The sequence below is a fragment of the Hemitrygon akajei genome, chromosome 13, assembly GCF_048418815.1.
Source record: "Hemitrygon akajei chromosome 13, sHemAka1.3, whole genome shotgun sequence".
Taxonomy (NCBI): Eukaryota; Metazoa; Chordata; class Chondrichthyes; order Myliobatiformes; family Dasyatidae; genus Hemitrygon; species Hemitrygon akajei.
The window spans coordinates 84,240,085-84,384,263 of record NC_133136.1 but is presented as its reverse complement, the minus strand read 5'-3'; positions in this window follow the sequence as shown (position 1 = coordinate 84,384,263).

Below are 144,179 nucleotides of genomic sequence, written 5' to 3'. Positions count from 1 at the left end.
GGTTCAGGCAGACAGAGAGTCTTAGTCGGGTAGTCAGAGCAGGATTCCAGAGTCAGGCGAGGCAGGAGGATCCCAGAGTTTGGGCAGGAAGATCCCAGAGTTCGGGCAGGAAGATCCCAGAGTTCGGGCAGGAAGATCCCAGAGTTCGGGCAGGAAGATCCCAGAGTTCGGGCAGGAGTCGGGGTCTTGAGGTACATGGCTTGGCTGGAGGAGAGCCCCCCCCGGGTAGGCCGCATATGTCCCGGGTAGGGCTGCCTCCCAGGCCGAAACACAGAGGCCTGGGCAAGACACAGACTCCTAGGCAGGTGCGGGGCATAACCCATCGGAAGTGGGCGGGGGGGGGGGGGAAGGGGCAGAACACCCCGCCGGGCAGCGGCAGGACAACCGGGCCTGCCTGATGGAGGCAACGGATGGGAAAGGGCAGAACACCCCACTGAGCAGCGGCAGTTCAGCTGGACCTGCCCGACAGAGGCAAAGGGGGTAGAATGGGGACTAGGTCCAGGGTGACCAGCATGACAGCCATGATCCCCGGGTAACGCGGGAGAGGCAGGCAGACAGCATGACAGCTCAAGCAAGGCAAAACAGGCGGAGCATTGGGACAAGCACATGCGAGAAAAAGCAGGGGAACAAGACCAACCTGGACAGAACAAATACAGAGCAGGTCAGAACCCGGGCAGGGTAAACAGGATGCGGAACAGAGGACAGAGCAAGATATGGAACAAAACAGCCACCCGCCTGGTCTCAGTCCCAAGGCCCCTTATAAACACCTGCAGCTGAATTGGCCACAGGTGTGCCTCCTTAAGCCAGAAGGATCCTAACTGGCTCAAGGGTGACGGGAGGGACAGCTGCAAGACATGGAGTGTGGAATCTGTGGACCGGATCAAGACCTGGAACGCGGGCTCTGGACCGGACCAGACCCCGACAGTACCCCCCTGTCCAAGGGAGCCTCCTGGCAACCAAAGAGGGGCTAGGGACAGTACGGGCAGGTGGGGGGGGGGGGAGTATCCAGATCAGCGAGGACCCCAGGGTAATGAGAACTAGCCTCCAGTGCCTGCGTTGCTGGGTCCATGCGTGGGGTGGTCGGTCTGTCAGGAATGGACCCAAGTGCAGGACGCAGGCACTGAAGTACTAGGGGTAGGACAGGAGGGGGATGCCATGGCATGCAAGGGGTAATGCTGGGGTTCAGACAGACAGAGAGTCTTAGTCGGGTTGTCAGAGCAGGATTCCAGAGTTCAGGCAGAAGGCGGGGTCTTGAGGTACATGGCTTGGCTGGAGGAGAGCCCCCCCTGGGCAGGCCGCATATATCCCAGGTAGGGCCGCCTCCCAGGCGGAAACACGGAGGCCTAGGCAAGACACAGACTCCTAGGCAGGTGTGGAGCACAACCCATCAGAAGCGGGGTGGGGGGAAGGGGCAGAACACCCCACTGGGCAGCAGCAGGCCGTCCGGACCTACCTGACAGAGGAAAGGGGATAGAACAGGGACTAGGTCCAGGGTGACCAGCACAACAGCCATGATCCCCGGGTAACTCAGGAGAGGCAGGCAGACAGCATGACAGCTCAAGCAAGGCAAAACGGGCAGAGCAGCAGGACCAGCACATGCAAGAAAAATCAGGGGAACAAGACCAACCCGGACAGAACAAATACAGAGCAGGTCAGAACCCGGGCAGGGTAAACAGGGTGGGGAGCAGGTCAGAACCTGGGCAGGGTAAACAGGATGCAGAGCAGATCAGAACCCGGGCAGGGTAAACAGGATGCGGAGCAGATCAGAACCCGGGCAGGGTAAACAGGATGCGGAGCAGATCAGAACCCGGGCAGGGTAAAAAGGATGCGGAGCAGATCAGAACCCGGGCAGAGTAAATAGGATAAGGAGCAGGATACAGAACAAAACAGCCACCCAGCTGGTCTCAGTCCCAGGGCCCCTTATAAACACCTGCAGCTGAATTGGCCACAGGTGTGCCTCCTTAAGCCAGAAGGACTAACTAACTGGCTCAAGGGTGATGGGAGGGACAGCTGCAAGACCTGGAGTCCGGAGTCCGTGGACTGGAGCAAGACCAGGAACACGGGATCCGGACCGGACCAGACCCCGACACATCCTCTGAATTTTCCAGGCATTTTAGGGTCATACAGCACAGACACAGGATCTTGAACCCATCTAGTCCAGGCTGACCAAGTTGCCTTCCTCAGCTATTCCCATTTGCCTTTATATGGTTCAAATCCTTCTATACCTTTCCTACCCATGGACCTATACAAATGCCTTTAAAACATTTTAATTGTACTCACTTCAACTCACAGTTTGGTTCACATGCCCACCAGCAACTGCGTGAAATATTTGCCTCTCAGATTCCTTTCACATCTTTCCTCTCCCACCCCCTCCTCAGTATCTTGCCAGACGGCTGTCCACTTCCCTAAAGGCTGCCCCCGCTTTTACATTAGCCTGAATCTGCCAGTATCCTTTTGGTAACTTATTTTATGTGATTCCTCACAATACGCAAGCTTAAGCACGATCCAGCCACTTAAAAGGAGCCGCGGCAACCTCAAATGATCTGACGAAGCAGCAAGAATTTAAAAGTCCATCATGATTTATCACACTGATGGAACCTAAACCTCTTCTACCATTCTTTCATCATTATAGCAAAACTTATATTTGATTTTGCCCCATACTTTGAGCTAATTAATATTACTTCAATTGCCTTTGTTGCATCTGTTTCCCATTTGGGGAGGGAAGATTTTAGCCTCCAGTCACAGTTTAGCTCTATTAACTGTAAACCTTTAATCTTGCTTATACGTAGCTGGTCATATGCAGTATACTATCAACACCCTATTCTAATGAAAACAAACTTAATTCTCCAGCTCTGAAATCACAACAGAAACTCCAGATCCAACAATCGTCACTGCTATGTTGACCTGTACTTTCGCTAACCATTCTTCTAAAGTGCATTGCAAACATGAAAATTAAAAATTAAGCTTTTGAATTTATTAATCCCCTTGTGAGCTCCCTACACATTGCTGCATTCACTGCAATACTTCAAACTTTTCTTTAATAAACACAAAAGATCTATATCAAAAACATAACACAAACCAAATCTGTGAGAACAGCGAGATTAAAATTACTTTGTGCATAGAACAAATACAGTGGATTCCGGTTAATTGGACCATTGGTTAATCAGGACAGCCACTTATTTGGAACAACTCTTAAAGAACAAAAGCTAATCGAGAAAATAGACCTTCATTTATTTGGGACATTAATGCCGCTTAACTGGGACAGAAGTCTGTGGCTGAACAATTTCCAACTAGCGTCAGTCATGTGTGGGTGTTGGACACTACACTGTGCTTAGATTGAACAGTTTTAAGTAGTATCATTTGCATGTATTTATGTTTTTAAAAAAAGCAGTGTTTTTTTTCTTTTTCACTGATAGTTGGTGAGAAATAAGCAGTGAGCAAATCAGAAATGTTTTGCTCACTAAGGTTTCAAGCACTCAGGCTTGGTGATGCCAAACACAGCCTGGAGTAAACATGAAATGATTTCATTACTTCAGCAAGTTAAGAAGGATAAAGAATATGAAGGTATCGACAATCATCTTGAATGTTTCAATGAAAATGAAGATTCTGAGGATGCAATCATCAAAAGCATTGTATGAAGGCAGTCCATTATCTGTATTAGGTATATGCACTGATTTTGTTCATTTGCAATCAATCAAAAGAACACCATCAATAACTATTAGGAACTAATATACAGTTCTATAGTACTGTATTAGTATTGATAGTGTTCTAATTTGTTCTGAGTTTCATTTAAATACATAAATTGTTACATACTTTTTTAACAATTTCCATGAAACTTCAACTGAATTGGGTACCACTTAATTGGGCCAAAATGTACTGGTCCTGATGTATCCCAATAAACTGGAATCCACTGTATTTGTGTAAGATTAAAATCAGAACAATAATAAAACAAATCAAGTGATTTGCACCCAATAGCTAATTGTAAAATCAAGAAAAAGTTCAGTCATAACGGAGATCAGTTCAAGAAGGCACATTAATGAAAGGACTTCTTTGTTAGTCAGTTTACTGACACACAGACATTGATCTACAGTACCAATTATACTTACAATAAACAGCATTCACAGACATTGCCAATATGTATTTAAAAAGTTTAAATCTTCACATGGAAGGATTAAAACATAAATCTATACAGCTATTTATCTGAAAGTTGCCATAAAACCCTACGAGAAAAAATGAGTCCTTTATCATATGAGAATCCAAAATGTCCAAGTTAAAATTAAATTTGATTTTCTTTTCAGTCTTCCAAAAAATGCTATGTAATAGTTCTTTGTTCTCTGCTTATTTAGTTTTCTGTATCACTTGTCAATGTTAGAAAGATACAAAACATATTATTTCTAATGAAATAACATCATCATAATATTTGATAGTATTTATTAATATTCTATTAAAATAGATGAAACCTTTTTAATCAATGACAATAATCTGATCAAAATTTGATTTAAAATACAGATTGATTTGCATCAACTTGTCTATTAAAACAGTAATCATTTTGAACATTTATGGACCATTTTTTCAAGAATGTTATGAAGGAACTAAATTACTTTGCTAATAACTTGATCTCTGCTTGTGACATTGCAGTCAGACTTCAGAGGAAAAAATCTGCAGTAAATTTAATTTAAGAGCCAAAAGACGTTGGCAGCAAAAACAGAAAGAAAATTGAATGATTGAAAAATTTAATGGGAAAAAGTTATACTTATGATTCACACATTGATCTTGGCTATTAGCTTTATTTGGAAAGAAAAGCCCTAGAAATTGCTCCATTTAGTGCCTATTTTTCATGTACAAATTGGGCTTAAAAATGAGTTTACCTAGTTTATCATGCTACTGATCAATTCTACTTGAAATCACAGCATCTGGGAAATGGTATTGGACACTTCAGTGTGCAATTCAGCTGTCGATGCAGCTGCATTCCCAGTGTCATGTGTGCAATTAGCTTTTATGTTTCTCCTCAGCAATATAAATTGGAACTTTCAGGATCCATGCTCACAAAACTTAAGAACCCTTTGTATTGAGATCTGGAAGGAAGCATAGAAGACATTGATATCTTTTGGGCAGTTGTATATCCTCAGTTCAAAGCACCAAGGTCAATGGAAGCTCAGTTGCTGGATGCTCCATTCACATTGCAATTGTTTTATGCAACGCAGTATACAGTCTCTTTTCCATTAATCAATCAGCACCTGGCGGTGGCGTGTAGCCACACCCAACATGAGATTCAAACAGAACAGCAATTTGGGAGAGGCTCCTGATAGATACCAACATACACACTCATGCAGACACACAGATGTCTGTAGAAAGCATTCTTCTAGGGTGCATCGCAACCTGGTATGGAAGTTTTCCTGTCCAAGACCGGAAGAAGCTGCAGAAGATTGTGAACATAGCCCAGCACATCTCACAAACCAATCTTCCATCCTTGGACTCACTTTACTCCGCACGCTGTCGGAGCAGTGCTGTCAGGATAATCAAGGACACGACCCACCCAGCCAACACACTTTTTGTCCCTCTTCCCTCCAGGAGAAGGTTCAGGAGCTTGAAGATCTGTACGGCCAGATTTGGGAACAACTTCTTTCCAACTGTGATAGGACTGCTGAACGGATCCTGAACCGGATCTGGGCCGGATCTGGGCCATACCTTCCAAATATCTGGACTTGACTTGCACTACCTTACTTTCCCTTTTCTATTTTCTAATTATGATTTATAATTTAAATTTTTATTATACTTACTTTGATTTGTACTTCAGAGAGCGTGAAGCGAAGAGTCAAATATCGCTGTGATGATTGTACACTCTTGTATCAATTGTTGGGTGACAATAAAAAGTAAAGATATAAAATGGCATGCATACTATACACTCAGCCACATCTGATACACACTGCATAGCAGCATATACTATACACTCAGGTACATATTACCACATGCACATATATAATATACAAATTCCCACACAGATTCACAAATGCACATTTAAGTTGCACTTCTGATAAACATGGACACAGACAAACACAAACTCACATAGACACACATTTTATATATAGGTAGCAAAATTAATATGCTCCCCACCTTCCTGTTTTCTCTCCATAGTTCCCTTTATGCAGCTGTTCCATGACGGTGACATGGAGATGGCCTTTCATAATGACCAAAAAAGCAAGGACAAGCAACTTGGATGTATTCCATAAAGCTCCAAAAGGGAAATGCACAGGAGCTGCTTTTAGTAACCACTTCTGTGTGTTTGGCGATTTTCACGGATATGTGCATGAGACCAAATTGAGCTTTAATGCTGTGTGCAACAGATATTTAACACATTAGAAATTGGTACTTTTTTACACTCTACTTGGTCTTGTTTTAAAATTCAACTTTTTTGGATAAATCTAAGACTTTTACTGGAACAAATTATTGGAATACAACTTCCACATAGCCCAATATTATTTTTATTAGGCGATATTGAAGGGATAACACCGAAACCTAAATTGAATAAATACCAGAAAAAATTTATAAAAATTGCATTGGCAGTAGCCAAAAAAGCTATTACAGTTACTTGGAAATCAGATTCATACTTAACTATGGACTGTTGGAATAATGAAATATATAGCTGCGTTCCACTTGAAAAAAATACTTATAATTTAAGAAATGAATATGAGATATTTTTGAAAATTTGGCACCCTTATCTACAAAAGATAGGATTAAATGTATAGGTCCTTTGAAGATAAAATTATTAGTTATTTGGGGAAAAAAAATAAAGATATATACTAAAGTTATTTTGAACTCCATGAAGCATGTGGGGATCCTCCGATATCCAGGCAATATTTCTTTCTTCCTTCTTTCTTTCTTTTTTTTTTCTTTTTTCTTTTTTTTTTAGACAGGGATGTTAAGGGGGGAAGGGTTAAGGGGAGGGGGAGGGCTAATATTAATTTTCATTACTCTATTATTCTATTCATTCTGTGTAATTCTCTTAAAAATTCAATAAAAAATATATTAAAAAAGAAATACAGTTTCTAAGCAAAAGTGTACTGAAATTTAAAATACTTGAACCAAATCTGTTATCCATATCAGATGGTCATTTATTTTACCTGTTCAAGATCTCTGCTCGAAATGGTCATTGGTTCATTAAATATAGAAACTGGAATCCAAGACTTGAGGGAAGGACCTGAATGTGAAACTCAATGTACAACATTTACAGGGATATATAAGGATGATAGTGTAAAGTGTCTGCTGTTCATGTTGCACATTATTTAACCTCAGCATTATGTTTAACATTCAGAAATAATTGCTTGACTGAACAAGAACACCAGTGTAATGAGATGGTGCGGTTGTAAACGAGGATGTGAAAAGACAAAAAAGGCGCAACTGCTTTGCTTCTCCATGGATGTTGTCACCCCATACTATAAGTTCATTGCTTCTGGAAAGGAAATGTCACTGAAAATTTGGATGGTGTAAAATTGATGGCGTATACTGTTTCCAAAGCAAAGCAGATTCCCTTTACTATGCTGGAGTTTAACTCTTAAACTGGGCATCATTTCCTGACAATGAAGCAATTACCAGCAGTCAATTACTACAGTGTGAGAGCTAAAGCTAGACGAGTGTGACAGTGCTGTAGTCTTTCTTTCCTTACCATAATGTTACACAAGAGAATCCAAAATGGAAGAATGCTAGTCTGACAAATATTGAATCATCACAAATAACTGCAATCTTTTGCAAGTCACCAAGGAAAGTAAACAGCGGCATAGTGACGTCTTTAGAAAAGTGGTTGCCTCATAGTTCCACAGGCCTTGGTTGTCGACTATTTCCATGTTCCCCCGGTGACTACATGGGTTTCCTGCAGGTGTGCTGCTTTCCTTCCATGTCCCCAAAGTTGTGATGGTTGTTAGGCTAGTTGGCCACTGTAAGATTTCCCTGCATGTGCAGGACAGTTGAACAAAGGTTCATTTTCTTGTCGAAGTATGCAGTAAAATACAAGTCTGATATTTGTCTTCTCCAGATATCCATGAAATACAGAAAGACCATGGGAGTTGATTAAAAAAAAAGACATCAAATCCCACCCTGCCGACATGGAAAAGAGAAATAAAACTTGCAGACCCCAAAATCTCCCACCCTCTCCCCTGTGGAAAAGAAACAGTAACAACAACATCAAATCCCCATCTCTCCCTCACAGAAAAAAAACAGTGACAATAACAATCCCCAACCCTATCAATCACAGAAAAAATCAGTGACAATAACAATCCCATACCCCCTAATTCACAGGGGAAAAAAACAGTGACAATATGGTGACTTTAACAATCTCTGGCCCCCTCAATCAGTCACAGAAAAAAACAGTGACAATAACAGTCCCATACCCCCTCACTCACAAGAAAAACTGTGACAATACAACGACAATAACAATCCCCGGCCCCCTCACCCACAGGAAAAAACAGTGACAATAACAGTCCCATACCCCCTCACTCACAAGAAAAACAGTGACAATACAACGACAATAACAATCCCCGGCCCCCTCACCCACAGGAAAAAACTGTGACAATAACGATTCCTGACACCTTTACTCTCAGAAAATAAAAGAAGAAAATAAAAATAAAGAAGCATGGGTGGTTGATGATATGTGCAGACTGAAGAGGCCTAAGTACCTGTTTCTACACTGTATGTTTCTAAGACTCCATGACTCTAAAAGAATCAAAGAAAATGCTCAAATAAAAGAGGCAGACAGATCACTATCATCTCTTTTCCACGATCGCCATAGTTCCTCCTATTCTTGCTGCCTTGCAACTGTGGGCAAAAATATCAAATGAATGTGTTATCCTGCATACTGAACTGATGCACAGGACAGTCTCCTGTTGTTAAATAAATGCTGATACAGGTATCAAGTACTGGTCAGGGTGAGGCAGATACTACCACAACTTCCCAGCTCAGAAATTGGAAAGAACCATCAGGGAACAAAGTCAAAAATGTTCTGGCAGTGCACGATTTCCATGCATTTTATGTTTCGCACTTCATATAAACATATTTCACTGGTGAAAATGTTCCATCTGCTGTTTGCACACATGCAGGTTCAGAGATCATGGGAAATAATTCGAAGTACTTAACAGGCTAGTATTAGTTCTCACAATTCAGAAGAACCAAGGTCCATCACTGAATTCCAAATGGAAGCCAAACAGAGATTATCTGGTTCAATTTAAACCAGCAATCAAACTTGGAATCTTCACATTTTTGTTCATTCTATCGACAGACGTTTTTTAGTTTTAAAATATTCCAATGAGATCGGCTGTTGAAAGGTGGGGAACTCAATATCTGATGCTTCTTGGAATCACACCCATGTAACAATGAGAAGTGTGACCTCTCTCTCTGACTGCTGAGGTGTTCAGCCTTGGAAAACTTTTTAGAATTTTTACACTGAACTGGTAACACTGTTTCCGATAAGTATTCTGGAATACCTAATGATACTAAGGTAGGAGGTGTTGTGGATAATGAGGTGGGTTTTCAAAGCTTGCAGGGAGATTTATGCTGGTTAGAAGAATGGGCTGAACGTTGGCAGATGGAGTTTAATGCTGAGAAGTGTGAGGTTCTACATTTTGGTAGGAATAATCCAAATAGAGCATACAGGGTAAATGGTAGGGCATTGAGGAATGCAGTGGAACGGAGAGATCTAGCAATAACAGTGCATAGTTCCCTGAAGGTGGAGTCTCATGTAGATAGGGTGGTGAAGAAGGCTTTTGGAATGCTGGCCTTTATAAATCAGAGCATTGAGTACAGAAGTTGGGATATAATGTTAAAATTGTACAAGGCATTGGTAAGGCCAAATTTGGAATATTGTGTACAGTTCTGCTCACCAAATTATAGGAAAGATATCAATAAATTAGAGAGAGTGCAGAGACGATTTACTAGGATGTTACCTGGGTTTCAGCACTTAAGTTACAGAGAAAGGTTGAACAAGTTAGGTCTCTATTCATTGGAGCGTAGAAGGTTGAGGGGGGATTTGATCGAGGTATTTAAAATGTTGAGAGGGATAGATAGAGTTGATGTGAATAGGCTGTTTCCATTGAGAGTAGGGGAGATTCAAGTGAGAGGACATGATTTGAGAGTTAGGGGGCAAAAGTTTAAGGGAAACACGAGGGGGTATTTCTTTACTCAGAGTGTGATAGCTGTGTGGAATGAGCTTCCTGTAGAAGTAGTAGAGGCCAGTTCAGTTGTGTCATTTAAGGTAAAATTGGATAGGTATATGGACAGGAAAGGAGTGGAGGGTTATGGGCTGAGTGCGGGTAGGTGGGACTAGGTGAGAGTAAGCATTCGGCACGGACTAGGAGGGCCGGAATGGCCTGTTTCTGTGCTATGATTGTTATATGGTTATATGGTTATATATGGTTTAATAATTTATTGCAAGACCATAACAATTATACCAATCAGCCCATCAATGCCCCGTTCTTTGTTGATCAAATCTACTTAAACAGATGAAAGATAAATCATTAAAAGTGATTTTACACTATTAAATGGATAAATTGTACATTTGTTCACATTTTTTTCTTTTTTTCTCTAGCTTTGCTCTTTTGTTTTTGCTAGTATTTTTCCTCAGTATGTTGCTTCCTTTCTTTAGAAAGCACTTTCACTTTTTGTTGTTTTTACAGAACCATTCAATTTCCTCATACTTTGTTTTGTAATGCCTTGGAGAGCAAATTCAATATAGTGCAAAAAAAATTTTAAAAATTCAAAATAGACTTTAACTTAAGAAACCTCATTTCATTTGGAGACATCAAGATAATTACTCACTGAAAAACAGAAGAAAGTAATTCTAAAAAGTATGGTTTCCCTCTGACAAACTTCTTGGTGACACCGACCTCAATTTCCCACTTCATTCCTCTCCTTATCAGAACTAATAAATAGAGGATATAAAGGATGAAAGTAGGAAGGTGAGGGGGTGTGGGTGTGCCACAGGTAAAGCAGGTAAAGTACTCAGTAAATTGTACAAGTACAGGAGGTCACACAGTTGTAGCAACAAGGGTCCACCAATCCACACTAATAAAAAGGTTGTCACACTAATAAAGAAGGATGCCTCACGTCTTAATAAGCTGGTAAGGAAGGCGGGTTCTGTCGTGGGCAAAGTACTGGAGAGTTTAACATCGGTAGCTGAGCGAAGGGCGCTGAGTGGGCTACGGTCAATTATGGAAAACCCTGAACATCCTCTACATAGCACCATCCAGAGACAGAGAAGCAGTTTCAGCGACAGGTTACTGTCGATGCAATGCTCCTCAGACAGGATGAAGAGGTCAATACTCCCCAATGCCATTAGGCTTTACAATTCAACTGCCAGGACTTAAGAACTTTTTTAAAGCTATTATTAATGCTTTTTGAGTTAGTGATTTAGATGCATATCATATTATTACTGAGTTAAGTATTGTATGTAATGAGTTTTTGCTACAACAAGTGTATGGGACATTGGAAAAAATGTTGAATTTCCCCATGGGGATGAATAAAGTATCTATCTATCTATCTATCTATCTATCTATCAACTTATCACGGGGGCATGGATGCTTTCTCCTATTCTGTGACGAAGGGCCTCGACCCGAAACGTTGACTGCTTCTTTCAACGGATGCTGCCCGATCTGCTGAGTTCATCCAGCTTTTTTGTACGTCTCCTATTCTGTGTGTTAGCCAAAAATATGACAGTTAATGAAAATCAAAGCATTGCATTGTTGGAAACCTGAAATATAAAGAGAAAATGCTAGGAGCACTCAACATGTGTGGATGCAGCAATAGACTCAATATTTCAGTTCAAAGACCCTTATCAGAACGAAGGAAGTGGGAAACTAGTTAGTTTTAACTTGCAGAATATCTGGGGTAGGAAAGAATATTGTGAAGCTGGAATAACAATGGGAGAAAATTGTGGAAGTCATTTGAGTGTTACATTAATGAAGGCAAACAGAGAGTGAGAACAAATCAACAAAAGCCAAGAAATAAGGGCAGTTCGAGGAAGAAAACTCACTTTCACTGTCCATACACTGGATACTGTATGTTTCCTAGTCTTGGCCTCAATGTATCTGAGGCATTTCCTGTTTTATTATGTGGGCATAATAAAGAACTTCAGCTCCCAGTGGGCAATGCAAGCGCTTCACTAGGAACCAGAAGCTTCGATGGTAAGAAGGTTGCCTGCACTCAGTGTTGAACTTGACGTTCTAAAGTAAACCCACACGAAGTTTGTCTTCATTAAAAACAAACATATCATTTCCCATTATCTTATTCAGTCCTCACCCTGCCCCCTCCCTCTCCCCACCCACATACCTCTCTATAACATAAAATGAATGGTATGAAACTCTTATGCTCGTGCAGCATTTATTTAACTGAAGCGTTTTTGGTAGAGCAGAAGTAGTACTTGACGACCATTTAGAGAAGTAAAATGTGCATAACTTGCCATATTCCACGTGAAGTATGTAAAACTCACTAACAAGTAGGGCATGATGATCATAAGATATAGGAGCAGAGTTAGGCCATTTGGCCCATCGAGTCTGCTTCACCCTTTCATCATGGCTGAGCATTTCCCTTTCAGCCCTAATCTTCTGCCTTCTCCCTTATCTCTTCATGTCTGACTAATAAAGAATCTGTCAAACCCTGACTTAAATATATCCAATGACTTGGCTTCCACAACCACCTGTGGTGACGAATTCCACAGTTTCATCACTCTTTTAATAAAGGAATTCCCCATCATTTCCATTTTAAATGGATGTCCCTCTATTCTGAGGCTGCATCCTTGGGTCTTAGACTCCACCACCAGAGGCCTTTCAACATTTGATAGGCTTGAATGAGATCCCCCTTTATTCTTCTGAATTCCAGCGAGTACAGGCCTAGAACCATCAAATGCTCCTCATATGATGAGCCTTTCAATCTCGGAGTAATTTTCATGAACCTTCTGTGAACCCTCTCCCATGAAAGCACATTTTCCCTTAGATGGGGTCACAGAACTGCTCACAATACACCAACTGAGGCCTCATCAGTGCATTATAATGCTTCAACATTAAATCCTTGCTTTTGTATTCTAGTCCTCTTGAAACAAATGCGGACATTGCAAATGCCTTCCTCAGCACACACTTAATCTGCAGATTAATCTTTAAGGGAATCCTGCCTGAGGACTCTAAATTCCCTTTGCACCTTTGATTTTTGAATTTTGTCTCCAATTAGCAAATAGTATACGCTTTTATTTCTTCTATCAAAATGCATGAACACACACTTCCCTATAATGTATTCCATCTGCCACTTCTTTGCCATTCTCCTAATCCATCTAAGTCCTTCTGTAGTCTCTCTTCTTCCTCAACACTGCTTGCTGCTTCAGCTATCGTCATAGTGTCTGCAAAATTGGCCACAAAGTCAATAATTCAATCCTCCACATCACTGACATATAACGTAAAAAACAAGCAGTCCCAACACTGACCCCTTTTGAACACCACTAGTCACCAGCAGCCAACAAGAAAAGGTTCCCTTTACTCCCACTCTTTGCCTCCTGCCAATCAGCTAATGCTTTATCTATGCTAGTGTCTTTCATTTAATACCATGGGCTCTTGGTACGCTTATCATGTTAAGCAGCTTCATGTGTGGCACCTTGTCAAAGGACTATTAAAAATCTAAATACACAACATCCATCGATTCTCCTTTGTCTATCCTGCTTTGTATTTTTTTCAAAGAATTCCAATGGATTTGCCAGGCAAGATTTTCCCTTAAGGAAACCATGCTGACTTCAGCCTATCATATCAGGTCCCTCAAATATCCTGAATCTACATCCTTAAGAATCAACTCCAACGTCTTCCCAACTACTGAGGTCAGACTAACTGACCTATAATTTTCTTTCATCTGCCTCTCTCCCTTCTTGAAGCGTGGAGTGTATATATATATATTCTCTTCCTTCTGAATTGCTCCCAAAAACTCCAGCCATTGCTGATTGGCCATCATCCCTGCTAGTGTTCCCTTCCAATTAATTTTGGCCAGCTCCTCTCTCATGCCTCTGTAATTCCTTTTACTCCATTGTAACACTGGTACTTCTGACCTTAGCTTCTCCTTCTCAAATTGCAGGATGAATTCTATCATTTTATGATTACCTCCCCTAAGTGTTCCTTTACCTTAAGCTGTCTAATCAATTACACTATTGCACAATACCCAATCCAGAACAGATGATCCTGTAGTGTGTTAACCATTAGCTGCTCTAAAAAGTAATCTCCTAGGCATTCTATAAAGTCTCTCACTTGAGATCCAGCACCAGCTTGATTTTCCCAATCTACCTACATATTGAAATCCCCCATAACTAATATAACATTGGCCTTTGGCATGCATTTTCTATCTCCAATTGTAATTTGTAGACCACAACTTTGCTATTGTTCAAAGGTCTATATATATATAACTTCCTTCATGATCATTAATTAATCTATGTGGTGAAGCCTTCAATGAATTCCACAGATTTTCTGCTGCCACCAGCTTTCTAATTCACTTCTGAAGTATGTTGCTGCTGCATCTAGTTGGTTTTGCACTGTGTTCTGTGTCCAATATTAAGAGTGCTCCTGTATGCCTGTGTGGCCTCAACACTACAAATGTTGGAAATATGCCCAGCTCCACAACAGGAGATTAGGGAAGCACAGCTCAGGATTCACTCTGTATCATCTTCCTATTAGTCCAATTGACTGCGGGAATTGTAAGACATTAGGCAGGAATGGTCAGTAATCTGAAAATCAGTGTTGAATCTCAGATTAATAGTTATTCTGTCAAATGCATTATATTCTAGCACTTCTCTTTCTACTCCTCTATAAGTTAAATCATTACCAAAGGTAATCAACCTGAAATGTTAACTATTTTCTTTTTTCTCCATAAATGCCGCCTGGCCTGCTGAATGCTTAGCTCCCTTCTCTACTTGCTTTATGACTGTTTGGCTAAGTCAATGCCATATTTAAGTTTTCTGATGATACAACATTCATGGGCTGAATCAAAAGTGATAATGAACCAGCATATAGGAGGGAGATTGAAAAAAATCTGACTGAGTGGTGTCATAACAACAACCTCTCACTCAATGTCAGCAAGACCAAGAAACTGATTGTAGACATCAGGAAAGGAAATCCAGAGATCTAGGAGCCAGTCCTCATTGGGCAATCAACAGGAGGAGAGGTTCAGCAACTTTAAATTTTCAGCTTTCACTATATCAGAGGACCTGATATACGTTCTGGGCCCAGCACGTAAGCTTAATTGCAAAGAAAACATGACAGCACCTCTAATTCGTCGAGAGTTTGAGGAGATTTGGCATGGCATCTAAAACTGACACACACTTCTATAGATATGTGGTGGAGAGTAGATTGACAGGCTTCATCACAGCCTGGTTGGGAAACACCAATGCCCTTGAATGGAAATTCCTACAAAATGTTGTGGATTCTGCCCAGTACATCGCGGTTAAAGCCCTCCCCATCATTGAGCACACCTACCTGTATGTGAAACGCTGACATAGGAAGGTAGCGTCCATCATCAGGGATCCCTGCCAAGCAGTTCATTGTCACCAGGTAGAAGGTACAAGTGCTTCAGGACTTGCACCACCTGGTTCAAGTACAGTTACTACCCCTCAGCCAACAGGCTCTTGAACAAAAGGGAATAACTTCACTCAACTTCACTTGTTCATCATTGAAATATTCCCAAAACCAATGGACTCACTTTCAAGGACTCTTCATCTCAGGTTCTTGTTATTTATTGATATTTGTATTTGCACAGTTTGTTGTCTTCTGTGCTGTGGTTGAATGCCCTAGTTGGGCTATCTTTCATCGATTCTGTTATAGTTGCTATTCTGTAGATTTGTTGAGTAAATGAACCTCAGGGTTGTATATAGTGACATATGTGTACTTTAATAAGAAAATTTACTTTGAACTTTTGAACGTTCAGAGCATTTGCTGTTTTTATTTCCAACCTCCATCATCTGTGGAGTTTTGTGCCCGACCTCACATGACATGAAACACTAAAGATCTTCTATCTATCCTTAAATTGTATAATGGAAGATTGCCTCCAATGCCAGCTGAGAAATAATATTACTTTTTGTTTGCACAAGTCCTTAATAAAAGTCCTGTATGTGGAAACATTTCTAATATCTCTACTGTCCTTCTAGAGTCAAAAGAATCAGTACCAGACTCAGGTTTAATATCTCTGGCCTATGTTGTGAAATTTGTCATCTTTTGAGCAGCAGTACAATGCCATATATAATTATAGAAAAATGCAAATTACAGCAAGAATATACATATATTAAATAGTTAATTTACATAAAGGGTGCAAAAAAAATCAAAAAATGAAGTAAGGTGGAGTTTATGGGTTCAATGTCCATTCAGAAATCAGATGGCAAAGGAGACAAAACTATTCCTTAATCATTGACTGTATGCCTTCAGGCTCCTGTATCTCCTTCCTGATGATAGCAATGAGAGCAGGGCATTCTTGGGTACTAGTGGTCCTTAATGATGAATTGCCACCTTTCTGAGGCATCGCTCCTTGAAGATGCCCTGGATACAATAGAGGCTAAGGCCCACGATGGAGCTGATTGATTTTGCAACTTTCTGCAGCCCCCAACATCCTACCCCAAACCATACAGTGATGCAGAAAGTTAGAATGCTCTCCAAGGTACCATCTGTAGATAGAGATTTGTGAGTGCCTTAGGTGACATACCAAATCTCCTCAAACTCCTAATGAAATATAGCAGCTGTTGTGCCTTCTTTGTAGCTGCATCGATATGTTGGGCCTAGGATAGATGCTTAGAGACATTGACACATAGGAACATGAAAATGTTCACGTTTTCCACTTCTCATCCCTCTCTGAGGATTGCTGTGTGTTCCCTCACCTTACCCTTTCTGGTCCACAATTAGCTCTTCGGTCTTATTGATGTTGAGTGCAAGGTTGTTGCTGCAAAACTACTCAACCACCTGATCTATCTCGCTCTTGTCGGCCCTCTCATCACCATCTGAAATTCTACCAACAATAGTTGTATCATCGTCAAATTTATAGATGGCATTTTGAACTGTGCCTAGCAACAGTCATGAGTGTAGAGGGAGTACAGCAGTGGGCTAAGCACACTTCCTTGAGGTGTGCCAGTGTTGATTGTTAGTGAGGTGCAAATGTTATTTCCGATCAACACAGATTATGGTCTTCTAATTAGGGAGTTAAGGATCCAGTGGCAGAGGGAGGTAGAGAGTCCCAGGTCTTGGAACTTTTTGATAGGAACTGTAGGAACAAGTTGGTTAAAAGCTGAGCAGTAGTTAATGAACGGCATCCTGACAAAGGTATTTGTATTGTCCAGGTGATCCAAGGCCACATGAAGAACCAGTGAAATCACATCTGCTGCAGACCTATTGCGGCAATAGGCCAATTGCAGTGAGTCCAGGTCCTTGCTGAGACAGGAGTTAATTATAGCCATAACCAATCTCTCAAAGCACTTCTTCGACAGACATTAAAGCAACACACACAAAATGCTGGTGGAATGCAACAGGCCAGGCAGCATCTATAGGGAGAAGCGCTGCCGATGTTTCGGGCCGAGATGGTGACAGCGCTTCTCCCTATAGATGCTGCCTGGCCTCCTGCGTTCCACCACCATTTTGTGTGTGTTGCTTGAATTTCCAGCATCTGCAGATTTCCTCGTGTTTGACAGACAATAAAGCAGCTGACACTGCTCTTCTTGGGCACTGGTATAATGGTTGCCCTTTTGAAGCAGGTGGGAACATTCAACTATAGGAGTGAGAGATTGAAAATGTCTTTGGACACACCTGCTAGTTGGTTGGCACAGGTTTTCAGATCCCTACCATGTACTATATCAGGGCCTGTCACCTTACGAGTGTTCACCCTCTTGAAGGAGAGTCTGACGTCAGCCTCTGAGACAGAGTCTACAGGGTCACGGGGTGCTTCAGAGTCCTCATAGCTGTAGTTTTATTTTCCCTTTCAAAGTGAGTGTAAAAGGTTTTGAGCTCACCTGGGAATGAAGTATCAATGCCATTCATGACGTTAGGCTTTGCTTTCTAGAAAGTTATGGCCTGCACACACTGCTACAGTTGACATACATCCGATTCCTCCTTCTACCTTGTTCAGAATTGTTCCTACACTCAGTGGCTGCTTTATAAGCAACACCCATACACCTTCATTAATGCAAGTATCTAAGCAGCCAATCACGTGGTAGCAACTCAATGCATAAAAACTTAAAGACATTGTCAGCTGTTGTTTAGACCAAAGATCAGAATGGGGAAGAAATGTGTTCTAAATGATTTGGTCCATGGAATGATTGTTGGTCTCAGAGAGGGTGGTTTGAGTATCTCAAGCTGCTGATCTTCTGGGATTTTCATGCACAACATTTTCTAGAGTTCACAGAGAAAGGTGTGAAAAGCAAAACAAAAATAATAAGTGGCAGTTCTGTGGGTGTAAGTGTCTAGTTAATGAGAAAAGTCAGAGGAGAATAGTCACACTGTTTCAAGATGGTAAGAAAGCAACAGTGACTCAGATAACCATGCATTACAACAGAGGTGTGCATGTTGAACGTTGCAGTGGATGGGCTACAGCAACAGAATACCACAAACATACACTCAGTGGTCGCTTCATTAGGTACAGGAGGAACCCAATAATGTGACCACTGAGTGTAAAATAATCAAAATTATAGCAAGGCTAAAACAAAACTTAATCATTACATTGTAACGTCCACTCGTGGAAAAACAGATTTATTTTCCTCTATTAAGACAGTGTTCTCCCAATGGTCTAGTTTGAATCTGTCCTTTATGCTTATAACAGTTCATGAGCAGAAGTTGAACTGATGGCACCAAATTTCTATAATCACAATCAATGTTTCATCTGGCATGGAAGAAACCAAGTTAAATCATTGTTTGCCTCAAATTGCTCAGGCTACGTCCACACTACACTGGATAATTCCGTAACTGAAGCTTTTTCTCTTTGTTTTGACCCTCCAACCACACTAAAACGGTGTTTTCATCCCCCGAAAACAGAGAATTTCAGAAATGCTCTTCAGAGTGTGTAATTTTGAAAATGCCAGATTGGCGGGAACAGTGTGGATGGGGTAACTAGAGAAATCTAAAAACACTGTCATGACGTGCCGGAACAGATGGTGATGGCAGCACACCATTTCATTGTTTTGTTGAATGCAACCTAACAATTTCAGAGCAGACAGTAACGAGACTGAAGCCAGAAGAGTTAGAAATGTACCCACCAAATACTTTGACCCATAACTTACTGAATAAATAAGTATACTCACTTTGCCCTGTTTTCTGTCCTTGCTTGTATGAAGGTGGTTTACCTATTTATGCAAGTACTTCTCTGACAATAGATGTGTAACAACCTTATGTAACATTGTATGGAAATACAAGATAACACTAATGCAGACTTGTTTTATACATTTAACAAGGGGCTTTATTAATGCAACAGATTTTGTCAGTTTTTCAATGTTCATCGTCAGACGGGTCATACTATCCGTGAACTCCCTGTTGGTTATCTCCATATGCTCCAGTATTTGTTTTGTTTTTAGTTTTAAGTCCTTCTGCGCGTGAGCCAACAGCTGTCCATCATTTGGCAATTTCCTTTTAAGTTTTTCTAGTCTGTAACCAGACAAATGCGCACTTTCACCGCAAGATTCGACACCAAACATGGCATTTGTTTTCGGTAGATGTGTCCTGCATATGCGCAGTAGGAGGAGATTCACCGAAATTACTTTTTTAATGTGGAAAGAGATATCTTTAAAAACACTTAGTGTGGATGCCTATCATTTTTACGTCAAACCGGCGTTTGCAAAATTAATTGGTCTAGTTTGAACGTAACCTCAGTCTGCTTTCAGGGACACAAAATGAGAGGATAGCATCATTTGCATAAGCAGTCTTTCCCAATCAGTGGCATAATTACAGGAGAAACCTTAAAGAAATATTACATATGACTTTTCACTTCTTTTACAGGTGATCAGAAAAACTCCTAATGAAACTGCTAAAGCACTTTTAAGCTATAGAAGTATGGGTCACATGTCAAGGAAACATTACCATTATATTGCTCGGCTTATTGTTGTGCTGGCTACTATTAGGCAATGGAATTTAATTCCCATGAAAATAAATGGCACACAGACAAAATAAGGCAGTGGCGCATAACATTTTGCAATGAATGCATAACATGTTTCATGTTAATGACATATAGTGAGGTTCTGCTATATTTTAATCAAAGTTTTCCAAAGTCCAGATTCTGGAGCTTACTAACAACCTAGACCATATCCAATTTGCTTCTATACACCAACCTCTATAATCAGATCTAATTTAAACTGAATAAAAGCAGGACTAGTAGTTTTATGTCTTTTCATGAAATCATTTCCTGCCTTCCACTGTCCCATGGATTCAAACTGCCATGACGTCAATTTAAAACAACAACCCTTGTCTTTGCAAATCAGTTTGAACTTTATTTATTAAAACAATACAAGAATTCTAGTGACTCTCCCTTCCCCTCCTAACCATGCCCTCAACTTCTGTCAGTCATCTTTTGTTATACACTTCCTCTCTGACACAAAACTAAACACCATGTTTTATAAATCAAGGTACTGAAATCTGAGAATTTCTAAAAGCCAAGAGTCAGAAGCAGAACATAAATCTGAAGTGATAAGAAAGGTGCTGAGGTATGCAGCAGGTCAGACAGACATTTCATCAGGAGTCAGTTATGACGAATGGACTCCATTTTTCTGTCAGGAGACATTGCACTATAATCTCCAAGTTTTCCTGTCTTTGGGAATTACTAATGTTTTAAAATGTTGTGCACACTAGTTTTATCTTCTTCAACTCTTTCCCCTGCCAAAGTGTTTTGCTATCAGCTTTATTCATGTCTTCTGAACATAGTCCATCCGGTGTGCAAAGTTGATCGATGAAAGAACTGAGGACCATTAAATGTACAGAAGGATGCTGTTGATGTTTAATAAATCAAAAATCTCTCTGCATGATACTAGTAAACTTGCAAATCCACATGAGTCATGAATTGCTCCATCTTAATCACTGCCTATAAAATATAAAAGAGCCAAACTCTGCATGGTGTAAAGTGTTTCTACAGCATCAAAGGTTGCGATCTGATTCTATGTGTCCCTATCTGAGGGGGTTGGGAGTGGGGAGTCACTGAGGTAGCTGATGCCACTCGATCGTCATCAAGTGTTCAGATGCAAGTAATACAGCAAAATCATCACTGTTTTGTAAAATAGTACAAGACCTTTACCCTGAACATGGAATGAGCAACAGCAGGATGTTGGGAAATGGATATGCAGTTCTGGTCAGAGCTGGAGAGATTAGTTTGATGGTGGAGAAAGGACGCTGTTCTTTAAACTTTGAACGTGGTTATTCAGGCTCCTGTACCCATTTCTCAATGACCACTAACATGAAGAGGAAAAGGTCTTTAATGATGGATACCAGCTTCTTGAGGCATCACCTCTTCAAGATGTCCTCGATGTTGGAGAGGGTTACGTCCTTCTTGCAGTCCTGCATTTGGAGGCTCCATACCAGGCTGTGATGCAACCTGCCACTGTACACTTGTTGAAATTTGTAAGAGTCTTGGGTGATATACTGCAACTCTAAATGAAGCATAGCCACCTACCTGCATTCTTCATGATTACATCAATGTTTTTGGACCAGGATATATCCTCTGAAATGTTGATGCCCAGGAACTTAAGGCTGCTTATGCTTTCCACCGCTGACCCCTTAATGAAGACTGGTGAGCGTTCTCCCAACTCCTCCTTCCTGAAGTCACTAAGCAACTCATTAGTAAAGAGCTTTTGTCACAAGCTCACAGTCCTATTGCCCATGTCTGGGAAGAGATAATAATTTCTGGAGTTCAAGTAAACTCCAATTGCCACCACCTTCAAGAAAACAGTAAAGTCTCTATAGGGCATTTACAGAGGGATCTTCCACAGCGAAAATCATCACCAGGGTCCTCAATCAGTTCCTTCCAGCAGCTGCCAGGCTCTTTCTACGTAACAGCATGGATTTGGCTCTTCCATAAGCAGTGGACATGTTCTTCAAAACACAACAGCCCCAAGAAAAAAATGCAAGGAATAGCATCAGCAAATATCCATGGCCTTTTTCAACCTCACCAAACCCTTTGTCTGAATTGATCTTTGGGGAAAGTGGAACACACTCCTTCAAATTCAGCTGCCCAGATATATTCCTCTTCATCTTATGCTCACTGCATGATAGCATATTAACCTGCTAAAAGTCATCTGTCAACTTCATAAGGGGCTATATGAAGGCAGATATGCTCCTCTACCCCCAGGAATAATGCTAACAGTTTTATTTGTCACCATTAGCCAGCAACAGAACCATTATACATAAAATATAGCATCATAAATGTGACATCATTGCCGTGATTATTCAATCTTCCTTGCTGAATTGTTTTATCTTATCCCCAACAAACTTTTTGCAGCAAAGGAGCTAATCAGAGCTAAAAGATATCAATTGAGCCACACTATAGGAACAATGTTACCCAAAACTTAGTTGTCGAGCTGCTGTATGCAAATGTCATTTATGCTTGCCCAAGCTTAGAGGATCCAAGCCATCGTCAATACTTTCAGGAAGGTGGACATCATGCTTAACAACCATAAAGCAAAAACCTTCTACCAGCCCACCAGCACTGCACCATTCTGCCTTCTGTTCCTGGAAAATGTGAAACACACCTTTCAATGAAGGCAGGTATTCATGATGGAATTTACCGCCAGTACAGCCTTTGGGCCAATTAAGAAAAAAAGGTTCCATGTAAGGTTCAATGTCCATAAAGGTCCATAAAGGTTCAATGTGTGAAGAATGAACTTCCAAAGTTACACCACTTAGATTGGCTTCTTTATGCTCCTGATAAATGAACTCAAAGTTGTCATTGGTCCTGAATACTGGTTCTCCATTTTGTTTTTTCACAGATGGAGATTCCATAAGCCAATAAAGATTTTACATTTTTGCTAGAAGTCTTTGGGGGGGGGGGCATCCTTGACTTTTTTTCTCCTCTGCTCATCATCATCTCTAAGATAGAAATCAGAGCAGAAGGTCAATTAAAAGTTCAAGTTCAGGCTCAAATCCATTGCCTTTCAACCATGGTTATGAATACAGAGAATGGAACAGCGTCCCTCTAGGGCCAAAGTACAAAGTACAACAGTCACACAAAACACACATTCAGCATTCTGACAACAGAAAAGCAGTAACAAAATATAATACTAATATAATAATAATATTGTCCAATTCTCTGTAGATTGATGGTGTATGGACATTGTCCTGGAGCCACAATTCTGCAAGAACAGCCTGCAGCAGTTCCTCATAACATGTAGTACAGCCACAGACAAAAACAATCAAACTTGTCTCTCACTGAGCGAATACAGGAGAGCAGTGCCGATGGGAGGGGCCAGCCTCGAACACAATTGAATTGAATTGAATTAACTTTATTACTTACATCCTTCATATACATGAGGAGTAAAAATCTTTACATTACATCTCTGTCTAAATATGCAATGTGCAATTTATAGTAATTTATAATAAATATTATGTACAACAGGATAGTCAATATAACATGGAATACAGTAGCATCAGCATGAATTAATCAGTCTGATGGCCTGGTGGAAGAAGCTGCCCCAGAGCCTGTTGGTCCTGGCTTTTCTGCTTCAGTACCGTTTCCCGGATGGTAGCAACTGGAACAGTTCGCAGTTGGGGTGACTCGGGTCCCCAATGATCCTTTGGGCCCTCTTTACACACCTGTCTTTGTAAATGTCCTGAATTGTGGGAAGTTCACATCTACAGATGCGCTGGGCTGTCCACACCACTCTCTGCAGAGTCTTGTGACTGAGGGAAGTACAGTTCCCATCCAGACAGTGATGCAGCCGGTCAGGATGCTCTCAATTGTGTCCCTATAGGATTTTGGGGTCCACACCGAATGTTTTCAACCATCTGAGGTGAAAGAGGCACTGTTGTGCCTTTTTCACCACAGCTGGTATATAGAGACCAAGTGAGATCCTCATGGACACAGCAGAATCCAACGGCACACAGCCAACTCCAGTGTCTTCTGCCTCAACAACCAGAACACATAACCTTGAGGCATGAATGAGGCCTGGTCTACACCACAGCTGAGTCCACACTGCTCCCCACCATTGGGCTTGCAAACAAATAAGTGAATCGGACTTGCAGCATTCCACAAAACTGTGACAGAACAAGCTGGCAATGCTAATTCTCCAAATAGCCTTTCCCCTTTGCCCAGTTTGTCACTCCTCCTTGCTCTGTCCCGGTCTAGTTTCACCAGTAGTTCACACACTTTGCCCTCCAGTTCTACAGTTCTTCAGAGTTCACCTTTTATATACCCCAACAGTCAGATGATCACTAGCTTAGCTAACCAAAACAATCCCTTCAGTTAACGTGCTCTGCTGGTTTATAACTCAAAAAAAAGGGTTATTGACACAGGCATTCCAAAATATTTCATTTATTTTCACCCACACCATTACATCAGTTTGTAGACAGCAGAACAGCCCCAAAAGACCCAAGGGGCAGTTTGGGGCATCCTAAAATAATACCTGGGTTAGTGGGAGCAGGCGCACTATACCCTATGCAGACAACACCACCGGGGTGGGGGGAGGTATTATTCTTTTATATTCATCTGAGCATGTGGTTCCTGATCTATGGGTTTAACTAAGGCATTTATTGTGGAATAAAACTGCAGGATGTCAGAATCCCTGTTTAAAATTGTCCAATTCCACATCGAAAATAATTATTATGGTATGGTTAGGTGATTACCCTCCCCCCCATTAAGAACAATAGTAGAATTTCCTGGTCCCTCTAGTCCAGGTGAAGACAAAATTAAACCCTCAGTCTGGCTTTGCCAGAGAGGGGTGGAGGTTCGGGTTGACGGTTGGTGAATAGTTATATTGAAAAGTTAAAGACAAACTGTGTTGTGGAAAAAACGTGTGTATATTTGTAAATTTTTGTACATACTTGTTTGTTTTCATTTGTCTATTTGTAAATACCTTTCTTCCTCACAACTTTTAGGCATCTTTTGCTTTTTTTCCCACCTGGCACTAAATAAAAACACTTGCACTAACGTGCTGTTGCAGCTTACGATCTGTTTTTTTTTTAACTGGTGACCCTTGTTGGGCACACTTACCCACACTTCATAGCAAGGTGTGACAATTACCGATGTCCAATAGGGTCTCCTGATCGCAACAAAAACATCCAAGACAATCACCTGCACCATCCATTGAATTGCACACTGCTACTGATGGTGCACCATGAAGCAGACAGCAACAAGGTATACAAAAAAATCAGCTCTGCCACTATCCGGTGATTCACTAATGAGGTAAACCAACAGTACTTGATGTTCTTGACAACCAGCAGTGATTTACAATCATGGAAAAGATATAAAGGATGAACAATTGTATCTTCGGTTGGACCCAGAGTGGCATCTGATGACTATCCCATCTTAGCAGAAGGTTCTTCCAGGTTCTAAAGTCAGGCAAGCAAATTACATACCCTGCCCATTGGAGCCAACTGAACTGGATTGGAGACTCAGTGTCGGGGATGTTCGTTTTGTCAAAGAAGCTGGTATTAGTGTAGTGGAATCATTTTTCACTGGTAAAAATGTCATCTCCTTCTCTCAATTCCTGCATCTCCTCCATATCTGCTCTCAGGATGGGGTTTTTCATTCCAGAACTAATGAGCTGTTCTCCTTTTTCAAATAAAGGGCTTTCCTTCCTCCACCATCAACACTGCCATATTGTGCACATCTGCCCTCACCCCATCCTCCCTCCACCCTACCAGGGATAGGGTTCCTCTTGTCTTCACCTACCACCCCACTAGCCTCTGCATCCAGCACATAATTCTCTGTAACTTCCACCATCTCCAACAGGATTCCACCATAAAGCACATCATCCCCCCCCCCACCACCACTTTTGCAGGGATCAGTCCCTACATGGCTCCCTTGTCCATTCGTCCCTCCCCACTGATCTCTTGCACTTATCCTTGCAAGTGGAACAAGTGCCACATCTGACCCTACACTCCCTCCCTCACCACCTTTCAGAGCCCCAAACAGTCCTTCCAGGTGAGGCGACATTGTGAGTTTGTTGGGGTTATCTGGTGCTCCCAGTGTGGTCTCCTGTATTTCGGTGAGACCTGACACAGACTGGAAGACACCTTGCCAAGCACCTACTTTCCATCCACCTGAAAATGTGGGATCTCTCAGCATCCATCCATTTGAACTCTATTTCCCATTCCCATTCCAACAAGGCCTCCTCTAACGCCACAATGAGGCCACACTCAGGCTGGAGGAGCAACATTTTATATTCCATCTGGGTAGCCTTCAACCTGATGCCATGAACATCGATTTCTTGAGTTTCTGGTAATTGTCTACCCACCCACCCACCCCCCCATCATTCTCCCATTCCCATTTCCTTTTCTCACCTTATCTCCTTACCTGCCCATCACTTCTCTCTGGTGCTCCTCCCCTTTCCCATTCTTCCATGGCCCACTGTCCTTTCCTATCATATTCCCCCTTCCCTAACCTTTTATCACTTTCACCATTTCATCCCTCCCCCTCCCGATTTCACCTATCACTTACTGCCTAGTACTTCTTCTTCCCCTCCGCCCATCTTCCTACTCTGAATTCTCATCTCTTTTTCAAGTCCCGACAAAGGGTTTCAGCCCAAAACATTGACTGCTTACTCTTTTCCATAGATGCTGCCTGGCCTGCTGAATTCCTCCAGCATTTTTGTGTGTATTACTAGTATTGTTGTACTTTTCTTTCCAGTGAATTTGGAGATTTTTGTGGAGACAGTATGGATGACTTTCCTCCTATGAATTGCAGTACTTGATATAGGTAACCTCAGAAGCATACAAGACAGGGATCACTGCTGCTTGGTCACTCTTGAATGTTGTACTAGACATGAAGCCTTCATACACATTTTTCCCAGGCAACCAGGAGCTATTCAGGATACTAATGAAGATGATGATGATTTTATCATTGTTGACTCATATGTAAAGTTCATGAGTTCATTGCTATTGTGCAACATATTTTGAAAGGAAACACACTTCTAAGGACAGCTAATGGAAAGTGATTATGAAGCATCCTCATATTGGAATATGAGGCACCTTCAGCACCTGGAGTGCAATAGATTCAGGAAAATAGATCACAGAACTTTCAGTAAAATTAAGAATTAAAAGAAATCCTTGACCTCTCATGAACTCATGTTCTCATGTTCTGAAATTGAACTAAAACCCTACAAATATAATACGTTAGAAAAAGAAGCAGAAATAGGCCACATAACCCCTCCACCCTGCAGATCCGAACTTGGGCTTAGTTTTATTTTTCTCTTGATTGAATACCTTTTAACTTTCTTATAGACCAGTATTAAATCTCCCCTGGCTTTGAACATGTTCATTGTTTAAGTCTTAATAGAGTCATAGAAAAGTACAGCACAAAATCAGGCTGTTTGGCTCAACTAGCCCAGGCCAAACCAATTAAGATGCCTATTCCCATTGATCTGCACTAGGACGATAACCCTCCGTACCCCATCCAACCATGTACATATCCAAACTTCTCTTAAATGTTAAAATCTAGCTTGCATACACTACCTTTGCTGGTGGTTCATTCCACCCTCTCATGACCCAAAGTGAAGAAGTTTCCTTCCTATTCCCCTTAAACTTTTCACCTTTCACCCTTATCACATGACTTCTAATTGAAGTCCCACCCAACCTCAGTGGAAAAAGCCTGCTTGCACTTACATTATCTACATACCTCATAATTTTTTATACCTCTATCAAATCTCCACTCAACCTTCTACGTTCCAAGGAATAAAGTCCTAACCTATTCAATCTTTCCTTATAACTTAGGTCCTCCAGCCCCAACAACATCCTTGTAAATTTTCTTTGTATTCTATTAACCTTATTTACATCTTTCCTGTAGGTAGGTGACCAAAACTGCATACAATACTCCACATTAGGCCTCACTAATGCCTAATACAACTTATACATAATACCTCATCTCTTGTACACAACACTTCGATTTATGAAGGCCAACATGCCAAAGCTTTCCTTACGACACAATCTACCTGAGCCAGCACATTCAGTGAATTATGGGCCTATATACGCAGATCCCTTTGTTCTACAGCACTCCTTAGTGCCTTACTGTTCACTAATACTCTAACCTGGTTGGTCCCACAAGGGTGTAACACCTCATACTTGTCTGCACTAAACTCCATCTGACAGTTTTCAGTGCATTTTTCCAGCTCAGCCAGATCTATCTGTAAGCTCTGATTGTCTTCCTTGCTGTCTTCTACACCCCCAATCTTGGTGTCATCTGCAAAGTTGCTGATCCAGTTAACCAAGGTGACAATCAACAATAGACGCAGCACCGATCCCTGTGGCACTTCACTAGTCATCAGACTCCAGTCAGAGAGGTAACCATGTACTGCTTCTCTCTGGCTTCTCACACAAAGCAAATATCTAATCCCATCTACTACTTCATCTTGAATGCAGAGCAACTGAACCTTCTTGACAAACCTCTCATGCAGGACCTTGTCAAAAGACTTGTTAAAGGCCATGTAGACAACATTCACTGCCTTACCTTCATCAACTTCCCATGTAACTACCTCAAAAAACTTTATTAAGATTGGTTATACATGACCTACCATGCACAAAGCCATGCTGACTATTCCTGATCAGTCCATGTTTATCCAAATACTCATACATTGAAATACCTTGAAATACCTTTCAATAACTTTTCCACTATTTTCTCCAATTTAGCATCTCAATCCATGGACAAGAACAATTTTTTTCACTTTTGCTTTGAAACTAATGGCATTACAATAACTAGATGCAAAGCGTTCCCCTACACAAACTTCTTTCACCTGCCCTGTCTAATAGACACTTAACATTAATCCCCTATCATCCCAGTTTGCCTCTTCTCTCCCCATCCCTTCTGAGTCACAGAGCCAGACTCAGTGCCAGAGACCTGACCACTGTGCCTTTCCTCTACTAGGGCATCCCCCCAACAGTATCCTAAGCAAATTTATATCTGTCATTGAGTGGGATGGCCACAGGGGTACTGTGCACTGGCTGTTTAACACCTTTCTCCTTCCAGACTGTTACCTCTCTATACATCCTATCTATCCCCACCTCAGACTCCCGAATGATCTGGAGTTCATCCAGTTCCTGCTCCAATTCTTTAATGCAGAATGTTAGAATCACAGCTGTTTGCACTTCTAGCAGATAAAGTTGTGGGGGACACTGGAGGTCTTACAGCCTTCCTACATCCCATAAGAAGAGCATTCAACTATCCTGGCTGGCATCCGTACTGTCCTAACTGTGCATAATATGATAGAATTCACCCTGAAATTTGAGAAGAAGAAGCTAAAGTCAGATGTAGCCATCTAACAGTGGAATAAAGAGAATTACAGAGGCATGAGAGACAAGTTGGCCAGAATTGATTGGAAAAGAACACTGGCAGGGATGATGGCAGAGCAGCAATGGCTGGAATTTCTGGAAGCAATTGGGAAGGCACATGGTATATACATCCAAAAGAGGAAGAAGTACTCTAAAGGCAAGCTGACACATCCATGGCTAACAAGAGAAGTCAAAGCCAACATAAAAGCCAAAATAAGGACATAAAATAGAGCATAAATTAGTGGGAAGTTAGAGGATTTCGAAGCTTTTAAAAAGCAACAGAAGGCAACTAAAAAGTTATTAAGAACATAAAGATGGAAGATGAAAGTAAGCTAGTCAATAATATTAAATGGGATACCAAAAGTTTCTTCAGATACATGAAGTGTAAAAGAGAGGCAAGAGTGGATTACAGACCACTGGGGAGGTAACAATGCAGGGCAACAAAATAACAGATGAACTGAATAAGTATTTTGCATCACCCTTCACGGTGGTAGACACTAGCAGTATGGTGGAAGTTTCAGGTCATGAAGTGTGTGAATTTACCATAACAGGCAAGAAGATTCTTGGGAAACTGAAAGGTTTAAAGGCGAATAAGTCACATGGACCAAATGGTATATACCCCAGAGTTCTAAAAGAGGTGGCTGAAGTGGTTGTGGAGGCATCAGAATTACTAGATTCTGTAATGGTTTCAGAAGACTGGAAAATTGCAAATGATACTCTACCATTTAAGAAGGAAAATGCAGAAGAAAGGAAACCATAGACCAGTTAGGCTGACCATAGTGGTTGAGAAAATGTTGGAGTCAATTATTAAGGATGAGGTCTTAGAGTACTTGGAGGCAAATGATAAAATAAGCCATAGTCAGCATGGTGTCCTCAAGGGAAAATCTTTCCAGACAAAACATGTTGGAATTCTTTGAAGAAATAACAAGCAGGATAGACAAAAGAGAATTGATTAATGTTGTGAACTTGGATTTTCAGAAGACCTTTGATAAGGTGCCACACATGAGGCTGCTTAACAAGCTCTGAGCCCATGGTATTACAGGAAAGATTCTAGCATGGATAAAGCAGTGGCTGATTGGCAGGGAACATTGAGTGGCAATAAAGGGAGCATGTTCTGACCAGCTGCCAGTAACAAGTGATGTTCCACAGGGGTCTGTGTTGGCACCGATTCTTTTTTACCTTATAGGTCAATAATTTGGATGGTCTCGAGTACATTCAGCTCCAGCTCCAATTCATTGAACATGTCAGTTAGGAGCTGAAGCTGGGTACACTTCACATAGGTGTAGTCACCAGTAAGTCAGTTCAGTAACCTGATATCCCACATCTTACAAGAGAAGCATTCTAACACCTTAACTACCATCCTTCCTACGCTGATTTAAGGAATAAGGATTTACAGACAACAACAAAAAAGCTTACCTGTCTTACCTATATACACGAGAAGAAGTAGTAAGCAGTCAGTGCAGGATTTCTCTGTGGCCATTCCCCCCAGCAACAATATACACCTACATAATACTTGTCATTCTTTTGGAGAAGGATATAGAGATATATAGGGTACTGAAGAGGGTGCATCAATTTACAAGAGATATCAGAAATGCAGAGGTATTAAAATTTGGAAAGTATGAACTCTTTTGAGCAAAGGAGGCCAAGAGGTGGTGTAAAGCTGTCTTTAAATTTCTGATAAGCACTTATAGAGAGGACACAAAGAACTGTTTTCCACTTGTGCAGACTAAAGGCCTTTAACATACGACAGTTATAAAATTTCAGTATGAAATTCAGGAAAAAACTTTTTTTAACCAAAGAATCTTGAGGATGTGAAAAGGACTACTGCAGGGAGAATGGTTGAGGTGAATGGTGTAGATTCATCCAAGAAGAGGCTGGACAAACACTGGAAAATCACCTTCATTTCAAAACATGTCTCCACCAGTCACACCGCAAAAACAGCTTATAAGGATGCCATGCTTTCCGTCAATTGTTTTCCTTCAGTGTTTCCTTAGAGATAAAATACGTATTAGTGCCACAATCATGCTTAGATCCTTTGCTGTTTCCTTTTCAATGTTCTAAAACAGCAGGGCTGGGAAAGGCACGGAAGCCTGATGTAGTTCTTTTCTCTTTCAAATGAAGGTTGCTCAGAGACTTTGTTACCTTCCTTATGGTCAGATGATTTTCTAAACTACTGACAAACATTTTTTCAAAGAACTTACTCTGAATTTATAGACTATAAAAGTTAATTAGCTTTGTTTGACGGAGCATTCAGCCCTACCTAAAAGTAGAAAGAGCTACTTTTAAATCAGGGCAGTGATTGAGATTTCAAAGGCAGAGTTTGACAGCAGTTTCTCTGAGTTGAGCAGCCAATCAGCAAGAGGCATTGCATAAAAAGAGCTACCTATCAGTCAGGCTTGCACTCAAGATTTAAAAAGCAGAGCTTCGAGCGGGTTTTCTCTGAGCTCAACAATCCACACCAGGGGTGTGTAGAAAGAGGTACTTTTAAATCAGAGCGGCGTTCAAGGTATCAAAGGCATAGTTTCATGGCAGTTTCATCAAGTTGAGGAACCACCAATCTGCAAGGGGGATTCATTAGAAAGGGCAAATAGAAATAGCACAGGTACAAGCAGAGCAGCCATTGGTTGGTGTGCCAGTCTTTAGAGTGGCTTTGACTCACCAGGCTTGGGCTAGATCGGGCTTGGGTGAGGTCGATTGTCTTGCAAGTTACTCTGTGTTCTTATTTGTTCATTCCTCATCTGTTACTGCACAGTACGATGAGAATGGCTCCAGGGACAGTGCTTTGTATCGTCTGTGAGAATGTGGGAAGTCTGGAAGACCTCCAGTCTTACAGATAATCACATCTGTACCAAGGTGCACGGAGCTGCAGCTCATGAAAGAACATATTAAGGAAATGGAGCTGCGCTTGAGGACCTGGAACTCATATGGGAGAATGATAACACGACAGACAGGGGCTACACGAAGATAGTTACCCGTAGGTTCCAGGAGACAGGTAACTGAGTGACTCTCAGATGAAGGAAGGGAATTACACAGCCAGTGCAGAGTACACCTGTGGTCATTGTCCTCAATAATAATTATATAACTTTAAATACAATTGAGGGGGATAACCTACTAGAGGGAGCCACAGTGACTGGGTCTCTGGCACTGAGTCTGGTGCTGTGGCTCAGACAAGCAGAGAGATGAAGAGCACTGCAGTGTTGATATGAGATTCATTAGTCAGAGGAACAGAGGTGCGGTTCTGTGGGCATGATAGAGACGCCCGGATGGTATGTTGCCTTCCTGGTGCCTGGATCAGGGATGTCTCGGATCGTTGTGTCTATGGTATTCTCAAGAACGAGGGTGAGCAGCCAGAAGTCTTGCAACATAATGGCACCAACGATGTGAGTAGACAAGGTGAGGAGGTCCTGAAAAGAGATTTCAGGGAGCTCGGAAGGAAGCTGAGAAAAAGTAGTAATCCAGGGTAGTAATCTTTGGATTGCTGTGCTATGTGAGGCTAAGGAAAGGATGAGTAGCTGAGGAACAGGTTCAGGGGGCAGAGGTTCAGACTGAGTGGATTGGATAGTAGATCAGCTATAGTGGATTGGGTGTTGTGCAATGAATTGGAATTGATCAGAAACCTTAAGACCTTAAGGTAAAAGAACCTTAAGGAGCAAGTGATAGAACTCACCCTGACATTTGAGAAGGAGAAACTAAAGCTAGATGTATCAGTATTAGAGGGGAATAAAGGGAATTACAGAGGCATGAGAGAAGAGGTGGCCAGAGTTGATTAGGAAAGAACACTGGCAGGGATGATGGCAGAGAAGCAATGATGAGAATTTCTGGAAGCAATTTCGAAGGCACAGGATATGTACATCCCAAAGTGGAAGAAGCATTCTAAGGTCAGGATGACACAACCATGGCTAATAAATTAAATCAAAAGTCAACATAAGAGCCAAAGAGGGGGCATATAATAGAGCCAAAAATATTGGGAAGCTAAAGGATTGGGAAGCTTTTAAGTACCAATGGAGGCAACTAAAAAGGTAATGATGGAATATGGAAGTAAGTGTGCCAATAATATTAAAGAGGATATCGGAAGTTTCTTCAGATACATGAAGTGTCGAAGTGAGATGAGAGTGGATATTGGATGACTGGAAAACAATGCTGGAGAGGTAGGAATGAGGGACAAGAAAATAACAAATGAACTGAATAAAAATCATTCATCACTGTGGAAGACACAACCAGGTGTCGGGGGTCATGAAGGGTGTGACGTTACCAGTACTATGGAGAGGGTACTTGGGAACTGAAAGATCTGAAGGTAGATAAGTCACCTGGACCAGATGATGTACACTCCAGGATCTTGAAAGAGGTGTCTGAAGAGATTGTGGTGGCATTAATAATGATCTTTCAAGAATCATTAGATTCTGCAATGGTTCCAGAAGATTGGAAAATTGCAAATGTCATTCTACTCTTCAAGAAAGGAAATGGGCAGAAGAAAGGGAATTATAGGCCAGTTAGTTTGACTTCAGTTGTTGGAAAGATGATGGAGTCCATTATTAAAGATGATGTCTTAGGATACTTGGAGGCACATGATAAAACAGGCCATAGTCAGCATGGTTTCCTCAGGGGAAAATACTGCTTGAAAAATCTGTTGGAAATCTTTAAAGAAATAACAAGCATGATAGACAAAGGAGATAGATGGATGCTATCTAATTTGGAGTTGCAGAAGGCATTTGACAATGTGCCGCACATGAGACTGCTTAACAAGTTAAGAACCCATGATATTACAGGAAAGATTCTAGCATGGATAAAACACTGACTGATTAGCAGGAGGCAAAGACTGGGAATAAAGGGAATGTTTTCTGTTTGGCTGCCAGTGATTAGTGGTGCTCCACAGGGGTCTGTTTTGGGTCCAATTCTTTTTAAAGTTATATGTCAATGATTTGGATGATGGAATTGATGGCTTTGTTGCAAAGTTTGCAGATGATATGAAAATAGGTGGCGGGGCAGGGAGATTTGAGGAAGTAGAGAGGCTACAGAATGACAGACAGATTAGGAGAATAGGCACAGAAGTGGCAGATGGAATACAATGTTGGGAAGTGTATGGTCATGCACTTCGGTTGACTATTTCGGTAGAGAGGGTTGACTATTTTTCTAAATAAAGAGAAAATACGGAAATCTGAAGTGCAAAAGTTTTTTTTGAAATCCTTGTGAAGCATTCCCTATTGGTTAATTTGTAGGTTGAGTTTGTGGTGAGAAAGGCAAATGCAATGTTAGCATTTATTTCAAGAGGACTAGAATATGAAAGCAAGGATGTAATGTTGAAACTTCATGAAGAACTGCTAAAGACTTACTTTGAGTATTGTGAGCAGTTTTGGGCCCCTTATCCTTGAAAAAAAAGGTGCTGAAACAGGAGAGGGTTGAAAGGAGGTTCAGAAAAATGATTCCAGGATTAAACAACTTGTTTTATGAAGAGTGTTTGATGGCTCTGGGCCTGTATTCATTGAAATTCAGAAGAATGGGGGGGGTGACCTAATCAAAACTTATCAAAGGGTGAAAGGCCTTAATAGAGTGGATGTGGAGAGGATATTTCCTATGTTGAGAGCGTGTAAGACAAGAGGACACTGCTTCAGAATAGAGTGGCATCTTTTTAGAATGGTGATGAGGAAGAATTTCTTCATCCAAAGAGTAGGGAAACAGTAGAATCTGTTGCCACAGGCAGCTGTGGAGGCCAAGTCTTTATGTATATTTAAGGCAGAGATCGATAGATTTTTGATTCATCAGGGCCTGAAGGGACGTAGGAAGAAAGCAGGAGATTGAAGCTGAGAGGAAAATTGGATCAGCCAAGATAAAATGGCAGGGCAGACTCAATAGGCCAAATGGCTTTATTTTGCTCTTGTATCTATTTTATCAATCATGCCTCATTTACAAATCTAGTCACTGGTCCATGTATTTACCCCACACCACCCCCACCTGACTAAAGTCAGCGAGAGATCCAATGTGGAAAGAGGCCATTCAGCCAGTGAGACCACATTGGCAATAAGTACCCATTTTTAGACTAAAGTTAGCCTAATCCATTTTATTTTCTCTACATTTCTGTCAAATCCCCAGAGATTCTATCACTCACCTGCACACAAGCAGTGTTGGGTTATATGACCTAATTTTGTTCCCACATCTCATGGTCTTATTATATCCAGCAACAAATTCACCAAGTTAAACACACATTGTTGTTATGTAGGAGAATACTGGAGCACTCAGGGAAAGCTTAGCAGCCACAGGAAGAACATGCAAACCCCATGCAGACTGCACTCTGGGTCAGGATTGAACTTGCATCACTAAATCTCTACTAGACCTGCCATTGTGTCACCTTTAAAAATGATCTTCCATCAAAACCCTATTGTAGAAACTTTAACTCCTCATAACAGTGTATATCACTCACTTCCTCCTTGCCATATTTTTGATCCTCATCACTCTGTGCTTCAGATTTATAAATCTCGTTATTTTAAATCCAAGCCAAGCCTTACAACAAACACTAATTTTCTCGAAAACACCATACCCAGTGCTCACACGTCATTTCTCTGATTGCTTATGTAATCCCATTACTTCCGACCACCCCATCTTCATACTTCAAAGTTGCATCCTCACACCCATTTCTCTCTAGTCTTTAATTATTAATCAACTAAGTTAAATGCAACAGTTATGTCTAAGGCAAAATTGGTTGAATAATGTGTAACGATGTGCTACACACAGAGCTAGAAATAACGACATGCAGTCTGTAAGTTGCACTTGAGACTAGTTTATTCAAACTTCGCGGCACTGGCTTTTACACAGTTCTGTTCTCGCCCTCAGCGGGCGGAGATGACGTCAGAGGTGCATTACAAAAGTCTCTTCCCACGCGCGGGCTTTCTCCCCTTGCTGGTGAAGAAGGCAGCCCAGCACCATTTTGGGGCTGGCCTCTCTGCCGACGCGCGCACCATTTTGTGAGCTGGTTCGCCTGCGTAGAAAGTGGGTCCCACAAGTGTTCAATTTAACCTTATGTGCAAAAGGAACACTAGATTATAATATTGACAATAGCAAACTGATCAGGATTGTAATTGGATGAAACAACATACGAGAGATTTGTTTAAAATGAACAGAGCAATGCAGAGACAATGTTACCTCTATAGGGGTAGATTTATACTTACTAAATACTATATAGTGATAAAATAATTCAAAAATTCTAGTATACTGCAGAGAAAACTGTTTAAAATATGGAGCAACATCTATTCAGGAAACTTTGAGAGATCTAAAGAAAAAAGAAGAAAGAACAGACAAGACAATACTAACTAAAAAAAAGAAATTATGGAAGGAAGCTTATGAAGAATATCAAAATTAATAAAAAAACATATTAGAGAAAACTAGCTAATCAAGGTGGACTCCTGAAAAATAAATATAGCATATGAAGACAAGGAAATAACAGATTAGTTGGATAATTACTTTATGCCAATCTTCATAGGAGAGGAGGGTATTACATCTGATATTTCATGGAAAATACTGATGATTTAAGGCTGAAAATCCACTAAAGTTAACAAAAGCAAGAAGACAGTACCATGAAAAATGATCGACTGATAAATCCTCAGGGCCTGATTATTTTAAAGGAAGTTGGTGAGGAAATTGAATATGCTCTAACTATAATATTCCAAATCCATCTTGATTTAAGAATTGTCTGTATAGACTGAAAAATTGCAAATGTAGCTCTATTATTCAAAAAGATTAATAGTCAGGAATCTGGAAATTATGGGCATGTTAGTGTAAAATATGTTGTGGTGAAGTTACTGAAATCTATAATGAAGGACAGTGTCTGGAAAATTATTCCTAATCAGTGGCAATGAATGTGACATCCGGTCACCTTAGCACGTAGCATTCTGCAATTGAAAGTCATTCATTGCATTTCAAACTGCATTTAGCATCAGTGATTGAAAATAAATTTCTATACTGAAATAACCAAACTCAGAGAAATTTGAGCTCATTAGAGGGACACATTATAGATTTGTAAAGAATAGCAAAATCTCTCACAAAATTAATCACTTTTTAAAAAATAAGTAGATACACAGTTCTAACATAAAGAAGCTTCCATAACGCATTCAAAAAGGTTCCAAATAAGAAGCTGTTGGCTAAAGTTAAAGTTCATGGAATCGAAGACAAATTACTGACCTGGCTTAGAAATGGAATAGTGAAGATCTATTTAAATAAGGAAGAATGACTGGTTATGTCCCATGAAAGACTGTGCTATGACCATATTTTGTACAAAACCAATATAAATGCAATGCAAATGAAAGTGAATCTACTTTTGGGCTAGAAAGAAATAGATTTTAAAATACTGAATAGCTGAAAACTCTGGAGGTCCAAAGAGAAGCGATGGACCTCCATGGGGACCTTTCTTTGTACATGAAATCGTGGCTTTATTGGCAACTTCAGCATTTGTTGTCAAATCCAATTGCCCATGAGAAGGTGGTGAGTCACCATCTTAAGCTACAGTTCCAAGATTTATGAAGAAATCAGCAGTGGGATAATGTTCATTTTCTCAGAGGCTTATCTACGTCCCACATTTCCAACCAATTATTTTCCAATGAATTTTGAATTAAGACATTCATTAAATGTAAGTGCTCATATGGTTGAATGATTTGATTTGTTTATATTACTTGGATCTATTGTTCGATTTATTGAGTGCTGCTTTGGGATAGAAAGTTTTCATTCACCTTAGTGGGAGTAATCACACCCACATATGACTGGTGCATTTCTATTTTCCTCAGTAATAATCAGCTATTATATTATCATGTTAAATTGGAGCCATTTAACTATGTTGCTCAGCCAAAATGTGACGGAAAAGATAACAAGTATTTGTTTTTGTAGATGCCCCATTGCTCACAGGGAATTGAACAAGCAGGAAAGTTTTTGGATTTATTTAGCTGCCTTCATACTCACTAGAATTTCCAAAAAATGATCAAACGTTTAGTGGCTTTAGAACATAGAACAGTCCGGCACAGGAACCAGACCTTTGGCCCAATGTTATGCAGTTCCAATTAAGTTATTCATCAAATGGCTAATTAAACTAATCTCTTCTCCCTACAGAATGTCTATTATCTTCCATATTCCTCACATTCATGCACCTGTTTCTTAAAAGTGTCTAATATTTCCTCTCTGTGACACCACCCCAGGCAGTTCGCATTAGGCACCACCATTCTGTGAAAAAAAACTTACTCCTCATGCCTCCTTGGAAATTACCCCCCTCACCTTTAATGCACACCCTCTGGTATTTCAACCTTGCAGTATAAAAGATATTGTCTGTCTACTCTATCTATGCATCTCATAATTTTATAATCCTTTGTCAGATCCCCTCTCAGTTTCTGCCACTCTGGACAAAAACACACAAGCAAAATGAGAGATGGTGAAGGAAGGGAAGCTCCTGTCTTTGATGAAAGAGGACATCTCCTTCATTCTGGAATGAAAAGCCTTATCCTGAAGGGAGATGTGGCAGAGATAGAGGAATTGAGAGAAGAAGCTGGCATTTTTACAGGTGACAGGGTGGGGAGAGGTACAGTCCAGGTAGCTGTGAGAGTCAGTGGGTCAGTGGGTAGATAAGCTATCTCTGGAGACAGAGACAGTGAGATTGAGAAAGGTGACAATGGTGTTGGAAATGGACAAGGTAGTGATTTTACCCCAGAGAAGTAGCCAAAGGGGTATACAGTGCTGTAGTAAATTTACCCCCAAGCAGAATCTGAAGGGGTAGACAGTATTGTAGTAATTTTAACCCTGTGCAGTATCCAAAGGAGTATTCAGTACAGTAGTAATTTTACCCTTGAACAGTATCCAAAGGGGTATTCAGTACTGCAGTAATTTTACCCCCGAGCAATATCCAAAGGAGTATACAGTACTGTAGTAAATTTACCCCCCCCGAGCAGTATCCAAAGGGGTATTCAGTACTATAGTAATTCTACCTCCAAGCAGTATCTAAAGGAGTATTCAGTACTGTAGTAATTTTACCCCCAAGCAGTATCCGATGGGGACTGTACAGCTGTCACACAAAAAAAATTCATGACATACGTGAGTGATGATAAACACAAATCTGATATGGATCCCTCTTCTGGACTGAGAATGGGAAGGGTGCAGGGGGAGGGGAATCATGGACGGGAAAAAGTGAAGGGAGAGAGGAGGGAGTGGGAAGCACCAGAGACACATTCTCTAATGATCACTAAACTAATTGTTTGGAATCAAATTACCTTTCCTTGTGTCTCAGGGCTGGGTGTGTCTGCACCCGCACTAGGCCCCACCCACCTCAACACTCCTCTGCCAGCTGTCCCACACCTCTCCCTTGCTATTCTCAATGTCCTTTGCTCCCACCAGATTTACAAACCTGCTCTCTGCTCCATGTTGACAAATACAGCAATGTGCAAAAGTCTTAGGCACCCTTGCTATATATGTGCATAAGACTTTTGCACAATACTGTATTCTTTGCTGAGAGGAATGGCAGGGGAAGGCACTACACTGATTGCTTACTCCCCTTACTTTTCCTGGTGGTCACCCATCTTCTATCTGAAGCCTGCATTGTGGGTGTGATCACCTCAGTAAAAGTTTCATCAATGAGGTTTTCAGCCTCCTGGATGGTCCTGATTACCTTCAGCTCCAGCACCAGTTCTTGACCTTGACAGTCAGAGGTTTCAGTGTGATGCACTTACCACAGATGTCATCATCACAGAGACTGTTAGGCATCTTGCAATCTCACATTTTACAAGAGGAGCATTCCATTGTCATAACTACCATCCTGCCTACAATTGTTATATGTTACACTTCTCAAGCTTCAGTTTAAACCTGCTCCTTTTCTCACTGAAGCCTATTGAGCCAAAGTCTGACCATTCTAACACTGGCTAACTCCAACGTCCGCTCCACGTATACCTCACTTCTTTTTATTGGCTTCTGCCTTGTGCCTAAGAGATTATTATGACCACAGCCCACCAAAATGTTTCAAAAGGAGCCAAGTTATTTTTAAACCTCTTGCTAACAAATAACTATTCATGATGGTTAAGGCGGCATACGGTGCATTGGTCTTCATCAATCGTGGGATCTGAGAGGTAATGTTACAGCTATATAGGACCCCGGTCAGATCCCACTTGGAGTACTATGCTCATTTCTGTTCGCCTCACTACAGGAAGGATGTGGAAACCATAGAAAAGGTGCAGAGGAGATTTACAAGGATGCTGCCTGGGTTGGGGAGCATGACTTACGAGAATAGGCTGAGTGAACTTACCCTTTTCTCCTTGGAGTGACGGAGGATGAGGGGTGACCTGATAGAGGTGTACAAGATAATGAGAGGCATCGATCGTGTGGATAGTCAGAGGATTTTCCCCAGGGCTGAAATGGCTGGCATGAGAGGACAATAGTTTTAAGGTGCTTGGAAGTAAGTACAGAGGAGATGTCAGGTATAAGTTTTTTTATGCAGACAGTGATGAGTGTGTGGAATGGACTCTCTGTGGCAGCAGTGGAGGCAGAAATGATAGGGTCTTTTAAGAGACTCCTCGATGGATACATGGAGCTTAGAAAAATAGAGGGCTATGGGTAAGCCTAGGTAGTTCTAAGATAAGGACATTATCAGCACAACTTTGTGGGCTGAAGGGCCTGTATTGTGCTGTAGGTTTTCTCTTTTTCTATGATGTTGGTAGCCTACCAAAAAAGTTAGCAATCGATTTTTCAAGATATGATCATACATTGGGAAAATGAATTACATAACTAGTTGGAATCAATCTGCTGGAGGAACTCAGTAGGTCAGGCAACATCTGTGGAGGCATTTGTGAGTCCTCAAGCAGGGCTCTGACATGTAATGTCGACCTCCCCTCTGCCTCCATAGTTGCTGCCTGACCTGCTGAGCTCCACCAAGTTTGTTTTTGCTCCAGATTTCAGCTTTTACAGTTTCTTGTGTCTAAATTACCAGCTAAATTGTTTCAGTAGAATTGGTTGAAAGAGGAATAACATTCATAGCTCTACTAGGCAATATTCTAATTGAACCATTGTTCTGCAGTACATTAAATTCCTTTTTCATTATATGGTAATCCAAGATTTTTATCCTTGCTTTGGGGATTAAATACAAAGGCTTTATTCATTATTCTGTGAAGGATGTAAATCAGTGGCTCTCATTACCCTTGTGTTTAGAAATTAGCTTCTTTAATTTAGATACATTGATTTCTCTATATTTGTTACCTCTCAATAATATAAATGAGGATATCAAAAGGTTTTTCAGATAATATATAAAGAGCAAAGGAGAGTCAAGAACAAATTTAGGAATGCCGGAAAATGATAGCGACAGGTAGTAATGGGGGACGAAGATATAGCGAATAAACTCACTAATGTAGACACCAACAGTATGGCAGAAATTCAAGAGTGACAGGAAGCAGAAGTGAGTGTAGTCGCTATTATTATGATGAAGGAAAAGTCTGAAGATAGTTAAGTCAGCTGAACCTGATGGACTACACCACAGGTTTCAGAAAGAGGTTGCAGAAGACATTGTGGAGGCATTAGTAGTGATCTTTTAATAATTATGAGATTCTGGAGGACTGGAAAATTGCAAATGTCAATCTACTCTTTATGAAGGGAGGGGGTCAAAGGACAGAAAATTATATGCCAGTTAGCCTACAATGTGTAGGAGATGTGGATTCCATTATTAAGGATAAAGTTTTGGAAGCACATGATAAAATAGGTGAAGTTAGCATGGTTGCCTCAAGGAGGTTTCTTGCCTGACAGATCCGTTGGAATTTTGAGGCAGATTGGACAAGGTAAATGGAATAGACACACAAACAAGATAGACAAGGAAAGTAAGGGATGTTGTTTACTTAGGTTTTCTGAAGGCCTTTGACAAAATGCCGCATGTGAGGCTGTTTATCAAGATCAGAGCCCGTGGATGGCTACTAGCATGGATGGAAGATTGGCTGACTGGCAAGAGGCAAAGAGTGGGAATAAAATGGGCCTTTTCCAGTTGGCTTCCAATCCACAGGGGATTCCTGTTGAGACCACTTCTTATCACGTCTTCTCAAGAGCAAGGAGAGATGAGCAATAAATGCTGACTTTTCTGGTGACGCTCACATCCTGTAATGAATAAATCTTTTAAAATACATCAATGATATGGATGATGGATTTGATGGCTTTGTGGCCATGCTTGTGGACAATGGAAAGGTAGGTTGTGGGGGGTGCAGGTGATGTTGAGGAAGCAGGGAGACTACAGAAGGACATAGACAGATTAGGAGAATTGGCAAAGAAGTGGCAGATGGAATATAGTGCACAGAAGTGTAAGATCAGACACGCTGCTAGAAAGAGTAAAGGCAGACTAATTTCTAAATGTGGAAACTTCCCTCGTCAGTTGTACTGTTGTTAGGAGGCAAGGTTTTAAAATACTTGTGGAAATGAATGTGTGGATATCAGATGCAATATTGCTGTAGTCGAATAAAGTTGTTGTAGTTGACATTTCACTTTGGTTTGCAGACGCCACGAAAATCCAGAATGGAGAGAGAGAGTAAAGAGGTGGAGGAAGAGTGGCAGATGCTCGAGTAGGAGTTCCTGGGGGCATTCATTCTGTGGGCTCAACTGATAGGTCTGGGATTATCAGAGAGTAGTGAGCCTCTGGTCTGTCCATGAGATTGTTGGGATATTAGTGTGTCCTGCCGCAGAAGGCAGATAATGAATCAATAGCACATGCTCCCGGGCCTGATCAAGCCAAGTTTAGGGGCCACGCCTCCCCCAGTCTGGGTCATCAACATTTCAGGTCAAAAAGTTTTCAGGAAGGGTTTCACCCCGAAAGATCAAATGTTTATTCTCCTCAATAGATACTGCCTGACTTGCTGAATTCCTCCATCATTTTGTGTGTTTTGATAAAGCTTATAACTAGTGTTTATGTAGTGTAAGCATCTCTCCTTCCTAACAACATCCCAAAAACAAATATGTCTGCTAATCTTTGCAAATTACCACTATGAATATAAAGTTCATAATACCACAATCTTGTATGCCTTATCAGAATCAGAATCATATTTATTATCATCGGCAGGTGTTGCAAAATTTGTTAACTTGGCAGCAGCAGTACAATGCAATACATGATAATATCGAACAAAAAAAAAAGAAATCAATTGCAGTAAGATATATATATATATATATATATATATCATGACAAGCTTTGCGCACCAATCTTTTTGGTGATTGCTCATCATATGGCATGTCTTGGGCATCTGAAACCAGACAGAGCCCCTCCCTCTCCAGGTTTATGGAGCCCCTGGATTCGAACTCAGGAGCCTTCACTCCGAAGTCCGGTGCTGATGCCACTATGCCACCAGCCAGCCTAAATAGATTTAAAATAGTGCAAAATAGAATTTTTTTTTTAAATAGTGAGGTATTATTCATGGGTTCATTGTCCATTTAGGAATCATATGGCAGAGGAAAAGAAGCTGTTCGTAAATCAAAGAGAGCGTGCTTTTGGGCTTGTGTACCTCCTTCCTGACAGTAACAATGAGAAGAGGACATGTCCTGGATCATGGGGGTCCTTCGATGTCTTGGATATTACAAAGGCTAATGCCCAAGATGGAACTGACTAATTTTACAACTTTCTGTAGCTTCTTTCAGTCCTGTACAGTAGACCCCACCTGCCACCATCCCCCATACCAGTGATTCAGATTGTCAGAATGTCCTCTCTGATATATCTATAGAAGTTTTCAAGTGTTTTAGATGACAAACCAAATCTCTTCAAACTCCTAATGAAATATAGCCACCGTCTTGCCTTCTTTATAGCTGCATCAATATGTTGGGACAAGGTTCGATCCTCAGAGATCTTGACACTCAGAAACTTGAAATTGCTCACTCTCTCCACTTCTGATCCCTCTATGAGGACTGGTTCATGTTCCTTGATCTTACCCTTCCTGAAGTCCACAATGAACTCTTTTCGCCTTACTGACATTGAGTGCAAGGTTGTTGCTGTAACACCACACAACTAGCTGGTATACCTTGCTCCATCTGATAGTCTACCAACAATGGTTGCATCATCAGCAAATTTATAGATGACATTTGAGCTATACCTAGTCACAGAGTAATGGGTATAGAGGGAGTAGAGCAGTACACTAAGCACACATCCCTGAGGTGTGCCCGTGTTAGTCAGTATTGAATATACAGTTATCACAGCACAACTGCATTTTTATTGTTTATCCGGCATTTTAAATTAGATTCATAAAGTCATAGAAAACCACAGCACAGAAACAGGTCCTTTGGCCTATCTAGTCCATGCTGAAACATTTAAATTGCCTTGTCTCATCGACCTGCATCTGGACCATTGTTCTCCATACCCCTTCCACCTATGTACCTATCCAAACTTCTCTTAAGCATTGAATTCAAAATCACACCCACCGCTTGCATTGGCAGCTTCTTCCACACTATCAACATCTTCTGAGTGAAGAAGTTTCCCCACATGTTTCTCTTAAACATTTCACCTTTTGCCTTTAACCCATGACCTCTAGTTGTAGTCTCACCTAACCTCAGTGAAAAAAGCCTGCTTGCATTTACCATATCCCTCCTAATTCTGTATATCTGTATCAAATCTCACTTCAATCTTCCATGTTCTAGAGAATAAAAGTTCTAATCTATTCAATCTTTCCTTATAACTCAGCTCCTCCAGTGCAAGCAACATCCTTGTAAAAAGTTTGTCTGTACTCTTTCAATCTTATTTACATTATTCCGGTAAATAGGTGACCAAAACTGCACACAATACTTCAAATTATGCCTCACAAATGTCTTATACAACTCCAACATAACATCCCATCTCATGCACTCAATACTTTTATCTATGAAGGCCAATGTGCCAAAAATTTTCTTTACAACCCTCCCTACCTGTGACACCACATTCAATGGATTATGGACGTAGATTCCCAGATACCTTTGTTCACACTTCTAAGTGCCTTCCTGTGTAAGACCTACCCTGGTTAGTCTTACTGAAATGGAACACCTCACACTAACTACCTTAAATTCTATCTCCCATGTTTCACCCCACTTTTCCAGTTGGTTCAGATTCTGCTGCATGTCTTGATAGCTTTCCTCAATTTCCACTACATCTCCAAACTTGGCATCGTCCACAAATTTGCTGATTCAGTTAACCACATTATCATCCAGATAGTTGATATAGATGACAAAACAACAATGGGTCCAGCACTGATCCCTGCAGCATTCCACTAATCACGGGCCTTCAGTCAGAGAAGCAACCATCCACTACCATTCTCTAACTCCTCCCGGAAAGCCAATATCTAATCAAATTTACTATCTTATCTTGAATGCCGAGCGACTGAACCTTCTTGACCAACCTCCCATGCGGGACCTTGTCAAATGCTTTGCTATAGTCCATGTAGACAATAACCACTGTGTTGCTATCATCAACTTTCCTGGTATCTTCCTTGAAAAACTCTATAAGATTGGTTAGGCATGGCCTACCATGCACAAAGCCATGCTGACTATCCCTAATCAGTCCCTGTCTATCCAAATACTCAGATATCTGGTCCCTTAGAATACCACCCATTACCCTTCCTTCTACTGATGTCATGTTTACCAGCCTATAGCTTCCTGGTTTATTCTTAGAGCCTTTCTTAAACAGAGGAACAACTCTAGCTATCCTCCAGTCTTCTGGTACCTCACTTGTGATTTAAATATTTCTGCTGGAGCCCTACATTTTCTGCACTTGCCTCCCACAGGGTCCAAGAGAACATCTTTTCAGGCAGCTGTGGCTTTGTCCACCCAGATTTGCCTCACGACATCGTGCATCTAGTCCTCTATAATCTCTATAGGGTCCATGACATCGCTGCTACTTTGTCTCACTTCTACAGAGTGTGTCCATCTTCTGAGTAAATAAAGATGCAAAAAATCCATTTAAGATTTCCCCCATCTCTTTTAGCCCCACACATAGATTACCATTGTGACCTTGCAAAGGACCAATTCTAACCCTTACAGTCCTTTTTGTTCTTAACATATCTGTAAAAGCCATTATGATTCTCCTTCATCTTCTCAGCTAGAACAACCTCATACCATTTTTTTAGCCCTTCTGATGTATTTAAATGTTCTCTTGCACTTCCTATACTCCTCAAGTAATGCATTTGTCCTACCAGTCTATACCTGGTATGCACCTCCTTTTTTTCTTAACCAGTGCCTCAATATCTTATTTCTTGAAAATCAAGGTTCAGTAAAAATGTTAGTTATCCTTGCCCTTTATTCTGAAAAGCACATACAAGCTTCGTATTCTCAAAATTTCCCTTTAGAAGGAAACCCATTTGCCAAGTGCACCTTTGCCAGAAAATGGTCTGTCCCAATCCACATTTGCCAGATCATTTTTGATACCATCAAAATTGGCCTTTCTCCAATCTAGACTAGTATCACCACCACTCCCTATTTAATCCCTCATGCTCTAGCACGTCTAAACCAAAGGAACCCCAGAATAGTGAGCTGCCAGTCCTCCCCCTCTTGCAATCAAGTCTCACTAATGGCTACAATATTATCATTCCATGCATTGATCCATGCTCTGAGGTCATCTACCTTTCCTACAATACCTCTTGCATTAAAACAACTCAGAACATTTGCCCCACCACGTTCAACCTTTTGCATCCTGACTTTATCTGAAGTCTTAGCAACATCTGTCTCCACAACGTCCCCACTACTTGTTCTGGCATTCTGTTTCCCATCCCCCTGCAACACTAGTTTAAACCCCCAACTCCTCCCTACCCACTCTGTGGAGTACTAGCAAACCTTCCTGCTATGATATTAGTCCCCCTCCAGTTTAGGTGCAAACCATCTCTTCTGTAGATCCTACATCCCCAGAAGGGAGCCTAATGGTCCAAGAATCTGGTACCCTCTCTCCTATACCATCTCCTTAGCCATATGTTAAACTGTATGATCTTCCTACTTTTGGCCTCACTAGTACCTGACACGGGTAGCAATCCTGAGATTACAACCCTGGAGGTCCAATTATGTAGTTATGTATTTCATTGTCCTGCTGCCATAAAGTTAACAAATTTCATGACATATACTGGCAATACTAAACCTGATTCTAATTCTGACTCTGACTCTGAGAATGTGGAGGACTTGATCTGAGATGTCCCAGACCCTGGTATCCGGGAGGCAACGTACCATCCAAGAATCTCATTCTCATCCACAGGACATCATTTCAGTTCCCCTGAATAACGAATCCCCTATCACCACAGCTCACCTCTTTTCCCCTTCTTTTTTGAGTCACAGCTTCAGACTCAGTGCCAGAGACCTGACCACAGTGATGTTTCTTTGCCAGGTCATTCACCCCCAACAGTAGCCAAAGTGGCATACCTGTTGTTGAGTGGGGTGGCCACAGGAGTATCTGCACTTACTGTTTAATCCCTTTTACTCTCCTGACAGACAACCATTTCCCTGTGTCCTGCAGGTTAGGTGTAACTACCTCTCTATATGTCAAGTCAAGTCACTTTTATTGTCATTTCAACTATAACTGGTGGTACAGTACATAGTAAAAATGAGACAACGTTTTTTCAGGACCATGGTGTTACATGACACAGTACAAAAACTAGACTGAACTACGTAAAAAACAACACAGAAAAAAAACTACACTAGACTGCAGACCTACCCAGGACTGCATAAAGTGCACAAAACAGTGCAGGCATTACAATAAATAATAAACAAGACAATAGGCACAGTAGAGGGCACAGTTGGTGTCAGTCCAGGTTCTGGGTATTGAGGAGTCTGATAGCTTGGGGGAAGAAACTGTTACATAGTCTGGTCGTGGGAGCCCGAATGCTTCGGTGCCATTTCCCAGATGGCAGGAGGGAGAAGAGTTTGTATGAGGGGTGCATGGGATCCTTTATAATGCTGTTTGCTTTGCGAATGCAGAGTGTAGTGTAAATGTGTGTAATGGCGGGAAGAGAGACCCTGATGATCTTCTCAGCTGACCTGACTATCTGCTGCAGGTCTTGCGATCCAAGATTGTGCAATTTCCGAACCAGGCAGTGATGTGGCTGCTCAGGATGCTCTCAATACAACCCCTGTAGAATGTGATGAGGATGGGGGGTAGGAGATGGACTTTCCTCAGCCTTCACAGAAAGTAGAAATGCTGCTGGGCTTTCTTTTCTATAGAATTGGTGTTGAGGGACCAGGTGAGATTCTCCGCCAAGTGAACACCAAAAAATTTGGTGCTCTTAACGATCTCTACCGAGGAGTCGTCGATGTTCAGTGGGGAATGGTTGCTCCATGCCCTCCTGAAGTCAACAACCATCTCTTTTGTTTGTTCACATTCAGAGACAGGTTGTTGGCTCTACACCAGTCCATTAGCTGCTGCACCTCCTCTCTGTAAGCTGACTCATTGTTCATTGCTGATGAGACCCACCACGGTCATGTCATCGGCGAACTTTATGATGTGGTTTGAGCTGTGTGTTGCAGCACAGTCATGGGTCAGCAGAGTGAACAGCAGTGGACTGAGCACGGGGGGACCCTACAGCTTTTCTCCTTCTCTCACTCAAGCCTCTCTGTGCTGAATCTTCAAAGATCAAAAACCTCAAATCCCCACTCTATCTCTGTGCACTCCAACAACAGCCACTCCACCATCCCCTGCTTTATTTTTATTTGCTCTTACTAATGTATCACAGTCTCTGATTTGACACAGTTCAAACACCAAAAATCCCACAAAGCGATGGTTTTTAATGCACATTCATTGAGCTGTGTGAGTCACTTCTTCTTTTGCTCCTGGTCTCTGATTTGCTGCTGTTCAACTGCCTTAGTCACCACATTTCCAAGAGTTAAACTCATTGATTGCAACCTTGACTGGAAAGAACAGATGTTGGTAAATCAGACAACAAAGATTCTTCAGGTGATGGGTCTTTGAAATGACACTTTAATTCTCTTTCTTTTTCCACAGGTGTTGCCTCACCTGTGCTGAGTGCTTCCAGTATTTTCTGTCTTTATTTATCATTTCCATCTTAGTCCCTTTTTTATTTGATCTACCTATTTCCTGAATAAGGGGAAGATTAAAACATTTCCGCCTTATATTTGTGGTAAAGTTCAAATTCCCCCACACGGCTCTCCTATTTTGCCGATTTTGTGAGTGTGCTGACTGACCACAAAATGTAAGACATTTGCTTTACTCTTTGACTTTAATGTCCTAAAATATCATGCAGCATTATTCCTGTATTATTTAAACCAGATGCTGGCTAAGAGATCTATTTTAATAAGTGGCCAAGAAAACTGGAGATACAAGAGCCTGCAGAACCCTGAATAACAAACAAGATACTGGATTAAATCAATGTGTCGGGCATCTGTGGAGGAAAATGGACAGTTGATCTTTCTGACTGAGACTGTTCATCTGGACTGACAGATGGAGGGGAGATAGCCTGTTTAAAATTATGAGAAGAACGGGTGTAACAAGCTAGCAAATGATAGGTTGTCTCAGGTAAAGAGGGGTGATAAACAGATGAAGGAGGGGGGAGTGGAACTAGTGAAAGAGGCGAGGAGATGATAGTTTGCAAGGACAATGGGCTGCAAATGATGCAAGTCGATAGGGGAGGAACCAGAGAATGGAATCAAATAAGGATGTTCAAAGCTGCTCTTCATCGCATGAATTATGTAGAGAATGGAAGGATATGGACTACGTGCAGGCAGATGAGATTAAGTGTCATTAGCTTGATTTGTTCAGCACAGCACTGTCCATTGAAGTGTTTAATCCTGTAATATTCTATGTTCTATAAAAGATGGAATGGACAGATGGGAACAGTGGGAGTTGTGTGTGCATGATGGGGAGATGCAGTGATTGGAGGAGGGGAATAAACTATGGTGATAAGAAGGTGTTGTGTAGGGTGAACAAGGTAAGACATGGAATGGAGAGGGAGCAGTTTACCTGAAATAAAATAATTCTATTTTCATGCCATCAGGTTGTCAACTGCCCAGGCAGAATTTGAGATGCTGTTCCTCTATTTTGTATTTAGCATTACTTTTCTAGCCCCTCACAGAAAGATAAAGGCTTTCCTGCTTTCCGTCTCTAATCACTGCATCTCCAGAAATACCTGGGATTTCTGACATATTACCTTTCTTCTTAGAATGGGCAGCTTCCAGGCTTAGGTTTGAAATACATTCCCTCAAAGTTTAAAATCTTGTCTCATTTCTGAGCATGTAGTTCATCCAACTGCTCTCCCACTGATGGTAGGTCCGGAGGGAACACTGAGCAGTGGATATCTCATACAGTTGAACACATTGTTGTGTAATTTCAAGAACACTGGAAAACATGCTCCTATTGTGTAATAGTGTAGCATATTTCCACTTCAGTAAGAGGCCCACAATAATAATTTGGAGTAGGAAACCCAGAATATTTGCCTAAAGGCACTGGCTGTCTGAAATCTCTGAAAGCAATTATTCAGCCATATAAAGTTAGTCAGTCATGTGAAGAGTTCACAAGTATTCATTCATGTTGACATAAAATATTCAGAGAAGTCAGAATTCTACAAAGTACACCCATTACTGTCTTCTCATAAAAAAATCCATCTGAGGCCATTAACAACTCAAAATACAAACTAAACTTTATGTGCAGTATATTACAATGATGGCCAATGATGGCCAAAATTTAATTGCTAGCTGTCTCCTGCTGGCCCTCGAAGACATTGAAACTCTTGCGTTTCCAATGGCTGAGAAGTTGCTTCCTGATTGTAGTGTTGATTCCATTCTTCTAGAAGTACAATAGACATGACCTTCACCATGCTTCTGAGTCAAAACATATCAACTATTCCAAATAGCTTTTCTTGGCATCAAAGTATACTTTAGCACCATCAGAGTGGAGCATCCTTCTCAAGGCTGACAGTATGGGCAGTTCTTCTCCATTTGGCTACATGGTGACATGCAATCCAATGGCAACATACACCACCATGAGACTTGTTTTCCTGCAGGCATTCAGAGTGGAACAGAGAAATACCATAGAGTCAATGAAAAGCTACACACAAAGGGAGACTGACAAACAACCAACCAAACTGAAAATAAAAATATAAATAAATAAATCAATGATACTGATGGTCCTTGAGGATGGATGCTGCTTTCCTGTGGCAGTGCTCCTTGTGGATGTGCTCAGTGTTGTGGAGGGCTTTGACTGTGATTCACTGGACTGTGTTCACCACTGTCTGTAGGCTTTTCCATTCATGGGCATCTTATCTTTAGTCAACACACTGCAGTACTCAAAACATGCATGCATATGTTTGTGTTCACAGGCAAAGCTTCAACCATTATTCATTCATTCACTAACATTCATAGAGCAATATTCCTCTACCCTTGTACTTCAGATGTACAGCAGAGGCTTCTGATAGCAAAACTCTGTGATGAAACTTTGGAAAATGTGGTTCACTCATTATACAGTATCTCGGAAGCCACATCTTCTAAACAAAGGCAGACACTGATCATGAATTTCACCCTCACTTTCAATGGAACCACAGCCTTTGGCAGAAGAGAAGTATCTAAAAATATGACACAAAACCAATTATCTAAGAACATCAGTGATCATTGCACTGTTGTACCCACTGGAGACATAAACTGGACATATTGTAGAACAAGATAGAGACACAGACATGGACTACCTATATTAGGCATATCTGAGCTCTGGAGAGATACCACTAATGCTATGAAAATACTTCAAAAGCAGTTAAGTGAAACAGTATCAGTCCTCTTCCAAGCCAATATTGACAACATTTAGATTCTAATTACGCTCATCAGCTCTGTTGGGCAAACCACTTCATCTACTAGAAATTGATCTTCTAAAACAGACATTGTATTCCAAGTTCTGTCACTACAAAGGATTACTAGGAAAACACAAATGTTTCAAGAATGTTCCCAAAGCCCTCTTGAAAAAATATGTCATCCCCACAGATCGATGGGCATTCCTGTCACAAATTAGCTTAAGATGGAGAAGAGGCTTCTGGGATGGTACTGAAAATACTGAGTCCATTCTGTGTGATTGAAGAGAAGCCAAAGTACATAGAGGCACCAGCTCATAAAGTTCAAATCCACTCAGTCAGCATGCCATTCCCACAGTAGCCTCAGAAGCCTATCAGAGTCCGTAGAACTGGAGCAGAAGTACATCATTGACTACACCAAAAGGACTAAAGAAGAAGTAGATATAGGCTGGCTAGTTATAATCAACTTTCAGGATTAAAGTTGATATGTTGGCGAACTGATTGGCAGAATACTGGTAACACAAGGGACTGAAAATGCTGGAATCTGTGGCAATAACATGCTGGAAGAATTCAGCAAGTTGTGCAGTATCTATGAGAGGAAATATTGATGTTTTGGGTCAAAACTTTGACAGTCCTTTCCTTTCACTGATATTGTTCAACCTGCTGAGTTCCTTCAGCCTCTTGTCAGTGGAATGCATGTTAACTAACAACTTCAGTGTAACAAGGCAGATAGACATGAAAATAATTAAAAAGGAATTTTGTGATTTTCACATTGATTTAGTTGCTTCAGACCTTTGTTCGCCAAAGTCCAGTGAATGAAATGGCTTGTCCTCATTCCAGATGGTCCCGTTTACACCCTGTTTATGCCATCCATGAATAGTTTTTGTAATGCTTCCACTGACTTGGAGATTAGGTGAGTTGGATGATCATTTATAATATATTCTTTATTCAATTTCCAGTTTCTTGAATATCGACATGTTGTGTCTGTTAATTCTCAATACAGGGTAAAATAAAATTGGAGAATTATAATCTGCATTTTAAATATATTGTTTCCAAGTTGCAATTTTCTTCAAAAAAACGCAGCAATTGCATTTTACATGCCAAATGTTATTAAAAGTCTCATAAATATGCAATTCACTGTGTGCTTTTACCAAAGGGTATTTCTTTCTTTAATTGCATCCAGAAATATTATGCAATGCAATGTTTCTCCTTTGTTACATCCACTTACAATTTAAAAAAAAAAATTCCTTAAGGCTGTTATTCTGAAATGTGGAAGAGAGCAGCAGCACGTAATTCCACAGATCTGCAATCTTAAGAAGGGTGGGCAGTGATCCAAACGGAACATAGCCCATTTCTCTGGCCTCAGATTCAGATATTCTAAATGCAGAAGTTAAGATGTATGGAAAAGAACAGCTTGGCAAAAGAAAGTCCTAATTAAAACACACTCAGAAAAATATTGACAAGGATTACTTGAAAGCTAATGTTGAGGCTGATTATTTTGTAATCCTACATGCTTCCATGTGGGTGGACATAGAATGGAATAGGAAGCAGGATTATTTATTTCCCTGTCACCATGTCCAGGCTTTCCCTTGACATATTCCACTCACTTCCTGTTGCTTGCTGGACCTTAGTCACCTTGTGCAGTCATGATGCACTGCAACATTGTGCTCATTTGGAGATATCCAACTGAGCAAATTTATCATTTCATGCCAAATCTGTCCCCGATAAGCTGCTATAGAAACAGCTAGCTTGCTTGTGGCTTGCAGGCACTCAACCCCAGCTCCACACTCCACCGCCCCCTGCCATCTTCCTCTGGGATGGACTTCTTGAAGCCCAATGGTAGAACTCTGCTGGTAAAACTTTAAAAATAAGACTCTCGGGAATGATTAAGAAGAGTTGCAAGGATTAGTTACGTGATGTCAACTGAAGGTGAGTAAATTGTCTCTGCCTCATCCTTCACTTTGGTCTGAAAGTTACATTATTAAACTGTTAGCTTGGGAACACATAAATTATTCAGACAAACTTCCATTGCCAGCAGTTTAAAAAAATAACTAATAGGTTTATTTGAAAAGATTTTAAAATAAGTGTCTTTCAGTTCCATCAGAGATTGGTTGCCTCCTAGTTGCCTTTGATCAGGTGCAACTTGAGTGCACATTTACTGGCATTGGTTGCAACATCCAAATATTATGAACGTGAATTAAGAAGGAGCTAAAATCAGAGGAGACTGAGGTTGGTACCACATGTTCCTGGAGAAACCTAGAATTTCGTCATAGTGTCCAGGAGGAGCAAGAACGTTGGTGATGCTCCCACATTTGAATCAGGTCAATTAGCAATGCTGACATTCCCACCCACAAGCCCCGCACCCTCATCTACATTGGATGGAAGCCACAAGATTTCCTTTAGTTTTCTGTTTCAGTTGGGCAGCTGGCCAGTGGAATGTAAATAAGGCTTAATTATTAAAACGAGCCATGCATCCCCCCAGAACAACAAGGGGAGCCAACATATGAGCTGGCCGCTTGTGGTCACCATGCAATTACACTAACTCCTACTTACAACATTTATTTACAAAGTCATTAAAATAAATGTAACTTCTCTGATTAAAGCACTCTAGCAAATTCAGCCAGCTAACTTCTGATAAAGAAGCAGCACACTAATCATTCTGAGTCATGCATGGACTTAACCCATCCACTACAACTGATGTCGAAGGGATAGCATCAACATTTGCTTCTCCATCTCAGTGCAGCCAGACCAGGAGCATCACTGCATTAATCAGATAGGAAAAGTCACAAGTCATAGGAAAAGCACACACAAATTGCTGGCAGAACTCAGCAGACCAGGCAGCATCTATGGAAAAGAGTCCAGATGACGTTTCAGGCCAAGGCACTTGAACGGGACTGGAAAAATGGCGAGTAAGAAAGTGGGGGTGGGGAGGAAGAACCAGAAGGTGATAGGTAAAACTGGGAGGGGTGAAGGAAAGAGCTGGGAAATTGATTGGTGAAAGGGATACAGGGCTGGAGAAGAAGGAATCTAATCGGAGAGGACAGAAGGTCATGGAAGAAAGAAAAGGGGAGGAGCACCAGAGGGAGGTGATAGGCAGGTAAGGGTACAAGGTGAGAGAGGGAAATGGGAATGAAAATATGGAATGGTGAAGTGGAGGGGGCATTACCAGAAGTTCGAGAATTTGGTGTTCATGCCATCAGGTTGGAGGCCACCCAGATGGTGTTGCTCCTCCAGTCTGAGCGTGGACTCATCATGACAGTAGAGGAGGCCATGGAATGGCATGTCGGAATGGGAATGGAAAGTGGAATTAAATTAGATGGCTACCGGGAGATCCCACTTTTTCTGGTGGATGGAGGTAAGTGTTCGGCAAAGTGGTCTCCCAAGGATTAGAAGGTCGCCCGTCTACAGACTGTAGGACTTGCTGTTTCCAATGCTGGCAGGCCCGGACATCCACAGACCGCGATATCTGCTGCAACCTCAGCGGTTCTAACAATCCTGAGCAGATTCAAAACCTGGACTCTGCCACCACCAATGTGGTTTCAAACGACCTCAGACACCTTCAAAGTGCCAATTGCGTAAGCCCCAACCCCGACCTTGGTTGACGACAGCTCCAGGCCGGGTCTTCTCACTCTGCTGGTGGGAACCTCGTATCCCCTTCCCCGACCACCATTCTGCAATCCTGTTGCTCTGGGGTCCTCAGAGATTCCAACTTCCTCTCATCCCTCGACAACCCAACCCTCCCCTCTTCTCAGACACTACCAATCCTTTTCCCCCGCACCACCAAGATCACAGCTCTCATCCATGCCGGGTCTCCACCATCCTTTCTGATCTTCCCCGCTCTGAGGCAGAATGTTCTGTCCTTAGTAAGGACTTCACCTTTGCACCCACACCCCAGTGAATTCCACACCTGCCAAGAAACTGAGCTTTTCCTCCACCGCCTCCATCTCCAAGCCTATTTCTTTGGCAAGGACTCTCTACCCTTTACAGATGACCCCTTTCCTGTCTTCAACCCTCCTGCTTTTGCTGGACACCCCGCTCTGATCTTCTGCCTGCTGTGGACCTTTTTAATTGCTAACTGCCGATGAAACATCAACCATCTCGACTTCACCACTCCTCCCTCCAATTCCAACCTCACTCCTTCCGAATGGTCTGCTCTCCACTCCCTCCGCACCAATCCTAACCTCACCATCAGACCCGCAGATATGGGTGGGGGGGGTATGCTTAATGATCTGGCGGCCTGACCTTTACCATGTGAAGGCCAGGCGACAACTCTCAGATACCTTCTCTTACTTATTCTGTGAACATGTCTCCACTAAGGAGCACTAGGCCATCACTGACATCTCTTACACCATCACTGACCTTATTAAATCTGGGGATATTCCATCTACTGACACCAACCTTATAGTTCCCTCAACCCTCACCTCCGTTTCTACAGCCTACCCAAAGTCCACAAACCTGCCTGTCTAGGCAGACCCATTGTTTCTGCTTGTTGCTACCCCACTGAACTTATACCTGTATGCCTCAACTCTGTTTTATCCCCCTAGTTCAGTCCTTTCCTAGCTACATCGTGACACTTCACACGCTTTAGATCTTTTCAATGATTTCAAGTTCCCTGGCCCCAATCATCTTATTTTCACTATGGATGCCCAACACCTCCATTCCCCACAAGGAAGGCCTCAAAGCCCTCTGTTTCTTTCTGGACATCAGACACCACTGGTGGTAGTTCCCCTCCACTACCACTCTCCTCTGTTCGGCAGAACTTGTCCTTATCTTAATAATTTCTCCTTTGGCTCCTCCCACTTCCTTCAAACCAAAGGTGTAGCCATGCCTGCCCATTTGTCAGCTACGTGGAACAGTCTGTTCCAAGCCTACAACATTATATATAACCATATAACAATTACAGCACAGAAACAGGCCATCTTGGCCCTGCTATTCTGCGCCAAACGCTTACTCTCACCTAGTCCCACCGACCTGCACTCAGCCCATAACCCTCCATTCCTTACCTATCCAATTTTTTTTAAATGACAATATCGAACCTGCCTTGACCACTTCTACTGGAAGCTCATTCCACACAGCTACCACTCTCTAAGTAAAGAAGTTCCCCCTCGTGTTACCCCTAAACTTTTGCCCCTTAACTCTCAACTCAAATAACTTTCAAGTCACTCCCTAACTTTTCCTATGCTGCATTGACAACTGCATTGGTGTTCCTTCCTGCATCCATGCAAAGCTCGTTGACTTCATCATCTTTGCCTGCAATTTCCACCTTGCTTTCAAATTTATCTGATCCATTTCCGACACCTCCCTCCCCTTTCTTGATCTCCCTGTCTCTACCTCTGGATACAGCTTATCTACTGATGTCTATGATAAACCCATGGACTCTCACAGCTACTAGACTATACTTCTTCCCACCCTGTTACTTGTAAAAATACTACCCCCTTCTCTCCATTCCTCCCTCTCCACCACATCTGCTCTCAGGATGAGGCTTTTCATTCCAAAACTAAGGAGATTACCTCCTCCTTCAAATAAAAGGGGCTTCCCTTCCTGCAGCATCAACGCTGCCCTCACCCACATCTCTACCAATTTGCGCATGTCTTACCAGGGATAAGGTTCCTCTCATCTTCACCTACCACCCCACCAGCCTCTGGATCCAGCACATAATTCTCTGTAACTTCTGCCATCTCCATTGGGATCTCACCACCAAGCATGTCTTCCCTTCTCCCCAACTTTCTTCTTTCCACAGGGATCGCTCCCTATGCAATTCCTTTGTCCATTCATCCCTCCCCACTGAACTCACTCCTGGCACTTCTCTTTGCAGTCAGACACATGCTACACCTGCCCCAACACATCCTGCCTATCCACCATTCAGGGCACCAAAGAGTCCTTCCAGATGAGGCAATATTTCACCTGTGAGTCTGTTGGGGTCACTGACTGTATCTGGTGCTCGGGGTGTGGCCTCCTGTATACCAGTGAGACCGCTTTGCCGAGCACCTACATTTTTGCCAGGAAAGGTGGGATATCTCAGTAGCTACCCACTTCAATTCTACTTCCCATTTCCTTTCTGACATATCAGTCCATGGCCTCCTCTATTGTTGCGATAAGGCCACACTCAAGTTGGAGAAGCAGCAACTTATTCTCCATTTGGGTAGCCTCCAATCTGATGGCAGGAACATTATTTTCTTGAACTTCCAGTAACTGCCTCCCCCCTTCACCATCCTCATCCCTTTTCCCTCTCTCACCTCATTTCCTTACCTCCCATCACCTCCCTCCTTCTCTTTCTTCCATGGTCTTCTACCCTCTCCTATCAGATTCCCACTTCTCCAGCCCTTTATTTCTTTCACCAATCAAATTTCAAGCTCTTCACTTTGCTCCTGCCCAACTTTTGGTTTCGCCCATCACCCACCATCTTGAACTTCTTCCTCCCTTCCCTTCACCTTCTTACTCTGACTTGTCATCTTTTTTTTCCATTCCTGGTGAAGGCTCTTGGCCTGAAACATCGACTGTACTCTTTCCAGAGATGCTGCCTGGCCTGTTGAGTCCCTCCAGTATTTTGTGTGTGTTTCTTGAATTTCCAGCATCTGCAGACTTTCTCAAGTCTGATTATGCAGTTCTATTCAAAAACAGAATTGTTTGGAAAGAGGAAACAAAATTAAAGAGAATTATATTAAAAATGTAGAATTGTATCTTGAAACATGAGAGGTGTTATAATTCAGGGGAAAAGCCTGACCTGGTCTTTTTCCTGCTCTGGACCTTTGCACTGTCAACTACCAATGGGACATTAACCATCTAGAGTTCAAAAGTCCTCTCTGCTATTCCAACTCACTCCTTCTGAAGGATCAGCTCCACTCCCTCCAGTCCAACCCTAACCTCACCATGAAACCGGCAGGTAAGGAAGGTGCTGCAGTAGTCTGGTGTACTGACCTTTTGCTGAGGCCCAGTGACAACCGTCAGACACCCCCTTTTACTTACTACTTGAACAAGACTCCACTAAGGAGCAGCAGGCCACTGTCTCCCACAGCATCACCAAGCTTATTGACTCTGCTGGTCACCCATCCACTGCTACCAACCTCATAGTTCCCGCACCCCGTACCTCCCACTTCTACTCCCTACCCAACATCCACTAACCCGCTTTCCAGGTAGACCCATTGTTTCAGTTTGTTCCCAGCCCACCAACTTATGTATATCGGCATAACTCAACTCAGTTTTATCCCCCCTGGTTCAGTCATTTTCTACCTACATCCATGATACCTCACACACCCTTGATTTTTTCAAGGATTTCAAGCTCCCTAGTCCCCCTCATCTTATTTTTACTTGTCTGCTAGAAGAAGCAGGATCTCCCAGTGGCCACCCATTTTAATTCCACTTCCCATTCCCATTCCGATATGTCCATTTTTAGCCTCCTCCACTGTTGTGATGGGGCCACACTTGGAATGGAGGAACAGCACCTTATAATCCTTTGGGGTAGCCTCCAACTTGATAGCATATACATTGATTTCTCAAACTTTCAGTAATGCCCCCCTTTCATTCACCATTCTCCATTCCCTTATCCCTCCCTCACCTTATCTTCTTGCTCACCCATTGCCTCCCTCTGGTGCTCCTCCCCCTTTTTTCTTTCTTCTGAGGCCTCTGTCACTTTAACCAATCATCTTCCCAGCTCTTTACTCCGTCCCTCCCCCTCCAGGTTTCACCTATCACCTGGTGTTTCTATCTCCCCTCCCCCCACCTTTTAACTCTACCCCTCAGCATTTTTTTCAGTCCTGCCAAATGACTTTGGCCTGAAACTTCGACTGTACATTTTTCATTGATGCTGCCGGGCCTGTTAAGTTCCTCCAGCATTTTGTGTGTGATGGTTGGAAGATGCAGAGCTAGCTGACTAAATGGAAAAGCATGACTGGGCAGAAACACAGCATTAAAATCTACTGAGTTTCTGCCCCATGTAAGTTAAGACTGAAATTTGCAGCCCAAGGTGATGGTGATGTAGTGCACATTGCACTCTTGTCCAGATGAATTCTCAAGCAACATTTGACCGGGTTGAATGAAGCAGAGGAGAACTTTAGTAGAACTTCTAAGAAGTGGGGTAGTGTCAGAGGAGGAGAGGAGAGCTTAGTCCATATCAAAGAGATTATGTACCCTACAGGTGAATGGTCCTCCATTCCTTGAAGGAAATACAAATATATATTTGTCATTTGTAACAGGGTCAATGTAGGATGGACTTTTATAAATAGCTGTTTAAGCTGGTCTTGAAATGCTGTGATACTTTTCTAGATTCTTAATTTTAGGAGGACAAAATAAAAATGCCAACATTGTATAACAACTTGATTTTTTTTTATCCAGAACACTTCATCAGAAGGAATTGTGAAATAAATAGAAGGAGGAAGACCACAGGAATATGTGTAATGTAACTGATGAGGTTGATGTGTGCATGATTTGTGGTGAAGCAAGTGGTGAGGGGCAATGGAGCATTCAGAGCCCTGGGCTAGTGATGCAAAAGGCAAATAGAGCTGACAGCACATACAATGGAAACTTAAAAGCAGGAAGGGCTTTTCAGTTCTAGTCATTGAAATATATGTGGCATTGAATCCAGATGCTGATGTTGGAACATTTACCTTTTGTAGAGCAATAGTTACATGGGAGTCTCCTGCTTTAGTTATAGAATATAAAAGTGAAAAATGTGTAGACCACCATGTCCATTCTTCTCACTATTGCTATCTATACTAATTCCGTTTTCTTATTTTTGATGCATTGGCAAATATTTTTCAGATGCCTAATGTTGTGAAAGTGTCTGCCTCCACCTCCTCTTGAAGGAGTGTATCCCAGATACTACCCACACACTGAGTGAACAACTGCCCCCACAGATTCCCACTAAACCAACTTCTCATCTTAAATCTGTGCCTTTATGTCTCAGGCACTCCCAACATTGAAAAAAGGTTTTGTTTTCCCATCTACTCTATGCATGATTCTATATATCACCATTTATTCACCACTCAGACTTTTCCACTCCAGGGAAAACAACCCCAGACTATCCAGTCTCTCTTTATAACTCTAAGCCTAGTAATAAGGTGGTGATTCTCCTTTGCAACCTATCCAACATAATTACTGCAACACACACAAAATGCTGGTGGAACGCAGCAGGCCAGGCAGCATCTATAGGGAGAAGCACTGTCGACGTTTCGGGCCGAGACCCTTCGTCAGGACAGGACATAATTACGGTACATTCTTTCCAGAGTGTGGCAAACAAAACTATGCAATACTCCAACAGCGGCCTAAGCATGACATCTCAGTTCTCAAGGAACTTTCTTTTTACTATTTCTGGACTGAAGAAGCACAAGAGCCAACTTGCAGCAATGGACAATCTCTTCACAAAGCACTGGCAGGACCTCTGCACAAGTATGCAGCTGTCACACGTTAAGAGAGTGCATATTTGGAGCACTGATGGTCAACGGGGCATTTCTGGTGCAGTGCTAATGCTCTCCACATTTGTATTGGATGTTCACTGCAATCATGATGGTGCATTCATCAGCTGATCAAGTCAAGTCAAATCACTTTTTATTGTCATTTTGACCATAACTGCCAGTACAGTACACAGTAAAAACAAGACAATGTTTTTCAGGACCATGGTGCTACATGAAACAGTACAAAAACTACACTGAACTACGTAAAAACAACACTGAAAAAAAACTACACTGAAAAAAACTACACTGAAAAAAACTACACTAGACTACAGACCTACCCAGGACTGCATAAAGTGCACAAAAACAGTGCAGGCATTACAATAAATAATAAACAAGACAATAGGCACAGTAGAGGGCAGTAAGTTGGTGTCAGTCCAGGCTCTGGGTATTGAGGAGTCTGATAGATTGGGGGAAGAAACTGTTACATAGTCTGGTCGTGAGAGCCTGAATGCTCCGGTGCTTTTTCCCAGATGGCAGGAGGGAGAAGAATTTGTATGAGGGGTGCATGGGGTCCTTCATAATGTTGTTTGCCTTGCGGATGCAGCTTGTAGTGTAAATGTCCGAAATGGCGGGAAGAGAGACCCCGATGATCTTCTCAGCTGACCTCACTATCTGGATGGGGAGTGGGAGGTTGACTTTCCTCAGCCTTCACAGAAAGTAGAGACGCTGCTGGGCTTTGTTGAGGGACCAGGTGAGATTCTCCGCCAGGTGAACACCAAGAAATTTGGTGCTCTTTACGATCTCTACCGAGGAACGGTTGATGTTCAGTGGGGAGTGGTCTCTCTGTGCCCTCCGGAAGTCAACAACCATCTCTTTTGTTTTGTTCACATTCAGAGACAGGTTGTTGGCTTTGCACCAGGCTGTTAGCCCCTGCACCTCCTCTCTGTAAGCTGACTCATCATTCTTGCTGATGAGACCCACCACGGTCGTGTCATCGGCGAACTTGATGATTTGGTTTGAGCTGTGTGTTGCAGCACAATCGTGGGTCAGCAGAGTGAACAGCAGTGGACTGAGCACACAGCCCTGGGGGGCCCCTGTGCTCAGTGTGATGGTGTTGGAGATGCTGTTCCCGATCCGGACTGACTGAGGTCTCCCAGTCAGGAAGTCTAGGATCCAGTTGCAGAGGGAGGTGTTCAGGCCCAGTAGGCTCAGCTTTCCAACCAGTTTCTGAGGGATGATTGTGTTGAATGCTGAACTGAAGTCTACGAACAGCATTCAAATGTACGTGTCTTTTTTGTCCAGGTGGGTTAGGGCCAGGTGGAGGGTAATGGCAATGGCGTCGTCTGTTGAGCGGTTGGGAAAGTACGCAAACTGCAGGGGGTCCAGTGAGGGGGGGACAGGGTCCTGATGTGCCTCCTGACAAGCCTCTCAAAACACTTCATGATGATGGATGGGAGTGCAATGGGACGGTAGTCATTGAGGCAGGACACTGAAGAATTCTTCGGCACGGTGATGATGGTGGTGGCCTTGAAGCACGTTGGAACGGTGGCACTGCTCAAGCAGTTGTTGAAGATGTCAGTGAGAACATCTGCTAGCTGGTCTGCACATTCTCTAAGCTCGCTACCAGGAATATTGTCTGGTCCATCAGCCTTCTGTGGGTTGACCCTGCACAGACACAGCACCTGGTCATTTGAAGGAGGGGTGGACTTCCTTGCCACCACATCATTTTCTGCCTCAAAATGAGCGTAGAAGTTATTCAGCGCATCTGGCAGGGAGGCATCACCCACATAGTCAGGTGATGTTGTCCTGTAGTTGGTGATGTCCTGAATGCCCTTCCACATTCGCCATGTGTTGCCGCTGTCCTGGAAGTGGCTGTGGATTCGCTGGGCATGTGCACGCTTTGCCCCTCTGATGGCCCGGGATAGTTTGGCCCTTGCTGTTGTTAGGGTTGCCTTGTCACCTGCTCTGAAGGCGGAGTCACGAGTCCTCAACAACGCATGCACCTCTGCTGTCACCCATGGCTTCTGGTTAGCGCGTGTAGTGATGGTCTTGGACGCAGTGACATCATCAATGGACTTGCTGAAGTAGCTGGTCACTGATGCTGTGTACTCCTCTATGTTGGTAGAGTCGCCATCGATTGCAGCCTCCCTGAACATGTGCCAGTCAGTGTGCTCAAAGCAGTCTTGAAGAGCAGAGATGGCTCCTGCTGGCCAGGTTTTCACCTGCTTCTGAGCAGGTCTGGAGCACCTGACCAGCGGTCTGTATGTTGGGATTAGCATAACAAAGAAGTGGTCTGAGTAACCGAGGTGGGGGCTGTTCAGTTCACACCATAAGCACTTATCTGTATGGAAATTTTAGAGAAAACTGTGCTCTATTACCAGCCAGAAAGTGTCTGTAACTGAGTCCAATTTACTCTCCAATTGTCATAGTAGCAGCATGTCTGCATCAGACTCAAAGCTGCTGTGACTAGAGAGATGAGCTGTATTAACCTTAAGATTGGGAAGGGAAGCACACGTGAGCTGAAAGGAGGCAAGGTCAAACGAGCAGCATGATTCTCTCATAAATTCCATTTGTGGCAAAAGCTTTGCCTATCTTACATGAGGCAAAGGATTGGTGGAATGGAGAGACCTAGAGCGGGGTTATGATGAGTGGGAATCCATTGATATGGGAGAGAATTCTATTCACCTGTGTTTCTGGATCTGCCTAGGAATGATGCCTGTTTGCAAGAAAGAGATTGACAATGAAAATGTGATCATCATATGCTATGTATTTGTTTTCCCTAAACAAAATGCAAATTTTCCCATGTCCTACAAAATTTCTGAACTTCTGATTGATGGGAAAATTCATGTTTATATGTCAATGCCTTTCTCAATAAGCTTACCGAATGGCGGCTATAAATTTCTTTAGGAAATTGTACTCTCCATTTTGGAAATTACATTACTTCTATGTTTAAGGGTAGTGGAGCAATAGTTATTCAGTACATTATGTTTAAAGTTCATAAGGTGCTGCATACTTTTTTTCTCAAAGGTATCTCCAACAAATACATATATTAGATTCCATCCTCTCCAGCCCTTTGCTTTTCCTACCTACCTGCCTTCACGGGTGATAACAGAGGATAGCCCTGTTAGCTCTCCTCCCACCTCTTCCCCACCTGTTTATTCTGGTGTTTTCCCCTTCCTTTCTGTCCTAATGAAGGGTCTCGACCCAAAGTGCTGACTGTTTATTCCTTTCCATAGCGGCTGCCTGACCTGATTTCCTTCAGCGTTTTGTATGTGTTGCTTTGGATTCCCAGCCTCTGCAGAATCTCTTGTGTCTATGATTTGCTACTTCGCTGTGAAGTCCCTTCAGCAGATGACTACCTTGAATAAGTATAAATCTTCTCTTAAATAGGAATTCAGTGAGACCCTCTGTCACTGCTTCCCCTTCATGATCTCTGCTGCTCTCGGACTCTTCAACATTGTACTCACCCAGGCTCAAGACCACAGCCACATATCCTTTGTGAGAACTTGTCTTTAGCACCATCTTGTTCCATATGGCCACTCCCCTCTCCAGCTCTTCACCTTTCCTACCCATCTGGCTTTAGCTTGTAACTATCCTGGTTCCCCTCCCCCACCTGTTTATTCTGACATCTTCCTCCTTCCTTTCCAGACCTGAAGAATTGTCTCAGTCTGAAATGTCAATTGTTTATTCATTTCCACAGATTTGTCTGACCTGCTGAGCTCCTCCAGCATTTTATATATGTTACTTTGGATTTCCAGCATCTGCAAACTTTCTCAAGTTTATATATTGAGAACAGTGCTTTAATAATATCTATCACGGTCAGCTACGTGGCTCCAAGACTGGATTCCTCCATATTACATACTGGATAAACGGGTAGATTTTCTTCCTTGCATGATATGTGTGACACAAGAGTTTTGACAATAAATTTGGTGACTTCATTACTGTTGATAGTTTTTTCGGCATTGTTGATGTTCTTAGCTAACTAAATTTAAATTCAGTTTTCACAGGACTACCTGTTTGGGCTGTTGTATGATTACTTTGATAATAGATGTACAAACGTTTGTACTTAGAACTTCATTACATTACAATCAATAATCACCTTGTCTCTTGTAAAACTTATGTTCTCCATTTTCATCCCAGAAAGCCTGAAGAATGTTTGAGTTCCATGAAACAGTTCATGTGAACTAGAGGTGAATAACTTATGAACATGGAGATTATACTCTACTCAAAAAGCAAATGACTGGTACAGAATACTTAAGCATCTTTATTGTCATAGAAACACTGCTGGTTCTAGAGTGCAGAAGTTTTGGAACTGCTTGCAATCATGATTAGTGTTATGTTTTGTAACTCCAAAACATAAATCTAATTGAAAGAAAAATACAGGAATTTGGAAGGACGTGTACACTTAGTTTATTTAATTTAGTGAGGTGGCACTTATAATGTAGTGGCATAATAATGTATGCCATTTATGTACTTTTACATATAACTCATAATGAATCATGTAAGCACAAATATTGCTAAATCAAACAATATATTTACAATATTGCTCAAATATTAAATACACTACACTCATTTCTGCTTAGCTATAAACACAAACTCAATGTATAATGCATCTCAACTAATATACAGTACATATATTATCTATACGGATACCATATAATAAAACTATTGTATAGTCATCCGCAGCATAGTAAATTTTAAATTGTCCCATTGAGGTTACAGATTTAATCACTGTGGAGGATTAATTACTCTTGTGGGGACATTGCCTCAGGATTCAGGGGAGAAGATTTAAGACAGAGACGAGGAGAAACTGTTTTTCCCAGAGGGAATCTGTGGAATTCTCTGCCCAGGGAAGCAGTTGAGGCTTCTTCACTAAATACATTTAAGAAACAGTTAGATAGGTTTTTACATAGTAAGTGAATTAACGGTTATGGGGAAAAGGCAGGTAGATGGAGCTGAGTTTACGGGCAGATCAGCCACGACCTTATTGAATGGCGGGGCAGGTTCGATGGGCCAGATGCCTACTCCTGCCCCTATTTCTTATGTTCTTATCTTTCCTGATTGTGGGGTGGTGTCACTCTGCTTGGCAGGTGAAACCTGTGGCTGTGAAACAATCTCAGATTCTGGAGTTTTGTGATGGTTGTAGGAGACAACTCTAGGACTGCAGGAAGAGATTCCCACAGCTCGGGAAACCTTTTTTCAGGATGTGTTGGCATCCCAAACAGTGCATTGCAAGCTGCTCGATCTGTTGACCTACCCCAGGCCACTAGACAAAGCTTCGAGCCCGTCAAGGGCAAGTTCATCCTGGCTCTGGTTAAAATGGGGGAACTGGAGCTTCTGCTGCACATTTAAGCCATTTTACATAGCCACGTAAACCTACCACTGTGTGGGGTCCACTCCGGTTTCCCTTTGGCTCATCTCTGCGGTAGAGGGGAGACATTTGATTTGCATCAGGGAAAATAGGTCAGGAGGAATGTTCACACGGTAATTGGGACACTCCAGCAATTCTATGATTAGTCATCCTCTTGAATTCAATCTTGTAATTGTGTCCTCCAAGAAACAGAGCCCACCTCTGCACTTGTGCTGCTGGTGGAACAGGCTCTGAGGATTGAAAATGGACACTAGTAGTTGATGATCAGTAATGAGGGTGAACTCACTCCCATACAAGTACTGGTTGAAAGGTTTTACACCCCAAACCAGACTTAAGGCCTCTTTGTCAATTAGTGCTTGATTCTTTTTCTGGGTAACAATGTGCGAGTGCAATGTCTGATCTCACCATTTCCTTTGCCTTTTGGAAAGCCGCCTCACACGGTTTTGTCCATTGCCATTTCTTCAGGACCTGTAGTAATGAGTTCAAGGGCTGGCGCATAGTAACCGCTCTTTCAGCTACTCTTTTAAATGTGAGTTGTACTTCAGTAAGGAGCCATTTTTCAATGCGTTCTTGCAAGATTCTACAAACTAATCAATCTTCCAATGCACCATTAAGCCTATTAGCGAACTGGCAATGCTTAGATTACTTTTCAATTCAGCCACATAAGCAGAAAGGGACTCCCCTTTCTTTTGACACCGTTTATGAAACCTAAAGCATTCTCCAATCTACAATGGTTAGGCTTCTAAATGTTCCTGCATTATGTTCACAATAGTTTGCTTCAAACTGTCCAATTGTGGAATACATCAGCACTACAGTGAGGCGCCTGGGGTCGTACATGATGCTGAACATAGACAGATGTGCTGAATTTTAGTACATTTGGCTCATAGATTTTATTTCTATCAAAATCTGTACTTGTCTGAAGACTGTGTAATCACTTTCAAGGAGGAATACCAACTCAAGCCAACTATTCATGCTTAAAATCAAACTCCTCTCCAACAATGAGAAACTTCATTTAGTCTGTACATTTATGCTTTTTCAGTGAATAATCAATAAACTGGCCATCTGTGATCTGTAGTTACTATCTGATGAACAATAAATATGGCAAACATAACTGTTATGGAGGAATCATAAGTAAAATACAAAATAAAATGATTTTGTTCAATTGTTTAATTATTTAGAGGAAGACGATTGACTCAATGAATAATTTACATACTGAATTTTTTTCTGTTTTGCAGATGAACAGATTTCCTGTTGTAAATCTCCAACTTTTCCCACTTTGAAAAAACAAATGAGCAGAATATAGTGTCACTGGTTCTGTTTTCCTCTGCATTACCCAGAGCTAAATTGTCCTCTCAGTGGATTATTGGTGAAACTATTTGTCATCTCAAGTCTATTTTGAAGCGAAAAAGTGAAATTATATTGTGAAATAGCAACATTTTTGCATGGGAGATCCTTTGAGTGTGACATGATTGCTAATTAGTGTAATTAAATTGAAATAAGTGCTGGTGTGTTGTCGTATTGTAACAGAGACATATCAAACAATAGAGGAAAGACTGAGATGAATGTTGATGACTGATTGCATAATTAGTTTCCCAGCAAGGAGAGTCATATTTGAAGTTTGGACATCACAACATCGTAGCTTGCACTTTTAATTATTATATAACTGCGGGTTTCGGAAGAACAATAAACAATTATTTTGCTCTTAATTTCCTGTGAGCCTTTATGGATGTCAAAGAGAGATCACTTTAACTGGAATCCTTCTGAAACAATATTATAGCTAGAACAAATTAGACAGTGCTTAATGAAGAAGAAGAATTACCAGAGTAGGAAATACTTGGCATGCAGCAAAATTAGAATATTAACAAGACTCAGGAAGATGAATCTTATTTTTATGACCTGCAAATGAACATAGAATGGGATGAGGCAAGTTAGAAGCATTGGAAGGGATGGATTCTGTGAAGATGAATTAGCTATCTGGACTCATAACTGGCTTGCCTACAGAAGACAGAGTGTAGTGGGCAAAGGAATGTAATCCAGCTGGAAGTCCATGATTAGTGGTGTTCCATAGGGATTTGTACTGGGACTCTGCTACTTGTGATGTATTATGAATGACCTAGATGAAACCGTAGATTGGTGAATTCATACGTTTGTAGATGATATGGAGATTGGTGGTGCTGTGGATAGTGTAGAAGTTTGGCAAAGAATACAGTGGGTTATAGATCAGTTGCAAATATGGGCAGAGAAATGACAGATGGAGTTTAACCCAGCACCTTGTGATGCACCTTGATAGGTCAAAAGTAAAGAGACAGTACTCTTAAAGGAAAGCTCCTTAACAGTGTTGATGGGCAGAGAGATCTTAGAGTCCAAGTTCATAGTTCCCTGGAACTGGCTATACAGGTTGACAGGGTGGTTAAGAAGGCATATGGCATGCTTGCCTTTATTACTTGAGGCTTCCCTTCAAAAGTCAGGAAGTTATGTTGCAGCTTTAAAGAACTCTATTTAGTCCACATCTAGAATATTGCATTCAGTTCTGGTTGCCTGATTATAGGGAGGATGTCAAGGCTTTGGAGAGGCTGCGGAAGAGTTTTACCAGGACGTTGCCGCGATTAAAGGGCATATGCTATCATGAGAGGTTGAACAAACTTAGGTTGTTTTCTCTGGAGTGACAGAAACTAAAGAAACATTTCACAGAGGTTTATAGAATCATGAGAGGCATAGAGTAGAAAATAGCATCTTTTTCTCTCAGTGAAATGTGTAAAACCAGAGGACACGCAATTAAGGTGAGAGGAAGCAAGTTTGAAGGAGATGTAAGGGGCAGTTTTTACACAGAGTGTGGTGGGGGCTTGGATTGCATTGTTTGGTAGAGGCAGATAAATTAGGGATTGTTAACAGACATTTAGATAGGCATGTGAATGTGATGGAAATAAAATGATACAGACATTTTGTAGGCAGAATGGATAAGCTTAGACAAACATCTTGTTACTACTTTAACAGGTTTGGCACAATATTGTAGGCTAAAGGGCCCATTTCTGTGCAGGAATATTCTATATTCTATGTTCTAATTTTTATGTTTTGCACTGTACTTCTGCCGCAAAACAATATATTTTACAACGTATGTCCATGACAAAAACCTGATTCTGATTCTGATTCAACTGTGAGTCACTTCATGCAAGTTCTGTGAATTAGCAATACACCATTGGGGAAGTAATACACACGCTTCTTTACAATGGCTCCCAGATATTCAATGGATTGGCATTTTCAAAACCCTGTTCACAGAATATTATTAGTGCTAAAACATTCTACTCATCCCAATTAACCTAAGAATGTGGTGACTGCCCATGCCCTTGAAAATAGTTTCATTAAAGTGCTACATAATCTGGAGTTCAAATGAAAGTAAACACATTGCAATGAACAAAATTTACACAGAGGCTGGAATGGGTAAAGGAGACATGTTTTGTTCTACAAAATATACAGTATTAGTGAATTGATTTGACTTTTCTTCTTGGTTGTCAATTGTCTGCTCAACTTTACAGATCCTAGCATTTTATTTCAATCTTGCCTTTGAACAAATTTTGCATTCTTTAATGTTTCTGACAGAATTTGAACTTGCCTTCTTTTGACTATTAGTCTTATTTCTGGATTATTAGTGCAGAAATATGCTAAATGCTAGAATCTGCTTCATTGCATGACAAAGGATTCTATGTTTTTGAAGCTAAATCTATCACTGCTCAGTAAGCAATTATTATAACATCACAGACTTGACATGCATCCCTACCCTATTATGATGACGCTTTGAATACATACGGATTATAAAGGAATGGACATGTGCCCCCGTTAGGCTGTCAGGGATAATAAATGCAAATCACTAAACTGCTGGGAAACATTCAGAATGATCAAAATCAATCTGAGTCATTGAAACCAACCACCGAGAAAAATCTTCAAGCACTTTCAAAAAGACACCAAAATTATCCCTTTGCTCATTGCTTTCAATGGTACAATACTTGTCTCATTATCTTCTCTTTTTATGAGAGAGGAATTTGTATGGCCTTATGGGCGCTTCAACACCTAACCCAATTCTTATTGTCATACTGATGTACAGAATCATATGTTAACTGCAAAATAAACAAAATTACTGGAAATTTGGGGTAAACTGATGAATATAAGTATTCTCTGAACAGAATAGCAAAACAAACAGTAACTGATTAGCAACATTTGGATTCAAATACATTGCCTTAATGTCACTACAGTAATATGAAATGAAGTAAGATATAAACATTCCTGCATCACTAGGTAATGCAGGAGTGTGTCATCTAATACAGTTATATTGAGTCACTTAACACCTCTACAGCATGTATGCTGGAAAAAACTGTTTAAAATTTAGTCTTTTATTTTTAAAAATCCTAAACATAATAATAAGTGTGGATTCAGAATTGGCTTGCTCACAAAACACAGAGGGTGGTAGTAGATGAGTGTTGTACTGTGCTGTAATGTCTATGTTTAAGTCTTCCTCAAAGGAGATGGAAAATAAGTATTTAGTTTTTGTTAATCAAGAAAATTGACATGGAATGTGAAGCAAAGACCATGCAGCTGTAGGCCTTTGATCCAAGCAAGTCTGGAGAATATACCACAGTTCTCTCCTTCTCTCTGAAACAGCTCAATTGCATTTCCTGATTCCTTCCACCTCCTCAAAATGAAGGAGCAATAAACAATCTACTGTTCAGGTTCAAGGGGTTTCTCTGATGCCAATTGAGAATGTTTGCATTTCTATGGGTACACTTTGCTGTTCATTTTGTTGACCATTCATCAATGGAACTAGGTTAGGAAACTCATTATGCAACTCGTAATTAATCAAAGCTCGCACTTAATTGTCTCTGTACAAGCAACAACGTAACTATGTTGACCCCAGGCCAAAAGCTTAAAGCATGAATTCTACTGTTCCTTCTGTACCAATACTCACTCAGACACACTTGTCCAATTTATGACACCAAAATAGGGGATCTCTGTTGGCCAGATGATCAATCCTTTCTGCACCCAGCCCCTGGCATGGGGGTTCTTACTCATGAAGGTGGGTCTCTAGAGAGAGTTATCACTGATAGCACACTCGAAGTGTCCACTTTTATACTCGTTCCATACCAATTCCAATATTGCATTCCAGTGTCATTGGCTGTATGTCATTTGATTGATCTTTAACACCTTTTCATTGGCTCTGCTCCCCACCAGTATCCATTTACTGCCCTCTTCCCAGCAACTGGCATTCAGTAATTTATGGCACTTTGTTCTTTCAGTAATCAGCTCGAACCACTCCTCACAGGCACCAACCCCAACATTCACAAACCTGCATGTTGTGCTATATCAAGGAACACCTCACAAATAACTACTTATTTGGAAATGATCTCCAGTCCGGCAGATTACCGGAAACATCATTGCATCTACTTTAAAACACAGAAAGTAAAGCAGTTCCATCTCACAAAATGGAGGATGTAAAACAGGTCCACAAAATGGCAGCCTCCATCTCCAAGCACATGGCAGGAACAAAGACAATTGATCTGCCTGATTCCACTGTCCTTGACCCATTCGAGTTCAACATTACCTTCCACATTTTAAATCTGTCATGGCCAATAATTTAGTTTTACAATGCACAATATGCTACATTTTGGGCTCTGTTCATGTATATATTTGTGTATCTGTTTGTTAACATGGGGGACTTCAAATTCCCTAATATAAATTGGGATCTTCTTGGTGCAAGAGGTTTAAATGGGGCAGAATTTTTAGGTGCATCCAGGAGTATTTCTTAATTCAATTTGTAGATAGTCAAACAAGAGCGGGTGTCTGTACTGGATCTGGTGTTGGGTAATGAGCCTGTCCAGGTGACTGGCCTTTCAATGAGTGATCTGTTAGGAAACAGTGACCACAACTCAATACGTTTTAAGATAACTATGGATAAGTATGGACCTTGTGGGAGAGTATTACATTGGAACAGGGCAAATTATGAGAGCATTAGACAGGAACTAAGGAGAGTTATTTGGGAACAACTGCTTTTGGACAAGTTCATTCAACATCTGGACGTTGTTTAAAAGCCAACTGCATAGAATATAGGACAGGGTCGTTCGGTCAGAAGGAAGGACAAGAATGGCAAGATAAGAGAACCTTGGAAGTCAAGGGAGGTGAAGAATTTAGTTAAGAAGAAGTATGTAAAACTTAGGAAGCTAGAATCAAACAGAGCCCTTGAGGATTAGAAGCAAGCCAGAAAAAACTCAGGAAGGGAATCATGAAAAGTCCTTGGCAAATAGGATTGGAAAGAATGCCAAGACATTTTCATCCTACATCAACAGCAATAGTATAACTAGGGAGAGGGTAGGGCCACTCAGGGATTGGGGGGGGAAGAACATTTGCTTGGATGTGGAGGATGTGGGTGAGTACTTTACATCAGTATTTACCAAAGAGAAAGACATGGAGAATAGGATGATCAGTGCAGAGTGTAGAAATATGCCAGGATATTTCAAGGCAAAAGAGGTGGTAGTGTGGGTCTCTTAAAGAGCTTTAAGGTGAATAAGCCCCCAGGGACTGATAGGATATGCCCCAAGTTCTTGTGAGAGTCTAGTGAAGAGATTGCTAGGGTTTTGACCAATATCTTTGTCTCCCCTCTAGTCACAGGTGAGGTCCCAAAGGAATGGCATGTAGCTAATGTTGTTCCACTATTCAAGAAGGGAACCAGGGATAATACTGGAAACTATAGACCGGTAGACCAGTGAGTATCACATCAGTGGTAAGGAGGTTACTGGAGAGAATTCTTAGGAATAGGACTTATGAGGATTTGGAAAACCAAGGCCTAATTCTGAAGAGCCAGCAAGGCTTTATGCAGGACAAGCTGTGCCTTAATATCTCAATTGAGTTTTTTGATGAGGTGATGAGGGTGATTGATGCAGGTAGAGCTGTGTATGTTGTCTACATGGATTTTACTAAGGTGTTTTACAAGGTCTCACATGGGAGGCTCATTCAGAAGATTAAGATGCATGGGATCCATTGGCTGTTTGGATTCAGAATTGGCTTGCCTGTAGAAGACACAAGGTAGTGGTTGAAGGGACTTATTCTGGCTGGAGGTCTGTGATGAATGGTGTTCTGCCTGGATCTGCAATGTGGCCTCTGCTGTTTGTAATGTATATAAGTGACCTGGATGAAAATGGGCAAGTTAGTTTGCAGATGATGCAAAGATTGGTGATGCTGTGAATAGTGTAGAAGACTGGCAAAGAATACAGCGGGATTTAGATCAGTTGCAAGTATGGGCAGAGAAATGGCAGATGTCGTTTAACCCAACCCAATGTAAAGTGTTCAAATTTCAGAGTTCAAAGTGAATTTATTATCAAAGTACATGTATGTTGTCATATAATGCACAACTCTGAGAATCAATACCTAGTGGGTATACACAGGAAATCTAAGAAACACAATAGGATCAATGAGAATCAATAGGATGGACCAACAACCAAGGTGCAAGTGACAACCAACTGTGCAAATACAAAATAAAATCATAATGATAATAATAGTAAATAAAAAAGCAATCAATTCTGAGAGAATGAGATAAAAGAGTTCTTGAAATTAAGTTTATAGGTAGAGGGAACAATGCAGTGATGGGGTGAGTGAATTGAATCATCTCTGGTTCAAGAGCCTGATGGTTGAGGGGTAATAACTGTTTATAAACATGATGGCATGGGTCCTGAGGCTCCTGTACCTTCTTCCTGAAGGCAGCAGTGAGACGAGTGCATGGCCTGGATGATGGGGGTCTTTGAAGATACTATCATGTAAATACAAAAACACCCCTTCTTGCTCAGGACACTACAGAGATTCGACATGTTGTCAAAATCCTTGGCAAGCTTCTATATACATGTGGGTGAAAGTATGTTGACTGGATGTATTACAGCCTGGTATGGGAACACCAATGCCTTTGAATAGAAAATCCTACAAAAGTTAAGATTTGGCCCAGTACATCACATGGAAAGCCCTCCCAACCATTTAGCACATCTACATAAAACAGTGTCATGGAAAAGCAGCATCCATGAACAAAGTTCCTCACCGCCCAGGCCACGCTCTTTTCTCACTGCTGCCATCAGGTAGAAGGTACAAATGCCTCAGGACTCGCATCTCTAGGTTCAAGAATAGTTACTAACCTTCAACCATCAGGTTCTCGAGCAAAAGGGGCTAACTACATTTATTCTATTTCTGGCGTTTCCATAATAGATGATCTCACTTTAAGGACCCTTTAGCTTATTTCATACTCATTATTTATTGCTACTTATTTTTAATTTCACTTGCACAGTTTGTTGTTCATTGATCCTGTTTACAGTTATTGTTTTATAGATTTGCTGAGTATGCCTGCAGGAAAAGCAATCTCAAGGTTGTATGTGGCGACACATGTGTACCCTGATAATAAATTTTACTTTGAACTTTGAATGATAGATGCAGCTTTCCTGCAACAGTGCTCTGTGTAGATGTGTTCAATGGTGGTGGGAGCTTTATCCACGATGAAGTGGGCTGCATCCACTACGTTTTGTAGGATTATCTATTCAAAGGCACTGGTGTTTCCATACCAGATCATGATACAACCGATCAATAAACTCTCCACCACACATTTATAGAAGTTTGTCAAAGTTTTAGATGTCATGCCAAATCTTTACAAACTTCTATCGAAGTAGAGGCACTGCCTTGCTTTCTTCATAATGACATTTACATCCTGGACCTTTACATCCTTTACACCATTGAGTTCAAAAGTCAGGCAAATATATTGCAGCTTTTTAAAACTCTAGTTATGCTGCATCTGAAGTATTGAATACAGTTCTGTGGAACCCATTATAGGAAAGATATTGAGGCTTTGGAGAGGCTGCAGAGGAAGTTTACCAGGATGCTGCCTGGATTAGACAGCATGTGCTATAATGAAAGGCTGGACAAAGTTGGTTTGTTTTCTATGGAACGGCAGAGGCTGAGGGGAGATCTGATAGAGGTTATGAGAGGCATAGATAGAATAGACAGACAGTATCTTTTTCCCAGGGTTGAAATGTCTGAAACCAGGGGGCATGAGAGGTGAGAGGAGGTAATTTCAAAGGAGATGTGATGGGTAATTTTTTTTATACAGAGAGTGGTGGGTGCTTGGAATATGCTCTCTGGATTAGTGGTAGAGGCAAATAGATTAGAGACTTTCAAAATACATTTAGCTAGGCACATACATATGAGGAAAATGAAGGATATACGCAGAAGCGATTGGTTTGGTAGACCTTTTGATTACTATTTTAATTGGCTTGGCACAATATTGTGGGTCGAAGGGCCAGACCCTGTGCTGGACTGTTTTATGTTTCATTTTCTAAAGATGAAGCACCTTAATAAAGTGAGCTTGATCATTTTAAATGAATACTATTCAATATCTCAGGCTGAGTCAGGTGGACTCTACGTACATCATTTTGTGATCTGTATAATAGATATACCAATACTGATTAAATACTGGGGGACAACTGGACCAGGAACTGTTGATATCGGGGGAGGTGGCCACCTGCCTTTCAAATGATAGTTTATTAATGGACAGCCAGAAGCTTGGGATAATTTCTCACATTAATTCATGTGTTTAATGTACTGTACTTCAATCCCAGTCTTAATTCCAGTGTTAATGACTTGCTTCCATTGGAACCATGAAAAATGCTGGAAGATCCAAGATCGTCAATCCACCCCACCATCACTAGGAGAAGAAGATGAGTTTCACTGAAACCACAATGCCTTTGACTTTTATGCATCATTAATATTAAATTGTCTCGTTGGTAAATGGATCTATCCTCTGCAACAGGCACAACTATACAGCAATACATGACTCAAGACACTGGTCTGTCATTGAAAATTCTGTGTGTAGACTTTCAAAGTCTGCAAGGCTTCTGAACAGCAATATTGAAAATAGCATTTGCAGATCTGAACAGCCTTCTGCTACATAACCAGTTATTTATGTAGGGTTATTATTCATCAGTTTAAAAGAATGCTCTGTTGTTCTGTGGTTTTACACAAGACATCAAGGGTTTCTTTTTCATGTCACTGGATGACTGACATTTCAGTTTTCTAGTTTAAATCATTACTACATAATAATGCTCGTGTAATATCTTAGTAAATTCCCTGCAGGTTCAAAGAACACAAAATGGAAATTATTCCACATGAGCACACATTTATTCTTCACTGACTGCATTTTCTCCTGTGCAGGAATCTCACCATGCTGCACAAATTACATTTTTCTAATGAGCAAACTTCAAGGGAAATTGCTGCCGCAAAAATAGAATGTGCTTTTCTCATTACTTTTGTACTCAATAACAGGTCAAATGAAATATTTTTAAAATAACATATCATTAATAAACCTAGCTCAAATATGTACTGGTTGATTGTTTGTATGCATAAGTAGCTGTATCATGACTAGGAACCAAAAATGTGTTATGTGTTGGTGTTGATGTCAATAATTAAGCTCCACTGTGCTTAGAAATTGGCCACATATTGCTCAACTTTCATGTAATATTTGGCCTTCTAAATTCTGGTATGTTGTACAGGAAGCACATATGCATTTCACAGAAACTCCATCACCACCCCCCCCCCCCCCCCCCCGCAGAAAGGAGGCCTTTTTATCTGTACTTGAAGAAGACTTTAGACCCTTTGAAACTACAACAAGCTCTCCCTGGATTATGTGCCCAACTCAAGGACATCCTGCACTTGCAAAAAAAGCATCTGGGAGATCAGTGGGATGGATGGAGGTGGCCTTGCTGGGTGGGACTGGGGCATCTCTGCGTGCCTTCTCTCTAAAACTCCACCCCTCCACTCTGAGTTCCAACAAGCAGCAGCTAAATGACACTGAGCAGAGCTGGGAGCCCTGAACAGATCCACCCACCTGGTGGCCATTCTTCTCACATCTGCTCACTCTCCCATCACAGCCCTTCCGTGGTTCTCTTCAATCTTCATTTGTTGTTCATTTTCAAATTATGAACAGCTAAGTTTACAGAGTGATCTTAGGAACAGAACCCTATCATAATTTAGGGACTGCCTGCAATAAATAGCATAATTTCATTTATTACACACACTGTAGAATTAGTTTTACCTGACCATAGGGGACCATTTTTACATCTATTAAAAGAGAACAATGATGTACTGCACCAGTCAGATGGATTCCAGTCTTAAGTTGTGTCCCATTAACAACCATACTTTCTATAAAGAGAGCAATTGTAATTTTATTAAAGTATTGGCTAACGCACAGATTTTCTTCCTTCTAGGGTTAAATATCAGTGCTTGTTTTCTCCAATAAAAAGTATGCAACAAAGATAATAGCGAATTCTCAGAAGTTGTCAATCAGCATAATAAAGCGAATAAGGTAGATTGAGGTTTTCAATTTGATTTTAACAATGGTTTTAGATAACAATAATTTTGGGCTGATAAAAGAACTATTTAAACTTGCCAAGAAGAATAAAGGATTAGAAGAGTTCTAAGAATCAGGGAGAAAATAAAAGATGAGAATTAGATTGTAAATGCTTTTAAAGTTATGTGAAAAGGAAATGTGTAAAGACACCTGTGCTTTTCAAAGTTATTACTGACATATTTTGTGAAATTTGTTGTTTTGTTCCAGCAATACAATATATAAAAAATTCTATTGAGTTTCAATGCGAAATATATAAAAATAAGTAAATAGAGCAAAATAATGAGGTAGTGTTCATGGATTCATGGACTGTTCAGAATATGGTGGCGGAGGGAAGGAACAGTTTCTAAAATGATGAGTGTGGTTCTTCGGGCTCCTGCACCTCCTCCCAGAAGGAGTAATGAAAAGTGAGTCTGTTCTGGATAGAGAGGGTCCTTAATCAAGGATGTCACCTCTATCAGTCACCAACTTTTGAGGATATCATCAATGGTGGGGAAGCTAGTGCAGATGCTGGGGCTTGCTGAGCCTGCAACCTTCTGAAACTTCTCTTGATCCTGTGCAATGGAACCTCCAAACCAGAAGTGGATACAACCAGATAGAGTGCTCTCCACAGTACACCTGTAGAAATTTGCTTTGGTGACATTCTAAATCTCCTCAAACTCTTAATGAAGTATAGCCCCTGGCTTCATTGACATAGGCATCAATCACCACTACTCTGAACTGAGTTTATGACCTATAGACTCGCTTTCAAGGACTCTAGTTCCTCAGTATTAATTTTTGTTTGCATAGATTGTCTTCTTTTGCACATTGGTTTTGTGCCAGTGTTTGTCTGTCTATGGACGTTTTTTCATAAATTCTATTGTATTTTATTTTTCCCTGTAAATTCGTGCATGGAAAATTAATCTTAAGGTAGCATATGGTAACATTTATGTAGCTTGATAATCAATTTACTTTGAACTTTGATTTTTGAAAATTAAAATGCAAGAACAAAGAAATGTCAGAACTTTCAAACAAATTTTTTCATATATTTTCACAGAAGAATATTTAACAAACATACAGGAAGTAATGGGGAGCTATGGGTCTAATGAGGATATAGAATTTAAAGTAGTTATTGCTAGCAAATAAATTGTAAAAAGGGATATTAAACGGACTAAAATCTGGCAAATTTCCTTGATTTCGCAAGGTCTTTGGGCACAGAAAGTGTTGGTTGTAATGAAATTGGGAGTGATGCATCCAAAATATTCTAGATTCTAAAGTAGACCGCCAAGAAGATATTTTATGTACAAATTTCCCTGGAGCTGAATGTTGAGCTTCCTCTGTTTTTATTGAAATAAAGGTCTTGAGTGCATTGGATAGCTTACAGCAGCTCATTACAGGATGGCTGAGGGATCAAACGAGATGGTGTGCTGATCCTCAGAAGCAACATACAAGGACCAGCTAACTTACTGATCATGAGGAAATGTGTGCCCTGTATTTTTAGTGTGAGAAATGGATAATGTAAGATTACATTAAAGGTTAAAGGGGAAAACACTGTCTTGTCCTCTTACTTCTCTCCTCCACCAGCTGCTGTTGCTCTATCTGTCTTCTTGTTCTTATCCTACTCGTCATCAAAGTGGAGAGGAAATATTGCCTGAACAGTATGGAACAAGAGGTCATATTCCCTAGATCTGAACACAATTATTTAGTGAGGGTTGAGGAGAAGTTTCTTCCATAAGAAAGGATGGGAAGCTCAGAGTCAGAATCAGGTTTATTATCACCGGCATGTGATGTGAAATTTGTTAACTTAGCAGCAGCAGTTCAATGCAATACATAATCTAGCAGAGAGAAAAAAAATAAAATAATAATAATAATAATAATAAATAAACAAGTAAATCAATTACATATATTGATTAGATTTTTAAAAATGCAAAATCAGAAATACTGTATGTTAAAAAAAAAGTGAAGTAGTGTCCAAAGATTCAATGTCCATTTAGGAATCAGATGGCAGAGGGGAAGAAGCTGTTCCTGAATCACTGAGTGTGTGCCTTTAGGCTTCTGTACCTCCTACCTGATGGTAACAGTGAGAAAAGGGCATGCCCTGGGTGCTGGAGATCCTTAATAATGGATGCTGCCTTTCTGAGACACCACTCCCTGAAGATGTCCTGGGTACTTTGTAGGCTAGTACCAAAGATGGAGCTGACTAGATTTACAACCTTCTGCTGCTTTTCTCAGTCCTGTGCAGTAGCCCTTCCACACCAGACAGTGATGCAGCCTGTCAGAATGCTCTCCACGGTACAACTATAGAACTTTTTGAGCCTATTTGTTGACATGCAAAATCTCTTCAAACTCCTTATGAAGTATAACCACTGTCATGCCTTCTTTATAACTACATCAATATGTTGGGACCCGGTTAGATCCTCAGAGATCTTGACACCCAGGAACTCGCTCCACTTCTGATTCCTCTATGAGGATTGGTATGTGTTCTTTCATCTTACTCTTCCTGAAGTCCACAATCAGCTCTTTTGTCTTCCTGATGTTGACTGCCAGGTTGTTGCACCAGCACCATTCCCCTAGTTGGCATATCTCACTCCTCTACCAACAATGGTTGTATCGTCAGCAAATTTATAGATGGTATTTGAGCTATGCCTAGCCACTCAGTCATGGGTATAGAGAGACTAGAGCAGTGGGCTAAGCTCACACCCCTGAGGTGCATCAGTGTGGATCATCAGCAAGGAGGAGATGTTATCACCAATCCGCACAGATTGTGGTCTTCCAGTTAGGAAGTCAAGGATCCAATTGCAAACGGTTCTACAGAGGCCCACGTTCTGCAACATCTCAATCAGGATTGTGGGAATGGTGGTATTAAATGCTGAGCTATAGTCAATGAGCAGCATCCTGACGTAGGTGATTGTGTTGCCCAGGTGGTCTAAAGCCATGTGGAGAGGCATTGAGATTGCATCTGCTGTTGACCCATTGTGGCAATAGGCAAACTGCAATGGGTCCAGGTCCTTGCTGAGGCAGGAGTTCAGTCTAGTCATGACCAACCTCTCAAAACACTTCATCACTGTGGATGTGAGTGCTACTGGGTGAAAAGCAATCTATGGATTTCCATACCGAAATAGGCTTTGGATATATATTGAAGATGGATGTTGTTAGCTCTCAGACTGTAGGAATGAAGAGAAATTATGCAAGGCAGGAAAGAAGAGAGAACAAGTGACATATCTGTGACATTATTGAATAGTGGAGTAGGCCTTAAAGCTGCATTTTCTACTTAATCCCTTATCCTTGTGTACTTGTGTAATTAGTTCTGGCAACTGCAACTTTTGTATCTTTGCTAGATGCTGACTGACCTTAAATGCCCTGACATCAAGTTTCTTGTATTTTTGTACCCTGTAAAACAGCAGGCACGCAGGGCGTTCCGGGATTCATCAGCAAATTTTCATTTTACTGCTCGTGTCCCATGTGAAGTGATGCTTATATAACATTAATATGAACTGTAAATAGTTCAGAGCCAAACATTGATTCTTATGCTACTCTGCTTATTACATACTGCCATCCGAAAACAAAACACGGATAGTCTGTAGCTGGTTTCTGCTCTGTAGTCAATATATTGATGTGGGAAATATAGTTGATTTAATCTAAATGGACTCCAGTAAGAACTTTAATAAATTCCCACAAGGGACACAGGTCTAAAACCAATGAGATCCAAGGCAAGTTGGCAATTGATGTAAAATTAGCCTGGTACTAGAAGGCAGAAGATGATGATGGAGGGTAATTTTTGTGTTTAGAGGTCTGTGACCAATGCTGTAAAACAAATTGGTGTTGAGAACTTTATAGTCACTACAGACCATAAACAAGAAATTTACATTAATTCTACATTAATATTCTTTAAAATTTTTCCCCACATTCATCATCAACTATGCTCAACTTCACCACTCACCAGGATCTGGGGGGGGGGGTGGTGGTAACTGGAGTACACAGAGGAAGCCCATTCAGTCTCAGTGAGAATGCATACACTCCACACAGAGAGCAGTGGAAATCAGGATTGATGAGGGTAAGCCAATGGATGTTGTCTACATGGATTTTAGTGAGGCATTTCACAAAGGCCTTCACAGGAGGCTAATCCAGACGATTAAGATGCATTGGGTCCACAGCGAATTAGCTGTTTGGACTCAGAACTGGGTTGTGCCTGGAAGTGGTTGAAGGGACTTGTTCAAGTTGGAAGTCTATAATTAGCGGTGTTTTGCAGGGATCTACACTGGAGCCTCTGCTGTTTGTGATGTATATAAATGGCCTGGCTGAAAATGTAGATGGGTGGGTTAGTAAATTTGTGAATGATATAAAGATTGGTGGAGTTGTGGATAGTATGGAAGACTGGCAAAGAATAGAGTGCAATATAGATCAGTTGAAGATATGGGCAGAGAAATGGCAGATGGAGCTTAATCCAGATAAATGTGAGTTGTTGCACCTCAGTAGGGCAAATGCAAGGAGACAGTACACTGTTAAGGGCAAGATCCTTAACTGTGTTGCTGAGCAGAAAGATCTTGAGGTCCAAATTCATAGCCTTGAAAGTAGCTACACAGGCCAATAAGGTGGCTAAGAAGGTTTATGGAATGCTTCATTGAGTCAGAAGGTTATGCTACAACTTTATAAAAGTCTGGTTGGGCCACATCTGGAGTATTGTGTACAGATCTGGTCACCCTACTATAGGAAGAATGTTGAGGCTATGGAGAGGGTGCAAAAAAGGTTTATCAGAATGCTAAACATGAGAAAACCTGCAGATGCTGGAAATCCAAGCAACACCCACAGAAAGCTGGAGAAACTCAACAGGCTAGGATGCATCTATGGCAAAAATACAGTCAGCATTTCGGGGCCTGCTGAAGGGTCTCGGCTTGAAATGTCAACTATACATTTTTCCACAGATGCTGCCTGGCTTGCTGAGTTCCTCCAGCATTTTGTGGGTGTTGTCAGGATGCTGCCTGGTTTAGAGGGCATGTGTTATCCTGAAAGGCTGGATAAACTTGGGTTGTTTTCTCTGGAGCACATGGGGCTGAGGGGCGATTTGATAGAGGTTTACAAGGTTATGAGAAGCATAGATAAAGTGGACAGGGAGTATCTTTTTCCCAGGGTATAAATGTCTAATACCAGAGGGCATGCATAGAAGGTGAGAGGGGGTAGATTCAAGGGAAATGTGAGGGGCACATTTTTTACTCAGAGTGTCATGAATGCCTGGGATAGGTTGTCTGGTATGGTGACAGAGGTAAATACTTTAGAGGTTTTTAAGAGACAAAATGTTCCATAATTTATAAAACATTCGTTTTGATAAAAATCAGCAAAGCCCAGGTGCTTGAAATCTGAAGTAAAAACAAATGAAAAGAACTGGAAGCACTCAGCAGACCTGGCGACATCTGTGGAAAGAGAAACAAAGTTAATAAATGGTACGAGCTGGCAGCGAAGACGTGTTCCCAGGAAGGATACGGAGCTGTGGGAGCGGGCCTGGGTAATCACATGGTCAAAGAGCTGGAGTGCAGCAGAGATCACTGAGGGGGAGCAGTGAGAGAGCGTATCACTGACCTCTCGTTGAAAGAAGATTTAAATTTCTTCAGGGTAGGCATCCCTGAAAGAACCATCCCAGTGAAGTCATCCAATCGCAAACAAGATAAAATCTGCAGACCGTGGAAATCTAAGCAAAATATACAAAATGTTGGAGGAACTTAGCAGGCCAGGCAGCATCTAAGAAAAAAACTGCAGCTGATGCTTCAGGCCAAGACCTTGGCCTACTGAATTCCCCCAGCATTTTACGGATCGCTTGGATTTCCAGCATCTGCAGATTTTCTTTTGTTTGTGAACAAATTAATAATTTCAAATTGAAGATCCATTGTCAGAATAGAATAAGAAAGAAAACAAGTCAGTTTAAAAAGCAGAAAAAGTTAGCATGGGATAAGTTGTAAGAAATGTATTCCTAGTCTGAGTTTTGATCAAGCATTGGTGGAAGAATGATTCAGGAGGACACAGCTCCTGATAGACTACAGCAGTCTTTCCCAACCTTTTTGCCCTGGAGAAACCCTTGAAATAATTTTCAGGTTGTAGGGAACCCCTGCATAAAAATTACTATATCTACAGCTCAGTGCACGGTAACATGATCAGTAAGTTGCAGAAATAATAATCCAAAAAAATTGTCAATGCTCTTTTGAGTAGAGAATGATTTTTTAACCAAGCTTTCTTGGGGAAAAAAAAAACAGGTAGTTAAGCTTAGCTTACGTTTCTTGAAAGTACTACTTCTTTCATCTTTCATAAATTTAAAAAACTCATAAGGCAAACATAATAAATGTCTAATTTCTGAGTTGAATTTGAGATAAACACACATGGATTTCAACTTCAACTGAAATTAGATGATTTCTATCTTTGCTCTTGATGCTTGTTAAACAAGAAAAAGCTTGCTCACAATGTAAGAAACTGAAACTGCAGCAAAATGTTTATTGCTTTTCTATGAATAGCAGGATATTCTTCTTTCACAGAAATCCAGAACTTGTTCAGGGGCTGGTCAGTAAATCTCATCTCACGTGCACAATCGGACTGCAGCTCACAAAGTTCTTCCTCTTCTCTCAGTGTCGAGTTCTCAGGCTGAGCAGTAGATTCAGAAAAGGGGTCCCTCACCCAGTCATACACTTGTGTTGAAAGGGTGGGAAAATACTGTTCAATTTTGTTCTGCAGTTCTTCCAGGTGTTTTTCAATAAGACTCAGGAATTTTCCGATATCCTTCCAAGCAGCACTGGAAACACTTCAAGATTTCCGTTTGTAGTGTGATTTTTCCAAAGATTGAGTTTCCTTTTGAATCCAAGAATCTTGTCACTTGAAGTCAAAACATTTTCTCCAAGGCCTTGCAGAAACTCGTTCAACTGGTTTTTATGATGAAAAATGTCTGTTAAGTAGACTAGTTTCTGCAGCCGTTCCTCATCTTCAAAGCACTCAGCAAAATGTGGCCAACTATTTTCTTGGAAGTACTCCTGCAATTCTCCTTTCAGCTCAAACACCTTGTTGTGAACTCTTTTTCTGGTAAGCCACCAGATTTCTGTATCTAGCAGGAGATTAGTGTGGTCTTTGTCCAGGTTTTCACAGCTTTTAAAACGTTCTTGAGTGTACTGGTCTTAAAGCTACTAAATAACTTGCTTCCTGTGTCTTTTTTTTACAGACTGTGACTTTATTTTCAACAGTTTCAATCTGTTTGTTTTGGAATTCCAATAGTAGTTTAAAATAATCAGCACATTTGTGTGTCATATGGCTGTGGTTTGTAGTTAAGTGTCTTTTCAGTTTTCCTAGAACTATTGCTGCATTTATAAGTTATTTGGCACAATTGAATAGGAAAACCTGGATCACCATTCCATGTAAAACCCATTGATAAGTGGCTTTCATTGTAAAGATATGGTACCAGCTGAGTTCTTTAATCCTGCCCACTTCTTTGTCTACAATTTCTGGGACAACAGGGAGCTGCGGACCCAAGTCTTCTGATTGCAGAGGGCAGTCAGCCATTGGTGTGTGTGCACACCCAGCTGGTGGTTCTCCACCTCAGGACCCTGTAGAGATACCTGTACAGGGACCACCCTCCAAGATGGCTAACACACTTTTTCCTCTGGGGTCATTGCCTGCAGGAGGGCACGGGACTTCCAGCAGACAGCATCAGCCATGCCACTTTGAGGGAACTGCCTCACTTTACCAAGAGCTGTTGAGGGTATGGGGTTTAGTCTCATCCAAGCAGGGTGCTCTCACACCAGTGGGGGATTGGTCGCCATCCTGTCATGGTGGGAGTCGAGGGGTTCTGGTTGCACCACCTCTTGATTAGCCAGACTTCCTGTCGGGCCCGGGCCTCAGGATACCACACGGGCGAGGGTCCCACACCATGAGCCATCTGACCCTTCTGGGACACTCCAAAGCGTATGGGCTGCTCTTGCACACCTTCCACTTGACTCGGCTTAGCGATCTGTTTTACCATCTGGCAGTGGAGGGGGTGCCCAGCAAAATCTTTTTGTGCAGGGAATCGTTCCCCTGTACATTGGGCAGCTGGAGTGGAAGGTGTTGCATCTGGCAGTACCATGCAACCGATTCTTAAGTAGGTTCGCTGACATCCTATCCACCTGTCCATTCTGTGGCCAGGAGAAGTCACAGTACACACTTATCTGAAGTGTGAGATGTTGCAGCCCCTGCTTGAGAATTTTAAGGGGCTGGTGCTCGGGTTCTGGTTTCATTGTAGCCCCGCTCTCCTTATATATGGGCACCCAGTACAGAAGGGTGCATGTTGGGAAGAGGATCTACTGGTGGGCTTGCTTCTGGCCATGGCCAAGATGGCCACTCATGGGTCTAGATGGCGGAAAGTCGAGGGCTCTGCCAGAGCCAACTGCCTGCCCCTCTTCCAAGGATACGTTTGTGCCCTGCTGTCCTTGGGGAGGGAACATGCAGTCACAATGGATGCAGTAGGAATTTCTGGGAGTGGGGGGCCCTCCCCCCCCCAGAAATTGACTATTTTAGTGATGATTTTAATTTGAATTTATTCACTGCCTTGTAGGTACTGAATGTTTGTACTTTGTATATTTGTTGTGTAGATAAGCTTCTGTAGTTTTGATTTAAAAAAGACGGACTTTTTTGTATCCATTGTTGCATGAGTGCAGTGAAATAACTCAGAAGATTGTAATTCTTCGTCATTGACCATATTGGAATTGTCCATAGGCCCAGGCCTAGAATCCTCCCCTTCAAAAATCGCTGCACTGGACTGTCTTTAGAATGAAAATTTCCCTACAATTTTCTCCTACACCAGTAGAGTTTATCTGATCCCTTGAGTCAGTTGGGGGCACAAAAGGGGAAGTTATGGGAGGTAATTCAGGAAAGAGAGGCTGACGTTACAGCCCAAGAATTCAGTCAATGCTCAGAAAATGCACTTGACGATCATCAGCCTACCCGCCGTGCAATGCACGCTCACCAATTATCAGCCTACTGTCCTCCCCTCCGTGCAATGCACGCTCACCAATTATCAACGGCCTCCCCTATCTCATGTTAAAAACTGAAAATAAACGCAGCCCCACTGTGCACTGCCACACTTGGCTGAGAGACCTCGAACGAGACTGCTAAAGAGTCTGCTTGGCTACTAACCATCACTGCGAGTGCAAGCATCGCGTATTTCGTGAAGTTCAAAAAAAGGATTTTTTTTTTAATCATAGTCTCTCATGGAAATCCAGATTTCCACAGAACCCAAGGACTAGATGGATACTCCACCATGAAGCAAGCAGAAGGAGCAACTGAAGAGCATTACCTTGGAGCAAAGATGGAAACCAATTTGTCATGGAAGCTCTTCTCACTCTCAGAGTAAATGATGAATTACAGTAACAGCGGTGGCTATACTTAATCACAAGTGATATTCATTATTCATTTAGATTAATTCTTGCACAGATACATTATCAGCATATATGAACATAAGCATATTGTTCCAAACATTGATTTGCTATCAATTGGGATCTACTCTCATCCCCAAATGCAGAGATTTATTTGTGAAAATTGAATAATTTAATCATACAAGTAAAAGAAAATCATTGAAGTTTCCTTTGGATCTCTCTCCATGACAAATCACTTTCCTTACCAGTAACTGTCCTAAGATCAAGGGGGAGCCCTGTGGTTTGAAGAAGAATGAGATCCATTTCTCATACATGGCATTTTCCACACTGAGACTGTTCCATTTCAAATGTTTCCGGCTAACTGTGTCTGAATCAAAATGCAGCTTCTAATATCATTTTAGCCCACCATTAGGTAGATACTATTCAATCACCAGCATCCAATCCCTTTGTTGTATGTGACCACTGCTCTCACTGCTTTGAATTGGTCCTTGCTCCACACATGTTAAGATACAGACAAAGAAAAAGTCAGATAATTTTTTTGAGCTTTCCAGTGATAATTATGAAATCTTATAGTAGTCACAGTGGTAAAGAATCAGAAAATATTGAATAAGAAAGACCAACTATACTATATTCATTGAAATATTTTTAAGATTATTTAATTTATGTAGAGATACAACACAGTAACAGACTCTTCAGGCCCAATAACACCCATGTAACCAATTAACACACTAACCCATCTGTATGAGAGGAAACCAGAGCACTCGGAGGAAAGCCATGTGGTCAAGGAAATTGAACCCCAGTCGCTGGGGCTGTAATAGCATTGTGTTAACCACTACACTACCATGCTGCTCACGTTCACATCTTTAATAATAACAAAAACTTGTATTTGTTTAATAACTTCATAAGGAAGTAATTAATATTTGAACCAGACCATACGTGCAGATATTAGCCCTGACAACCAAAGCTCAATCAAAATAAACATTTTAAACCGTATTTCAAAGTAGAAAAGAAAAGTAACGAGGCAGAGAGCTTTACAGATTTGATTGCTCATGGCCAATTGTTAAGTGAGGAGAAATTAAAATCAGGGATAATTATAAAGTCAGGCCAAAGGATTCATCAAAGAAAGTATCATTCAAGTGATCCTTAAGCTTCTAGCGACATGTTTCATCATAAGAACATGTTGTTCTTAGAGGAATGTTTCTTTCAGTTTCACTACCCTACCAGTAGAATTTCAAACTCTTAGCACAATTTTGATATCTTGTGTCACCATATTTTTGTTTTGCAGATTGGCTGTCCAGACAAACTACAGATTCAAAAATACTAACAATTGCTCAATGTGCATGTATCATATTGTAACCTCAAAATGCAAAGGTAATTTTTCCTACTATTAGACAACAAAAGTAAACTAATATTTACATGTTAAAAAATGTTCAGTTGGGCCACTCAGTGGTCACTATAGCTGCCATTTCTCTTTTGAAGAATTTAGAGAGATAGTGAGATTTCAGAAGTGTCAGTGCATATGGTTAGAAAGGAATAATACGACTCAGTGTCACTTAAGTGGATAAGCAATCCAGAAATGGACTAAATTTTGATAGTTATGAACTAATGTGTAAAATATAGCTAAGAACTTAATTTTTCTGCCTCTACTAATTGCACAAGTCAATGAAGTTACATAAAATTGTATTGCTGCAAAGAATCTTGGAATATTTATATTAAGACTTATTCCAAATTACAATACCTTGTAAAATTGTCTACCCTGAACTGTTAACTTACATTATGTTCTTTTCCAGTGCAGCCTTACCAGTCTACTTCATCTTCGGCAAGGATGTGGCGATTTAAATGAGTTACGTACACAAGGTACTGCAGGAACTCAGCAATTCTGGCAGCATCTATGGAAGGGAATAAACAGTTAATGTTTTGAACTAAGACCCAAACCAGTATACATGCAAATTAAATGAACATGTACTCAGTAATTTATTTAACAAGTAAATTAGTATTTACACAACTATTTTATGTCTTATTTGTAAACACCTATCCAAGAAACATCAAATAATATTTTTTAAAATTAACATTTTTACTAAATTGTTCCATGAAAAATGAAATGAAAATTAAAAACACTGCAGATACTGGCAATTTGAAATAAAGCAACAATGTTAGGAATACTGAACAGATCAGAGTACCCAGCATCTGTGGAAAGAGAAGCTGTTGTTGTTTCAGACCCAAGACCCTCTATATTTGAACCAGGAAAAAAGAGGAACTAAATGAAGCGGCGAAGTATGGGTAGAACAAAGGGAATATCAAAGGGAAGACAAGATGAGCTAATATGGCAGTTAAATAACAGTTAAAAACAATTACATTTCATTCTATGTTCATGGTCATCTTTTGCAGTAGCCTATCCACTTCGAGGTCCAGTATGCTTTGTGTTCAGAGTTGCTCTTCTCCACACCACTGTTGTAGTGTGTGCTTATCTGAGTTATTGTTACCTTTGTGTCAGCTTGAACCAGTCTGGCCATTCTCCTTTGACTCCTTATTGAGAAGGTGTTTTGCCCATAGAACTGCTGCCCACTAGATGTTTCCTTGAACCATTCTCTCTAAATTCTAGACTGTTGTGTGTGAAAATCCCAGGAGATCAGCAGTTTCTGAGGAACTCAAATTACCCCATCTGGCACCAATAATCATTCCATGTTCAAAGTCACTTAGATCACATTTCTTCCCCATTCTGATGTTTGGTCTAAACAACAACTAAACCTCTTGACTATGTCTGCATGCTTTTATGCATTCAGTTGCTGGCACATGATTGGCTGATTAGATATTTGCATTAACGAGCAGGTGTACAGTTGTACCTCATAAAGTAGCTACTAAACGAACATAATGTTTTCCTACTGGCAGGTTACCAGACCATATAAAACAAAGGTAAGACTGGACAAAAGAGATGAGCGAAGCAGAATTGAACACTTCTGATGCAGGCAAAAAGAAAGCCAATTTGCCGAGAGTTAGAAAATTTGACATTAAGTCTGAAGTTTGCAGTACATTCAGACAGAAGATGAGGTGTTGCTCTTTAAGCTAGTTTTGGGCCTCGTTGTGTAATTGCAGGAGGCCACAGAGAGAAAAGGGCAATGTGAGACTGGGATGGTGAATTAAGGTTGCTGGCAACTACAAATTCAGGCCACTCCTATAGAGTGAAGATAGGTATCCTACAAAGTAATCACCCAGTGCTCTTTTCCCAACAATAAATGCTGCTTGACTCACTGAGTGCCTCTAGCAGATTGTTTCTGGCTCCAGGCTTCATCATCTGCAGTCTCTTTTGTCTTTCTGCAATATGCCTAGGTTTTCTTTTCCCATTGTAGAATTTCAATGCAATGTACTTAATTTGAAGAACTGCAAGTGAGTTGTTGCACCAGGTTGAAATACTATCTATGTCCTTGGAGCCTGGAAAGGGGTGAGGTGAAAGAACATCTCCTGTGCTTGTATGACTCTTTAACTGAACCAATAATAGCAATTAGCTGTCAATACAGATGCTCCCTCTGCTTAATTGGTTATTGCTATTGAGGATGAACACCAACCAAGATGCCCCAGCAAAGCTAATCCTGAAATTCGCCTATACCCTTCTAATTTCTGAAATTATTGGTAATCTGCCAAAGTAGTTAGTTTGATATCCCAGAATGTTTAGCTATACCACTAAAAAAAGATGGGTAAATAATTATAGAATAATTTCTATTCCTGGGTGTTCCTATGTCAGTTAAAGTTATAGAAATGGACAATTCTCTGGAATCTGTGGCATATGATAGAACTCAAAGCATGGTGTTACAGTATATGTAGCATTGAGGTTAAATTGTTGAACTGTGTGGCCTAATGGTTAAGCCTTTGGGCTAGTGATCTGAAGGTCGATAGTTCGAGCCTCAACTGAGGCAGCGTGTGTATCCTTGAGGAAGGCACTTAACTACACAGTGCTCCTGCAGGTTTATAACCCAGTGGTGACAGCTGGTGCAGTATGGACAGGACAGGACAGATCAACAACTGATCTAGAGACATTGCATACAACCACTGGAAGATGAGTTTAATGCATGTATTTGTATCTGGGATTTTAGAACATGTGTAACAGAATAGGACACAAAAATTTTACCTGATTAATATATTAAAATATGTAGTTTATTAAAAATATGGTTTTTTAAAATCCTTGTCAAAGGAAGCCTTGCCATTCATACCTGGTCTGATCCACATGCAGAACCAACAAAGTAATTGATCTCAAATGTCCGGTGAAATGGCTTTGAAAGCTATTCAGATCAAGAGGTAAAGAGCTATCAATGCATTCATTGCCACCAACGATACGGAAGAATTGCAGACTAATGGGATTAGCTTTGCTACAGCATCTTGGTCAGTGTTGCAGGTATTCATCTTCAGTAACAATAACTGACTAGGCAGAGAGAGCATCTGTATTGACTAGCGATTCCCTGGATTGGTTCAGTTACAAACATAGATTCAGCATGAATTGCCACCTTATTTTCAGAAATACCATTTCTTGTAGAATATAATTTAGAAAGTGTTTGGATGATCTATGAGTTACAAATTGATTTGAATCCAGTTTTGATCAATTTGTGATTATAGTAGAAATTTTAACATAGAAGATAGAACAGTATGGCACAGAAAAAGCCCTTCAGTCTATGATGTTGGGCGACCTATATTAACAAACTCAACAATCAATCTAATCCTTCACTCCAACCCAGCCCAAAACCCTTCATTTTTCTTACAACTATGTATCTCCATCTAAGAGTTTCTTAAATGAGCCTATTGTATCATCCTCTACCATTACCCCTGGCAGGCGTTTACCACTAGTCACTGACCTCCAAACTGAATATATTCCATTTCTGCCACCCTCTGCCTACAATGGACAAGACAATTCCGAAACCACACAATACTCAGTTAATTCTTCAGGCAATTCCCAATCGATAGAAATCAATTGAAAGAAATTATTTGGAATGAAAGTTTATTCCCAAAAAAATGTGATTCAGTACTTCTCTGGCTGGTTTAGTTCCCAACACAGCCTCTCTGTGAGAAGGACAAAATGACACTATTAACCCTGCACTTGACCTTACAATTTATGTCTTTCCGGCCTTGTACTTTATTGCCTGCCTGCACTGCCCTTTCTCTGTGATACTAACACTTTATTCTGCATTGTTATTATTGCAATGAAATAATCTATACTGACGGCATGCAAAACATTTTTGCATTGTGTTTCGATACATGTGATAATAATAAAACTATTTCAATTACACATATAATTACAAACTTTTTTCCAGTGATGGGATCATTCAAAAATACTCATTTGGAGAAATATGTTTTGAAAATTCTGCTTGGGAATCCCTTCTATAATCTCTGTTCTGCTGAAACTATTTCAGCTTTTAACAATGTACTCAGGATTAAAAGATGTCCATCATGCTAAAAAACATCTCTTCAAACCCAAGGAAAGGCTCTGAGCACCAGGTGTAGAGATGCAATGCTACCATTCCCTTCATCATTGGGGGTTTGGGATAACCTAGTGTCCTAATGTGGATATACAAATTATGTTCATTAACTTTGATCCTGGTCAGTGCCTTTGGTCTTGGCTGCAACTTCTACTACGATGGAGCACATGAATATTCCAGCCAAAGTTCAATTGCACTGTCAAAGTATTGATTTAATACTTGTATTTACAAAAGTCGCTTTACCATTCAAGTATATCATGAAACATAATTGTCACTCATTATCAAATCTGTGCTTTTTGATTGATACATCATGAAAGATGGCACAGAATAAAAATAGAATTTCCTTTTGTGTGAGCATATAACTAAAATTGATCAGGCTTGCTCTGATCTTTTTTCTTATTGTTCACTGTTGATTAGATAAAAAGGATTTAAAAAATAACCACACAGTAGAAGAAATCCCATTATTGTTCACCCTGTTTTATCAAAAGAATATAAAAAAATAAAGATATATATGTCAATCATTTGCTCCAAAATAAAATTCTCTATATGCTTTTATTTTGAAACCACTAGAGGGTGAATTCGATTTCTTCAATTGTGTGTTCTTTGCCGTAGGAGAATTCTTTCATCCCTTTCATACATTGCAAATGTATCCTGAAAAGAATGATGCCAGAGTTATCCCATGCTCAGTCAAGATATCTTTGGTTTGGTGACCATATTTAATCTGACAGAGCAGGTTAGATAGGACTGAAAAAATAGGATTGAAAGGTGGAAGTATTCAAAAAATCTGAATTTTTGCCATCATATCATCCAATTAGAGAATCACTAATTGTGATCGACAGCATCAGTAAAGTTTTGTAGAAAGTTCTAAAAATATGATGCACTTTATTTATTCATTGAATGAAAATATTACTGGCAAATCTGACATTTCCTGAATATCTTTAATATACCACAACTTTGATATACAACTACTGGGCTATCATAAAGGGAATTTAAGAGTCAACCCTCTGGCTGTGGTTCTAGAATCATGTATACATCACATTGAGTGAAAACAATTTGATTTCCTTATCTAAGTGCAATATAGAATAAGATTTTTTTTATTTTAAAGCCAATTACACAAATCAAGACTGATGCTGGCTTTCTAATTTAGCATTTACTTAGTTGATTGAAACTGCATTATCCAGCTATAATGGTGGGATTTGAACTCATGACTCCACATTAATGGTCCAAATTTCTGCTGAAGTTCTTCAAAGTTATATATTTTACATCTGAATCAATAAAAGGTTGCAAGCTTGATATCCCACGTATCAGAAAAGAGTTGGCTGTAGTATTATGTGGATCATCTCCCCACCCTTACCAGACAAAATGTAACTTGAAGAGTAACAGTAGATAGAGAGAATCTGTGCACACATATAGTGCACTAGGAGAAAGGGCCTTCAAGGTTCACTTGGAGCCTGATTGCAGGTATTATTGAACATCAATTGAATTGCAACCTACAGATGCTGATGAATGACAAAAGCTGCCATAGTTACATGGGACTATTGAAATACACATTGACTTGCACCAGCTCTCTTCCAGAACTGTTCAGTGTCCATTCTCCCTCTCTTTCATTGTAGCTTCACAACTGTGTTTTTGTTATATTAATCCAATTCTCCTCATGAAGTTACAACCAGATCTGCTTCCACTATTCTTTCAACAATTGAATTTCAGCACGATGAAACACTACATGCAAGTATGTGTCCTCATCTTACTCCTTATTTTTTTGAAATCATTTCAATGTTACATCTTCTGCTTCTCAATAAAACAACTTACTGTTATTTGCCTAATCTAGCAATTACTAATTTGACCTCCAGGAACACTTTATCAATTTGTCTCTCAGTCTTCTCTGCTCTTAGAACAATCCCAGCTTCTCTAGTCAACCAGATAAATAAGTTCTGCATCTTTCAATTACATCTTTTCAGGAACTTTTATCAAGGCCTTAACTTCCTTCTGACAGGACAATGAGCAAAAATAGACAAAATTTTCCAGTTGCCATTAAGCTACTCTTTGTCAAAGATTCAATAAAATCTTGTTTTTGTAGTCGATGCACCTATTTGTAATGTTCAGGGTCTTGAATGCTTTTCAATCTATTTCTCAATTTGTCTAGACAATTTCAGATGTTTTGTCCCTATACATACAACCGTGGCTCTTCTATCCTCCACACAGTTTTGAATTTCACACTCAATGATTATACTGGTACGATTTTGAGTCAGTTCAATAAATCTGCATGAAATAACAATGGCACATTCATCACAGGAACTGCTCTCCCCTCTGTCAGGGACACCTCCTATAGGTGATGTCTCAGGAAGGCAGAATCCATCATTAGGTACCTAGCCATTTGGGCCATGCTTTCTTTCCAAAGCTGCCATTCAGGCCTGAAGACCCACATTTCAAGTTGACGTTTTATAAATTATATAAAAAAGCTATGGATTGTAAGATTGTTTATTTTTGCCACAATTTATTTTTCCTGGACATTTATAATCGGGGAAAATCAGAATATAGTGAATAATTTGATCTTATCTGCGGTACTGGCTATTTTTTATGTCCACAAAAGTAAATCCTTTAATATTATGAAATATCTTTTTCAGCTGCAACCAGATAATCAGATGAATAAAAGAATGAGATAGTAAGGGAAAAATGAAAATGGAAAACAGGCTTCTTTTGCATTATTGACCAGGTATGGTGGATAAGAAGCGATATAGAGCATAATCAATTGTGAATCTGTCTAATGTTTGCTGAAAGCAGCTGGAACCTTTCTTGGCCTCAAGGCACAAGTAGCACCAGGATGTCTGTCAATGAACACAAGTTGCTTGAATGCAAGAAACCATGCTTAGGCTACGTCCACACTACGCCGGATAAATCCGTACCCGAAGCTTTTTCTCTTCATTTTTACCCTCCGTCCACACTAAAACGGCGTTTTCGTCCCCCGAAACTGGAGCTTTTCAGAAACACTTTCCAGGGTGGGTATTTTTGAAAACGCTGCTCAGGCAGATCAGTGTGGATGGAGTAACCGGAGAAATCTGAAAACGCTGTCAGACGACAGTGCGCTATTTCTTTGTTTTCTTGAATGCAACCTAACAATTTCAGAACAGAGGGCAACAAAACTGACGCCAGAAGAGTTAGAAATGTACTCACTAAATTCTTTGACCCATAACTTACTGAATAAATAAGTATACTCACTTTGCCCTGTTTTATGCCCTTACTCATATGAAGGTGGTTTACCTATTTATGCAAGTACTTCTCTGACAATAGATGTGTAACAGCCTAATGTAACATTGTATGGAAGTACAAGATAATACTGATGCAGACATGTTTTATATATTTATCAAGGTGCTTTATTAATGCAACAGAGTTAGTCAGTTTTTCAATGTTGGCCATCAGCCGGCTCATACAGTCCGTGAACTCCCTGTTGGTTGCCTCCGTACGCTCCAGTATTTGTTTTTTTACACTTTTAAGTTCTCCTGCACGAGAGCCAACAGCCGCCCGTTGTTTTAAGTTTTTCTAGTCTAACTACACAACTGCGCACTTTCACACCGAGATTCGACACCAAACATGTCGCTTGTTTTCGGTAGATGTGTCCTGCACATGCGCAGGAGGAGGAGATTCGCCGAAATCTCCATTTCAATGTAGACAGAGATACTTTTAAAATCGCATATTGTGGACACCTATCGTTTTTACGCGAAACCGGCGTTTTCAAAATTATCCGGTCTAGTGTGGATGAAGCCTTAGTTAGTGACATGAGAACAAAAGACCAAAGAGTTTATCTGATTCTGCGTGGTCCTCAGTGCATGTGGATTACCCCCATTTATTGAGGCACCTTTCCCTCAGTTCTTGGGACTTCACCGAGACCAGAAAAACACTATTAATCGACCGAGAGTGATTTGGAGATCCCCGAAAACAGCAACAATCAAGTCCCTCGACAACGGTGACAATCAAATGAAAATTGTGAGCTCTGAAATCTGTGGAACTTATTTCATATTATTTAGTGTGGTTAATTTGTACTTCCTACTTTATGATAATAAATGAGGCTTAAGTTACTTTGTTGTGTTTGTATGCTTATTACCACATCTCCTGGACAGTCGAATTGGTTTGGATCTGAGGAACCCAGCCCATTACAACATCAAAAAGTTAGAAGGCAATGAGTTTATATGGAGATAATTATACCAAAAAGTAAACATAAGAATATTTATGGTTGGTGACCAAAGATCTTACACATCAGAACTAAAGAGGTATACTAATTGACTTTCACTGGCTACTAAATACATTTTGCATTTTGACTAATGCTACAATAAAAGGAGTATCTCTTTACCAGTAGTTTTCAAAAAACAGATTTCCTCAGCACATTGGGATATATTTTTCTTCAGAGAACAGAGGTATAAGCTAAAACTGATTATTGTAAATACTTCCATTAAGTTAGCTCTTAGCCTTTTCTCCTTCCAGAACTGTTAGCAATTTCTACCGTCTTTCCACACATATGAAGTCCTTCATCCTTGGATCCATTCTGCTTTGATTGCAGAAATTGAATCATCAGACGTGTAGCATTCTGACAAGATATAACTCAGGATAATAAATTTCAAACGTAAGTATATGCTGTCAGAAATAATCACAACTTTAACAGTGTAAGAACAACCACCTGGGTTCAGGCCTTCTGTTTACAAAGGAGTTCATAAAGTTTACATTGCTGGCTTCCAGCTCTCACTAATAGCCATGATTAATCTTGACGGAGCACTTAACTTTGACATAATGTGGCTTGGGATACAGAAACTGAGAGAATGAACATGAATGAAAATCTCCAGCTGTTATTAAAGAAATATTAGAATCTGCCCTGTGGGACTTGTGGCTGTAATTTCAGAACTGTAATGTTAGCTATAATGAAAGAATCAAAGCCAATCTCTGAATATTTAATTGCAGGAAGCTTCCTGTCCTCCACTATTAGATGTTGGACAGCAATCTGCCACATAAGAGGCAGTGAAGGAGTCAGATGAAGTGTTGGCCAGGTAGTACAAGATGATTTTGGTATAGAAGAATAATCTGAAATGTTAGATATTGGCATCTGGTGGGTGGGGGTGGGGACAATTGATGAAAGACAAGAAGCGGTTAAATTCTTTGGAGATTTGCCATCACTCACCATTTAAGTAACATATACCTTTTGTTTTTCTTGCCAAAATAGACAATTTCTCATTTTCCCAAATTGTTTGCCAGATCCTTACCCTCAAATTTAACCGAACTATGCCCCTTAATAACCTCATTCTATCCTCTGCAAAACTTACTTTTCCACTTGTCCTTGTGTCATCAGCAAAATTAACAACCATGCCTTATGTCACTTGCATAATTTGCAAATTATAGATATTTTAGCACCATTCTCTGCAGCCAACCCGAAAATAGTTCGATATGCAGTTTATTGAATCTGTTTTTTTTTTGGCTAATGGGCAGTCTTGCATCAACAGCAGTCTGCTATGGAACACACCACGAACTATTGATTTCCATAATAACCTTTGATTTGGCATCTTCTTAAGCACCTACTGGAGATTCCTAAGGTTGTCATAGCCACATAAGATAGCTGTTGGGACTTGGAACAAGAAAGCAGCGGGAGAGCACCTAAAGACTTTGAGCAGGAAGACATTTTGAGTTCTCGGGGGAAGAGAGAGGCCAGACGCACAGACACGTGATGTCAGCCAGTTGAGCATGAACAGTTTAAAAAGAAGGCAGCCATATCCAACTGCAGCTTTGAGAGCAGGCAGCGGAGTGAAAGGGCTTTGGCTCCATGGGCTTCGGCGGTAACCGGATGAGCTGAGGCAGTTGCTGATTGCAAAAGGAGGTAGTATGTGTGTGCGGCCGGTTTTCTGTGGTCAATGGTAGATGTGGGAGGTCCTGGAGTCTCCCGGCATCCCTGACGCCACATCTGCACCCAGTGCATCAAGATGCAACTCCTAAGGGACCATGTTAGGGAATTGGAGCTGCAGCTGGATGACCTTCATCTGGTCAGGGAGAGTGAGGAGGTGATAGAGAGGAGTTACAGACAGGTGGTCACTCCAGGGCCAGGGGGACAGAGAAATGGATCACAGTCAGGAGAGGGAAGCGGAAGAGTCGGGTACTAGAGAGTACCCCTGTGGTATACCTCTTGACAATAGTACTCCTATTTGAGTACTGTTGGGGGGGCGGACAGCCTACCTGGGGGAAGCGACAGTGGCCGTGCCTCTGGCACAGAGTCTGGCCCTATGGCTCAGAAGGGTAGGGAAAGGAAGAGGAAGGCAGTAGTGATAGGGGACTCTATAGTCAGGGGGTCAGACAGGCAATTCTGTGGATGTAGGAAAAAAACTTGGATGGTAGATTGCCTCCCAGGTGCCAGGGTCCGGGATGTTTCTGATCGCATCCAAGATATCCTGCAGTGAGAGGGAGAACAGCCAGAGGTCATGGTACATATTGGTATCAATGACATAGGTAGTAAAAGGGAAGAAGTCCTGAAAGAAGACTACAGGGAGTTAGGAAGGAAGTTCAAAAGCAGGACCTCAAAGGTAGTAATCTCAGGATTACGACCTGTGCCACGCGACAGTGGGAATAGGAATAGAGGGAGGTGGAGAATAACACAGTGAGTATAGGGATAGAGTGAGGTGGAGAATAACACAGTGAGTATAGGGATAGAGTGAGGTGGAGGATAACACAGTGAGTATAGGAATAGAGGGAGGTAGAGAATAAAACAGTGAGTATAGGAACAGAGGGAGGTGGAGAATAACACAGTGAGTATAGGAATAGAGGGAGGTGGAGAATAACACAGTGAGTATAGAGATAGAATGAGGTGGAGAATAACACAGTGAGTATAGGGATAGAGTGAGGTGGAGAATAACGCAGTGATTATAGGAATAGAGGGAGGTGGAGAATAACACAGTGAGTATAGGGATAGAGTGAGGTGGAGGATAACACAGTGAGTATAGGGATAGAGTGAGGTGGAGAATAACACAGTGAGTATAGGAATAGAGGGAGGTGGAGAATAACGCAGTGATTATAGGAATAGAGGGAGGTGGAGAATAACACAGTGAGCATAGGGATAGAGTGAGGTGGAGGATAACACAGTGAGTATAGGGATAGAGTGAGGTGGAGGATAACACAGTGAGTATAGGGATAGAGTGAGGTGGAGAATAACACAGTGAGTATAGGGATAGAGTGAGGTGGAGGATAATACAGTGAGTATAGGGATAGAGTGAGGTGGAGAATAACACAGTGGGAATAGGAATAGAGGGAGGTGGAGAATAACACACTGAGTATAGGGATAGAGTGAGGTGGAGAATAACACAGTGAGTATAGGGATAGAGTGAGGTGGAGAATAACGCAGTGATTATAGGAATAGAGGGAGGTGGAGAATAACACAGTGAGTATAGGGATAGAGTGAGGTGGAGGATAACACAGTGAGTATAGGGATAGAGTGAGGTGGAGAATAACACAGTGAGTATAGGAATAGAGGGAGGTGGAGAATAACGCAGTGATTATAGGAATAGAGGGAGGTGGAGAATAACACAGTGAGCATAGGGATAGAGTGAGGTGGAGGATAACACAGTGAGTATAGGGATAGAGTGAGGTGGAGGATAACACAGTGAGTATAGGGATAGAGTGAGGTGGAGAATAACACAGTGAGTATAGGGATAGAGTGAGGTGGAGAATAACTGAGTATAGGGATAGAGTGAGGTGGAGAATAACACAGTGAGTATAGGTATAGAGTGAGGTGGAGAATAACACAGTGAGTATAGGGATAGAGTGAGGTGGAGAATAACACAGTGAGTATAGGGATAGAGTGAGGTGGAGAATAACACAGTGGGAATAGGAATAGAGGGAGGTGGAGAATAACACAGTGAGTATAGGAATAGAGGGAGGTGGAGAATAACACAGTGAGTATAGGAATAGAGGGAGGTGGAGAATAACACAGTGAGTATAGGAATAGAGGGAGGTGGAGAATAACACAGTGAGTATAGGGATAGAATGAGGTGGAGAATAACACAGTGAGTATAGGGATAGAGTGAGGTGGAGGATAACACAGTGAGTATAGGGATAGAGTGAGGTGGAGAATAACACAGTGAGTATAGGAATAGAGGGAGGTGGAGAATAACGCAGTGATTATAGGAATAGAGGGAGGTGGAGAATAACACAGTGAGCATAGGGATAGAGTGAGGTGGAGGATAACACAGTGAGTATAGGGATAGAGTGAGGTGGAGGATAACACAGTGAGTATAGGGATAGAGTGAGGTGGAGAATAACACAGTGAGTATAGGGATAGAGTGAGGTGGAGAATAACTGAGTATAGGGATAGAGTGAGGTGGAGAATAACACAGTGAGTATAGGTATAGAGTGAGGTGGAGAATAACACAGTGAGTATAGGGATAGAGTGAGGTGGAGAATAACACAGTGAGTATAGGGATAGAGTGAGGTGGAGAATAACACAGTGGGAATAGGAATAGAGGGAGGTGGAGAATAACACAGTGAGTATAGGAATAGAGGGAGGTGGAGAATAACACAGTGAGTATAGGAATAGAGGGAGGTGGAGAATAACACAGTGAGTATAGGAATAGAGGGAGGTGGAGAATAACACAGTGAGTATAGGGATAGAATGAGGTGGAGAATAACACAGTGAGTATAGGGATAGAGTGAGATGGAGAATAACGCAGTGATTATAGGAATAGAGGGAGGTGGAGAATAACACAGTGAGTATAGGGATAGAGTGAGGTGGAGGATAACACAGTGAGTATAGGGATAGAGTGAGGTGGAGAATAACACAGTGAGTATAGGAATAGAGGGAGGTGGAGAATAACACAGTGAGTATAGGGATAGAGTGAGGTGGAGAATAACACAATGAGTATAGGGATAGAGTGAGGTGGAGAATAACACAGTGAGTATAGGGATAGAGTGAGGTGGAGGATAACACAGTGAGTACAGGGATAGAGTGAGGTGGAGAATAACACAGTGAGTATAGGAATAGAGTGAGGTGGAGAATAACACAGTGAGTATAGGGATAGAGTGAGGTGGAGAATAACACAGTGGGAATAGGAATAGAGGGAGGTGGAGAATAACACAGTGAGTATAGGAATAGAGGGAGGTGGAGAATAACACAGTGAGTATAGGGATAGAGTGAGGTGGAGAATAACACAGTGGGAATAGGAATAGAGGGAGGTGGAGGATAACACAGTGAGTATAGGAATAGAGTGAGGTGGAGAATAACACAGTGAGTATAGGAATAGAGGGAGGTGGAGAATAACACAGTGAGTATAGGAATAGAGGGAGGTGGAGAATAACACAGTGAGTATAGGGATAGAGTGAGGTGGAGAATAACACAGTGAGTATAGGGATAGAGTGAGGTGGAGAATAACACAGTGAGTATAGGGATAGAGTGAGGTGGAGGATAACACAGTGAATATAGGGATAGAGTGAGGTGGAGAATAACACAGTGAGTATAGGGATAGAGTGAGGTGGAGGATAACACAGTGAGTATAGGGATAGAGTGAGGTGGAGAATAACACAGTGAGTATAGGGATAGAGTGAGGTGGAGAATAACACAGTGAGTATAGGGATAGAGTGAGGTGGAGAATAACACAGTGAGTATAGGGATAGAGTGAGGTGGAGAATAACACAGTGAGTATAGGGATAGAGTGAGGTGGAGAATAACACAGTGAGTATAGGGATAGAGTGAGGTGGAGGATAACACAGTGAGTATAGGGATAGAGTGAGGTGGAGAATAACACAGTGGGAATAGGAATAGAGGGAGGTGGAGAATAACACAGTGAGTATAGGGATAGAGTGAGGTGGAGAATAACACAGTGAGTATAGGAATAGAGGGAGGTGGAGAATAACACAGTGAGTATAGGGATAGAGTGAGGTGGAGAATAACACAGTGAGTATAGGGATAGAGTGAGGTGGAGAATAACACAGTGAGTATAGGGATAGAGTGAGGTGGAGAATAACACAGTGAGTATAGGGATAGAGTGAGGTGGAGAATAACAGTGAGTATAGGGATAGAGTGAGGTGGAGAATAACACAGTGGGAATAGGAATAGAGGGAGGTGGAGAATAACACAGTGAGTATAGGGATAGAGTGAGGTGGAGAATAACACAGTGGGAATAGGAATAGAGGGAGGTGGAGAATAACACAGTGAGTATAGGGATAGAGTGAGGTGGAGAATAACACAGTGAGTATAGGGATAGAGTGAGGTGGAGAATAACACAGTGAGTATAGGGATAGAGTGAGGTGGAGAATAACGCAGTGAGTATAGGGATAGAGTGAGGTGGAGAATAACACAGTGGGAATAGGAATAGAGGGAGGTGGAGAATAACACAGTGAGTATAGGGATAGAGTGAGGTGGAGAATAACACAGTGAGTATAGGGATAGAGTGAGGTGGAGAATAACACAGTGAGTATAGGGATAGAGTGAGGTGGAGAATAACACAGTGAGTATAGGGATAGAGTGAGGTGGAGAATAACACAGTGGGAATAGGAATAGAGGGAGGTGGAGAATAACACAGTGGGAATTGGGATAGAGTGAGGTGGAGGATAACACAGTGAGTATAGGAATAGAGTGAGTTGGAGGATAAAAGCATAGCTGAGGGATTGGAGCAGGGGGTCGAGATTCAGATTTCTGGATCATTGGGACCTCTTTTGGGGCAGGTGTGACCTATACAAAAAGGACGGGTTGCACTTGAATCCCAGGGACCAATATCCTGGCAGGCAGGTTTGATAGAGCTAGTTTGGCAGGGGGGTGGGAATCAGAATGTGAGTGCAGGGATTAAGGTAGAAGGACAAGGGCATGATGCTATGCGTTCTGAGTTGATGAGGAAGGACAGGCGGGGGACAGAACATAACTGTAGCCAGTTAAGGGGTTGAAATGTGTCTATTTCTTTTGTTTTGTAATTTATTTTTTATTGAAGTTCATCAAACAAACATTTCCATAAGATGTTTTTCAGACATTGTACATATATATCACAAATCTCCACAAAGTATTTATCTGAGGTATACACTTAGAGAAAAGAGTGGAAAGAAAAAACAAGCAAAAGGAAAGAACTACCGTAGATTCCGGACTACAGAGCGCACCTGATTAAAAGCCGCTGGCTCTAATTTTAGAAATAAAATCAATTTTTTAATTGTAAAGGCCGCATAGGATTTTAGGCCGCACCGGATTTTAGGCCGCACCGGATTTTCGGCCGCAGGTGTCCCACGTTGTAATATGAGATATTTACACAGAAAGATATTACACGTGAGGATTTTTTTAACTTTTAATTAAATCCATATGGTAACAAAAACAAATACATATTGCAAATGCTTTTTTTCGAACCGTGCCCGTACGCGGCTACTTTTAAATATACCTTGCGTATACTTCTTTACTGAACAACATTCCAATATCTCCTAACGACTGGTAAAAAATATATATATTGCAGCTTACCAGGAAAAGTTATTGATCACCTTTAACTTAAAAGCAGCGTTCGCTCAGATCCAAAGCCGCTCGCGTAATGCGCTCCCCCCCTCCTTCCCGTTTCATCGCAAACCGGCATTTTCCCACAAGACACCGCGAAACCGGGTGTGACGTCATAGCATCCCGCGATGTAGTACAGAAAACAAATATAGTTAAAACTCTTCTAACTTTAACTAGAAAATGAATTACTAAGCGAAAATATTATAAACTAAGTAACTGCCATAAAGGCAGCACAATGCTTCGAGTGTTTTCCATGTTGATGAGGGTGAGTACAAATGACTGATTTACAATAATTTAATTGTGAAAGTGCGCTTGATTTATCGTACAATTTCATTGGACCTCTGTGAACTACTCATCAATTTTATTGGTCTACTGTTATGAGGCAAAATGTTTACGAGACGGCATGAAAAAAAACCATGCATTAGCCGCTTCGGATTATAGGCCGCAAAGTTCAAAGCTGTTCAAAATGTGGGAAAAAAGTAGCGGCTTAAAATCCGGAATCTACGGTATGTACAAGTAGGGAGTGATCTTTTTTTTTACAACAGATTCATTGATTTGTGAGAATAAAATCAGGCCTATGAAGCATTATGTAGTTAAACGATTTTTCCCAGTATGAATCAAATTGTTCCAGCTTATGATTAACAGATGTTGTTATCTTCTCCATTTTGTAAATGTCCATTGTAATTTCCATCCTTGTATTTAACGTTGGGCTCTCCTGTGATAACCGTTTCCTAGTAAGAGTCTTTTTACCAGTCACCAACAGGATATTTATTAAATATTTATCTCTTAACTTAGAGTATGGATTAGTACATGAAACTACGATGTTGTGGCCATTACTGAAACTTGGTTGGAGGAAGGGCAGGATTGGATGATGCAGGTCCCGAGGTTCTAGTGTTTTAAAAGGAATAGGATGGGACGTAGAAAAGGTGGGGGAGTGGCATTGCTGGTCAGGGATAGTATCACGGCTATAGAAAAGGAGGACGCTGCAGAAGGACTGTCCACGGAGTCAGTCTGGGTGGAAGTCAGAAATAGAAAGGGATCGATCACTATGCTGGGAGTAGTCTTTAGGCCCCAAAATAGCCCTCGGGACACCGAGGAGCAGATAAGCAGGCAGATTTTAGAATGGTGCAGGAAATACAGGGTAGTAGTTATGGGCGATTTCAACTTCCCTCATATTGACTGGCATCTCCTGAGTGCAAGGGGGATAGATGGGGCTGAATTTGTCAGGTGTGTTCAAGAAGGATTCCTGACACAGTATGTGGACCGGCCGATGAGAGAAGAGGCTACACTGGATCTAGTTCTGGGTAACGAACCTGGTCAGGTGACAGACCTCTTGGTGGGGGAGCATTTTGGTGAGAGTGACCACAACTCTCTTAGTTTCAGCGTAGCTATGGAAAGGGATAAAATCAGACGAAATGGTAAAGTGCTTCACTGGAGAAGGGCTAACTTTGATGGGATGAGGCAGGAACTAGCGAGAGTAAATTGGAAACAGATGTTCAAAGGGGAAAGCACAGAAGTAATGTGGGAGAAGTTTAGGGTCCACTTGAGCTGGGTTCAGGATAGGTTTGTCCCACTGAGGCAAGGAAAAAATGGTAGGAAAAGGGAACCGTGGCTGACAAAACATGTGAGGCAACTCGTCAAGAGGAAAAAGGAAGCATATGTTAGATATAAGAAGCAGGAAGTAGGAGGGGCTTATGAGAAATATATGGTAGCCAGGAAGGAGCTAAAGAAAGGACTTAGGGGAGCATGAGAAGGCCTCGGCATGTAGGATTAAGGAGAACCATGCGTACGTGAAGAATAGGAGGATGACGAGAACAAAGGTGGGTCCGCTAAAGGTTAAAGAGGGCAACATGTGCCTGGAAGGGGAGGAGTTTGGGGAGGTCCTAAATGAATACTTTGCATCAGTATTCACAAGTGAAAAGGATCTTGATCAGGATGAGGTCGAAGTAGAGTGGGCCTGTGTGCTGGACAATGTGGAGATTAAGGAAGAAGTAGTACTGGATCTTCTTAAAAACATTAGGATTGATAAATCCCGAGGGCCGAATATGATACACCCCAGGTTGTTGTGGGAATTGAGAGAAGAGATCACAGGAGCATTGGCTATGATCTTTGAATCCTTTTTGGCTGCAGGGGAAGTGCCAGAGGACTGGAGAATGGCAAATATAGTTCCCTTGTTTAAAAAAAGGTAATAGGGAGAAACCTGAATACTATAGTCCGCTGAGTCTTACGTCAGTGGTATGCAAACTACTGGAAAGGGTTCTTAAGGATAGGATCTATGAACATTTGGAGAAGTACAGTCTACTTATGGATAGTGAACATGGCTTTGTGAAGGGAAGATCGTGCCTCATGAGCCTGATTGAGTTTTTTGAAGAGGTAACAAAAGAAATTGATGAGGGTAGGGCAGTGGATGTGGTCTACATGGACTTTAGCAAAGCAGTTGACAAGGTCCTTCATGAGAGACTCATCCAGAAAGTCATGAGGCATGGGATAAGTGGAACCTTGGCTGTTTGGATAAAAAAATTGGCTTAAAGGAAGAAAGCAGAGGGTAGTTGTGGAAGGAAAGTATTCTGCCTGGAGGACGGTGACTAGTGGAGTGCCGCAGGGATCTGTCCTGGGACCTCTGCTATTTGTGATTTTTATAAATGACTTGGATATAGAGGCGGAAGGATGGGTGAGTAAATTTGCGGATAACACAAAGATTGGAGGAGTTGTGGACGGGGTTGTGGATTGTCGAAGGTTACAAGAGGATATAGACAGGCTGCAGAGTTGGGCAGAAAAATGGCAGATGGAGTTCAATCCGGACAAGTGTGAGGTGATACATTTTGGAAGGACAAACCAGAAGACTGAGTAAAGGATTAATGGTCAGTTACTTAAGAGTGTGGATGAACAAAGGGACCTTGGAGTTCAAATCCATACATCCCTCAAGGTCGCTGCACAGGTTGATAGGGTAGTTAAGAAAGCCTATGGGATGCTAGGCTTCGTTAACGGGGATTGAGTTCAAGGGTGGAGCGGTCATGTTGCAACTCTACATATCTCTGGTGAGACCGCACTTAGAGTATTGTGTTCAATTCTGGTCACCTCATTATAGGAAGGATGTGGAAGCTATGGAGAGGGTGCAGAGGAGATTTACCAGAATGTTGCCTGGTTTGGACAACAAGTCATATGAAGCAAGGTTAGCAGAGCTGGGACTTTTCTCTTTGGAGTGTAGAAGAATGAGAGGGGACTTGATAGAGGTCTACAAGATTATGAGAGGCATAGATAGGGTGGATAGTCAGTACCTGTTTCCCAGGGCACTAATAGCAAATACCAGAGGGCATATGTACAAAATTAAGGGAGGGAAGTTTAGGGGAGACATCAGGGGTAAGTTTTTTACACAGAGGGTTGTGAGTGCCTGGAATGACTTGCCAGGGATGGTGGTGGAGGCTAAAACATTAGAGGTATTTAAGAGCCTCTTGGACAGGCACATGGATGAAAGAAAAATGGAGGGTTATGGGGTAGTGTGGGTTTAGTACTTTTTTTTTAAAGGATTATATGGGTCAGTACAACATGGAGGGCTGAAGGTCCTGTACTGTACTGTAGTGTTCTATGGTTCTATAGCCAGGGTTAGGAGTGGGGATAAGCTCCCACTATCTATAAAATGCTCCAAATGGTGTGCGACTCTAACAGCCTCTGACAACCAATTCCAACTCTTGACCTTCACATGTGGCTTAGCTGCAGCTGTTTCTACTGTCAACAAAAGGGGTTTAAGGTGGACCACTGGTGCCTCAAAACCAGTTGCATCAGGCAGGTGGGGCTCGTCAGCCTCGGATGGCAGCCTGCCTGGGAGAAGGAAAACTCTCTTTTTAAACCTCTACTGCTTTGCGGCCGTACCCACCCGTGGAAAAGGCTTCAGGAGTAAATCCTGACAAAGAATTCCGGAGCCAGGATCCTTAGGGCAGTTTGATGTTATTTACAACTTCACTCTGACAACCTCTGCGACGACACTGGTGCCAACCTGTATCAGCGCTTGCCCTTCCCTTAGACTACATCAGTGACGTGGATTATATGTACGAAACGCGTGAATGGCGTATGTCATTATACTAGCGTGTCATTATGCGCACCTCCCTAAAGTAAATAGAAACTAAACATACACATTATCCCCGGCTCCTGGTTTTCTTTTGTTTACTGTCATGATGAGGCCACACTCAGGTTGGAGGAGCAACATTTTATATTCCATCTGGTATCCTCCAACCTGTTGGCATAAACATTGATTTCTTGATCTTCCAGTTATGCCCTCACCCCCATCCGCATACCCCAGCCCCTCTTCCCTCTCTCACCTTATCTCTTTGCCCATCCATCGCCTCCCTCTGGTGCTCCTCTCCTTTTTTCTTTCTTCCATCCTCCCACCACTCTACTAGGGATAAGGATCCTCTTGTCCTCACCAACCACCACACCAGCCTCCGTGTCCGGCATATAATTCTCCAGAACTTCTGCCATCTCCAATGAAATCCCACCACCAAGCACATCTTTCCCTCCCCCCCCCCCCCCCCCCACTTTCTGCTTTCCACAGGGATCGCTCCCTGTGCGACTCCCTTGTCCATTCGTCCCTCTCCATTGATCTCCCTCCTGGCACTTATCCTTGCAAGTGGATCAAGTGTACAAGTGTATGGGAAATATTTTTTTACTGAGTTAAGTATTGTATGTAATTAGTTTTGCTACAACAAGTGTATGGGACATTGGAAAAAAAGTTGAATTTCCCCATGGGGATGAATAAAGTATCTATCTATCTATCTATCTATCTATCTATCTATCTATCTATCTATCTATCTATCTATCTATCTATCTAAGTGCTACATCTGCCCCTACACCTCCTCCCTCACTACTGTTCAGGGCTCCAAACAGTCCTTCCACCTGTGCGCCTGTGGGATCAACTACTGTGTCCAGTGCTCCCGGTGTGGCCTCTTGTATATTTGTGAGATCAACACAGGTTGGGAAACTGCTTTGCCAAGCACCTACACTCTGACTGCCAGTGGCCACCCATTTTAATTCCATTTCCCATTCCCATTCTGATATGTCAATCCATGGCCTCCTCTACTTTCACGATGAGGCCACACTCAGATTGGAGGAGCACCTTATATTCCTTCTGATGGCATGAACATTGATTTCTTGAACTTCTGATAATGCCCCACCACTTCTTCACCATTCTCCATCCCTTTTCCCTCTCTCAACTTACCTCTTTGCCTGTCTATTGCCTCCCTCTGGTGCTCCTCCCCTGTTTTCTTTCTTCTATGGCCTTCTGTCCTCCCCTCTGCTCTTTCACCAATCAACTTCCCAGCTCTTTACTTCACCCCTCCCCCTCCCAGTTTCACCTATCACCTTGTGCTTCTTCCCCTTTTCTCCCCACGCCACCCCCCCCCCCCGCAACCTTTCAAACCTACTCCTCATCATTTTTTTTTGCTCCAGTCCGGCTGAAGTCTTTCAGTCTGAAACATCGACTGTACTCTTTTCCATAGATACTGCCCTGCCTGCTGAGTTCCTCCAGCATTTTGTGTGTGTTGATCAAATGTCTCAGACAGATTTGAAAGATATTGTTGTTTTCACTGTTGTGGTTGACAGAGCTTTCATAAATGGTTTGTACAGAATGCATTTACAGGGCTTGTAGAATCTAATTTGAATTACTTAATTTGAGATGCCCATGTCCAGTTACATCTCATTTCCAGCTTCAGTGATCAGTGGATTAGCTCTATGTTCAAATTGTGTCAATAGAACAGGTTCTAAAAATCTGTCTATGCATACATTATTATGGAGATTCAAAAATGGACTCATATTTTGAAGAGTGAAGCTGTCTGAACTTGTTTTCTCTGCAGCATCTCATTCACTATAAGGAGGTTACCTTAGACCTATAAGGCTTTTATGCTAACGTAGAATTCATCTGATAACTAATCTCATCTCATTGAGCAAGCCTCACTTGGAGTCCTGGTCCAAGAGCTCAAGCAAGTTAATGAACTTGACAAAGGAACATATTGTTTAAAGAAGTAATGTTATGTGTGCATAAGGAACTTCAAGTAAATGCTGTTCTGTAAAGGACACCCAGTTATTGACACTTAGTATTGAAAGAATTTCAGTTTGCTCTTGGGAACTGAATAATATTATGTTGCAAGAGTTAATCTTTTAAACACTTTGAAGTTTTGTTGCTTTATTTTGAACATCCAGGCTGGGATTTTTGAACTTCAAAGGAAAACGGAACAAAGTCAATGCTATAACCTTGCAGTCAACAATTTATCACAGGAAAATTTTCCAAGGTCAATTTTGCTGAGTGATTTTTGGAAACTCCTAGCAGGATGCCTGTCTGTGAGACAAGGCTCACCTCAGGATAGGAGAATCCCAGTCTGAAAAACCACAACAACAATGTATATTCAGCTGCATCCAAGGCAATGGAAGATAAAGATATGCCTTTCAGTTCAAACATTTCCTTCACTGTGAGGCTGACTGCCATGGCAATCCTGGACAGCTTTGTGTAAATGTCAAACTTACAATGCTGAGCTGCTGATAATGGGAGGAAACAGTCTTTCGTTGTCAACATTTAGATATCAATAACCACACTCAGGAAAATACAACTATAACATGCCAGGTCACCTCCTGTGGAAAATCCCAGAAGTAACTGTTAATTCAAAGAAGTTGACAAAACCATCATCAGCACCCACCTGTTTGAGATACAGTAAGAAGGTGATATAACTAATTGTAAAATGCTTCTCTGAGTTCCATGTATATAACTGACCTTGTTGTATGTTCACTCAAGTTCAAGTATATTTGTGCCATAAGTGTAGAGTACATAAACAAGGTATGAATGTCATGAAAGCTGGCTTCATGCAGGAGCAACACAGTTCATTACAAACAGGACAAGCACAAGTTAAATTAAATTAAATTACCATAAATTCTGCATAACTTCCACATATGTAAATTCAGCAACAAAATAAACATAGCCATACAAGTGCAAGACTCAGAAAGACAAAAAATACATCTGAGGTAGCGTTCAAGATCTTGATGGCATTGGGGAAGAAGCTCTTGCTGAACCTTGGGGTGTGGGTCTTCAGGTTCCAGTATGAGCTGCTTGATAGCAGCATTGAGAAGAGGGCATGGGCCAGATGGTGGATATCTCCAATGATCTCCACCTTCCTTAGACATCCTTTCTTGTAAATGTCCTCGGTGATGGGCAGAGCTGTGCGGATGAAGGAAAGGCTGAGTCCACCTCTCTCTGTAGCCTCTTGCATTCCTGTGTGTGGAGTTTCCGTACCATGCCATGATGCAACCATGCTTTCCAATGTATTTCTGTAGAAATTTGTCGGAGTGTTCGATGACATGCAAACTTCTAAGAAAGCAGAGACATTAGCATTCTTTCTTCATGGTGCATGCATTGCTGAACCCACTCCCTCCATTAATGTGCACAATCTAAAATTATTGGTTGCATTTCAGTTTTCCAGCAACTTATACGAAAACCTTTCAAGAATTCCTTTGCTGACCAAAAGTTTTTAGGTTGCTTGCTTGACAAAATCAATCATGGTGTTCTACTTAACCAGGTGCACAGCAAAGAAGCATTTAACTATCATCCAGTCATCAGATCTTGAAAGACAACTCGAATTCAATGTACCTGGAGCTGTTGAATTTTACAGGTCCTCACATCTGTTGAGGTGCTGCAGTGTGCTGGGAAGTTATGTAAACCATCTAAAACAGACACCTGCATATCACTTCAGACATCTATGGACCCACATCCCCCAACCTCTCCAGTCTCAGCAAATCACCACATGATTTCGAAGAACTTTTCCACATTCTTTCATCGTATATTTAGTTAACGCTATGAATGAATAGATTAAAGTCGGGGGTTCTTTCAACACCTAATTGCAAGGTTCCCTGGGTCTCACCTGCATTGGAGATGCTGAATGTCTTTTAACAGGTTTGACTGTTATATAAAGTGCTCAGCTAATGTATCATGCAAAGCAGCAAGCCATACAGATGAACGAGCAACATCCTGGGAGTTATATATAATGCCTCAATTATACTGTAGTCCACTGTTCTATCTGCACTGAAGACAAGAAGTCAAACCACAAGTGGCTTTTGATCTAGGAGAGCCATCTGTTGATGACTTTTGTAAGCAATTAATGCGTTGTTATGCAAAATGCTCATTATAAAGGCCATCAAGCTATGTAAAAATTGAAAGGGAAGAACACTGGGGTATTGAAATAACTTAGGAGGAACCCTCCAGTACTTATGTCCTGGATATTATTTCAGTGAATTCCCAGTTAAATGGGCCATCAATTAATTGGAGCAGCCACTTATGTGGGACAATTCTTAAAGAATAAAAGCAAATCAAGAAGATAGCCAGAATTCCCTTTGTTAATTTGGGAAAATATGTTGCTTGATTGGGACAGAAGACCATTGCTGACCATTTTCAAATTAGTGTCAGTTAGAACCACAGAACCATAGAACATTACAGCACAGAAACAGGCCTTTTGGCCCTTCTTGGTTGTGCCGAACCATTTTTCTGCCTAGTCCCACTGACCTGCACCTGAACCATATCCCTCCATACACCTCTCATCCATGTACCTGTCCAAGTTTTTCTTAAATGTTAAAAGTGAGCCCGCATTTACCACTTCATCTGGCAGCTCATTCCACACTCCCACCACTCTCTGTGTGAAGAAGCCCCCCCCCCCCCCATTTAAAGGTTTTTTTCTCCTCTAGCCTCAGTGGAAAAAGCCTGTTTGCATTCACTCTATCTCTATCCATTATAATTTTATATACCTCAATCAAGTCTCCCCTCATTCTCCTACGCTCCAGGGAATAAAGTCCTAACCTATTCAACCTTTCTCTGTAACTCAGTTTCTCAAGTCCTGGCAACATCCTTGTAAATCTTCTGTGCACTCTTTTCAATCATATTAATATCCTTCTTGTAATTTTGTGACCAAAATTGCACACAATACTCCAAATTTGGCCTCACCAATGTCTTCTACAACCTCACCATTACATTCCAACTCTTATACTCAATACTTTGATTTATAAAGGCCAATGTACTAAAAGCTCTCTTTACTACTCTATCTACCTGTGACACCACTTCTAGGGAATTTTGTGTCTGTATTCCCGGATCCCTCTGTTCTACTGCATTCCTCAGTGCCCTACCATTTACCTTGTATGTTCTACCTTGGTTTTTCCTTCCAAAGTGCAATACCTCACACTTGTCTGTATTAAACTCCATCTGACATTTTTCAGACCATTTTTCCAGCTGGTCCAAATCCCTTTGCAAGCTTTGAAAACCTTCCTCACTGCCCACTACACTTCCAATCTTTGTATCATCAGCAAATTTGCTGATCCAATTCACCACATTATCATCCAGATCATTGATATAGATGACAAATAACAATGGACACTGCACAGATCCCTGTGGCACACCACTAGTCACAGGCCTCCACTCAGAGAAGCAATCCTCCACTACCACTCTCTGACTTCTTCCATTGAGCCAATGTTTAATCCAATTTACTACCTCATCATGTATACCTAGCGACTGAATCTTCCTAACAATCCTCCCATGCGGGATCTTGTCAAAGGCCTTACTGAAGTCCATGTAGACAACATCCGCTGCCTTCCCTTCATCCACTTTCCTTGTAACCTCCTCAAAAAACTCTAATAGATATGTTAAACATGACCTACCACGCACAAAGCCGTATTGACTCTCCCTAATAAGTCCCTGTCTATCTAAATACTTGTAGATCCTATCTCTTAGTACTCCTTCCACTAATTTACCTACTACTGACGCCAAATTTACAGGCCTATAATTTCCTGGATTACTTTTAGAGCCTTTTTTAAATAACAGAACAACATGAGCTATCATCCAATCCTCCGGCTCCTCACCCATAGGTACCGACATTTTAAATATATTGCCAGGGCCCCTGCAATTTCGACATTAGTCTCCTTCAAGGTCCGAGGGAATACCTTGTCAGGTCCTGGGGATTTATCTACTCTGATTTGCCTCAAGATAGCAAGCACCTCCTCCTCTTCAATCTGTATAGGTTCCATGACCTCACTACTTGTTTGCCTTATTTCCATTGACTCCACGCCAGTTTCCTTAGAAAATACAGATGCAAAAAACCCATTTAAGATCTCCCCCATTTCTTTTGATTCCATACATAGCCAACCACTCTGATCTTCAAGAGGACAAATTTTATCCCTTACTATTCTTTTGCTCTTAATATACCTGTAGAAGCTCTTTGGATTATCCTTCATCATGACTGCCAAAGCTACCTCATGTCTTCTTTTAGCCCTCCTGATTTCTCTCTTAAGTTTTTTTTGCACTTTTTATACTCCTCAAGCACCTTACTTGCTCCCTGTTTCTGATACATGTCATACATCTCTCTCTTTTGCTTTATCAGAGTTCCAATATCCCTTGAGAACCAAGTTTCCTTATTCTTATTCACTTTGCCTTTAATCCTGACAGGAACATACAAAATCTGCACTCTCAAAATTTATCCTTTGAAGGCCTCCCACTTACTAACGACATCCTTGCCAGAGAAGAAAATCCATGCTTTTTAGATCCTTTCTCATTTCTTCAAATTTGGCCTTTTTCCAGTTTAGTACCTCAACCCGTGGACCAGATCTAGCTTCATCCATGATCAAGTTGAAACTAATGATGTTATGGTCACTGGAACCAAAGTGTTCCCCTACACACACTTCCGTCACCTGTCCTAACTCGTTTCCTAATAGGAGATCTAATACTGCATCCTCTCTAGTCAGTACCTCTATATATTGATTTAGAAAACTTCCCTGAACACATTTTACAAACTCTAACCCTTCTAGACCTTTAACAGTATAGGAGTCCCAATCAATATGTGGAAAATTAAAATTCCCTATTATCACAACTTTATGTTTCCTGTAGTTGTCTGCTATCCTTGTGTCCATGTTGTGTGGTTATTAGACTCTGTACTGGGCTTAGAGCAAACTGTTATTAAGAAATGTTAGTTGTGTGTATTTGTGATTGTAAAGCTGTGACTTTGTCATTGTTGGCAAGAAATAAGCAGCAGGACAGTTCAGAACTGCTTTTCTCACTGTGGTTTTGATCATTCAGACCAGTGGCCAGGAGGGAAAATGGAACAATTTCACGTCTTCAACAAGTTAGAAACTATAAGGAGTTTGAAGCTATTGACAAACATCTTGGGTGTTACCTTTGCTCCCCAGCAGACACGCTGCTCTCACCAGCAGTTCCAAGCAGTTGTTCATAACATGCACCAGAGTCCATGCTCTGGTACACCACTTTCACAGGCCGGCTAAGCCAGGTGAAGATAGCTGGCGGGTCTCACTCCCGGTCGATGCCTGCCTGGCTTGTGAACCACTCCCGGTCGGTGCCTGCCTAGCGTGTGAAGTCGGTTCCAGCGGACTGGGTCTCACTCCCGGTCGGTGCCTGTCTGGTGTGTGAAGTCGGCTCCAGCGGACTGGGTCTCACTCCCGGTCGATGCCTGCCTAGCGTGTGAAGTCGGTTCCAGCGGACTGGGTCTCACTCCCGGTCGGTGCCTGCCTAGCGTGTGAAGTCGGCTCCAGCGGACTGGGTCTCACTCCCGGTCGGTGCCTGCCTAGCGTGTGAAGTCGGTTCCAGCGGACTGGGTCTCACTCCCGGTCGGTGCCTGCCTAGCGTGTGAAGTCGGCTCCAGCGGACTGGGTCTCACTCCCGGTCGATGCCTGCCTAGCGTGTGAAGTCGGCTCCAGCGGACTGGGTCTCACTCCCGGTCGGTGCCTGCCTGTCGTGTGAAGTCGGCTCCAGCGGACTGGGTCTCACTCCCGGTCGATGCCTGCCTGGCGTGTGAAGTCGGCTCCAGCGGACTGGGTCTCACTCCCGGTCGGTGCCTGCCTAGCGTGTGAAGTCGGCTCCAGCGGACTGGGTCTCACTCCCGGTCGGTGCCTGCCTAGCGTGTGAAGTCGGTTCCAGCGGACTGGGTCTCACTCCCGGTCGGTGCCTGCCTAGCGTGTGAAGTCGGCTCCAGCGGACTGGGTCTCACTCCCGGTCGATGCCTGCCTAGCGTGTGAAGTCGGCTCCAGCGGACTGGGTCTCACTCCCGGTCGGTGCCTGCCTGTCGTGTGAAGTCGGCTCCAGCGGACTGGGTCTCACTCCCGGTCGATGCCTGCCTGGCGTGTGAAGTCGGCTCCAGCGGACTGGGTCTCACTCCCGGTCGGTGCCTGCCTAGCGTGTGAACCACTCCCGGTCGGTGCCTGTCTGGCGTGTGAAGTCGGCTCCAGCGGACTGGGTCTCACTCCCGGTCGGTGCCTGCCTAGCGTGTGAACCACTCCCGGTCGGTGCCTGTCTGGCGTGTGAAGTCGGCTCCAGCGGACTGGGTCTCACTCCCGGTCGGTGCCTGCCTAGCGTGTGAACCACTCCCGGTCGGTGCCTGTCTGGCGTGTGAAGTCGGCTCCAGCGGACTGGGTCTCACTCCCGGTCGGTGCATGCCTGGCGTGTGAAGTCGGTTCCAGCGGACTGGGTCTCACTCCCGGTCGGTGCATGCCTGGCGTGTGAAGTCGGTTCCAGCGGACTGGGTCTCACTCCCGGTCGGTGCCTGCCTGGCGTGTGAAGTCGGCTCCAGCAGACTGGGTCTCACTCCCGGTCGATGCCTGCCTGGCGTGTGAACCACTCCCGGTCGGTGCCTGCCTGGCGTGTGAAGTCGGCTCCAGCGGACTGGGTCTCAGTCCCGGTCGGTGCCTGCCTGGCGTGTGAAGTCGGCTCCAGTGGACTGGGTCTCACTCCCGGTCGATGCCTGCCTGGCGTGTGAAGTCGGCTCCAGCGGACTGGGTCACTCTCCCGGTCGATGCCTGTCTGGCGTGTGAAGTCGGTTCCAGCGGACTGGGTCTCACTCCCGGTCGGTGCCTGCCTGGCGTGTGAAGTCGGCTCCAGCGGACTGGGTCTCACTCCCGGTCGGTGCCTGCCTGGCGTGTGAACCACTCCCGGTCGGTGCCTGCCTGGCGTGTGAAGTCGGCTCCAGCGGACTGGGTCTCAGTCCCGGTCGGTGCCTGCCTGGCGTGTGAAGTCGGCTCCAGTGGACTGGGTCTCACTCCCGGTCGATGCCTGCCTGGCGTGTGAAGTCGGCTCCAGCGGACTGGGTCACTCTCCCGGTCGATGCCTGTCTGGCGTGTGAAGTCGGTTCCAGCGGACTGGGTCTCACTCCCGGTCGGTGCCTGCCTGACGTGTGAAGTCGGCTCCAGCAGACTGGGTCTCACTCCCGGTCGGTGCCTGCCTGGCGTGTGAAGTCGGCTCCAGTGGACTGGGTCTCACTCCCGGTCGGTGCCTGTCTGGCGTGTGAAGTCGGCTCCAGCGGACTGGGTCACTCTCCCGGTCGATGCCTGTCTGGCGTGTGAAGTCGGTTCCAGCGGACTGGGTCTCACTCCCGGTCGGTGCCTGCCTGGCGTGTGAAGTCGGCTCCAGCGGACTGGGTCTCACTCCCGGTCGGTGCCTGCCTGACTTGTGAAGTCGGCTCCAGCGGACTGGGTCTCACTCCCGGTCGGTGCCTGCCTGGCGTGTGAAGTCAGCTCCAGCGGACTGGGTCTCACTCCCGGTCGGTGCCTGCCTGGCGTGTGAAGTCGGCTCCAGCGGACTGGGTCTCAGTCCCGGTCGGTGCCTGCCTGGCGTGTGAAGTCGGCTCCAGTGGACTGGGTCTCACTCCCGGTCGATGCCTGCCTGGCGTGTGAAGTCGGCTCCAGCGGACTGGGTCACTCTCCCGGTCGATGCCTGTCTGGCGTGTGAAGTCGGTTCCAGCGGACTGGGTCTCACTCCCGGTCGGTGCCTGCCTGGCGTGTGAAGTCAGCTCCAGCGGACTGGGTCTCACTCCCGGTCGGTGCCTGCCTGGCGTGTGAAGTCGGCTCCAGCGGACTGGGTCTCAGTCCCGGTCGGTGCCTGCCTGGCGTGTGAAGTCGGCTCCAGTGGACTGGGTCTCACTCCCGGTCGATGCCTGCCTGGCGTGTGAAGTCGGCTCCAGCGGACTGGGTCACTCTCCCGGTCGATGCCTGTCTGGCGTGTGAAGTCGGTTCCAGCGGACTGGGTCTCACTCCCGGTCGGTGCCTGCCTGGCGTGTGAAGTCGGCTCCAGCGGACTGGGTCTCACTCCCGGTCGGTGCCTGCCTGACTTGTGAAGTCGGCTCCAGCGGACTGGGTCTCACTCCCGGTCGGTGCCTGCCTGGCGTGTGAAGTCGGCTCCAGCGGACTGGGTCTCACTCCCGGTCGGTGCCTGCCTCGCATGTGAAGTCGGCTCCAGCGGACTGGGTCTCACTCCCGGTCGGTGCCTGCCTAGCGTGTGAAGTCGGTTCCAGTGGACTGGGTCTCACTCCCGGTCGGTGCATGCCTGGCGTGTGAAGTCGGCTCCAGTGGACTGGGTCTATCTCCCGGTCGATGCCTGCCTGACATGTGAAGTCGGCTCCAGCGGACTGGGTCTCACTCCCGGTCGATGCCTGCCTGGCGTGTGAAGTCGGCTCCAGCGGACTGGGTCACACTCCCGGTCGATGCCTGCCTGACGTGTGAAGTCGGCTCCAGCGGACTGGGTCTCACTCCCGTTCGGTGCCTGCCTGGCGTGTGAAGTCGGCTCCAGCGGACTGGGTCTCACTCCCGGTCGGTGCCTGCCTCGCGTGTGAAGTCGGCTCCAGAGGACTGGGTCTCACTCCCGGTCGATGCCTGCCTGACGTGTGAAGTCGGCTCCAGCGGACTGGGTCTCACTCCCGGTCGGTGCCTGCCTAGCGTGTGAAGTCGGCTCCAGCGGACTGGGTCTCACTCCCGGTCGGTGCCTGCCTGGCGTGTGAAGTCGGCTCCAGCGGACTGGGTCTCACTCCCGGTCGATGCCTGCCTGACGTGTGAAGTCGGCTCGAGCGGACTGGGTCTCACTCCCGGTCGATGCCTGCCTGGCGTGGGAAGTCTGCTCCAGCGGACTGGGTCTCACTCCCGGTCGGTGCCTGTCTGGCGTGTGAAGTCGGCTCCAGAGGACTGGGTCTCACTCCCGGTCGATGCCTGCCTGGCGTGTGAAGTCGGCTCCAGCGGACTGGGTCTCACTCCCGGTCGGTGCCTGCCTGGCGTGTGAAGTCGGCTCCAGCGGACTGGGTCTCACTCCCGGTCGGTGCCTGCCTGGCGTGTGAAGTCGGTTCCAGCGGACTGGGTCTCACTCCCGGTCGGTGCCTGCCTGGCGTGTGAAGTCGGTTCCAGCGGACTGGGTCTCACTCCCGGTCGATGCCTGCCTGGCGTGTGAAGTCGGCTCCAGAGGACTGGGTCTCACTCCCGGTCGATGCCTGCCTGGCGTGTGAAGTCGGCTCCAGCGGACTGGGTCTCACTCCCGGTCGGTGCCTGCCTGGCGTGTGAAGTCGGCTCCAGCGGACTGGGTCTCACTCCCGGTCGGTGCCTGCCTGGCGTGGGAAGTCGGCTCCAGCGGACTGGGTCTCACTCCCGGTCGGTGCCTGCCTGGCGTGTGAAGTCGGTTCCAGCGGACTGGGTCTCACTCCCGGTCGGTGCCTGCCTGGCGTGTGAAGTCGGCTCCAGCGGACTGGGTCTCACTCCCGGTCGATGCCTGCCTGGCGTGTGAAGTCGGCTCCAGAGGACTGGGTCTCACTCCCGGTCGGTGCCTGCCTGGCGTGTGAAGTCGGCTCCAGCGGACTGGGTCTCACTCCCGGTCGGTGCCTGCCTGGCGTGTGAAGTCGGCTCCAGCGGACTGGGTCTCACTCCCGGTCGATGCCTGCCTGGCGTGTGAAGTCGGCTCCAGAGGACTGGGTCTCACTCCCGGTCGGTGCCTGCCTGGCGTGTGAAGTCGGCTCCAGCGGACTGGGTCTCACTCCCGGTCGATGCCTGCCTGGCGTGTGAAGTCGGCTCCAGAGGACTGGGTCTCACTCCCGGTCGGTGCCTGCCTGGCGTGTGAAGTCGGCTCCAGCGGACTGGGTCTCACTCCCGGTCGGTGCCTGCCTGGCGTGTGAAGTCGGCTCCAGCGGACTGGGTCTCACTCCCGGTCGATGCATGCCTGGCGTGTGAAGTCGGTTCCAGCGGACTGGGTCTCTCTCCCGGTCGGTGCCTGCCTGGCGTGGGAAGTCGGCTCCAGCGGACTGGGTCTCACTCCCGGTCGGTGCCTGTCTGGCGTGTGAAGTCGGCTCCAGTGGACTGGGTCTCACTCTCGGTCGGTGCCTGCCTGGCGTGTGAACCACTCCCGGTCGGTGCCTGCCTGGCGTGTGAAGTCGGCTCCAGTGGACTGGGTCTCACTCTCGGTCGGTGCCTGCCTGGCGTGTGAACCACTCCCGGTCGATGCCTGCCTGGCGTGTGAAGTCGGCTCCAGCGGACTGGGTCTCACTCCCGGTCGATGCCTGCCTGGCGTGTGAAGTCGGCTCCAGCGGACTGGGTCTCACTCCCGGTCGGTGCCTGTCTGGCGTGTGAAGTCGGCTCCAGCGGACTGGGTCTCACTCCCGGTCGGTGCCTGCCTAGCGTGTGAAGTCGGCTCCAGCGGACTGGGTCTCACTCCCGGTCGGTGCATGCCTGGCGTGTGAAGTCGGCTCCAGCGGACTGGGTCTCACTCCCGGTCGGTGCCTGCCTGGCGTGTGAAATCGGCTCCAGCGGACTGGGTCTCACTCCAGGTCGGAGCCTGCCTGACGTGTGAAGTCGGTTCCAGCGGACTGGGTCTCACTCCCGGTCGGTGCCTGCCTGGCGTGTGAAGTCGGCTCCAGCGGACTGGGTCTCACTCCCGGTCGGTGCCTGTCTGGCGTGTGAAGTTGGCTCCAGCGGACTGGGTCTCACTCCAGGTCGGAGCCTGCCTGACGTGTGAAGTCGGTTCCAGCGGACTGGGTCTCACTCCCGGTCGGTGCCTGCCTGGCGTGTGAAGTCGGCTCCAGCGGACTGGGTCTCACTCCCGGTCAGTGCCTGCCTGACGTGTGAAGTCGGCTCCAGCGGACTGGGTCTCACTCCCGGTCGATGCCTGCCTGACGTGTGAAGTCGGTTCCAGCGGACTGGGTCTCACTCCCGGTCGATGCCTGCCTGACGTGTGAAGTCGGTTCCAGCGGACTGGGTCTCACTCCCGGTCGGTGCCTGCCTGGCGTGTGAAGTCGGCTCCAGCGGACTGGGTCTCACTCCCGGTCGGTGCCTGTCTGGCGTGTGAAGTCGGTTCCAGCGGACTGGGTCTCACTCCCGGTCGGTGCCTGTCTGGCATGTGAAGTTGGCTCCAGCGGACTGGGTCTCACTCCCGGTCGGTGCCTGCCTGGCGTGTGAAGTCGGCTCCAGCGGACTGGGTCTCACTCCCGGTCGATGGCTGCCTGGCGTGTGAAGTCGGTTCCAGCGGATTGGGTCTCACTCCCGGTCGGTGCCTGTCTGGCGTGTGAAGTCGGCTCCAGTGGACTGGGTCTCACTCCCGGTCGGTGCCTGCCTGACGTGTGAAGTCGGCTCCAGCGGACTGGGTCTCACTCTCGGTCGGTGCCTGCCTGGCGTGTGAACCACTCCCGGTCGGTGCCTGCCTGGCGTGTGAAGTCGGCTCCAGAGGACTGGGTCTCTCTCCCGGTCGATGCCTGCCTGGCGTGGGAAGTCGGTTCCAGCGGACTGGGTCTCTCTCCCGGTCGATGCCTGCCTGGCGTGGGAAGTCGGCTCCAGCGGACTGGGTCTCACTCCCGGTCGGTGCCTGTCTGGCGTGTGAAGTCGGCTCCAGCGGACTGGGTCTCACTCCCGGTCGGTGCCTGCCTAGCGTGTGAAGTCGGCTCCAGCGGACTGGGTCTCACTCCCGGTCGATGCCAGTCTGGCGTGTGAAGTCGGCTCCAGCGGACTGGGTCACACTCCCGGTCGATGCCTGCCTGACGTGTGAAGTCGGTTCCAGCGGACTGGGTCTCACTCCCGGTCGATGCCAGTCTGGCGTGTGAAGTCGGTTCCAGTGGACTGGGTCTCACTCCCGGTCGATGCCTGCCTGACGTGTGAAGTCGGCTCCAGCGGACTGGGTCTCACTCCTGGTCGGTGCCTGCCTGGCGTGTGAAGTCGGCTCCAGCGGACTGGGTCTCACTCCCGGTCGATGCCAGTCTGGCGTGTGAAGTCGGTTCCAGTGGACTGGGTCTCACTCCCGGTCGATGCCTGCCTGACGTGTGAAGTCGGTTCCAGCGGACTGGGTCTCACTCCCGGTCGATGCCTGCCTGACGTGTGAAGTCGGTTCCAGCGGACTGGGTCTCACTCCCGGTCGATGCCAGTCTGGCGTGTGAAGTCGGTTCCAGTGGACTGGGTCTCACTCCCGGTCGATGCCTGCCTGACGTGTGAAGTCGGCTCCAGCGGACTGGGTCTCACTCCCGGTCGGTGCCTGCCTGGCGTGTGAAGTCGGCTCCAGCGGACTGGGTCACACTCCCGGTCGATGCCTGCCTGACGTGTGAAGTCGGCTCCAGCGGACTGGGTCTCACTCCCGGTCGGTGCCTGCCTGGCGTGTGAAGTCGGCTCCAGCGGACTGGGTCTCACTCCCGGTCGATGCCTGCCTGACGTGTGAAGTCGGCTCCAGCGGACTGGGTCTCACTCCTGGTCGATGCCTGCCTGGCGTGTGAACCACTCCCGGTCGGTGCCTGCCTCGCGTGTGAAGTCGGCTCCAGAGGACTGGGTCTCACTCCCGGTCGATGCCTGCCTGACGTGTGAAGTCGGCTAGAGCGGACTGGGTCTCACTCCCGGTCGATGCCTGCCTGGCGTGTGAAGTCGGCTCCAGAGGACTGGGTCTCACTCCCGGTCGATGCCTGCCTCGCGTGTGAAGTCGGCTCCAGCGGACTGGGTCTCACTCCCGGTCGGTGCCTGCCTGGCGTGTGAAGTCGGCTCCAGCGGACTGGGTCTCACTCCCGGTCGATGCCTGCCTAGCGTGTGAAGTCGGCTCCAGCGGACTGGGTCTCACTCCCGGTCGATGCCTGCCTGGCGTGTGAAGTCGGTTCCAGTGGACTGGGTCTCACTCCCGGTCGATGCCTGCCTGGCGTGTGAAGTCGGCTCCAGCGGACTGGGTCTCACTCCCGGTCGGTGCCTGCCTGGCGTGTGAAGTCGGTTCCAGCGGACTGGGTCTCACTCCCGGTCGATGCCTGCCTGGCGTGTGAAGTCGGTTCCAGCGGACTGGGTCTCACTCCCGGTCGGTGCCTGCCTGGCGTGTGAAGTAGGCTCCAGCGGACTGGGTCTCACTCCCGGTCGGTGGCTGCCTGGCGTGTGAAGTCAGCTCCAGCGGACTGGGTCTCACTCCCGGTCGATGCCTGCCTGGCGTGTGAAGTCGGCTCCAGCGGACTGGGTCTCACTCCCGGTCGATGCCTGCCTAGCGTGTGAAGTCGGCTCCAGCGGACTGGGTCTCACTCCCGGTCGGTGTCTGCCTGGCGTGTGAAGTCAGCTCCAGCGGACTGGGTCTCACTCCCGGTCGGTGCCTGCCTGGCGTGTGAAGTCGGCTCCAGCGGACTGGGTCTCACTCCCGGTCGGTGCCTGCCTGGCGTGTGAAGTCGGCTCCAGCGGACTGGGTCTCACTCCCGGTCGGTGCCTGCCTGGCGTGTGAAGTCGGCTCCAGCGGACTGGGTCTCACTCCCGGTCGATGCCTGCCTGACTTGTGAAGTCGGCTCCAGCGGACTGGGTCTCACTCCCGGTCGGTGCCTGCCTGGCGTGTGAAGTCGGCTCCAGCGGACTGGGTCTCACTCCCGGTCGGTGCCTGCCTAGCGTGTGAAGTCGGCTCCAGCGGACTGGGTCTCACTCCCGGTCGATGCCTGTCTGGCGTGTGAAGTCGGTTCCAGTGGACTGGGTCTCACTCCCGGTCGGTGCCTGCCTAGCGTGTGAAGTCGGCTCCAGTGGACTGGGTCTCACTCCCGGTCGGTGCATGCCTGGCGTGTGAAGTCGGCTCCAGCGGACTGGGTCTCACTCCCGGTCGGTGCCTGCCTGGCGTGTGAAGTCGGCTCCAGTGGACTGGGTCTCACTCCCGGTCGATGCATGTCTGACGTGTGAAGTCGGTTCCAGTGGACTGGGTCTCACTCCCGGTCGGTGCATGCCTGGCATGTGAAGTTGGCTCCAGCGGACTGGGTCTCACTCCCGGTCGGTGCCTGCCTGGCGTGTGAAGTCGGCTCCAGCGGGCTGGGTCACACTCCCGGTCGATGCCTGCCTGACGTGTGAAGTCGGCTCCAGCGGACTGGGTCTCACTCCCGGTCGGTGCCTGCCTGGCGTGTGAAGTCGGCTCCAGCGGACTGGGTCTCACTCCCGGTCGATGCCTGCCTGGCGTGTGAACCACTCCCGGTCGGTGCCTGCCTCGCGTGTGAAGTCGGCTCCAGAGGACTGGGTCTCACTCCCGGTCGATGCCTGTCTGGCGTGTGAAGTCGGCTCCAGCGGACTGGGTCTCACTCCCGGTCGATGCCTGCCTAGCGTGTGAAGTCGGCTCCAGCGGACTGGGTCTCACTCCCGGTCGATGCCTGCCTGGCGTGTGAAGTCGGCTCCAGCGGACTGGGTCTCACTCCCGGTCGATGCCTGCCTGGCGTGTGAAGTCGGCTCCAGCGGACTGGGTCTCACTCCCGGTCGGTGCCTGTCTGGCGTGTGAAGTCGGCTACAGCGGACTGGGTCTCACTCCCGGTCGGTGTCTGCCTGGCGTGTGAAGTCAGCTCCAGCGGACTGGGTCTCACTCCCGGTCGATGCCAGTCTGGCGTGTGAAGTCAGCTCCAGCGGACTGGGTCTCACTCCCGGTCGGTGCCTGCCTGGCGTGTGAAGTCAGCTCCAGCGGACTGGGTCTCACTCCCGGTCGGTGCCTGCCTGGCGTGTTAATTCGGCTGCAGCGGACTGGGTCTCTCTCCCGGTCGATGCCTGTCTGGCGTGTGAAGTCGGCTCCAGCGGACTGGGTCTCACTCCCGGTCGGTGCATGCCTGGCGTGTGAAGTCGGCTCCAGCGGACTGGGTCTCACTCCCGGTCGATGCCTGCCTGACGTGTGAAGTCGGTTCCAGCGGACTGGGTCTCACTCCCGGTCGGTGCCTGCCTGGCGTGTGAAGTCGGCTCCAGCAGACTGGGTCTCACTCCCGGTCGGTGCCTGCCTGGCGTGTGAACCACTCCCGGTCGATGCCTGCCTGGCGTGTGAAGTCGGCTCCAGCGGACTGGGTCTCAGTCCCGGTCGATGCCTGCCTGGCGTGTGAACCACTCCCGGTCGGTGCCTGCCTGGCGTGTGAAGTCGGCTCCAGCGGACTGGGTCTCACTCCCGGTCGATGCCTGCCTGGCGTGTGAAGTCGGCTCCAGCGGACTGGGTCTCACTCCCAGTCGATGCCTGCCTAGCGTGTGAAGTCGGCTCCAGCTGACTGGGTCTCACTCCCGGTCGGTGCCTGCCTGACTTGTGAAGTCGGCTCCAGCGGACTGGGTCTCACTCCCGGTCGATGCCTGCCTGACTTGTGAAGTCGGCTCCAGCGGACTGGGTCTCACTCCCGGTCGGTGCCTGCCTGGCGTGTGAAGTCGGCTCCAGCGGACTGGGTCTCACTCCCGGTCGATGCCTGCCTGGCGTGTGAAGTCGGCTCCAGCGGACTGGGTCTCACTCCCAGTCGATGCCTGCCTAGCGTGTGAAGTCGGCTCCAGCTGACTGGGTCTCACTCCCGGTCGGTGCCTGCCTGACTTGTGAAGTCGGCTCCAGCGGACTGGGTCTCACTCCCGGTCGATGCCTGCCTGACTTGTGAAGTCGGCTCCAGCGGACTGGGTCTCACTCCCGGTCGGTGCCTGCCTGGCGTGTGAAGTCGGCTCCAGCGGACTGGGTCTCACTCCCGGTCGGTGCCTGCCTAGCGTGTGAAGTCGGCTCCAGCGGACTGGGTCTCACTCCCGGTCGATGCCTGTCTGGCGTGTGAAGTCGGTTCCAGTGGACTGGGTCTCACTCCCGGTCGGTGCCTGCCTACCGTGTGAAGTCGGTTCCAGCGGACTGGGTCTCACTCCCGGTCGGTGCATGCCTGGCGTGTGAAGTCGGCTCCAGCGGACTGGGTCTCACTCCCGGTCGGTGCCTGCCTGGCGTGTGAAATCGGCTCCAGCGGACCGGGTCTCACTCCAGGTCGGAGCCTGCCTGACGTGTGAAGTCGGCTCCAGAGGACTGGGTCTCACTCCCGGTCGATGCCTGCCTGACCTGTGAAGTCGGCTCCAGCGGACTGGGTCTCACTCCCGGTCGGTGCCTGCCTGGCGTGTGAAGTCGGCTCCAGCGGACTGGGTCTCACTCCCGGTCGGTGCCTGCCTGGCGTGTGAAGTCGGCTCCAGCGGACTGGGTCTCACTCCCGTTCGGTGCCTGCCTGGCGTGTGAAGTCGGCTCCAGCGGACTGGGTCTCACTCCCGGTCGGTGCCTGCCTCGCGTGTGAAGTCGGCTCCAGAGGACTGGGTCTCACTCCCGGTCGGTGCCTGCCTAGCGTGTGAAGTCGGCTCCAGCGGACTGGGTCTCACTCCAGGTCGGTGCCTGCCTGGCGTGTGAAGTCGGCTCCAGAGGACTGGGTCTCACTCCCGGTCAGTGCCTGCCTGGCGTGTGAAGTCGGCTCCAGCGGACTGGGTCTCACTCCCGGTCGGTGCCTGCCTGGCGTGTGAAGTCGGCTCCAGCGGACTGGGTCTCACTCCCGGTCGATGCCTGCCTGGCGTGTGAAGTCGGCTCCAGAGGACTGGGTCTCACTCCCGGTCGGTGCCTGCCTGGCGTGTGAAGTCGGCTCGAGCGGACTGGGTCTCACTCCCGGTCGGTGCCTGCCTGGCGTGTGAAGTCGGCTCCAGCGGACTGGGTCTCACTCCCGGTCGGTGCCTGCCTGGCGTGTGAAGTTGTCTCGAGCGGACTGGGTCACACTCCCGGTCGGTGCATGCCTGGCGTGTGAAGTCGGCTCCAGCGGACTGGGTCTCACTCCCGGTCGGTGCCTGCCTGGCGTGTGAAGTCGGTTCCAGTGGACTGGGTCTCACTCCCGGTCGGTGCCTGCCTAGCGTGTGAAGTCGGCTCCAGCGGACTGGGTCTCACTCCCGGTCGATGCCTGCCTGACGTGTGAAGTCGGTTCCAGCGGACTGGGTCTCACTCCCGGTCGGTGCCTGTCTGGCGTGGGAAGTCGGCTCCAGCGGACTGGGTCTCAGTCCCGGTCGATGCCTGCCTGACGTGTGAAGTCGGCTCCAGCGGACTGGGTCTCACTCCCGGTCGATGCCTGCCTGACGTGTGAAGTCGGTTCCAGTGGACTGGGTCTCACTCCCGGTCGGTGCCTGCCTGGCGTGTGAACCACTCCCGGTCGGTGCCTGCCTGGCGTGTGAAGTCGGCTCCAGCGGACTGGGTCTCAGTCCCGGTCGATGCCTGCCTGGCGTGTGAACCACTCCCGGTCGATGCCTGCCTGGCGTGTGAAGTCGGCTCCAGTGGACTGGGTCTCACTCCCGGTCGGTGCCTGCCTGACTTGTGAAGTCGGCTCCAGCGGACTGGGTCTCACTCCCGGTCGATGCCTGCCTGGCGTGTGAAGTCGGCTCCAGCGGACTGGGTCTCACTCCCGGTCGATGCCTGCCTAGCGTGTGAAGTCGGCTCCAGCGGACTGGGTCTCACTCCCGGTCGGTGCCTGCCTGACTTGTGAAGTCGGCTCCAGCGGACTGGGTCTCACTCCCGGTCGATGCCTGCCTGACTTGTGAAGTCGGCTCCAGCGGACTGGGTCTCACTCCCGGTCGGTGCCTGCCTGGCGTGTGAAGTCGGCTCCAGCGGACTGGGTCTCACTCCCGGTCGGTGCCTGCCTGGCGTGTGAAGTCGGCTCCAGAGGACTGGGTCTCACTCCCGGTCGGTGTCTGCCTGACTTGTGAAGTCGGCTCCAGCGGACTGGGTCTCACTCCCGGTCGGTGTCTGCCTGACGTGTGAAGTCGGCTCCAGAGGACTGGGTCTCACTCCCGGTCGGTGCCTGTCTGGCGTGTGAAGTCAGCTCCAGCGGACTGGGTCTCACTCCCGGTCGATGCCTGCATAGCGTGTGAAGTCGGCTCCAGCGGACTGGGTCTCACTCCCGGTCGGTGCCTGCCTGGCGTGTGAAGTCGGCTCCAGCGGACTGGGTCTCACTCCCGGTCGGTGTCTGCCTGGCGTGTGAAGTCAGCTCCAGCGGACTGGATCTCACTCCCGGTCGGTGCCTGCCTAGCGTGTGAAGTCGGCTCCAGTGGACTGGGTCTCACTCCCGGTCGATGCATGCCTGGCGTGTGAAGTCGGTTCCAGCGGACTGGGTCTCTCTCCCGGTCGGTGCCTGCCTGGCGTGGGAAGTCGGCTCCAGCGGACTGGGTCTCACTCCCGGTCGATGCCTGTCTGGCGTGTGAAGTCGGCTCCAGCGGACTGGGTCACACTCCCGGTCGATGCCTGCCTGACGTGTGAAGTCGGTTCCAGCGGACTGGGTCTCACTCCCGGTCGGTGCCTGTCTGGCGTGTGAAGTCGGTTCCAGTGGACTGGGTCTCACTCCCGGTCGGTGCCTGTCTGGCGTGTGAAGTCGGCTCCAGCGGACTGGGTCTCACTCCCGGTCGATGCCTGCCTGGCGTGTGAACCACTCCCGGTCGGTGCCTGCCTCGCGTGTGAAGTCGGCTCCAGAGGACTGGGTCTCACTCCCGGTCGGTGCCTGCCTGGCGTGTGAAGTCGGCTCCAGCGGACTGGGTCTCACTCCCGGTCGATGCCTGCCTAGCGTGTGAAGTCGGCTCCAGCGGACTGGGTCTCACTCCCGGTCGATGCCTGCCTGGCGTGTGAAGTCGGTTCCAGAGGACTGGGTCTCACTCCCGGTCGATGCCTGCCTGGCGTGTGAAGTCGGCTCCAGCGGACTGGGTCTCACTCCCGGTCGGTGCCTGCCTGGCGTGTGAAGTCGGCTCCAGTGGACTGGGTCTCACTCCCGGTCGGTGCCTGCCTGGCGTGTGAAGTCGGCTCCAGCGGACTGGGTCTCACTCCCGGTCGATGCCTGCCTGACGTGTGAAGTCGGTTCCAGCGGACTGGGTCTCACTCCCGGTCGGTGCCTGTCTGGCGTGGGAAGTCGGCTCCAGCGGACTGGGTCTCACTCCCGGTCGATGCCTGCCTGACGTGTGAAGTCGGTTCCAGTGGACTGGGTCTCACTCCCGGTCGATGCCTGCCTGGCGTGTGAAGTCGGTTCCAGTGGACTGGGTCTCACTCCCGGTCGGTGCCTGTCTGGCGTGGGAAGTCGGCTCCAGCGGACTGGGTCTCACTCCCGGTCGGTGCCTGCCTGGCGTGTGAACCACTCCCGGTCGGTGCCTGCCTGGCGTGTGAAGTCGGCTCCAGCGGACTGGGTCTCAGTCCCGGTCGATGCCTGCCTGGCGTGTGAACCACTCCCGGTCGATGCCTGCCTGGCGTGTGAAGTCGGCTCCAGTGGACTGGGTCTCACTCCCGGTCGGTGCCTGCCTGACTTGTGAAGTCGGCTCCAGCGGACTGGGTCTCACTCCCGGTCGATGCCTGCCTGGCGTGTGAAGTCGGCTCCAGCGGACTGGGTCTCACTCCCGGTCGATGCCTGCCTAGCGTGTGAAGTCGGCTCCAGCGGACTGGGTCTCACTCCCGGTCGGTGCCTGCCTGACTTGTGAAGTCGGCTCCAGCGGACTGGGTCTCACTCCCGGTCGATGCCTGCCTGACTTGTGAAGTCGGCTCCAGCGGACTGGGTCTCACTCCCGGTCGGTGCCTGCCTGGCGTGTGAAGTCGGCTCCAGCGGACTGGGTCTCACTCCCGGTCGGTGCCTGCCTGGCGTGTGAAGTCGGCTCCAGAGGACTGGGTCTCACTCCCGGTCGGTGCCTGCCTGACTTGTGAAGTCGGCTCCAGCGGACTGGGTCTCACTCCCGGTCGGTGTCTGCCTGACGTGTGAAGTCGGCTCCAGAGGACTGGGTCTCACTCCCGGTCGGTGTCTGCCTGACGTGTGAAGTCGGCTCCAGCGGACTGGGTCTCACTCCCGGTCGGTGCCTGCCTGGCGTGTGAAGTCGGCTCCAGCGGACTGGGTCTCACTCCCGGTCGATGCCTGCCTGGCGTGTGAACCACTCCCGGTCGGTGCCTGCCTCGCGTGTGAAGTCGGCTCCAGAGGACTGGGTCTCACTCCCGGTCGATGCCTGTCTGGCGTGTGAAGTCGGCTCCAGCGGACTGGGTCTCACTCCCGGTCGATGCCTGCCTAGCGTGTGAAGTCGGCTCCAGCGGACTGGGTCTCACTCCCGGTCGATGCCTGCCTGGCGTGTGAAGTCGGCTCCAGCGGACTGGGTCTCACTCCCGGTCGATGCCTGCCTGGCGTGTGAAGTCGGCTCCAGCGGACTGGGTCTCACTCCCGGTCGGTGCCTGTCTGGCGTGTGAAGTCGGCTACAGCGGACTGGGTCTCACTCCCGGTCGGTGTCTGCCTGGCGTGTGAAGTCAGCTCCAGCGGACTGGGTCTCACTCCCGGTCGATGCCAGTCTGGCGTGTGAAGTCAGCTCCAGCGGACTGGGTCTCACTCCCGGTCGGTGCCTGCCTGGCGTGTGAAGTCAGCTCCAGCGGACTGGGTCTCACTCCCGGTCGGTGCCTGCCTGGCGTGTTAATTCGGCTGCAGCGGACTGGGTCTCTCTCCCGGTCGATGCCTGTCTGGCGTGTGAAGTCGGCTCCAGCGGACTGGGTCTCACTCCCGGTCGGTGCATGCCTGGCGTGTGAAGTCGGCTCCAGCGGACTGGGTCTCACTCCCGGTCGATGCCTGCCTGACGTGTGAAGTCGGTTCCAGCGGACTGGGTCTCACTCCCGGTCGGTGCCTGCCTGGCGTGTGAAGTCGGCTCCAGCAGACTGGGTCTCACTCCCGGTCGGTGCCTGCCTGGCGTGTGAACCACTCCCGGTCGATGCCTGCCTGGCGTGTGAAGTCGGCTCCAGCGGACTGGGTCTCAGTCCCGGTCGATGCCTGCCTGGCGTGTGAACCACTCCCGGTCGGTGCCTGCCTGGCGTGTGAAGTCGGCTCCAGCGGACTGGGTCTCACTCCCGGTCGATGCCTGCCTGGCGTGTGAAGTCGGCTCCAGCGGACTGGGTCTCACTCCCAGTCGATGCCTGCCTAGCGTGTGAAGTCGGCTCCAGCTGACTGGGTCTCACTCCCGGTCGGTGCCTGCCTGACTTGTGAAGTCGGCTCCAGCGGACTGGGTCTCACTCCCGGTCGATGCCTGCCTGACTTGTGAAGTCGGCTCCAGCGGACTGGGTCTCACTCCCGGTCGGTGCCTGCCTGGCGTGTGAAGTCGGCTCCAGCGGACTGGGTCTCACTCCCGGTCGATGCCTGCCTGGCGTGTGAAGTCGGCTCCAGCGGACTGGGTCTCACTCCCAGTCGATGCCTGCCTAGCGTGTGAAGTCGGCTCCAGCTGACTGGGTCTCACTCCCGGTCGGTGCCTGCCTGACTTGTGAAGTCGGCTCCAGCGGACTGGGTCTCACTCCCGGTCGATGCCTGCCTGACTTGTGAAGTCGGCTCCAGCGGACTGGGTCTCACTCCCGGTCGGTGCCTGCCTGGCGTGTGAAGTCGGCTCCAGCGGACTGGGTCTCACTCCCGGTCGGTGCCTGCCTAGCGTGTGAAGTCGGCTCCAGCGGACTGGGTCTCACTCCCGGTCGATGCCTGTCTGGCGTGTGAAGTCGGTTCCAGTGGACTGGGTCTCACTCCCGGTCGGTGCCTGCCTACCGTGTGAAGTCGGTTCCAGCGGACTGGGTCTCACTCCCGGTCGGTGCATGCCTGGCGTGTGAAGTCGGCTCCAGCGGACTGGGTCTCACTCCCGGTCGGTGCCTGCCTGGCGTGTGAAATCGGCTCCAGCGGACCGGGTCTCACTCCAGGTCGGAGCCTGCCTGACGTGTGAAGTCGGCTCCAGAGGACTGGGTCTCACTCCCGGTCGATGCCTGCCTGACCTGTGAAGTCGGCTCCAGCGGACTGGGTCTCACTCCCGGTCGGTGCCTGCCTGGCGTGTGAAGTCGGCTCCAGCGGACTGGGTCTCACTCCCGGTCGGTGCCTGCCTGGCGTGTGAAGTCGGCTCCAGCGGACTGGGTCTCACTCCCGTTCGGTGCCTGCCTGGCGTGTGAAGTCGGCTCCAGCGGACTGGGTCTCACTCCCGGTCGGTGCCTGCCTCGCGTGTGAAGTCGGCTCCAGAGGACTGGGTCTCACTCCCGGTCGGTGCCTGCCTAGCGTGTGAAGTCGGCTCCAGCGGACTGGGTCTCACTCCAGGTCGGTGCCTGCCTGGCGTGTGAAGTCGGCTCCAGAGGACTGGGTCTCACTCCCGGTCAGTGCCTGCCTGGCGTGTGAAGTCGGCTCCAGCGGACTGGGTCTCACTCCCGGTCGGTGCCTGCCTGGCGTGTGAAGTCGGCTCCAGCGGACTGGGTCTCACTCCCGGTCGATGCCTGCCTGGCGTGTGAAGTCGGCTCCAGAGGACTGGGTCTCACTCCCGGTCGGTGCCTGCCTGGCGTGTGAAGTCGGCTCGAGCGGACTGGGTCTCACTCCCGGTCGGTGCCTGCCTGGCGTGTGAAGTCGGCTCCAGCGGACTGGGTCTCACTCCCGGTCGGTGCCTGCCTGGCGTGTGAAGTTGTCTCGAGCGGACTGGGTCACACTCCCGGTCGGTGCATGCCTGGCGTGTGAAGTCGGCTCCAGCGGACTGGGTCTCACTCCCGGTCGGTGCCTGCCTGGCGTGTGAAGTCGGTTCCAGTGGACTGGGTCTCACTCCCGGTCGGTGCCTGCCTAGCGTGTGAAGTCGGCTCCAGCGGACTGGGTCTCACTCCCGGTCGATGCCTGCCTGACGTGTGAAGTCGGTTCCAGCGGACTGGGTCTCACTCCCGGTCGGTGCCTGTCTGGCGTGGGAAGTCGGCTCCAGCGGACTGGGTCTCAGTCCCGGTCGATGCCTGCCTGACGTGTGAAGTCGGCTCCAGCGGACTGGGTCTCACTCCCGGTCGATGCCTGCCTGACGTGTGAAGTCGGTTCCAGTGGACTGGGTCTCACTCCCGGTCGGTGCCTGCCTGGCGTGTGAACCACTCCCGGTCGGTGCCTGCCTGGCGTGTGAAGTCGGCTCCAGCGGACTGGGTCTCAGTCCCGGTCGATGCCTGCCTGGCGTGTGAACCACTCCCGGTCGATGCCTGCCTGGCGTGTGAAGTCGGCTCCAGTGGACTGGGTCTCACTCCCGGTCGGTGCCTGCCTGACTTGTGAAGTCGGCTCCAGCGGACTGGGTCTCACTCCCGGTCGATGCCTGCCTGGCGTGTGAAGTCGGCTCCAGCGGACTGGGTCTCACTCCCGGTCGATGCCTGCCTAGCGTGTGAAGTCGGCTCCAGCGGACTGGGTCTCACTCCCGGTCGGTGCCTGCCTGACTTGTGAAGTCGGCTCCAGCGGACTGGGTCTCACTCCCGGTCGATGCCTGCCTGACTTGTGAAGTCGGCTCCAGCGGACTGGGTCTCACTCCCGGTCGGTGCCTGCCTGGCGTGTGAAGTCGGCTCCAGCGGACTGGGTCTCACTCCCGGTCGGTGCCTGCCTGGCGTGTGAAGTCGGCTCCAGAGGACTGGGTCTCACTCCCGGTCGGTGTCTGCCTGACTTGTGAAGTCGGCTCCAGCGGACTGGGTCTCACTCCCGGTCGGTGTCTGCCTGACGTGTGAAGTCGGCTCCAGAGGACTGGGTCTCACTCCCGGTCGGTGCCTGTCTGGCGTGTGAAGTCAGCTCCAGCGGACTGGGTCTCACTCCCGGTCGATGCCTGCATAGCGTGTGAAGTCGGCTCCAGCGGACTGGGTCTCACTCCCGGTCGGTGCCTGCCTGGCGTGTGAAGTCGGCTCCAGCGGACTGGGTCTCACTCCCGGTCGGTGTCTGCCTGGCGTGTGAAGTCAGCTCCAGCGGACTGGATCTCACTCCCGGTCGGTGCCTGCCTAGCGTGTGAAGTCGGCTCCAGTGGACTGGGTCTCACTCCCGGTCGATGCATGCCTGGCGTGTGAAGTCGGTTCCAGCGGACTGGGTCTCTCTCCCGGTCGGTGCCTGCCTGGCGTGGGAAGTCGGCTCCAGCGGACTGGGTCTCACTCCCGGTCGATGCCTGTCTGGCGTGTGAAGTCGGCTCCAGCGGACTGGGTCACACTCCCGGTCGATGCCTGCCTGACGTGTGAAGTCGGTTCCAGCGGACTGGGTCTCACTCCCGGTCGGTGCCTGTCTGGCGTGTGAAGTCGGTTCCAGTGGACTGGGTCTCACTCCCGGTCGGTGCCTGTCTGGCGTGTGAAGTCGGCTCCAGCGGACTGGGTCTCACTCCCGGTCGATGCCTGCCTGGCGTGTGAACCACTCCCGGTCGGTGCCTGCCTCGCGTGTGAAGTCGGCTCCAGAGGACTGGGTCTCACTCCCGGTCGGTGCCTGCCTGGCGTGTGAAGTCGGCTCCAGCGGACTGGGTCTCACTCCCGGTCGATGCCTGCCTAGCGTGTGAAGTCGGCTCCAGCGGACTGGGTCTCACTCCCGGTCGATGCCTGCCTGGCGTGTGAAGTCGGTTCCAGAGGACTGGGTCTCACTCCCGGTCGATGCCTGCCTGGCGTGTGAAGTCGGCTCCAGCGGACTGGGTCTCACTCCCGGTCGGTGCCTGCCTGGCGTGTGAAGTCGGCTCCAGTGGACTGGGTCTCACTCCCGGTCGGTGCCTGCCTGGCGTGTGAAGTCGGCTCCAGCGGACTGGGTCTCACTCCCGGTCGATGCCTGCCTGACGTGTGAAGTCGGTTCCAGCGGACTGGGTCTCACTCCCGGTCGGTGCCTGTCTGGCGTGGGAAGTCGGCTCCAGCGGACTGGGTCTCACTCCCGGTCGATGCCTGCCTGACGTGTGAAGTCGGTTCCAGTGGACTGGGTCTCACTCCCGGTCGATGCCTGCCTGGCGTGTGAAGTCGGTTCCAGTGGACTGGGTCTCACTCCCGGTCGGTGCCTGTCTGGCGTGGGAAGTCGGCTCCAGCGGACTGGGTCTCACTCCCGGTCGGTGCCTGCCTGGCGTGTGAACCACTCCCGGTCGGTGCCTGCCTGGCGTGTGAAGTCGGCTCCAGCGGACTGGGTCTCAGTCCCGGTCGATGCCTGCCTGGCGTGTGAACCACTCCCGGTCGATGCCTGCCTGGCGTGTGAAGTCGGCTCCAGTGGACTGGGTCTCACTCCCGGTCGGTGCCTGCCTGACTTGTGAAGTCGGCTCCAGCGGACTGGGTCTCACTCCCGGTCGATGCCTGCCTGGCGTGTGAAGTCGGCTCCAGCGGACTGGGTCTCACTCCCGGTCGATGCCTGCCTAGCGTGTGAAGTCGGCTCCAGCGGACTGGGTCTCACTCCCGGTCGGTGCCTGCCTGGCGTGTGAAGTCGGCTCCAGCGGACTGGGTCTCACTCCCGGTCGATGCCTGCCTGGCGTGTGAAGTCGGCTCCAGAGGACTGGGTCTCACTCCCGGTCGGTGCCTGCCTGACTTGTGAAGTCGGCTCCAGCGGACTGGGTCTCACTCCCGGTCGGTGTCTGCCTGACGTGTGAAGTCGGCTCCAGAGGACTGGGTCTCACTCCCGGTCGGTGTCTGCCTGACGTGTGAAGTCGGCTCCAGAGGACTGGGTCTCACTCCCGGTCGGTGTCTGCCTGGCGTGTGAAGTTGGCTCCAGCGGACTGGGTCTCACTCCCGGTCGGTGTCTGCCTGACGTGTGAAGTCAGCTCCAGCGGACTGGGTCTCACTCCCGGTCGATGCCTGCATAGCGTGTGAAGTCGGCTCCAGCGGACTGGGTCTCACTCCCGGTCGGTGCCTGCCTGGCGTGTGAAGTCGGCTCCAGCGGACTGGGTCTCACTCCCGGTCGGTGTCTGCCTGGCGTGTGAAGTCAGCTCCAGCGGACTGGGTCTCACTCCCGGTCGGTGCCTGCCTAGCGTGTGAAGTCGGCTCCAGCGGACTGGGTCTCACTCCCGGTCGATGCATGCCTGGCGTGTGAAGTCGGTTCCAGCGGACTGGGTCTCTCTCCCGGTCGGTGCCTGCCTGGCGTGGGAAGTCGGCTCCAGCGGACTGGGTCTCACTCCCGGTCGATGCCTGTCTGGCGTGTGAAGTCGGCTCCAGCGGACTGGGTCTCACTCCCGGTCGGTGCCTGTCTGGCGTGTGAAGTCGGTTCCAGTGGACTGGGTCTCACTCCCGGTCGATGCCTGTCTGGCGTGTGAAGTCGGCTCCAGCGGACTGGGTCTCACTCCCGGTCGGTGCCTGCCTAGCGTGTGAAGTCGGTTCCAGTGGACTGGGTCTCACTCCCGGTCGGTGCCTGCCTGGCGTGTGAAGTCGGCTCCAGCGGACTGGGTCTCACTCCCGGTCGGTGCCTGTCTGGCGTGTGAAGTCGGTTCCAGTGGACTGGGTCTCACTCCCGGTCGATGCCTGTCTGGCGTGTGAAGTCGGCTCCAGCGGACTGGGTCTCACTCCCGGTCGGTGCCTGTCTGGCGTGTGAAGTCGGTTCCAGTGGACTGGGTCTCACTCCCGGTCGGTGCCTGCCTGGCGTGTGAAGTCGGCTCCAGCGGACTGGGTCTCACTCCCGGTCGGTGCCTGCCTCGCGTGTGAAGTCGGTTCCAGCGGACTGGGTCTCACTCCCGGTCGGTGCCTGCCTGGCGTGTGAAGTCGGCTCCAGCGGACTGGGTCTCACTCCCGGTCGATGCCTGCCTGGCGTGTGAACCACTCCCGGTCGGTGCCTGCCTCGCGTGTGAAGTCGGCTCCAGAGGACTGGGTCTCACTCCCGGTCGATGCCTGCCTGACGTGGGAAGTCGGCTCCAGCGGACTGGGTCTCACTCCCGGTCGGTGCCTGCCTGGCGTGTGAAGTCGGCTCCAGCGGACTGGGTCTCACTCCCGGTCGATGCCTGCCTGGCATGTGAAGTCGGCTCCAGCGGACTGGGTCTCACTCCCGGTCGATGCCTGCCTGGCGTTTGAAGTCGGTTCCAGAGGACTGGGTCTCACTCCCGGTCGATGCCTGCCTGGCGTGTGAAGTCGGCTCCAGCGGACTGGGTCTCACTCCCGGTCGGTGCCTGCCTGGCGTGTGAAGTCGGTTCCAGCGGACTGAGTCTCACTCCCGGTCGATGCCTGCCTGGCGTGTGAAGTCGGTTCCAGCGGACTGGGTCTCACTCCCGGTCGGTGCCTGCCTGGCGTGTGAAGTCGGCTCCAGCGGACTGGGTCTCACTCCCGGTCGGTGCCTGCCTGGCGTGTGAAGTCGGCTCCAGCGGACTGGGTCTCACTCCCGGTCGGTGTCTGCCTGGCGTGTGAAGTCAGCTCCAGCGGACTGGGTCTCATTCCCGGTCGGTGCCTGCCTGGCGTGTGAAGTCGGCTCCAGCGGACTGGGTCTCACTCCCGGTCGGTGCATGCCTGGCGTGTGAAGTCGGCTCCAGCGGACTGGGTCTCACTCCCGGTCGGTGCCTGCCTGACTTGTGAAGTCGGCTCCAGCGGACTGGGTCTCACTCCCGGTCGGTGCCTGCCTGGCGTGTGAAGTCGGCTCCAGCGGACTGGGTCTCACTCCCGGTCGGTGCCTGCCTAGCGTGTGAAGTCGGCTCCAGCGGACTGGGTCTCACTCCCGGTCGATGCCTGTCTGGCGTGTGAAGTCGGTTCCAGTGGACTGGGTCTTACTCCCGGTCGGTGCCTGCCTCGCGTGTGAAGTCGGCTCCAGCGGACTGGGTCACACTCCCGGTCGATGCCTGCCTGACGTGTGAAGTCGGCTCCAGCGGACTGGGTCTCACTCCCGGTCGATGCCTGCCTGGCGTGTGAACCACTCCCGGTCGGTGCCTGCCTCGCGTGTGAAGTCGGCTCCAGAGGACTGGGTCTCACTCCCGGTCGATGCCTGCCTGGCGTGTGAAGTCGGCTCCAGAGGACTGGGTCTCACTCCCGGTCGATGCCTGTCTGGCGTGTGAAGTCGGCTCCAGCGGACTGGGTCTCACTCCCGGTCGATGCCTGCCTGGCGTGTGAAGTCGGCTCCAGCGGACTGGGTCTCACTCCCGGTCGGTGCCTGCCTGGCGTGTGAAGTCGGCTCCAGCGGACTGGGTCTCACTCCCGGTCGGTGCCAGTCTGGCGTGTGAAGTCGGCTCCAGCGGACTGGGTCTCACTCCCGGTCGGTGCCTGCCTGGCGTGTGAAGTCGGTTCCAGCGGACTGGGTCTCTCTCCCGGTCGATGCCTGTCTGGCGTGTGAAGTCGGCTCCAGCGGACTGGGTCTCACTCCCGGTCGATGCATGCCTGGCGTGGGAAGTCGGCTCCAGCGGACTGGGTCTCACTCCCGGTCGGTGCCTGCCTGGCGTGTGAATTCGGCTCCAGCGGACTGGGTCTCACTCCCGGTCGGTGCCTGCCTGGCGTGTGAATTCGGCTCCAGCGGACTGGGTCTCACTCCCGGTCGATGCCTGCCTGGCTTGTTAATTCGGCTCCAGCGGACTGGGTCTCTCTCCCGGTCGATGCCTGTCTGGCGTGTGAAGTCGGCTCCAGCGGACTGGGTCTCACTCCCGGTCGGTGCCTGCCTGGCGTGTGAATTCGGCTCCAGCGGACTGGGTCTCACTCCCGGTCGGTCCTGCCTGGCGTGGGAAGTCGGCTCCAGCGGACTGGGTCTCACTCCCGGTCGGTCCTGTCTGGCGTGTGAAGTCGGCTCCAGTGGACTGGGTCTCACTCCCGATCGGTGCCTGCCTGGCGTGTGAAGTCGGCTCCAGCGGACTGGGTCTCACTCCCGGTCGATGCCTGTCTGGCGTGTGAAGTCGGCTCCAGTGGACTGGGTCTCACTCCCGGTCGATGCCTGCCTGACTTGTGAAGTCGGCTCCAGTGGACTGGGTCTCACTCCCGGTCGATGCCTGCCTGACTTGTGAAGTCGGCTCCAGCGGACTGGGTCTCACTCCCGGTCGGTGCCTGCCTGACTTGTGAAGTCGGCTCCAGCGGACTGGGTCTCACTCCCGGTCGATGCCTGCCTGACTTGTGAAGTCGGCTCCAGCGGACTGGGTCTCACTCCCGGTCGGTGCCTGCCTGGCGTGTGAAGTCGGCTCCAGCGGACTGGGTCTCACTCCCGGTCGGTGCCTGCCTAGCGTGTGAAGTCGGCTCCAGCGGACTGGGTCTCACTCCCGGTCGATGCCTGTCTGGCGTGTGAAGTCGGCTCCAGCGGACTGGGTCACACTCCCGGTCGATGCCTGCCTGGCGTGTGAAGTCGGCTCCAGCGGACTGGGTCTCACTCCCGGTCGGTGCCTGCCTGGCGTGTGAAGTCGGCTCCAGCGGACTGGGTCTCACTCCCGGTCGATGCCTGCCTGGCGTGTGAACCACTCCCGGTCGGTGCCTGCCTCGCGTGTGAAGTCGGCTCCAGAGGACTGGGTCTCACTCCCGGTCGATGCCTGCCTGACGTGTGAAGTCGGCTCCAGCGGACTGGGTCTCACTCCCGGTCGATGCCTGCCTGGCGTGTGAACCACTCCCGGTCGGTGCCTGCCTCGCGTGTGAAGTCGGCTCCAGAGGACTGGGTCTCACTCCCGGTCGATGCCTGCCTGACGTGTGAAGTCGGCTCGAGCGGACTGGGTCTCACTCCCGGTCGGTGCCTGCCTGGCGTGTGAAGTCGGCTCCAGCGGACTGGGTCTCACTCCCGGTCGGTGCATGCCTGGCGTGTGAAGTCGGCTCCAGCGGACTGGGTCTCACTCCCGGTCGATGCCTGCCTAGCGTGTGAAGTCGGCTCCAGCGGACTGGGTCTCACTCCCGGTCGATGCCTGCCTGGCGTGTGAAGTCGGTTCCAGCGGACTGGGTCTCACTCCCGGTCGATGCCTGCCTGGCGTGTGAAGTCGGCTCCAGCGGACTGGGTCTCACTCCCGGTCGGTGCCTGCCTGGCGTGTGAAGTCGGTTCCAGCGGACTGGGTCTCACTCCCGGTCGATGCCTGCCTGGCGTGTGAAGTCGGCTCCAGCGGACTGGGTCTCACTCCCGGTCGGTGCCTGTCTGGCGTGTGAAGTCGGCTCCAGCGGACTGGGTCTCACTCCCGGTCGATGCCTGCCTGGCGTGTGAAGTCGGCTCCAGCGGACTGGGTCTCACTCCCGGTCGGTGCCTGCCTGGCGTGTGAAGTCGGTTCCAGCGGACTGGGTCTCACTCCCGGTCGGTGCCTGCCTGGCGTGTGAAGTCGGCTCCAGCGGACTGGGTCTCACTCCCGGTCGGTGTCTGCCTGGCGTGTGAAGTCAGCTCCAGCGGACTGGGTCTCACTCTCGGTCGGTGCCTGCCTGGCGTGTGAAGTCGGTTCCAGCGGACTGGGTCTCACTCCCGGTCGGTGCCTGCCTGGCGTGTGAAGTCGGCTCCAGCGGACTGGGTCTCACTCCCGGTCGGTGCCTGCCTGGCGTGTGAAGTCGGCTCCAGCGGACTGGGTCTCACTCCCGGTCGGTGTCTGCCTGGCGTGTGAAGTCAGCTCCAGCGGACTGGGTCTCACTCCCGGTCGGTGCCTGCCTGGCGTGTGAAGTCGGTTCCAGCGGACTGGGTCTCACTCCCGGTCGGTGCCTGCCTGGCGTGTGAAGTCGGCTCCAGCGGACTGGGTCTCACTCCCGGTCGGTGCCTGCCTGGCGTGTGAAGTCGGTTCCAGCGGACTGGGTCTCACTCCCGGTCGGTGCCTGCCTGGCGTGTGAAGTCGGCTCCAGCAGACTGGGTCTCAGTCCCGGTCGGTGCCTGCCTGGCGTGTGAAGTCGGCTCCAGCGGACTGGGTCTCACTCCCGGTCGGTGCCTGCCTGGCGTGTGAAGTCGGCTCGAGCAGACTGGGTCTCACTCCCGGTCGGTGCCTGCCTGGCGTGTGAAGTCGGCTCCAGCGGACTGGGTCTCACTCCCGGTCGGTGCCTGTCTGGCGTGTGAAGTCGGCTCGAGCAGACTGGGTCTCACTCCCGGTCGGTGCCTGTCTGGCGTGTGAAGTCGGCTCCAGCAGACTGGGTCTCACTCCCGGTCGATGCCTGCCTGGCGTGTGAAGTCGGCTCCAGCGGACTGGGTCTCACTCCCGGTCGGTGCCTGCCTGACTTGTGAAGTCGGCTCCAGCGGACTGGGTCTCACTCCCGGTCGATGCCTGCCTGACTTGTGAAGTCGGCTCCAGCGGACTGGGTCTCACTCCCGGTCGGTGCCTGCCTGGCGTGTGAAGTCGGCTCCAGCGGACTGGGTCTCACTCCCGGTCGGTGCCTGCCTAGCGTGTGAAGTCGGCTCCAGCGGACTGGGTCTCACTCCCGGTCGATGCCTGTCTGGCGTGTGAAGTCGGCTCCAGCGGACTGGGTCACACTCCCGGTCGATGCCTGCCTGGCGTGTGAAGTCGGCTCCAGCGGACTGGGTCTCACTCCCGGTCGGTGCCTGCCTGGCGTGTGAAGTCGGCTCCAGCGGACTGGGTCTCACTCCCGGTCGATGCCTGCCTGGCGTGTGAACCACTCCCGGTCGGTGCCTGCCTCGCGTGTGAAGTCGGCTCCAGAGGACTGGGTCTCACTCCCGGTCGATGCCTGCCTGACGTGTGAAGTCGGCTCCAGCGGACTGGGTCTCACTCCCGGTCGATGCCTGCCTGGCGTGTGAACCACTCCCGGTCGGTGCCTGCCTCGCGTGTGAAGTCGGCTCCAGAGGACTGGGTCTCACTCCCGGTCGATGCCTGCCTGACGTGTGAAGTCGGCTCGAGCGGACTGGGTCTCACTCCCGGTCGGTGCCTGCCTGGCGTGTGAAGTCGGCTCCAGCGGACTGGGTCTCACTCCCGGTCGGTGCATGCCTGGCGTGTGAAGTCGGCTCCAGCGGACTGGGTCTCACTCCCGGTCGATGCCTGCCTAGCGTGTGAAGTCGGCTCCAGCGGACTGGGTCTCACTCCCGGTCGATGCCTGCCTGGCGTGTGAAGTCGGTTCCAGCGGACTGGGTCTCACTCCCGGTCGATGCCTGCCTGGCGTGTGAAGTCGGCTCCAGCGGACTGGGTCTCACTCCCGGTCGGTGCCTGCCTGGCGTGTGAAGTCGGTTCCAGCGGACTGGGTCTCACTCCCGGTCGATGCCTGCCTGGCGTGTGAAGTCGGCTCCAGCGGACTGGGTCTCACTCCCGGTCGGTGCCTGTCTGGCGTGTGAAGTCGGCTCCAGCGGACTGGGTCTCACTCCCGGTCGATGCCTGCCTGGCGTGTGAAGTCGGCTCCAGCGGACTGGGTCTCACTCCCGGTCGGTGCCTGCCTGGCGTGTGAAGTCGGTTCCAGCGGACTGGGTCTCACTCCCGGTCGGTGCCTGCCTGGCGTGTGAAGTCGGCTCCAGCGGACTGGGTCTCACTCCCGGTCGGTGTCTGCCTGGCGTGTGAAGTCAGCTCCAGCGGACTGGGTCTCACTCTCGGTCGGTGCCTGCCTGGCGTGTGAAGTCGGTTCCAGCGGACTGGGTCTCACTCCCGGTCGGTGCCTGCCTGGCGTGTGAAGTCGGCTCCAGCGGACTGGGTCTCACTCCCGGTCGGTGCCTGCCTGGCGTGTGAAGTCGGCTCCAGCGGACTGGGTCTCACTCCCGGTCGGTGTCTGCCTGGCGTGTGAAGTCAGCTCCAGCGGACTGGGTCTCACTCCCGGTCGGTGCCTGCCTGGCGTGTGAAGTCGGTTCCAGCGGACTGGGTCTCACTCCCGGTCGGTGCCTGCCTGGCGTGTGAAGTCGGCTCCAGCGGACTGGGTCTCACTCCCGGTCGGTGCCTGCCTGGCGTGTGAAGTCGGTTCCAGCGGACTGGGTCTCACTCCCGGTCGGTGCCTGCCTGGCGTGTGAAGTCGGCTCCAGCAGACTGGGTCTCACTCCCGGTCGGTGCCTGCCTGGCGTGTGAAGTCGGCTCCAGCGGACTGGGTCTCACTCCCGGTCGGTGCCTGCCTGGCGTGTGAAGTCGGCTCGAGCAGACTGGGTCTCACTCCCGGTCGGTGCCTGCCTGGCGTGTGAAGTCGGCTCCAGCGGACTGGGTCTCACTCCCGGTCGGTGCCTGTCTGGCGTGTGAAGTCGGCTCGAGCAGACTGGGTCTCACTCCCGGTCGGTGCCTGTCTGACGTGTGAAGTCGGCTCCAGCGGACTGGGTCTCACTCCCGGTCGATGCCTGCCTGGCGTGTGAAGTCGGCTCCAGCGGACTGGGTCTCACTCCCGGTCGATGCCTGCCTGGCGTGTGAAGTCGGCTCCAGCGGACTGGGTCTCACTCCCGGTCGATGCCTGCCTGGTGTGTGAAGTCGGCTCCAGTGGACTGGGTCTCACTCCCGGATGATGCCTGCCTGGCGTGTGAAGTCGGCTCCAGCGGACTGGGTCTCACTCCCGGTCGGTGCATGCCTGGCGTGTGAAGTCGGCTCCAGCGGACTGGGTCTCACTCCCGGTCGGTGCCTGCCTGGTGTGTGAAGTCGGCTCCAGCGGACTGGGTCTCACTCCCGGTCGATGCCTGCCTGACTTGTGAAGTCGGCTCCAGCGGACTGGGTCTCACTCCCGGTCGGTGCCTGCCTGGCGTGTGAAGTCGGCTCCAGCGGACTGGGTCTCACTCCCGGTCGGTGCCTGCCTGGCGTGTGAAGTCGGCTCCAGCGGACTGGGTCTCACTCCCGGTCGATGCCTGTCTGGCGTGTGAAGTCGGTTCCAGTGGACTGGGTCTCACTCCCGGTCGGTGCCTGCCTAGCGTGTGAAGTCGGCTCCAGTGGACTGGGTCTCACTCCCGGTCGGTGCATGCCTGGCGTGTGAAGTCGGCTCCAGCGGACTGGGTCTCACTCCCGGTCGGTGCATGCCTGGCGTGTGAAGTCGGCTCCAGCGGACTGGGTCTCACTCCCGGTCGGTGCCTGTCTGACGTGTGAA